Source organism: Photinus pyralis, unplaced genomic scaffold (genome assembly GCF_008802855.1).
Source record: "Photinus pyralis isolate 1611_PpyrPB1 unplaced genomic scaffold, Ppyr1.3 Ppyr1.4_unclustered_Scaffold5186, whole genome shotgun sequence".
NCBI lineage: Eukaryota > Metazoa > Arthropoda > Insecta > Coleoptera > Lampyridae > Photinus > Photinus pyralis.
In genome coordinates this window covers 14,366-156,452 of record NW_022171727.1, presented here as the reverse complement: position 1 = coordinate 156,452, position 142,087 = coordinate 14,366, and the positions used below count along the sequence as shown (strand labels likewise).

Here is a 142,087-nt window from a genome sequence, read left to right as displayed (position 1 = left end):
AGCCAGATTTTTTTCTGGAGGGATTTTGTTTAGACGTAAAGATTCTACGGGCGAAGCGAATTTTCGTAGATGAATTTAGCCTTTTACAGCGACTATAATTATACACTACAGGAGAATATTCCGGTATAAATCTTCTGAGAAAGAACCTTATATGTGGTTGAGTACTCTAGAAACGAATTATTCGCTGCGGGGCGGAGTCTTTAGGGTGCGAATTTTCCAGTGTAGCGAGTTTTTTTGGAAACGAGTATTGAGTAGTTGCAAGTTTTCCGGGGCTAATACCTACATCGCACACGGTCAGCACAAAAGTGGTTCGTTAATGATTCTGCCATTTTCGAAATTGCTTATCAGTTCAACGACTGCAAGGGCGTCGGTGTCTTCAGACTAAAATTATAATTAAATTAATAGGAATACAATAGATTAAATTCACCCGAAATAAAAATTGTATTTTGAAACTCTTATTTTTATACCTTTTAAGATATTAAAAAATATCGTGATATTTAATGGAGTAGATTTTAAAGTAATTTTATTTCAAGCACGAAATAAACACGAAACATGACGCAGGCCTAAATTTCAAAGGAACGCTACGTGTAGTGCACGTTTAATTAATTGAAAACTGAAACAAAATTCACAATACTTTCATTGTTGAAGTCAACATTTCACAACGTATATAAAATGAACATCAAAAATTGTATAACTCTTGGTAATTAAAGTCATATATCATGTTTGCTCATTGAAACATAATTTAAATGAAATTCATTATTTTCAGAGTAACCACATCAAGACGACCACTTCCACAAGGGGATCCATATGGAAAACCACCCGTGTAGCCTACCTTCTAAGCGATATGGAATTTTCTTAGTAACATTCCCAATGCAATCATTCTATCGGAAATTTCATTAAGTAATTAATTGGGACAGAAAGCAGTTAATTAAAATGGATCCGTACTTGAACATTAATTTAAACTCGAGCGAAAGCGAAATTGTTAGAAAGAGCAAGGAGGTCGATCCTGAACTCGTTGACAGATACATTTATAATAGAGCAGTGGACGAACCGGCATATACCATTTTAATTATCATGTACAGCATCCTAATATCTGTCGGAGCTTTAGGAAACGCGCTTGTGGTAAGTATCCCTATATGTGCTACTTGTCAGTAATATTTAGAAGCTTTCTCTTGGGAAATTCGCCATAAAATGTGATTTTTAACGGCAGAATTAAAGGCACTCGAAAAATAACTAAAAATGAGCTGCGTGCACGGCGCATTAAAATTGCCCCAAAATGTCGTAACATTTTTTGGTCAATTTCGCTATCGTTCTTTGGGTTGGCCTATGTTTTAAAAGATGTCACCTTAAATTACTAAAATGCGTTCGCATTTCCCGGAAACCATAAATAATGCTCTGCCGGTAATGTACGCATTTCACCTCATTTAATTTGCTCTCTTTTAGAAGTAAGCTATAGGAAGGTACTATAGAACCACGCTCTCTAATCAGCTAATGACAAACTATTAGTAAGGGACTAAAGACTGTAAATGGAACTTCCTTTATAACAATTCAGTATACCCTACTTCTAAAGCTTTAGAGCTTAATCTTACATTCTTTAGATACTTGATACCAATAACGTTAGTAAGCAACGCAAATTTGAATCTTGGAGTACGTTACAAATTAACTAGTAAACTTGCGTCTAGTACGTTCATAGTCGAAAATGATTTATAAATATCAGTCTATATCATAATTAATATTTTAGAAGACATCGTTAGGGTTATTGTAGTAAATAAGCAATTCATTAATACCTAATTCATTTTCACACGAATGAATGGGAGTTTATAAAGTTTATTACGTAAAATCGAGGAATTAGGAAAGTACTTATAACTGGTTCTGGCGCTAATGAAAATGAACATCTGTAGCGTGTCTCTTGCACTTCTGTAGGGTTTATTTGTGATTTTCGTGCTCTAATCGAATCAACGTGTTTACTCTTCTATATATGAGCGACTAGTGTCACTTCTCGGAGGTATTGTAAGTCAATGTAAGAATGAATTACCTAAGGCCGTTTTTTCATGCTACCGTAAACTCTATCTCTCAGTTTCCATGAAAACAATATAATGTATTCGCATAAGTGATTATCTACTGTTTTTAACTGACTCATGAAAAGCCTGCTCTACTGCTTTAGTAAACCGTGAAATGGCGATCTTAAACTCGGGCGTTTCATATAAACGTTACATATTATAAACTTCGAAACTAGCATCCTATAACTGTTTTCAACACTAAAAATCTTGTTTACATTCAGTGATCGAGAAATATTTAGTTTGTACCTACGCAGACCCACAGTGATTGACATTATTTGTGCAGTTCCGCGTTCGAACTGTTATTATTTACTATTTGTGCATGTCACGGTAACTTTTACCTGTCTTAATTTGTAAAACTTAACGCGTATCCTTCGCAAGCCATGATGTTTCTACAAACACAGTTGGAACAACTCCAGCAACAAATCGAAGGCTGTAGCAACAAATTTACCAAATGCAACAACAGCACCAGCAGCGGCTACAGCATGTGCTCAAAGACGAGCAATATGCAAATGAGGTCGAGAATTTGATTACCGATCTTCCTGTTAGCACTACCCCTTCTCAGGTTATCCGTCATCTGCGCTCTCTGGTCAGCAGCGTCACCATTCAAGGCGGTCCTCTCCGCACAATTTGCATGCATCAACTTTCTACCCATGTTCAAGCCATACTGGAATCTTAAATTGGTCAAACCGGCCTTACCACCGACATGCTCGCTGTTACCGTGGACAGGATCATAAAAGTTCAACCTGGTTCAGAGTTTCTCACTGCTTTCAATTCCCAAGCAGTGTACGCTACTTCTTCGATCACCTATTACATGTGGTACAGATGTATTTTCCCAGCCGGCTGCCCACCTGGAGGAAGGCGCCTCCTTGTTGTCGATCGTAAGTCAAGAAGAAATTTTTAATGGACGCTGGTTCAGACATTGGTTGTTTTTCTCGGGCGTTACTACTGGACCATCATTTCCGAGTTAACTACGAACTACGTGGTACCGACAACTCTACACATGATTTCTCTTAACCTCTGTCTCCTCGGATTTCAACGTGATTTTATTTGGAATTTCGTCGTCGCCGACGTCAGCATTCATTTCGGATTTCTTGGAACACTTCGAACTCCTACTATATTGTCGCCGTCGCCATCTTATCAAAGGCATCATTGGCCTCCTCTCCGTTCCTTGTATTCCCCAACTTGGTATCATGGCAATGATTTTCGACTCGCCGAGCCACTGAAACTCTCCCAGGAGTGGCGACTCTAGTTAGTTAATTTTGACCACCGATTCCTTCGTTCTGCGGTCAAGCACCAACGTCTGCAAGGAAAACCTCGCGCAAAATGCTATACTTCTTGCATCCCAATCACGATGCTCAACTCGTCCTCTTCTGTGACGCTTCCATCATGTCAACCGGAGCTGCTCTTCAGTATCGTGTCGACTATTCGTAGCAACCGCTAACCTTTTTTTCCGGAAGTTTACACCGCGTCAAGGTGAGTGCCCAGCTTACTATTGGGAACTCTCACTGTCTAGGCCGCTGTACGACACTTTCGTCACATTTTGGAAGCCCCATTTTCACCGATCAATGAACCACTAACCTCAACGTAGGGATAAGCTACCTCCTGTCCAACAGAATCCTCCAATTTACCATAGATATAGGACAGTTGAATGTCGATGAGTTTTCCAACATTGTTGCTGATGCACTGTGTCTCTCCGAATCTTTATCTGGAGTTCGTGATCCAGTAGTTGATCTTCGTACACTCACTCGTAATCAAGAGGAAGACAATTCTTCTCGCCAGCAACACATCTTTCAGACTCCAGCTGAACAACGTGCCAGGTTCCCATATTCATTTTTACTGTGACATCATAGAGTGCTCTTCCACTCCACCTGTCGGTCACTATCTCTGTTGTCTGACGGTTGTAGATAAGTATACTAGATAGCCCGAAGGCCTACCCTCTCAATACCATTACCATTGAGGAAGTCCTTGAAACTTTTGTTGGATATCTCGCTTCACCCCCTCCTTACATCACCACCGATCAGGACAATCTGAATGGTCCCTCTTTCTTGTCCCCAAGATTGTTTTCAGCACGGAACAATTCTACACCTTTAGATATCACCCAGAGGCCACACCGCCAACCCAAAGCAGCACTCAGGCGCCATCCCGACGCTTCCTGGTTCGAGGTGGTTCCCGCCGTTCCGCTTGAAATACGTAGACTGTAGAGTTTTCTAGTAAAACCCCCGTACTTCTCCAGCCGATCTTGTTTACGGGCAGACCCTTTGATTAACTGGCGTATTTCTAGATTTTCCCGCTGGTCCTGAGCGTCTAGAGAATGCCCCAAGATACGTCGGTTCAATTCCTGCCATCACAAAAAACCTTCATCTTTCAAGACCTACTGCTCGAATTTTTACCTGGCACTGTTAGACGACTTGTGCAAACCCTATAACGGTCCATATTGTCATTCGTAGAGACGCCTAGACTGCCACCATCGCCTACAACAGCAAAGATATCCGTGTGAGCATCGATTGAGTGCTTACTTTCTCGATGCCGATTCTCCTACACCCCCCAATACCCCATCAGCTTCCTTAGTCCGCGCTATATCTCCTCCCGTTTCTCCAGCTAACGAGGACCAATGACCTTTTTATGTTACTCGTTCCAACCGTTCGGTTCCGTCAACCCTGACCTTCGTTTTCCGCTAGAGACTCATGTGGGGGTCGCGGAATCAAGATCGAAGTTGGGGGGGGGGGTAATCAGGCGCGACGAGAGAATAAATAAGAAACAATCTCAGCTTTGAGCACTCAAAAAACTTCTGTGGCTTGTACCTTGAAGTTTCACAAACTCACGTAATTTAGGGTATGCTGGCAAATCTGTTTTATTTCTTATCGCAGCATTGTTTCAAATTTTGAATGAATGAACCAAAGGATAGAAGAACCTTTGCCATTTCTTTTATATGCCGGCATTATCGATGCATTTGCGAATCTAGTTTCATTTAAATTTTGTTCGTAAGATACTTCCTATTCATCCACGAAAACAACTTTTTTCCTCAAACATCAAAAAGTCACTTCGTTCGGCGGCTAAACACAGGCGCCCTATGAAAAGTAAGTAATCTTTTTCCGCCACAAAAAATAATCTATTCACATTTTTTACTTTACTGGATTTGGATTATGCACCTACCAACTTTTCTTCTGCTTTTGCAACAAGCCATTGTATGGACGGTGTATTATCGTTTTCAACCAAAATCAATTTATTTACAAAAACGGTGAGTTTTACAAGCCAAAGTCACATTTCCATGGCAATCATGGAATTAATAATAAACAGCCCTGTAGCAATTGAAAATAGCATCTAGGATAGTTTAAGGGTAGTTAGATAGGCGCAATGTAAGTTGCATATAAATTTGGCGCCCAACGTAAATTTTCTGCCATATTAGTTGTGTATTTGATATAATTTTGTTATCGCAAATTTTTGCGTATTATAATTCCTATGGAATTCGGCCTGTTGGTTCCTACTGCCGGTTGGGTTAGAGTTGGATGATAGTTCTAATTTGCTATAGTTCTATTATTTTTTTTTGGTAGATAATAGATAATTCGTAGGTATAGGTAGGCGTAGGTAAATAGATTAGGTAATTTAGTTCTTTAGGTTAGGTTGGGTAGGTTAGTTAAGTAAGTTTAGATTTTACACTAATAGTTTTTTTTCAATTTTTTTAAATTTACAATGGCTCCACCATACGAAATTAATCGCCTTTCTTCGGATGAATTGATATACGAACTAACAGTTAGGGGTATAACAGAAGTAGCTACGGTAGAAGAAATGCGAAAGTCACTACGTAGGCTACTTAAATTAGAGAAAGAGGGTCAATCTTTCACTTATCCCGAATACCCTTTCTCTGTCGAAGACGATCTTAAAGCTCTTTCGGATAAAATAACCGAGCTAGAAAATTTATTGCAGGATTTCGATGGTTCTGATGAGAATTTGGGTAAAAAGATTAGTACAAAAATTAATTTTGCAATTAATAGGGCTGATAAAATTATTCCTCAATCTACTGAGGGAAAAAACAAGAAATCTCGGATAATGATCGCAATTTTAAATGTAAAATCAGGTTATGAAAAAAAAACCAGAGTGTTTATGCGTACATCCATGACTCAGACCCAAGGTGTATTGGACTTAAATTTATTAGGTGACAATGAAAGCGATAGTGACTCGTCAATAGTAGAGGTTAATGCGTGCTCAACCCCCAAGACCAATCGTGCGGATATTCGTACCAATAGTAAATCTATCCCAGTACTAAAATGGAATTTAAAATTTACCGGAAAACCAACGGACATGTCTCTTAGTGCATTTCTGGAACGCGTAAAGGAATTAAAAATTTCTCGTCATATTTCTGACAAGGAACTCTTTGACTCTGCTAACGATTTGTTTAGTGAGATAGCACTTATTTGGTTCAGGGCAAATAAAAGTAAGGTCTCGGATTGGGAGGGTTTAACTAGATTATTGCGGGAAGAATTCCAACCCCGAAATTATAACGACATGCTATTTAAGCAAATTAAGGAAAGAACTCAACACCCAGATGAATCTATGGGGATCTATACTGCGTATATGGATAATCATTTTCAACGTCTTACGGTAAAAATTCCAGAGTCAGCCCGTCTCAAAATTTTGCTAGATAACATGGCTCCTTTTTATAAAATTGGCTTGGCTCTGCAAATTAAAAATATTAAGTCGGTAAGCGAATTACTAGAATTAGCACGTGAGTTAGAAGCGAATCGTATCTCGGTAAACGATTATGTGCCGCCGCCACCTAAATCCAAAAATATTCTCGAACGCGATTTAGCGTGCATATATTCCGATCCACCACCAGTAGATGAAGTCGGTGCAATGGCTTCAAACGTGAAGTGTTTTCGCTGCAACCAGTTAGGCCATATAGCGATCAATTGCAGAAATCGTCAAGGAAAATTTTGTTATAAATGTAAGAAACCGAATTTCACAGTACGGACCTGTCCAAACTGTAACCAGCATTCAAAAAACTAGTACACGAGACTTCTTTTGGTCGAGAAGCAGTCTCTACAATATCTTTACAATCGGCCTTATATTTAGATAAAACTAAACCAATAATTGATTTTATTTTATCTCACTACAACCAGGATAATAGACCTTATCTTGAAGTCTCCATTTTTGGAGTAACTTTACTTGGCTTACTAGATTCTGGTGCGTCAAGCACTATATTAGGTAAACAGGGATGGCATTCTTTATCTCATTTAAATCTACCGTTAGCCAAATCAAACATAACGCAAGTTACCGTCGCCAATGGCGAACTTTGTGACGTAGCTGGATATGTTACAGTGCCCATTAAATTGAAAGAAAGAGTTAAATTAATAGATATTTTAGTGATTCCTAGCTTAACCCATAATATAATTTTAGGATCAGATTTCTGGCGTTTAATGGAAATTGTTCCAAATTTAAGCCAAAATGTTTGGAAGTTTGCAGTGGATGAAGTATCCCTACCTAAATCAACCTTATTGCCTCATTCGGCATTATTACCTAATGAACAATTAAAGCTGAGTAATTTCCTACAAGATATATTCTCAAAGATGCCAAATGGTATAGGCGTTACAAATTTAATAAAACATCGTATCATAACTACTTCTGAACCAATAAAACAGAAATATTATCCGGTAAACCCTATTGTTCAGGAATCTATTAACAAAGAACTGGATGCACTTTTAAAAGACAACATAGTGGAACCTTCATGTAGTCCCTGGTCGTCCCCTATAATCCTTGTTAAAAAGAAAGATAACAGCTACAGGTTTTGTGTGGATTTTCGCAAAATAAACAAAGTTACAGTGAAGGACGCCTATCCTATCCCGCAAGTTTCCGCCACTTTAGACAAGCTAAAGAACGCCAAATATCTTTCCACGATCGACATTAAATCGGCATTTTATCCTATCCCGCAAGTTTCCGCCACTTTAGACAAGCAAGAACGCCAAATATCTTTCCACGATCGACATTAAATCGGCATTTTATCAAATACCTCTTGAGGAAGATTCTAAGCAATTCACAGCATTTACAATTCCTAATAGAGGACTGTTTCAATTTAAACGACTTCCTTTCGGTCTAAGTAATTCACCGGCAACTTGGCAAAGATGCATTGACAAAGTCATTTCTAATGACTTAGAGCCATACGTATTCGTTTATTTAGACGACATCGTGGTTGTTACACAAGATTTTGATAAGCATTTGTCCACTCTCAAAGAAGTTTTCTATCGCCTCAATTCCGCTGGTTTGACGGTTAGCAAAGAAAAATGTGCTCTCTGCAAATCACAACTTAAATATCTGGGATACATAGTTGACGTGAATGGGTTACACGTGGACAATGACAAAGTTGAGGCAATTCTAAATCTTCCTATCCCTAAAGGTATCAAAGATTTACGACGTATATTAGATATGATTAGCTGGTATCGTCGATTTTTACCAAATTTTGCTCATTTAACTGCTCCACTTACCAGACTCACAGGCAAAAATATAAAATTTATTTGGTCGGATGAGTGCAATGAAGCATTTCGGCAAATTAAAGAATTGTTAATTTCAGCGCCTGTTTTATCATGCCCCGACTTTACGTTACCGTTTATAATACAATGTGATGCGTCTGGATTTGGCCTGGGAGCGGTCTTGACCCAACCTCACTCAGAAGGAGAGCGTATTGTCGCGTTTATCAGTCGTTCTCTCAATAAAAATGAGAGGAATTATTCAGCCACCGAACGCGAGTGTCTGGCCGTATTATGGTCGATAGAACGATTCCGTCCTTATATTGAAGGGGCTAGGTTTACGGTTGTCACCGACCACCATAGTCTTATATGGCTAAGTAATTTGAAAGATCCTAGAGGTAGGTTGAGTAGGTGGGCAGTTGCCATGCAACAATACGATTTCGAAATTATACATAGGAAAGGTCGTGAACACGTTGTTCCGGATTGTCTATCACGTGCCGTACCGGTAGTCGATTTTGTTCACAACATTTCTCACAATCCGAATAATGCCTCAGATAAATGGTTTGATAGTTTGAGAGAATCTATTGTGCTTCAACCACAAAAATATCCTAACTGGCGCGTTCAAGACAATAAGGTCTACAAATATATACCTGGCAAGTACTCGGACCTTCAAGAACCCGAGATAGATTATTGGAAACAGGTCATACCTAAACAAGATAGAGCTAATTTAATTTCAAAAGCACATGATTTGGTCACTTCTGGACACTTTGGCGTGTACAAAACGTTTCATAAATTACGTAGCCAATTTTATTGGCCAAAAATGCATGCAGATGTGACACGTTATATTAACCACTGCAAAGTTTGTGCCGAAAACAAACATGATAATAAACCACCAGCAGGGTTCATGACTAGTAGGTCTACAATTAAAAGACCATGGGAGTTAATTGCGGCCGATATTGTAGGCCCGCTTCCTAAGTCAACAGAGGGATATATGTACATTCTGGTAGTGGTAGACTATTTTTCAAAATTTCCTCTTATTTTCCCGCTTAGAAAAGCTACCGCCAATTCAATCTCTAAGCTAATTGAAGATAATGTATTTTTATTGTTCGGCGTACCATCATCTATAATAGTGGATAACGGAGTTCAATTCAGATCTAACATATTTACCAACTTAATGAAACAATATAATGTTAAGATTAGGTTTACTTCCTATTACCACGCGCAGGCTAACCCTTCAGAGAGGGTAAACAAGGTTCTTAAAACCGCTTTATCGTGTTTTGTGGAACAAAATCAAAGAAAATGGAGTTCACTATTACCTAAAGTTGCCGCTGCTATTAGATCGTCGAGACATGAAGTCACTAACAATTCCCCGTATTTCATAAATTTTGGGTCAGAAATGAATTTAGATGGTAACACCTGCAAATTTAAAGATAACCTGGAAAGTGATGTTCAGATAGAATCTAATCCTATTATAAGCAATCGGGTAACCGGATTTAATGATTTATATAAGGATGTACAAAAATTAATTACGAAAGCGTCCATTAAAATGTCATCACAGTACAACCTGAGGCGTAGAGATGTACAATATATTGTAGGTCAGCCGGTGTACAAAAAGAATTTTATGCTATCGGATGCATCAAAATATTATACAACGAAGCTTGCTCCTAAATATGTAGGTCCTTTCTATATTAGCAGACGTTTAAATCCGTGGAATTACGAATTAAAGGATAGAGATGGAGCTAAAAAGGGAGTTTTTAATGTAAAAGATTTAAAACCATATGTCAATGATAGCCCAAATTAGTTGAAGAAACTAAATTTAGTTTTAGAAACATTATGGAAGTAGTAGTTACAATAAGTAGTTATAGGAAAATTTATTAAGATAAATTTTTCGTTTATGGTTGGGGGTAGTTGTAGCAATTGAAAATAGCATCTAGGATAGTTTAAGGGTAGTTAGATAGGCGCAATGTAAGTTGCATATATTTAGGCAGGTATATAATATTAGTTTTGGAAATTTAGTTATCTGGAAGGTCACATTCCTTGGGTGATAATTTTGGGTAAGGCAACGGATTTTTGGTAGAAAATCGAGAGAGAGTGATTGGCTTTTGGGTGGCTAGTTAGAGCTAAAATAATAAATTGTAGAATTTACTGATATATATTCAGGATCTGTCTACTAGCTCCCATATTTTGCTACTGTTTTCCGACTGAAGTAGAGTTGTTGGCGTGTTGACCGGGCTCAGTAGTTTGATTATTCAGATCAGAAGTGATCCTCCTCGAAGTTTCAGATACAATGCTAGGAATTTAATTACTTGTACATATTAAATAGGCTTGTTAGGACGTTAGAACTATAGTTATAAGTTTGGTACGATTCGTGAGAGTTATCGTAATAGGCATCTTTGGCTAAGGGAATTAATGATAAAGCTATAACATCTAGCTTTTCCTCAGACACCGGTCCCGGCTTTACCTAAGGTTAAGGTCATGGGCAACGGCACTACAAACCAGCAGGTCTGATAAACCAATCCTTATCTACTATTACCATTCCTTGCGGCGAAAGTAAAGGTCGTATCACTATTTAGAAATAATTAATATGTTTAAACCCTACTTTAATTTATTTGTGGCATATGTTGGAAAAGAACAAATGTACCTAATAATTCACCAGTTCTGTGTATGATTTAATGTAATTACAAATACTTACCTCATTTCCATTGCGTACTTGTAAAGGGGAATTCGTTGAATTGATATTGGTGGTTAACTTGGTTAAACCTCCATTGGACATACTTGTAATATACTCAGGGTGCGGGGCTAGCTAGCAATTCCAGGACCCGTATATCTAACGTCAGAACTAAGGCACTCACGCCACTGTTTATAACATGGTGGTAACGAATGAAACCTCCTAATTAATGTTCAATCAGATATCAGGGCTTCACACCATTAATACCATTTCGTTGCGTATAATTTGCCTGTCCATTAACGTCATTTATTTGAATATAAATATATTCTGTTTCTCTTGCCACAATTATCTACGAGTTTTATTCATGTTCATACATTTTACTTGGAAGAGCCTATCCTCCTTGATCAAGAGGGTTCCATGCTTTGGCTTGATCTGGCGCCCTACTATAATTTTTGAGTTTGAAAGTAGCAATTGTACATGGCAGGATTTCGATCCTTCACGACTCTATAGTTTAGAGTTAGCCGGCTGCTGCACTAAATCCAAGTTTAGTGGTGATTGTTGAATTAGTATTGAGGGGCTGTGCTGCAGCCCTCGTACTGCTTGAAAAATATCTGTATTTCGTAGGTAATCCATTTAAAACAAACGAACATGAAATGAACAAAGTTAACAAACATTCTCAAATTGTTTATTTCGTTAAGTAAGGAAATGTTTGATTGCTATGCCAGCACGCACAGTAGGTACGTGATCATTAAAGTTAGTCCACTAATTTTTATGATCACACTTGGCTCTCATATCAACCTCGTCAATCTGAATTAAATGGTTTGATCTCCTGTATGACTACAGGAGTGATCACCATTATCGACGACCTAAATAAAATTGTTCTGCGACTCTATTTGCGATTACACTAGATTTCATTATCCCTTACCTCCAGAAGTACCTTTATGTTAGGTAATATTTATATCGGCCACGGAAGAAAAGATATCAATGTCATACATTTGTTAGTAAAGAGTTTGAAGTAATATACCTACCTACTTAAATAGTATTTTAATCCTGATATCTCATATAACTTTACAGATATTAAGTTGGTCTCACATTTTTTGCCCATCTCTGTATGCTGTTAGTATAAATAAACTCAAGAAATCTGACTTTGATTTGACAATTGGGTGTTTATTACACACTGTACAAGATATTTTTTAATACATAGTGTAGTTAATGAGTTGAGGACAACGTATAAGAAAAAACCATGATTACAACAAAATAGAGGCAACGTAATACGACTTGTAATATTACGAATTGAGATCATGTTTACAAAGGAACCAATTTGCTGGAGCAAATATGAAACTGAGAGTTCGTGACAAGATCCGTCGCCTTTAGTACAACTGCCACAGTGGTAAGGCGATCGATACCCGATACGTGAAAATGGTTGAAAATTTATGTTCTGATACTCCAAGTACTTATGGTAACATATGCACATCATCCATTTTGCGAAACCGTGTTTGATGTGCACTTCGTTCGTGTGTCGAGGTGCTTGTAACTTGAGTGATCTAATTTGAAGTGAAAATTTTCCGTTTTTCATTTTAGTCAAGGATATTACCGCGCGTTTCATTATATATAATTACATAAGTAGGTACATCAAAAAGCTGCAAAATTTTATGACTTCGGATAGCGCAATAAAGTGCTTGGTAAATATGATTTTATCATCTTGATTATTGCAATAAGGTATATCGTTCGGTATGTAATTGTAGATTTTAATTAAAATATTCGTTTAGAGGTGGCGATGAATGAGTGGGGTTATGTACGATAGTAAAGCGAAGTGTACAATTTTGACGATCCACTGAAAGAATATAAAAGAAAACGATACAAAAGGGTCCCATATAACGTTTCTATACTTCCACGAAGCTATGAACATTCAAATTCAACTTTGTCGATTTTGCATTATTGTGGCACATTGGTTGAATTCAAAATATGTACAAATATCTCCCTTGTTTTCCAATTGACTGAAGAGCAAATTATGAAAGTGGGAAAGAATATATAGTGCTGTGTACTAAAAAAAACCTAATCTTCCAGTTGGTAATATCTGCAATATCTGATATAGGCAAAGAAAATTACTGCTTAGTTCCCTGTTGGAGTGGCACACGTGAATATCAAAATGCACTTTGTCTAAATGTAGAAACACGAAAGCTGTGGCAGGAGGAGTCGATAAGGAAAGAGAATCAACTCACGAGCCACAACAGCGAAGGTGGCAAACGCTTTGTGATGTTGGTCTACGCGTAATAAACGTTCATTTCACACATCCTCTCTTCTATACTTAGTTACTTCTACTAATTATTCACAACGACCCGCTGATTTTCCGGTGGTAATCGCTGGCTGGTCTATAAATTGTCGAATAGCAATGCTCCTTTCCTCCTGCCCCTCCTGCGGACTCATGATCTATCCTTTATCTTTACTGAATGGAATGGAACGTTGGGATTTAGATTATCTGATTGTCCAATTACAAACCAAAGCAAAGTTTTAGTGTAGAAAACACTTATAGGATGCTAGTTTCGAAGTTGCAGGGTGACAATTTGAAAACTTACCACCCCCCATATCTTAGTAAATAAACGAGATATTTAAAAAAATCAAAATCCGTTTCGGTAATTCGGAGGGGGAATCACAATGACATAGTTGGGGACGCACTCCCTCCAACCCCCTGCGCCCCAGCCACCCCAACTTTTAAATCTTAAATAGTGACCCCCCATGTGTGTACGTCGTTGGAAAGCTCTGAAAAAATGCTTTCCAACCATACCAAATAGCATTACATTTAGGTTAGTAATTATCGTGCAAATCAAAAAATAAACTAATATGATACATTTGAAATCTGTCGTATTTAAAACGCAACCGGCGAACATAGACGAACTAAGACAGAGAATAATTCAAGAATGTCGAAATATTGCAAAACCAACATTTGAAAAGGTTCGACAAGAGTTTGAGAATAGATTATAACTGGCGATCAAAAATGAGTTGCTGTCAAGTCGGCTTTGGAAGTTCAAGTTAAATACGATTTTCCATGTTTATTTTTTGATTTGCACGATAATTACTAACCTAAATGTAATGCTATTTGGTATGGTTGGAAAGCATTTTTTCAGAGCTTTCCAACGACGTATCACACATGGGGGGTCACTATTTAAGATTTAAAAGTTGGGGTGGCTGGGGCGCAGGGGGTTGGAGGGGGTGCGTCGCCAACTATGTCATTGTGATTCCCCCTCCGAATTACCGAAACGGATTTTGATTTTTTTAAATATCTCGTTTATTTACTAAGATATGAGGGGTGGTAAGTTTTCAAATTGTCACCCTGTATGTAACGCTTATATGAAACGCTCGAATGTTGAAAGTCTAGAGTGGCACGCCAGAGCAGATTTGAAATGCGACAGACACAGTTCGTGAAAGTGATTTACTAGTGGTGATAAATAAATAAATAAATAAATAAATAAATATATAAATAACTAAATACATAAATAACCACGATACACTTACACACGGTATGCTCATTATTTTTCTCAAACGCGTTTTCTACTGCGCATTACGTCACCTGCGAACATGTGGCGCCAAAATTCAAATGTTTACGCCAGGACCGAACTAGTGGTACACATGTCACGCGTGACAGTTTTGCAACTTATAAGTATCTTGTATCTACGAGGTTTAGCGTTAATTTGTTGATAGCTAATTAATCATTAGTGAAATTTCCAAAATGCCAGGTTCTGTAGTGGCTCCTTGGGGCAATTCTAATAGAAAAACAAAAGGAACGGAAATAAAATACTTTCGATTTCGGAAAATTGAAAACTTTTCTCAAAAATGGATTGTTGCAAGTCGTCGTAAGGACAAAATTAACTTGAAAAATGGTGTTACATTAATATTAAGTGGTGTATTTAAGTCTTTCCATTGCTGTTTAATTCTATAACCTGTATTTGCTCTGAACATGTTGAAGCCAGCCGTTTTGAAGCACCGCTAAGGGAACGATTTCTTAATTAAACCTACTTTTAAAAACAGCGGACATTTGAAAACCTGATGCTTTACCTACTTTAAAACTACCACGTAATAATGAAAATCAAAATAAAAGGGAAACGGAAGAGAAATTCGATCTTTTAATAAAGCATTAATTACATAATATTTACTGAAAAAGCCGCACTTCATGTTTAGGGCCAATATTTTTCATTCGAGTTTATTTCATACGATTACCAAATCCCAGAAATACCCGCCGCGACGATCTCTACACAAAATCAGTGTGATTTGTCGATCTAAGAAGCGTAATTTTGCTCTATATTCTGTGGTTTTGTTCGCACGTGACGTCACGCTAGATGCGCAAGAGCATACCGTTGTAAGTGTATCGTGATAAATAACGCTTATTAACCGAGCTCCTAGCGAGTTTATAATTTTGCTGTGCTTGTCCGTCCATCCGTCGGTTCGTTAGTACGATATCTCGAAAACGAGTGAACCGATTACGATGAAATTGTGCAGGTGGATTCTTGAGCAAATTTCGAGATCGGATTTTGTGAACTGAATGTAGGACAAAAAATAAGGAAGGCTCTTTTGACATTGCCGTTAGTTATGAACCGAATTGCATGAAATTCAATATGGGCATAGCTCTAGACATATAATACGCAATGCCAGTCTAATCGATTCCTTTGGTATCTCGACCAATTATGAACCGAATTGTCTATTTCCTGTAATTTTACGTCCATGATCACCTTTGTCTCCTTGGCACCTTTTTTTTGCCAGTGAAACTCTTATTTAGTGCATAGCACATCAATATGATTTTGTCGGAGGCTACTCCACTCCCTTTTCGGTCCACTTTCAACGTCCCGCTCAGCCGCAATTTGCGTTTAAAGTTTTCACTTCACCATCACTCAGGTCTTGTCCGGTGTTACCCCATTCTCTTTGTCGGTATCAACTTCTGACGCCTCCACAGTCATATAAATGCGCCATTTTGGTGGACTTCGCTAGAATCCCTCTACTCAATTTTTGAGACACTGCTCATAGCTCGAGCTTCCATTGGTTACACGAAAAAGAGAGACCGCGATTTGAGATTGAAGAAACTTGACACCGCGTGAAAAAATTCGTAGCGGAAGGTAACTTTTGGGCGTCTGAAGCCGACCATCCCTGGAAGACGCAAGCCTTGTAATTAATCCATTAATTTCGCTCCTACGAAAAAACAAAATCCGTCACGTCCAAAACTGTAGAAGAAAGAAACGGAAAAATCATCACGTTAGTAAACCACGCTCGGGGATGGTATCCAGATGGTTCCGAACCCACACCATATATCCCCGTCATTAATTATTAATTGTTAATTACGCGGCCTCGGTAGGTACACCTACACCCCTCGTCTTTCTACAAGCGTTATTTTACGGGCCCACATTTGCTGTCAGCCAGCCAACCAGCCTGCCAAAAGATTAAAGGCTACATTTTTGTAAAAATGATCTAAAAACATCAAAAGAGCATGACTCTACTCCAGAACCAGCTACCGTTAATGTCGAACTCCAAAAAATACAGGTGAAAACACAAGCAGTATTCATGTTACAGCGTTTATCACAAACCAAACCACATACGAAACGGAAGAAAGGTTAATTCGAAGGCCCCCTTTCTCGTATTGCTAAGACAAAAGCACTGTAGTCTGCACGAGATGAAAAAGAAACATACAGCGATGAGGTCCTTTTTCTACGGAAATAAATTGTTAATCAACACATACAGGACAGTATCACACTGATAATATACTTACACTTGAATACACAAATGCTTAATAAAATTATATAAAGGGGTAACCACCTATACATAAAAACAAACATGATTCAGTAATAGTACGCAAAACAAAAGTTTGGAGCACACTATGCTGCAATAAGCAAATATCAGCATTTTATCCATAATGTAAATAATAACAAATTATGAACAATTGACCCACGTTAATTTTCTACCAAGCTTCGTCATAAAATCTCCTGTTCTTCGACATCGGTGCAAAACGGTTGAAGACAAAGACATATCACGATTGTTGTATACAGCTTTTAGTAGGGGAGCCCAATAGGGGATTTTGGGATTTACTCGAGCGCGTCAGATTAAAGTAAGGTGGGTTAACCGCATGTTTAAAAGTGTGCATTTCGATAATCTGACGATTTGAGCGTGATGCAAGGGAGTGGGAGGTGATAAACTTGCAAAAAAAAAACGTTACCTTGACATTCTCGAGCGCGTTGGATTTTTTTTAATTTTTAAGCAAATAATTCAACAATAACAGCACAAATCGTCAATAAAAAGTATGCGTTCAGCAGTGAAGCAAATCAGCTGAATGATAGGCCAGGCATTCGTGTGATGAATTATTATATGTACAATGCGCTCAAATAAATCCAATTTTCTACCCTTCCTTACCATACAAACCGGCAGATTAAGATACCTCCAATATCAGAGACGGGTGAGGCAAATATACACTATCAATCTCTAACGCGCTCGAGTACATATTTTCAAGTGACTATTTTTTTTATACATCACTAAAAACATGCAGTAGCCACGCCCCCCACCGGTGGAGGGATATAGATCATATAACTTTTTCTCTTTCGACCATCTAATCTACAAAGTTCAATAGGTCCCTACGACAGGTAAATCCACGTTTGGCATCGTACACTTTCCTACTATTTCGTATTAGTTTCCATACTGCTTTTCTATTCAGGATGTAAGATGAGTTGCCTAACCGTAGGGGTATATCACCACAATAATTTGCAATCTCAGCTTTCCGGAAGTGTGGGAGTGAATTCATGACTGCCTCTAACAACTAACTCCAAGGCTTTGGGTTGTAACAAAATGAACTCACGAAAGAAGTTCACCTATTTTTAGAGAATATTTCTATGTCACAATTAAAAATCTATAGAAATATAATATTGTACTTCCAAATTTCCTTAACAGCATGCAAATGTGTTTCGCTTGACCTGAAATGCAATGAACCAATGCTTATATTTCCCTGATACCAACCAACATCATTCAACAGTATAGAATGCCAATATAGATAATAGGGAAACTTTTTTCTATGAAAAGGGTTTTAGCTTGCCCTTGCTTATCAGTTAGGGTAGCGATGTTTCGTAGCGAGCACAAAGAACATTCTCTGCTCTCGTCAGAATAGTTTCAGCGCACTGACTTATACAGATGAGGATGTTTATTGTTGTTCCTTGTCCACATTGACGCATCTTTATAATGCATGGTAGACTAATTATAAGTACAAGCACCCAATTACAACTTCCATAAACTTAAAGGCGACATTCCTAACCAGCACGGAAGCACTATGCGGGTGGTGTGTTTTATTACTCATTTGAGACAACATAAAAACTGAACGCAGTGTCTCAAAGCTGGATATTAACAAGTAATTAAACTAATAGCTGGTGAAAACACATCTTCCTGTATCATTTCTGATGTAATATTTGGAACGAAACCGTTCTCTAATGGCTTTAACGTCCAATTTAAATGTCTGAAAGTAATAAGATGTCTAAAATGCCGGCACACGAACCACTCTTAACTCCCTCGAAATTTCATTAGGTAAATTTATGTCTCTCTCTGTTACAGATTCTGTCAGTGGTCAGAAAGCCAGCGATGCGAACGCCAAGGAATCTGTTCATTGTTAACCTGGCGGTTTCCGATCTGTTGCTCTGTACTGTCACGATGCCTCTTACGCTGATGGAAATTTTGACTAAGCACTGGCCTCTAGGGAATCACTCCTTTATCTGTAGAATGATAGGAGCACTTCAAGCGACGAGTATATTTGTATCTACAATATCTATTACGGCGATTGCATTAGATCGATATCAGGTTAGTAATGTTCTACTTACATTATATTACGATACATTTCGAGTGGAATCCATTAAGATACATGCAACAGAGATTCCTTTTTTCCTGCTTGCTCAACTTCACGCAGCTTTAATTGTGTTGAAACAAAAACTGGCAATATCGATTGTAACCCAGAACTAAAAAAATTCACCTAAGAATGTGCTCAGATATCTCTCACGAGCTTCAGTCCTTTGTAAGATGATCCAACGTTTTATAATAGAATAAAATAGTCGTTTGCTAAATCGTTAAAAAGGTATAGTCAAGAGCACAATCCTGGAGAAATATATACAAATAAAGAACGTGAATTTTTAAAAAAAGCTCTAATGTACCAGTACACTTATCATATTGAAAGCCAGAAATACTCACAACGCTTCAGTGGTGTGGATATGGATCTCAATCTATCACGCATAGTTAGAAAGCTCTTTACATTGACCGTAAAATGGTGAACGTAGTAAATAGAATGTAATAGTGAAAATGCTAGAAAATTATTAAACTAAATTGTAACAAATAGTTTGATGTAACACATTATCCCATACTATTTATTCGTGAAACATCATAGAAATCTTTAAAATGGGATACGGTAATGGTAATGGAAATGTAATCGACCGTCTACTTGAACTGGAATACTACTTGATTATGCAAGGCTATGCAGTCATGAAGCAAATTATTTAGAAATGGGAGATATATTATGTATGATCAAGTAAAAACATACATCCTATTATACTACTCTTTGAACCTCTTCGGTGAAATTGTAAATCCGAATATCAGGTTCTTTCATTTTTGAAATCGTACCTACCAGACCGGTTTTTACGCATTTTTGATACTCAAAAAGGAGCTTATAGTTCCACTAACTGTCGGTGGTTCGGGCGCCTTCTGGCTGTTTTACAAATCGATCGAGATCTCGGCAACGGAATATCGTCGAACTTTCGGGTTTTCGGCATTCTATTCGTACTATCGTCTGATTCCTGCATCGCTTAGTCTGTGAAAGCCCTCAAGTGGAAGTGGATCAAGATCTCGACAACGAAGTACCACAGAGTATTGAGATTTTCCGCATTAGGTACAATTACTCAGCAAGCTGAAACCCATTGCTGCGCGAATTTCGCCTAAAAGAGTGCTTTCATAAATGTAGCGGTGGTGTCACAGCCGCCGAAGGCGTGAAGGACTAACAAATGCTTTTTGGTTTCTTTAGAGAGTTTAGAACTGTTGGGTGTGTAAATGGTTGTATCTAGGTTACCTTTTCCAGGAACATATTGGTGACAGGTTTTCCTGCTCACTTTCATTTGCTATGTGGTCAGTCAGCAAAACCAGAGATCAATGTTTTCCCCAATAATGAAGACTTTTCTATGGCTGTGCAATTAGACCCAAAGCGTTTTTTGGCGTACTGGATGTACTTATCAAGGATGGAGGAGACATTTCACCAGTATTCCATACAACCCGCCGCCAACTACGTTTGTAGCTCAAGTAATTTTTGAGAGATGTGATAGCTATATTTTAGATTAAATATGAATCGAATGCAAGTATTTTGCACCCGTTGTATTCGCGTTATAGTCGTGGAGTCTAGACAAGGGCCATACAATATACCTATCTCCATAATTGAATATCGAAAGAACCAGGGATTCGCAAAGTAAAATATTAAGTTTTCTGTTTAAAATATCTTTATTCGAGTATAATTTACGTACCAGGTAAGCCGCTTTTATTTTATTATTTATGTGCCTCGCAAACCTTAGCGTATGGTCCGATAAAACCTAAATTTTTTACTTCATCTGATGGAGTAATATTCGAGTTATTTAAGATAATTGTTATTAGATCAAGCAACTCATCTCTAACTAAAGCAGGGGCAAAAATGATAGCTGATGACTCCGCATTGATATAATGAGTGCTCTGTTGCAATCCTAGCTAGGCTGGTCAAATTTCTAGGCTCATTTTGACGGTCGATTGTGGCTAAACCACTGAACTGATATTAATTTTTAATAGACCGTCTGACGCGAAAATGTATGCTGTTTAATCTTGTTTATGTAAGGTGCTCCGTTTTCGGGTTATAAGCGCGCTAAAAAGTCTAAAAATTTCTTGGTTTTTCGGTTCTCAAAAGTTTGGCACAAGTCAGAAAGCGTCGCAAACTCATTTAACACTTATTTGGAATGCATATTGTCGATTAAAATGATTTCCAGCGTCAGGGTTGATTTTACTGGGTTATAGGACATTTTAACCTCTTTCAGAAAGTTTTTTTTAAACTTCCCAAAACAATAAAAGTGCACGTGGTTCGTTGCTCCTCATAGGTCGGTTCACATACATTCTCTGTTTCATGAATATGGAAAACCTACGCTCCTTACGCCCTCTTTCAGGCTTCCTTCACCTTTATTTTACGCGCCAAGCTTTTCTCAACGTTCTTTTATATTTCTTTCACCACCCGTTATATCTTCTTCAAGGCTCACTCACGTCTCCTTTAAACTTTCTTCACTTCTTTGAGACCTCCTTCACGTGTTCTTCACACTTTCTCCACGATTCCTGCAAGCCTATTTCACGCTTCCCTCAAGCGCTCTTCTCTCACCTTTACGTTTATTCCTTTAGGAACTTTAAGACTTTTGATTTATTTACGTCCCATTTGCGTCCGCTTACTGCTTCCCGCTCATACCTCTAAAAAGCATTATGCGGGCCACTCTGTAATTGGGCGCAAGTCTGTTGAGGACCCAGAACAAGAGAGATAGAGGGATTCAGGTAGTTCAAATCTCCCTCGCGTCGTCTTCATGTTCCGATAAAAACGTTGGTTCGCAAGCGAAAAATTGCAGTGCATCTTTCATAAATATCCAAATAGTAGGTTGGCAACCATTGGTTTACCAAATGTCGTTGAGATCAGAATTTTTTCCAATCCTCATTTTAGGCTTAGGATAGGAACTTCGAAAAAGGTATACTAAAACATCTTGATAAAATCGCTGGTATACCCATCCACACACTATGATTTCTGAGAGAAAGTCGAAAAAAATACGTATATTTTGGAGCTTCTACCACTTCATTCTCTTTTACATACTTATACAGTGCGTTCTTAAATATACACGTCAATGCACTGGGATGCCTAACAGTTATGCAACCCACGCTACGCACAGGTTGATAGCAGTGTAAACAAAAGAATCTTAGTTATTTTAGATGCGTAGATTAGACTTATAACTATGAAACTGTCTTTAAAGTGGTTTCATAGTGTTTTTCAGCTATTGTCATTTGCTGCGAATTGTCGAATTCAATACGAACGTATGTCAAATTTCAAATTCTCTAGCTAAATTTCAAAGAGTGATGTAATTGGATTTTCTTCTACGTAAGCTTCCATTACTACAATTAAAACACGACAAGTTCTTTTTCTGGTGTAACGTTCATTAACAATTTAACCATCAAAATGAAATTTTTTAATGCTGCTGTGAATTATGCAATTTTCTTGTCGGGGTATTTAGCAGCAGCAATCCATTTTTTTCTACTTTTTTTTTACATTTTATTAACAATATAAGTAATAATCTTAATTGAAGAAATAATTCAGATATTGACGTCTATTGAAAATCATTTGAAACATTGTGAAAGTAGGTAAGATTGGTGGCATATCTTAAGGGGCATTTGATTTGTATATTTAAAAATTGAACATAGGAGATTTGTATGTTCAGCGAGGTAAAATTTACACACTGTATGTTACACCTCATTTTCCTGGTGCGCAAAGGCTCACGAGAAAGCATCAATTTCGTGTTGAGTTCTGCTTTCGACTACTTTGTCGACATATCAACAAAATCATTTCGAAAGGAAAAGAGCTTAAAATTATGTATCTCAGGGGATAGACTGTAATTTAAAATCTCAAGGTACTTGGAGAACGCATATTATTTGGGTACGTTTAGATTAGGGCCCCTTTCATACTATCGAAACGGTTTTTAGAATTTTGAACTATCTATTAGTAGTAGATTGAAATTTCGCTGGTATTACTCCAAATTGGGTAAATTACAGTAAGAGTAAGTACTTAAGTAGCAACTCAGAACCTCCCCTAATACTTGAAAACTTAATTAATAAAATTGTAAATGGGAAAATTGACAAGTGGTTTAAAAGGCGTGATATAAGATTGAAGCGTGTAGTGGTTACGTACTAAAAATTACTTCAAATTTACATGTTGAAACATATAGGTATAGGTAGATATAGTCTTCCTGCAAGAATACCATTATGCTCATTGTTTTGAAATTAACGAATGACATGACGGCACATTTGAAGTAGGGCTATGCTCTCCAAAGCTAATTCCTGAAAATCCTTCTAGTCTATTTTTTGCGTTAAACGTGTTACAATGAGACATGTTATAATGATTAAATAGCAGAGAGCTTACACATTTTTCATCCACATCTCGGCTTTTTACCCATGCCACAAAAGTGAAAATGACTAAAACGTGTTTTGCATTCTTTGTAATTTTTTTAAATGATGTAAAATATGCAGATGTATTTTAATTTAATTCCGAGATTGAAACGTAGTTACGGCAAAATGTAATTTAGAGAAATTAATGTGGAACGTTTCGCCATCTGTTACGAAACACTGCTTTCAGCACGTAATTCGAATAGGCAAAAATAAAAAAAAAGATTCGTTCGATGGCGAGAACTTCAAAGCATGAAATCAATATGTTTTGTTTTATATAATTATTTCTCGAGTTACTCGACAAAAAATTGGAAAACGCGAAGGGCAGTTTCTTTATGAAAAGCGGCTACAAAATGATAACGTATTTTAATTAGGTCAAAAAGGAATTTGTGAATAAAAAGTAAAACGTTTTCAGCGAGCTATATATTTAATTATTTTTATCAGTACCTTCTCATCGTTAGATAACAGTCGTATTTTTTCTTTGCAGGTCATAGTCTATCCAACGAAGGAAAATCTCCAGCTGTTTGGAGCGGCAATAATCCTACTTATTATATGGATGATAGCAATGGTGTTAGCGTCGCCCATATTTATATACAAACGTTTAGCTCATCACGATTTTAAGCTGAACGGCACTGAACTTGATGGACTAAATTTTTGTATAGAAGATTGGCCCATTGCGCACGGACGTGCCTATTACTCCATATTTTCACTTGTCGTGCAATACATCTTACCCATCATTATTGTATCGGTAAGTAAATATTTACCTACCTATTGTAGATGTTGTAGTGGTAGCGGAGAATGATATAGAATGATATTGCAGAAAAGCGTTTGCAATATCATTTACCCAAAGCCAGTAATGTGGAATTTTCTTGGCTTTTATGCAAGTTTGACTTTATGTCTGTCCAAATTACAAATGTTCAATGTGTGCCCCATGCGACACACGCCCAAACGGTAATCTCGCTCAGACCACAGATTTTAAAACATGCCCATGTTTATTGTTAGCTTAGCAGCACTGATGTGTCTTTTAACTTCATCAAGTGTTCTTGGCATTATATTTGTGACATAATACCTACATTTTTTATGTTTCTATATCCAAAAAGATGTGCACTTGAACAATACGTTTCAAAAATTAATAGTTGACATTATAAAGTACATATATATGCCCCCTTTGACCATGTAGACGTGCGCCACTGACAACAATTTTAAGATTTTTAGATTGATAGAAAACATTTTATCATTTTGGATACCATTAAAAGCTTCTTTAAAAATGATGTTTTGAAGATATTTGTGTGACCCTTTAACTTCGGGTTACATAAAAAATCAATGCAATACTCCACGTTGGGCGAGCAAATGAAAATGCTGTGTGTGACCCAGCCAAAATGAACCATACACGGAACACCTGAACCTTAGCTCTCCCAGTACACATCCGTATCCCTGCACAATAAAAAAATTTCAAATTCCACATTGTAAAGCAAACAATGGTCACGATCAAATTCCTTAAACTCCAAAAGGATTACTTACCAAATTTTTAAGGCACTTGAAATGATTTTCGCCACGGATCAACAGAATTAATAATATTTAAGCACGAGACATCTATTTGAATCTTTAAAGGGATGGAATAGACATCCGATTATCTCTTTTATTTGACAAGATTCGAAAAAATGGCCACATAATTTTGTACGAGACGTAACTTTTGTTTTTCAAATTCAATGTCTATGTTTTTCTAATCTTTGAAAAGAGTAGTCAATTTGCTGCACGACAACATAAAATATGCGTATGATTGATGCACAAAAAGAATTGAGTCATTGGCGTAATTCAATATTTAAATAACATTAAATATAGCATACCATGTGCTTTCAGAATGCGCGGTGTTTGTTGTGCTACACAGAAAACATCAACTTGTAACACAACATATAATATACCGGGTGGTGCACGGTAAGTAGGAACATAGGGGTTTAACATGGGAAATTAGTTTTATGCAATATCCTGCGCTCCTGCACATTTTACAGAAAAAACTATAGAGTTTAAAGTTGTTCAGAATTAAAAGGTGCATACAAAATATAAAGCTTTCTGTTATTAGTAGCAATAGCCACGACTTTTGTTGTTTTATGAATTGTTACTAATAACAGAAATGTTGAAATTTATTTTTAAATTTGCGGGTATACCAAAAGCTTAATAAAACATGTTAAAACAGTTTTGTATGAACCTTTTAATTCTGAACAATTTTAAACTCTACAATTCTTTCTGTAAAACATACAAGAGAGCAAGATATTGCATAAAAATAATTTCCCATGTTTAATTCCTATGTTCCTACTTACCGTACACCACCCGATATACATATAATTTCGTTGTAAATGTGATAGATTTTGAGGTTTGAGTTTTGAATATTATTGGAAGGCGTCGAAATATAGTTAATTTGTTCGATAAAGAAGTGGCTATATAAGGTTACAGTGCTTAGTTATAAAATCACCGTGGAAACTCTGGAGTCACCTTGTTCTGGGAAAGACATGAGATAATATTAATAAAATAATAAAGTTCCAGTGGTTCCAGTGTTTTTCTAAACAATAACATTACATTACCTTATATAGTACATTACATTAGCTTTTATAAGAAAATTCCATGTTTTGATAAATAAATAAAGTAAAGTAAAGTAAGAGAGTTAGAACTCGTAAATAAAATAGAAACCCCTATTTTACTTCACTCGCAAAATGCTCATGTTATCCTCTTAGGTGGGGTAACACCCTAAAAAGATTAAATGATATTGTGGGACTCATCACAGAAAACTCATCCCGCGCCATTCTAATAATGTCAATCACGAAACACATAATCTCATGTCACATTGACATTTTTTGATATGTTCGAGCAGAGAGAGAGAGAAAAGAACTTTAAATTTTGACAACATGTATCAGCTTATTTAAATCCAATGCTTAATTTTTTGGTAAAATCACTTGGTTCCAATTGCAAGTAAATCAATGATGAAAAACGCATAAGAAGAATTTTGAGGGAAACAAAACGAATTTCAGGATTTGAGATAGATAAAGAACTTTACGGGAACATGAGTAGAATTTGCAGAGAACATAAGAATTAAGAACTTGAGAACATCTTGCAAAGAATTTGATAGAAACTTGAGATGAAATGGAGGGGATCTTGGGAGATGTTTCAGAGGACGTTTAGAACGGCTTGAGGGGAAGTAATAATTATTTCTTACATAAGACAGAGGGATGTTTTAACCATTGAGGTGGTTAGTTTTCCGTTATCGTCATGTATAATACACAACTTTAGTTTACAGCTGAAAATAGCACGATTGGGTTCATCCGTCATTTCCATGGAAACAGTATTGTTTTCTGTTACGAACTTCTATTTTATTTCTTGCTCCGCGTCCCATTTTCAATAAGAATGACAGATGCCATTTGTTTTGCTTTATCTACATTTGCTATTAAATATATCATTTTATCCACTCTTACTGCCAAAGAGAGACTTAGTCTACTCATTGAAATCTGTTAGTGTCAATTTAACATCTGCTATAACAAGGGTTGGGTTGGTAGAGCAGCCTTGGCTGAAACCCCGCCCACTCAAAAATAAAGGCAAAATAAAAAATGAAAATAATTTAGGAAGGCTTGACCAAGCTTTGAATGGGTTTTATTGGCGCTTTATGGAAAATTTGATGTTTGCATAGCGAAAAATTAAGAAAGAAATTAGGCAGTGAACGTAAAAGTAACTTAAGAAGAACTTAAGACGAATTAGGTGGGAGTATCCGAAAGAAAGTGAGACGATGGGGATGGTTCAAAGGAAATTGAAAAGGATTTGAGAGGGACTTGAGGAAAAAATGTGAGGGTCAGTCGTCAATTTAATAAAATAATAATCCCAAGGTAATGGAGGGGGGGCACAAAGTATAATGTTACTTCAGGCACGAAAATATATGACAATTGTCCCAATTTGCCTATGCTTCTATAATTATCTACTCCATGTAATTGCAAGTGCATTATCGGTATCGCTTTCTAAAAGGCATATGGCTTCATTTTCCAAATGGGGGTGCACGTGGTATCAAGTTTATTCGTTAACCATCGTGCGCTATAACGAAATGCCATAATATTATTTTAAATACAATGGAAATACTAACAATTGGTATGCGTATACGCAACCTTTAAAAGGGGATTCCTTCAGTAGCTCTAAAGTTTGTTTTTCGAAGTAATTAGGTGCAAAGCAACCATAATAGTATAGAAACTACTGAGAGCTTTGGTATTTCTCTAATTTCTCGAACGTGACTAAGCGACCTAAGAAAACGTCGCTGTCAGATCAAACCTGAAATGTAGCCAATTTTGTACACCATATTAGCGGTCAGTAGAGGGTCAAGTTACAAATTATTATAACAAAGAGACATTTTAAATGCCAAAATCATGGATGGCGCCAAATTCTGGTTGATTGATTACATGGATTACAACAAAGCAAAGTTATGTGAGTCGTAATCGCACAGTGATTTATAATACGGGTAGACATTTCCCATTTTTAGAAGGCTATATTATTACGGAAATGATTGTCTACTTCATCGAAGTTGAGAAAAAGTTAGATTTGTGCAATCAATCTTTTACCGATAATAATTCCGAGACGCTCTCCTTTTTATTTCAGAAAAACATATTGACAAATCGGTTAAATTAATGTTGTACCTAATTCAATAATCAGTATTATAAAACAGGAGTTTCTGTATAGACGCGCCTGCAAAAGTTAATACGAAGCTTATGGTGCTTTCAGCTGGAAACTTATCTCGCTATTCGTGGTTCCCCGAACCGCAGAAAGCCGTAGGTATTTCGCGCTATTACCGTGTCAACAAAAATTCCGGGGATTTTGCAAAATAGGATTTAGAGTACATTTTATTACAGTCACTAGCAATTCGCTCTATAATTATTGTTTAGATACGAATAAAATCTCTTCAAACTTATAGACTTACTTGTTTGGTCCGTTTTCATTTTTCACAGGGGTGAAAGCGTAGAGTATGAGTGAAATTTTCGAGGAGGATGATTGAAAATAATGAGTTCCTTTCAGGCAATTTCAATTAGGAGCAGCGGCGTCTTCGCCCCTCAAGCACAGAGAATGAAAACGAAATACTTGAGAAAATACTAAGGAAAAACTTTAGTACAAACAAAGATTTCTGTTTCAACTTGTAATTTGTGAAATCAATCGGCCCTTTGTTCTACAAGTTAATTAATAGCAGGCAGCCTTTTTCGTTAATGCTTAACGGAAGCTAGTTCAGACGCTCCTTTAAGTAGGGGTAAGTTTCTGCTCAATTATGTTTCGTTTATTGGTTATAAGAGTCTCTAAAAAAAATGAATGTATCTGCCATGCTCTTTACTTGTTAAACCGAGTGAAAGAATACGAGCGTGTGTCCTCTATTTCTATACTTTCAATTAATTCATTTCAGATTTGTGCCAAGACTGATGAATAAGCTCAGATTTAGATTAGATTAGATCCAAGTTTCCTTTGGCATATACAAATGGCATAAACAAGTAGTTTGTGATTATGTGTTTATCTTTCCCTTAATGATGTAATAACTTAGTTTGTATAGGCAATAAAGTATTGTGCCAACTTCGTCACAGAGATCTCTGATTAAGCTGTTAATGGTTAACGAAGTAAACATTTAACTTCAGCTCATTTAAACGTTCATTCTGCCCTCCCTTATCAGTTTTAAGCTTTGTAGTTCTTTCGGGTTCTATTTCAGTAAAGAAGTTCAATCAGAGTGGTGCTGGTTATAATAACGTCGTCATCGAGCTTACCGTATATGACACATACGTTTCATTGCTGATGCTATCTTGAAATTAGTTCTATAGGGATATAGAGCAGGGAAGGTAATTCATAACGTATTCTGCACGTAAAATTCATAGGCAATTTACCGGCCGAACCAAACTACCTGCATTTGAATATAAACAGAAGGTGTTGCGACGCTATACGAATATTATATTCGATATATTAACTATTCCTATACATATACGTTTTGGTATAAAGTGTTATGCCTCTGAACGGAGAATTACTGGCCATTACAATTGTTATTAATTACTATCACAGCATCTTCAATTTTTCTAAGCACGTGTTTTTATTTCGCCTATGGTTTTCGGGGGTATAAGTTGATGAGTGGTGGTGTAATTCCAACTGGTGTTTATTCTGGAGGGTACGCTGTTTTATGTGTTAGGTATTAGAAGGTATACAGCACCTTTCCATTGATTATTCCAGGATGTTAGCCAATCCTGATTTTGAAAAGTGCCTATAAGTTCTTGATAAATTTGGCAATTGAGTTCTATATGCGTTGTGATCGTTTAGTGGTGTTTGGAAGTTTCGGACGTCTGTCTGTCATGAATTGAGAGTAGATAAGATTGTCTTACGTGCCCCAAACTGCTGGGAAACGGAGAATTGCAAAATCCACCGGCCGCAAGGTTTTGACTTGTGACTCCAGTGCTCCGGGTAATTAGTTGATCAGAGGAATCAGATTAATTCGTTCTTAAGAATAGTAGATTTAATTACTTAGCGCCATTTTGTGGGTGTGTTGATAGATTAAAACAAAGAGGGAGGGGAGAAGAGATTTTTTGGGCAAAGGATTACCGAAAAACTAATGGACGGGAAATTTAAACCGAGAACACATGTTCCGGCGTGGAAGGATTATTTTGAACGTTAAGTCCAGATAAGTTTTTCGCCACAATTAGGTGACAATTTTAATTAATGAAAATTTCTCACTTTTCGGAACAATTTGAAGCGGTGGCAGTTGGAGGTTGGAGAAAGTTAGTAACCCATCGGATTGGGAGCGGAAATATTGACCCATTTAGCAAGGATTTGATTTTGTTTTCTATTTAAGTCAGTGTATTTCAGCCAATGAGAATATTCACGTAAATGGGTTCAATTTTGTTAGCCATAAAATGCATTTTGGTGTAAACCTATAACCGTATATTTTTACTGTTGTTGATACTGAAATAAAAGTAGCTAGAAAAGAACTTGACCACAAATTAGGATATGTCAGAACTCAAAGTAAAGGTTATATATAGAGAAAAATGTAAAGTGAGGTGGAACTTTAATCTACTTTTTATCTCGTTAATATATTCATTTTTTGGTCTGCGCTACAAGCACTATCTGTACAGTGGTGATATGACTAGTAAGTCTGTAGCCGTAGCTCTCCGGCGGTCAGGTTAATGTTCAAATCATGATTCACAAACGAAGCACAGAATAGATATCTCGAGCACTTCCGAGTTTTCGTGAGTTCGGTGAGATATCTGGTCCGTATTTGCATTTTATCGGCAGGCGGGCCACTGACTATTTGTGATGCCTTGCTTGCCGCACCCGAAGCATGCGACCGTGGAGTAGTAGGGTGTTGCAAAAACCGCAAAAAGAGACGATTTATTTTATTTTCTTTTAGCTTAAAGACGTTGATGATTTCACTAGCAGTAAAATCAGCTGTAAAAAACGAAAATTTGCTTTGCAGTCGCCTACTGTTCAATTCTGAATTGTCAAGACTTTGCCTTCGCGAAGAGAAGAACAGAAGCAGTTCAAATTTAATTTAACATTAATTAAATCAAAAATTGATTTAGAATACTAACGTCCTCCTACTAAATCCTACATAACAGAATTTTTTTGTCTTAAGTGTACTACAAAAATGGGCAAAGTACTTTCCTATTTCTCCTTGCAATCAGTTTTTTGATGTGTGGTTTTTATATTTCGTGTGCAGATCATCGATTCCATATTTATAGAACTAGGTTACTTTTTGTAAAAAGAGTTGCCTTTTATTGATGACTAAAACTACACTGCGTCGTGTGGGTTGACTATCCTTCGTCATTTATTACTACTGCAACTGAATTTATTTGTACGAGTACAAGGTGGTAAGGAGCATTGTTTCTGGAGCCGTTATTATTGGTCATCTCAAAAACAGTTGTTAATAAAAGTTGAATGATTAAATTGGTCACAATCTGTCGGTTTTCAGTTTCTGTTCTGACGTCATAGTTTCAGAATGTGATATCGCAATTTTAAATGGCCCTCTTAATTAAATTAAGTCTTATGGATTCAAAGTGCTACTTTTTGATTCATCGAGATCTGTTAAGGAAGAAACAGCAAGAGGATCGCAATCCATTTTTCAGGAATCGAAATTTCGCTCCTGGAGGGCAATAGAGTATTTTATGGATAAAGTCGACTTTTACCCCCGTTTATGAGGAATATAACTTGTTGATAATTGCAAGAAGCAATTTAGAGGACATCTGAGGTTGTTGGTTATTATTTTCATGCACTGCATTACAGAACTACGTACATTGGTCTCAAACTAATGGTGAAGCAAAGAAGTAAGTCAACAAGAATGGGTGGCAGAGGGGATAATCATTTCCCCTAACTAACGGATCAAAACGTTTGATTTGAGAGTTACGCTCACAAAAAACCCAAAAAAGCGGTTCTTCTTCAATTTTTTTTCAGCAGGCAATTAACGAATTTGCCTAGGATTACTTCTGCTATGAGCTTTCTGGTTTGCTAACATTTTTACAAAACTCCTACCTCAAATATTGCGCATCCCTTATGCGAACAAAAAGTTCCTTGCACAAAAAAAATCTTGATGGTATATGTGGACATAAAAGTAACGCAACCAAACATAACTTTTCAGTAGAATACCTCATCATACATTACAAATCATTTGACTTTTAATGACTCCGACGCGACGCACAAAACACGCGCTATAAGGGATGTTCCTATTGTAGAATGTATATATATAGATAAGAAAAATATTAAACAAAAAACGCAAATTTTGGGACCTTTGAGGGCGCAGCTCCCAAACGACAAATTTTGTAGGTACCTTCGGTTTGCTGGATTTGTCCCCATTACCGTTCAATTTTCTATACATTTTATTGTAAGTTAAGTTGGCGACCTTTTTTCAGTTGACGATAGCTAGAGAGAGAGAGAGAGGGGGGGTTCAATGTAATTTTAAACTCAACTCTGGGAAAATACAAGGAAAGTGATAATGAAAAAGTACGACAGCAGTAATGGTCTTTTTGTCCTCAAACACAAGTACAATCGCTTCAAAAATTAATTAAGGCTTCCCCACGAGTAGAAAAATATTCTCAGTTATTAACAATGATTCAAAAAATCCCAAAAACAAGATGATTATTGTTTCGTAATGTACATTCATATGCTCGACCCAATTTCTTAATATTTACTCCCAGAGATCTTGATCCAGTTTAGTATTTTACACCTCGAAATGGCCGCTATCTGTCAACTCATGATAATAATAATAATAATAATCGTTTATTGATCAACAGAAGAAAAACTTCCAATAACAGATCAAATCCTTGAGAGTTAAAATGAACATTAGAAAAAAAATGTAAAATTATAGCTATGTTAAACTAGAACAGCCTAAACAAAAATAAAAATGCCAATTAAAAAATGTCTAAGATATCTTTCATATGAGAGTTATGTATGTCACATTTGTCACAAATACTATTAAATACGCTACACATGTTGTAAATAGGAGAATTGATAAGAATATTAGAGTTAGGTGTAGTATGATAAAAAGTGGAGGACGATCGAGATGAAAAATATGGAACATGAAACTGCAGTTCTTGAAGAAGACACGCACAGTCAATTAGTTGATGGATGATCTTGAATAGGAATGTCACGCTGGTTCTGGTTCTTCTTTTATCAAGGTCTTCCATATTGAATTTTGCCAACAACGCATTTTGACAGCAACCTCTTTCGGGGTATACTCCATTAACTTTGAAGCTGAGGTATTTAAGAAATTTTCTCTGAATGCGTTCCATTCTATCCCTTTGATATTGATAGGACGGCGACCAAACCAAATTGCAGTATTCTAATTTGGATCGCACTAAAGAAAAGAATAACGCCTTAAGAGCACCAACATTTGTGAATGATTTAGTGCTTCTGAATATAAACCCCAACATCTTCATCGCCGCACTACAAATCTGGTTGATATGGTCAGAAAAAGTCAATTTCATATCAAACTGCACTCCAAGATCTTTAATGGATGTAACACGAGGCAAAAGGACGGAATTAATTGTGTAGTTGCATATTACAGGAGAAAGCTTACGCGTGTAGGTCACAATTCTACATTTAGAAGGGTTAATTTCCAAGTAATTAAAAGCGCACCATTCAATCAAATTATCCAATTGACGCTGCAGAATTTCACAGTCTTGAATAGACGAGATAGCAGTGTATAACTTTACATAAGCAGTCTAGTAAGGAGTGGTTGCAACGTAATGATGGTCCGGTAAAGTCGAAACTAGACCTGGATCGTAACGTGAGCTTGAAATAGGTCTTAGAAACTCAAATTTAAGGTTCAACTTGCAACATGGGTGTAAACATGAACCCTCTAAAAATAAGTACCCCCTCCGTACATAACTATCAAATACCTCTAGTCCTCGGGAGGGTGCTCCGAAAATAATTAAAATCACCGTAGCGGTTCGGACTTCAAATGGCAAAAAATCTGAAATCACTAACGAGATAGCGCTAGGCTGTATCTCGAATCAACAACACTCCGAAATCACACAAAACGAATGAATCCACCTTATGGAAATTTTAGCGCGTAATTAACTGCTTTCGCTAAGCGTTCCTAGCCAAGAATAAATACGCGAAAAGGATGTAAACGCAAAGAATCCTGCGCGAAAAAAGATCAACCGAAAAGTGACGTTATCTAACGCATAGCATGCCAGAGATTATCAAACAACAAATTATGGTAACCATTAAACAAGAGCTAAAGTTTACGTAATGGTAAAAATAAACTGTTACAATGTATTGTAAAGAAAACGTGCGTATCTGAAATGGATTCTGTGACAAAAAGACACAAATGTTAAAACTGACCCTCACGCGCTGCAAGAATTTTGGTCTATTGACTTCCATCGGTTATTGACATAATTACATAACTTCTGAGTTCTGTAGCCCCCTAGAACTCACTGACTTGTCTATGACTGCCCATTGCTCCAATAATCAACGCTGATAAAGCGTGAATGTTTTTCGCGTCTAAAGCGCCATGCTGTATTACCTTCACAATAAAATGCGCTTCTACAAAAATACTCTTTTAGTTTGCAAATTGCAAGCTTATGATTTGCTACTTTTCGCCTATTCGAGTGAAACTGTAACAATTAAATTACTTGCACTGAATCACATCGCATTAGAAATCCTACCCTTTTTAAAGTCTTTTGTAAATAATATTTAACCCTAACCGTGTTTGCAGAGGGCGACAAACAAAAGCTTTACCGGTGTTATTTGCGTAGTGTTACAGCACGTCAAATCGTGCCTGAAACAGGCGGTGAGATGATATGAGAAAAAAAAACTTTGCTGCATGGTATTAGTGCAACTGTAGCACTTTGATAGTGTCAATACAAGATCAGAACGAACGCACCAGCATGGGACTTTACTGCTACATACCTTTTTATAACTTGTAATCTCTTAGGAGTACTGACCCATTTCCAACGTGTGTTATTTTGCTTTTTTGTTCATTTTAAGCGAGAGTGCGTCTCCAAACACATTAATACCATAATTTTTAATATTACGCTGTGAACATAAATGTAAAAATTACACCGTGCGGCATTGTAAAGTTTAATATGAACGTGGTCGCTTCCACGTTTTCTACATTTAGCGGTTCAACTGCAGCGATTTCATGTTATATTATGAAAGCTCTTTTGTTGGACTCTTTACTTTAATTCATTAAAAACACAATTCCTGTTTTTACTGATTTAATTTCCTGTAGTATTGTGGTGAAACTGCCATTACCAAATTGCAATCTCCGATACTTTCTATACACTAGTAGACATTTCCAAATAACTTCGAAAGCTTTCTTTTGAAGGGCCTCTCCTCTACGCCAAGTTCAGTTGAAAACCGCTGTATAAAGACAAGACAAACACGACGTTTAATTTCACTACACGCTATTTATCGTCCTCGTTGCCATTTATTTCCTTGGGAGCGTAAACATAAACAGAACAGTATCTCTCCTGGTGCAAATAACTGCGAAACACGTCACTGGAGTAATGAATGGCGGCAGATGGTCTGAAGTCATGAGTATGGATCTTATTCTGGTATGCGATGAGATGTTCATATTTTTGTGGATAGAGTACGTTTCTGACATTTATTGACAAAACTTATTTTAACATTTTGCCTCGACAAACTAATACATTTTGTCATAATAAAAAGAGCAGTTTTAGTGTTGTAAACAGTTATAGGATGCTAGTTTTGAAGGTTTATGTAAGTCACGAAACGATGAAACGCTCAGATGTTAAGAGTCGGAACATGCGAGGGTGGTGAAGGGGGGCCAATTTAAGATGCGACAGCCACAAATCTTGAAAAGTTTTGTTTGCGATCAGCAGTGGAAAAATATGGAGCACGTTGCGTATCCATCGGTTGCAAATTGGCAAAGAGGATTTTTACACAACTTTTTTTTTCAACCAAGTTTATTTGGATACGTTACCTTTTCGCTGATAATTTACAATTTTTAATGTAGTGTATTGTAGTGATAGGTGTCGAGGAGATATTTGAAATGAAAATGAAAAATATATTTATTAATCCACTTTAAACGAACAAGACAGTACAGGATTAAGTATTACACTTATGTGATAGAACCAAATCATATTTAATGAAAACAAATACTTTAACAAAAAATCATTTATAGAATCCAGTACTGCCACTTTAATATCGCCTATAAAAACAATCTGGGACCAATAAATTCATTGTCCCAAGGTCGAAACCTGTTCGGAGCATTTTTTTACAATGATTCTATAATTTGTGAGCTTGGAGTGGAGTGGCTGGCCGGTCACACAACAAGAGCGATAACTTAACATGTCCCTGCAACTAATTTCAGACTAACTTATATAATACCAACATATTAGAAATTTATAATAAAAAATATAATAAAATAATAAGACTAATTTACTTACATACATTATCAAAGAACCTGCTAACGTCATTTTCTAGTAGGAAACTCTTCAAATCTCTCAGATATTTATTTCTATTCCTTATTTCTTGTATTTCTCTAGGCAAATAATTAAAAAATGTTGGGGCTAAATATAAGTAAAACTTTTTGAATGTCGTCGAATTTGGTCTGGGGATTGGTGCATTAATATTTCTAAGAACTCGTGGTTTAGTCAAGCTAAATTCATTTCCACTTCTCACAAAAAATATCTTAAGGAATTTAAAAATGTATAAATTTCGTATTGGTAAAACTTTTGTAAATTTAAATAGCCCATCCGTGTGTTCGAAGCGTTGCCTATTGCATATAATTCTAATAAAGCATTTCTGAAGTATAATTAAAGGTTTTATATTTGTGTAATAGCATCCTCCCCATATCGCCAAACCATATTCGAGCTTTGAGTTAACTAAAGCGTAATAAATGGTCCGCATCAAGTCTGTGTTACATAGGGGTTTCAACATGTACATAATTCTGATATACTTAATTAACTTAGATTTTACAAAGTCTATATGCTGTTTCCAACTTAAACTGGAATCTACATTTAAGCCTAGGTATTTAATTACTTTAACTTGCCCCACCTCGGGGCACAAACATTCGTGGGACGTACAGTTTATTTCATGATACTTTAGAGGAGATGTAAAAGTATATTGCCTTTGTAAGGTGAAAATCATGTACTTGGTTTTGGGACTCATGCTCATAAAATTATCAGTAAACCAGTATTTGAGTAAGTTGATATCAGATTGCATGTTTGCTTTTAATTCGTCTGGAGTATCAGCTTTGTAAAACAAGGCTGTATCGTCAGCATATGCCACCAAGTTTCCTTTGAAGTTTCCATTGCACAAACTGTTGACATAAATCAAGAAGAGTGGGCCAGAGAGTACCGAACCTTGCGGTATACCATGTGGCAGTGCCCCCGGTTCGCTGATCTGCCCCTCGACCTTGGTTGATTGGGAGCGACCGGTGAGATAGGAAGTGAACCACTGGTAGGCAACACCGCGCACGCCTGCCTTGTCCAGCCGCGACAAAAGCACCGAGTGGTTCACCGTGTCGAACGCTTTCATAACATCTACAAAAAGCCCTGCACAGTTAATACCATTATATACTTGCTCCATATATGTTAATAATGCATCTTCCGTCCTTAATTTGTTTCTGAATCCAAATTGGCGGGAACTAATAGTACATTATATATCAAGGTAGAGAAGTCCACTATTATTGCCTGAGCACCAAGATTACATCTCGAGGCGCTTGCGCCGAGGGGTGTAAGGTACGAAGGCAATAATAGACTTCTCTACCGTGGTATATATACTATTTTTTTCACTACTAGCACTTGAAATCCTCTAAATTAACATATTATATTGATAAGAGAGTTAACGGTTGGACAGAATTGTTTGTTTCTTAATTTAACATGTCAATCAAGTACGTGGAAGTACAAGTAAAACAGGCCGTATTTTGTTCTGTCATTGAGATTTTTCAAAGAGTAATTTCGTTCGAATTTTTTCAAAATGTGATAATTTTAGGTATGTAATTTCTCTGGAAATTTCGAATGGTGGCAATTATTCGTTTTAGAGAACTTGTCTAAACGTTCATTGAGCGAAATTTCGGGTTGTGTTTTCTAAAAGTGACAGCGTGACAGTTCTCATTATTGACTACTATAAATAGTTAATAATAAAAAATTATTAACCACTTTGAACAAATGCCGAGAAAGCCTACTTTACAAGTGGAAAAAAGGTTAATAATCATGTCATCAGACGCTAGTAGTGAAAAAAATAATTTTGATTTCCTAGGAATTTTACAAGCCTTACTTTAATAATTTTTTCTAGGATCTTTGAAAATATTGACAACAAAGCTATCGGTCTATAATTGTTAGGTGATAAACGGTCTGCTTTCTTGTATAGGGGGATCACAATAGCATGTTTAAAGTCGGCCGGACGCGTATTGGCATTCTGTACTATTATTCAGAGCAGCTCTGGTCTGATTCGCAGTATACTATGGCTTCACGTTATGCGCAATTTGATAATACATTATATACTGTGATTCAGAGCACCGATATGGTTTAAACTTTAGAGTTCTGAAACACTGTATTTATAATGGGTTTCTATAAAGCGCGTCATACACTTACAAGAAGTGTGTTTTTATTGTTAGCTTTGCAAGAAAAGTATATTTTTTGTTGTTTGTGCGTAATCAAGGTTCTCAAACTGCGTTTTCAATGATCGGATATTTGGAACTAGTAGAACATGGATTTAAAGCGAAATTTAAAAAAAACGGGTGAAGATATTAACAGTGTTTGGGGCGACCAGTGGTTAGCTGACCTTAGTAATAAAACAAACACTAAACCACATCAGTGCTCTGAATCGCAGTATATAATGTATTATCAAATTGCGCATAACGTGAAGCCATAGTATACTGCGAATCAGACCAGAGCTGCTCTGAATAATAGTACAGAATGCCAATACGCGGCCGAGAATTCCCCGGAGCTTATGCTTTTGTTAAATAGATATTCGAGGTGGTCTAAAATACTTTCCTTGATATTCTTTACTAATACTGGGGTGATATTATCATATCCTGGAGCTTTACGGTTATCGAGAGAATTTATTATTTGTTTAACGTTCTGCCTGAATGATCCAGGGAATGATCAAAACCTCCTCTGCACATTCTCATTCATTCTCATTCATTATTTATAATTCTGAATAGGTACCATAATGAAACTGTGTGTTGTTCTTAAAATGCAACCATTTTATTTCCTTGTATGATAAATAAAACTGAGTTTACGTACGCTTGAAATCTAGAACATCATTTCTAATAACCCGGTCTTAAGTAGTTATTTGTGGTTCCTTTTTATGCATTCTTATTTTTTAATGTCGTAATAAACCTTGTTCATTATATATGTATTATGTAATATTGTGTTTGTTTTTAACACTTTTCTATAGTTGCAAGAATTGCGAGTTTATATACCTGTAATAAGACTATAACGTTGAATTTCGTAAAACTTCAGGAAATTTGATCACAACATAAACGTTACCATAACCGAGTAAACCATGAAATGAAAATATCAAATCAAAACTTTTACGTGTATTTTAAACGTCCTTTAAAATGTTCTTTCTGCTATTCTACGATAAGAACAGCGATGTGTGCTAGTTTATAGCTCAATTTGTTTAGCGAATGTAGAGTAGAGTATACCACAAATGTTCCTCTACGCTGGGGTGGTTTTATGATTCGTTTTGATGTAGCAAGTGTAATTTTTTGTTTCCCTCACGCTTGTGTTGAAATAGGGTTTCCTATTAGAAGGGCTGAAACTCTTAAGGTCGGTGTTTAGCGCATTTTTGCAAATTTATTTGTAAAAAAGTAGCTTTTAACACCACTTCGGCCCTGGCTGGCTGGCAGCAAATGCGGGCCCCTAGAAGAACGCTTGCATGGTTCGTTAAAATTGCCCATTTTCAAAAATGTAATTAACCTATTTATAGCCAATGTAGATCGATGAAAATTCGTTACCTCCTGCGCTGGTCCTTGTTGATTAATATAAAAAAAAATTGGGCTGATACCACAAACGGTTTTTAAAAATTGTACAAAAATCTAAAGGCATGTTTTAAGTGTGCTTTCTACGCTGATCCCCACCACTCCGGCAGCGCGCTCTTAAACTATCCTACTCAACTCCAACATTAATTGAATCAAAGGTGTTCACAGTACTAGTTTATCTCATGCTTACTAAGAAATGTAATCTTATATCCCTATTAAAAAGGACGTAATTTGACCCAACACATCAGACGCTATCGGTAATTAAAAAAACAAAGACGCATTGATAATCACTAGTTAAAAAAAAACACATATTTCTGCCTGATCACGTCTCATTTCTATCGTAATATTCAACCTTCTTCTACAACAGATTCTCTTCTGGGAGCATTCGCAAAAATTTACAAAATCTTCCAAAGAACGATCCGGAGCCCATACTCCCTGAACGTAATTTATTTATAATATTACTTACTATTTTACAAACACCATAATGACGATATTTCACCTTTAGAGAGAAAATACAGCTGTTGCTGTTCCATCTCAATGTTTTTTTACTTCGATAGGTATAAAAAACCTGGCCATCTATACCTTGGATTAAATTCCTTTCTGCAATAAGCTCCCATTAACAATTCTAGTGAATTTTACACCATCTTGCATAGTCAACACATACCCCACAAACAATGAACATCATCTCTTTTTTGAAACAATAGCCAGGCAGCAGATACGATTACTTCCAACACCATACACATTTTTACCCAACATACACCGCTCCTATGATTTTTACGCAATGGCTTTCAACGTTCTTCCTTCTCCACATGCAGGTTTAGTTCTACCTTTGTACCTATACGCCGATGATTCGAACCTACGCTCTGAACGAAATTTTTGCGGCAAGCGAACGTACTTCCCTGTTGGGAATCTGAACCGATCTTCAAAAGATTACCAGACTAACCCCTTCCCATATTTTTCTTAATTAATTGACGCCTTTTTCGAGCTGGTGTTTGGTGATTAATTGAAATATTTCTTCCCAAGAGAATATTTATTGGCGGTATCCCCTAAATGGACGAGCACCTTGTAGCTACCCAAGCACAGAATTCTTCCGAATTGCATCTGTAAAATGGGTACGATACAGTTGTAGCGGGGTACTTTTCAATCAAATATTTTTGCAACAAAACCCGGCTGTCTCATTATCTGCGGGATGACAGTTTCCTGAAACTATTAAGAAGACAACGCGTTATAGAAATCAAATGACGTAGAAAATGCGATAATTAAATCCACTAATTACTTACGGATGACGTTTGAAAATGTATTGATTGCATCGAAAAATAAGTAGATACCTTGCGCGCGATCACCTAATCGACCTCCCGTCCCACCACGCTCCCTCGTTTTGTGACGCCAAGAAAAAAAGACGTTGTTTCTAGAAGCCCATTGAATAGAGATAGCATTTTTTTATTGCATTTTTAAAGGGAAACCTCGTTGCGACTCTTTAAAAATTTTTACTATTTTTTACTATTTTACTATCCCTTCCTGTAGAAGGTTTTAGTTTAGCCTCTTAAACATACAACGTTAAGCCCGCAGAATATGACATAAGTGAATTATCATTATCATTAATAGCGCATGGATCCCATTTGCCTAAGGACTATGATTATTATCACAGACATTTCACCATCGGATGCTAAGGTTGTGGCTTTTATCGTCTTAGGCGTAATCGGGTCCAACCAAAGGAAGGGTGCAATTAGTTAGGTGTAAAATTGATACTTGACTAAACAGCAGCGAAGTTTTAAAAAAGTGCTCGGCTCCTTTTATATTATTTGTCCTTCCCCAGTGATTAAAGTTTAATTAACAACTTGGGTACTTGTTTTAATCAAGCTTTTAAGCCGAAATTCAAACGGAAGAAAGAACGCCACAAAAGTTTGTGAAAGCTGCCACCGCCGCGAATTCAACTACTTATCGCTCACTAGAAAAATGTCAATTTCCTTTGATACTTGCATAACAATCTACCGTGCCCCAAGGAAAGGTAAAATTGAGTAGATAAACTAAAGTAGGTCAATGAAATTATTTTACTTACACTACTGCAACAGACTTTAAAGTAGATAGACAAAAACGGAATCTCATCAGATTGTGAATTTTCTCTTCCTCTAGCGTACGTTATTCATTTTCTGTTTTATGTATAGGTAAACGAATTTAAAATTGCGCACTATAAACCAAACATTTTACGTTTGAAGGATTAAGATAGCATATCTTGGAACGGGGAGTGTTTAAATATTAAAACTAACTCCATGTTATATTAAAGAAATATAAAGATTGCTGATGGCGTTATGAAAAATTCCGCCAGCATAATTGCTCGCTTAAACTCCATATCTATTCAATACAGCATCATCATTGCAGCATTTCCGTAATCCTCTACATAATTTCTGATTTGGAACTTCTTATTAATAATCCCTAAACCTTTGAAATAAAACCCGCATTATCTTTTTTCATAATTGAAGTTAATTATAATTGAAATTAGAGCTCTAATTCTTTTTAGATTTTTCTTTACTCAACTGTGAAAGCCCACGCGGGGAGGATTAACCTTATCTCGGCCTTTAAAAATATATGTAATGCGATTTAAAGGATTTGGCAAAGATTTGTGTTGTACTATCCGTTGGGAGCAGATGCTTTTTTTACAGGAACGTCAAATTGAGGTTGCAGATAATGAAAGATAAACATGTTCGTCTTGCTGGAGGGCTTTGCTTTGTTTTTGTGATTGCACATACTTTTAATTTAGAAACGACGTGTTTTCCGATTCGAACCACCTTCATCAGATTAAAAAGTAGTTTCTTCAGAATGGCGAGTAGAATCTGTAGCAATACGGAGATTATCCACTAATACCAAACGATTTATTTACCATTGAGCTAAACTATACCACTTAACGCTTGATATTATCAAGATCGATACTATAATTTTGGAACGATTTCCAAATCCAACTGAAGTGAAATACCAGTTGATTTCGTTTATAAGGCAATTTTAAGTTTACAGTTGTTACGAAGTGAACAAACAAGCGCAAATTAAGAAGAATGCTGAAACCATATAATCGGTATCTTTAGGACCTCTATTCACGTTCACAAGCGTTGTAACTTAAAAATTTTGGGGGTTAATATTGATTTATTTTGTATGGCAGCTGGCAGCGTTATTTATTTGTAAGGGAAACAGCTACTTAGGCTGATCGATTCTGCAATTAAAATGAATTAATAATACCTATACCACTTACAATAATGCTCTTACTACATTCCCTCTACGAGTAAAATGTTTCCAAACACTAACACCACCTCGCTTTCGATATCCTAAATTTATTGGTCAAAGCAGAAAATTATAATTGTTAGCGTAACAGTGAATATTTTCTCGAACACATCGAAATTACTACTTTCGCAAGATGCCACGATATCTGTAAACTAAGATATGACTTACGATAATGTAACGTGTATGAATTATCTACACCACAGAGATGCTAAGTAGCACATTTGGTATTCTTCGGCCTGTCAGGCGGGTTTGGTCTGGGTTTCCATTTCGACTGTTTAGCGCATTATTGCAAATTTATTTGTAAAAATGTTGGGATATTCCCTTTGGCCGACTGACTGGCTGGCATGCTAGCAGCAAATGCGGGCTCGTAGAATATCATTTGTGAAAGACGAGGAGGGCCGCGTAATTAACAACTTTAGGGACGGGGCCACATGATTTGGGGTCGGCGACATCTGAGCGCCATCCCCGAGCGTAGATTACAAACATGGTGATTTTACAGTTTTTGTTTCTTCTACAGTTTTGGTCCGATTATTTTCAAATTGTTGGCGTAGGAAGGACCTTGTAAACTCGCACGTCTGCGTGACGGAATTTTGTGTTTTTTCCTAGGGGCGAAATTAAATAGCTCTTTAAAGGCGGGCGTCTTTGAGACGTAGTCAATTTCGGGCGCCCAAAAGATTCTTGAACCTCAAATGGCGGTCTCTCTTTCTTGTGTGGCTAATAGAAGCTCGAGCTATGAGGAATGACCCAAAAATAGAGTACTATTTTGTGGAAGGTTTTTAGCGAAATCCATCAAAATTTTGACTTTCTATGTGAACTTGACCATTCTTTAACAAAATAATTAACTAACCTCCGGCTAACTCGTGTAACATAAATTTTAATGTGACGTAGGTACTGAAGATTTCTCATTTTTATTCCTGAAAATTGACATCAAAACCTGATTTTCTAAATTACTTGCTTGTGAAATTACAGACAAAATTATCCCAAAATTTTGGATATATTGGCGAAAACAAATCAAACAATGAAACTAGTTATACTATTTATGGTTTTCACTAGTAAATCAATATTACTAGATCAATTTTTGTGGACACGATCTCCTGTAAATCTTCCTTAATTTAAATTAAAACATAATAACGGACAACGGGAAAATCCACTGAATTTGGAATCTTTCCTTGAACTTTAACCCAAAACCAATTTTAAATGAAAAACAAAATTTGTTATATTAAATCACAAACGATAATATTTTTGTAATACAAACGGCTTCAAATTGCTGTTAAATTGCTATCTTTAAAAACATGTAAATCAAAATGTTCCTTAATATTTTTTAAGTTTCAATCAATTTTAATTTACAACGCTTTTATTAATTTTTACATTAATAAAATATCGGTACCTCATATAAAAAATGTCCTGCAAAACTGATAACACCTTTTTATCAATATTTGACCAGATAAAACTTTAAACTCACGGAAAAATTTCCATTAAACGTTCCCTAAGTTTCCAGTTTTAAATTTATGATACAAACTAAAACTAAATACAACAAATAGAATTAAAGTTTTTGAATATTAAAAAGTGTTCTTTATTATTTTTTTTTTCTAAAAAGCGATCGATTTCGGGTTATGAGTTACCCACCATCAGGCTATGCTAAAATTACAAGATAATGAAGTTGATAAAGAATTAAAATTATTACCGTCATTGATATGAAAAGCAGCGTATTCCTGTCTGACTTGACAAGGAGTATTTGACATGTAACATTAAATTGAATAAAATACAAACATTTGTTTTGATCGCTTTTTAGAAAAAAAAATAATAAAAACACAGTCGTGGTTCTTTTTAATATTCAAAAACTTCAAATCTCAGCGGAACCGGAAATGGAGAACTTCATCACATATAAATAGAATTAAATTAATTAAAGAATTACGGACTAAATTTACAATAACTACCTAAACTGCTAACAATATTTCACCATTCTTTGCCCATTTGAAATAAAAAAAATTCTTACGAAATAACGCATTACGCTACATACAGGATGTCCCGGCTACTATTTCTGTTTATGCCAGGGTTTATGCGACCTTTTGAAGACGAGAATTTTAAAACCATTAGAGGGAATAGAAATGACGCAGAACATACGATAATTAATTCCACCATTACTTACGGATTTATACAATTCCCTCGGCCATACAATTTATTGGAAAATTCAACTCTCTAAATTTAATAACGATATGTAATGCCTAAGCTGTTCGAACCATTAAAATACCCCTTTTCAATTTTAAGAACTTTGATAATTTACTGTAAGTAGTGACAGTTGACTATAGCAGGTTATAAAAAAACCAAGGAATTTAAAAGGACCAATGTGGCATTGGCAACTTAGGATCCATCGCTTTTAACATACGGGTACTTTTATTTCATATTGCGTCTTCCTTGCAAGTTGCCGCGTTTTGAGTTGAGAGTTTAAGAAATGCTGGTGTTACCAATTTTTGCTGTTGATCCATTTACCTGTCAGATTTACGCTGCGATATTTTACTGTGACAAATTACGTCATTAACTTTCATAAGGTATTTAATGGCCGTCGTGATATTTTTTCAACTTTCTATTTTGAGTTTCGACTTGGAAAGACATCACTGATGACGTGATACATTACATTGACCTACATATATATTAAATACACCTGAACTTGAATTACTGTTTATGACGTAATTGCAAGTATTATCCACCGATTACCTTTTGATGCAGAATATTGCTATGGCGAATTGCTTCGACACTTCTGATTTTACGTACATATTACTCTTTGTCGTTACGAGGAATGCATCTTTAGACACTCCGATTTGATCTACCTTCGTTATTTTTTTGTCATTCCAAAGAATACATTTTGTTAGTTGCATTCCTGTTTTCATTTCATTTCAATCTTTCAGAATAGTTTTGTTGTATAGAGTTAGTCATTTAAAGGGGGGGGCGCAGGGGGGCGTGCGCCCCCTCCTAGACACTTCTTGATCATTTAATAACTGACCTACAAAATCGTTTTAGTGGAAAAAAAATTATAAAATTTAAACTTAAATTAAGGTATATTAATACCTCCTAATGCTCTTCAGGCCGTCGCAGATGATAAAATTTTAATTGATCATTTAACGGTAATAATAAATGAGTACGGAGTCGTTAGCAGAATTTCTGGATGAAGTGCAAGTATACACTGTGTCCCAGATAAGGATGTCTATTATGGGAATTTCGAAAACAATAGAAGATATGAAGATGTTCAAATCAGAGACAATAAATTTGCAGATTTCGTTTTTATTTTTTTCTGATGTTATTTTAACAGATACAAAAAAAACATGTTCTCATCGCAATTTATTGTTTTACAAGACACCGTTGAGACGTTTCATTTTGGAGAAACCATTATAAACTTTATTTTTTTGTATGGCCCGTAAAAAAAGTAGAAAGCAGGACTATATTGAGTAGCATTTGTTATTACGAATACAACGATGTACGACACACAAAAGTCGGAAACTGTTGGTTTCAACAAGATGGTGTACTCGCGCACAAGCTTAATCGTGCAAGGATACCTATTGGACAAATTTCGTTGAAAGTGGAAAAAATCGATTTGCACATACAAAAAAAAGCTGGAATTTGTCATTTAGACGTTTTCTGGTTTATTCTTTTCTTATTTTATCAAATTAGTTATTTGTTCAATATATTACGTACTATGCCAAAATGTTCTATGTTTACGTATAATAAATGTTTTATAAAAATATATTCACTTTAACAATTATATGCGTTCCTCCCGACAACTTGTGTCGAGTCAAAATTTTGCTTTTGCTCCTTAGCGAAAATGAAATTATTACTTTCCATTGAATGTTAATTACGGTTTTTGAACTCGAATTACCCGAGGTGACAAGCGTTATATCTATTCCCGCATTTTATGTATCGCGTGATCACTATAGAGCGTACAAACCTAAAAGTGCAGCATGGGGCTCTTATGGACTAATCGTCTCCTTTACTATCTTTACACATCTACCTATAACGTTATTATTGTCTTTCATTACCATGTTGCCAAATATAAAATGAGCTGACGTAGGTAACCCCCTTCTACTGTCAAATGATTTGTATTTTTGATGTTCTTATTTGCGTTATTTTTTCGAATTAAACCAACTTCATTTATTAAAAATCGTTCTATTCAGAACGCGTAAATCTAATGAAGGTTTGAACGCTCTGTAGCCCTTTCTTGTTTTTTGTTGTGATTTTTTCCGATTGAAGATCACTGGCAGAGAGCGCTCTTCGAAATTCAGACGGCCGTGGCGAGGATTCAAACGCACTATTTTATTCCGTCAGATTAACGTTTGTGCATATTACTATCGAACTGTAATTAATATTTTTTAGTCATTTTTACTCCGTTATTACTTTCGAATTTAAAGTTTGATTTTGAGTAGCACTCGGATATTTCAACGTCTATTTGTGAGGCTTGGAAACCATTTGTTACATCCAGGGTTATATCTTATATTTTTGAATAAAATTACTATCGATTTCAGTTGTTCTTTGCTGACTACAGTTATTTTTATATTCAACCCATTCAATTTCTTTGCGCTATTAGCTTCCTCAAGAATAGAACAGGGATCTCTTATTTCTCTCTCAGTAAATACTTTTCTCTTTTTAAATTTTCTGTAACAATGATGTGGCGCCTAGCCGATTTACTTATTTATTACCGTGCTTAACTAAAAGTACTTTTCTTACGAGTGCTCACGAATTGTAAGCAATTATGGTACTAAATACTGGTAGGGCCTAAATTTTGGCATCGCTGCTGGGGCAACCGTTTAGAATTAATGAAACTTTCTGTGGAGGGTACGAATATACTTATAAAAAATTAAAAATGTATACAACCTAATATGGGGAACAATTATTATTATTGAAGTTATTTACCTTCAATGGCGGAACATGATAACGTTCATGTGTCGCGGCACCACGGTACAGCTAGTTTTAAAATGCTGTTTGCGGGATACAAATTGCGATATTTACACAACAATTTCTTTCGTTTCAGGTAGCGTACTTGCGAATCTACTTCAAGCTCCGATATCGATTTGCTGCCGGATTCGTAAGTAAGGAAGACACGTCTCAGAATTCGCGCCGGCAATTGCGTGGTCGCAAATTGCAACGCACAAATCTACTTTTAGTTTCAATTGCCGTTATTTTCTGTATAAGTTGGTTACCATTAAACTTATATAATTTAATAGCAGACATTTGGAGCTCCATGGACTTTACGTCGCAACCTATGAAGGTGTGCTATGCGATCTGTCACATGATGGGAATGTCGTCGGCGTGCTCAAATCCCGTGCTTTATGGGTGGCTAAACGAGAATTTTTGGAAAGAATTTAAAGACATAATGTGTATATCGGGATCGAAGCGTAGTAACACCAATAGTGCGGAATGTCGTCGACTAACTGGTAGGAAAGAGTCGCAGAAATCAATAGGTCGAGGAAAACCTGATCTTGTAACTGTTGCCACAGATTTTCATCAGGGAACTACGGCTGCTACCGAGATGTCAGTGCTGACGCGTTGCTAGCTTTGGACTTCTTTTCGGAATAAAACTAACCACGTCCAGAGGGAGAGGCAGATACGTTCTTCTATATAGAAATGTAAATTTTGTATAATAATGTAAATGATCTTCAATGTAAATGAGTGAATGTGAATGCTTCAAATGACCAAGAACATTTTGATAGAATTTTTTGACCTCTGCTACAAATAAAAGTTAGATATCTGTAACGTGTAACGCTCTATGTAAATCTCTCAACGGCAACATTTTATTTTTTCGGTCCTAACATCGAAGAGTCCACGATGTTACATGACACTAATGAATGCGTGCCTTTGAAAGTTGTTACATACGAAGCAATTTGATTATAAGTCAATTTTAGGTCGTAAAGCCTAAGATGGGCTGTAACCCTCAATTTTGAGGGGAATTAATGGTTAATGTTCCCATCTCATGTACTTTTATAGTGTCGTCAACACATTATTGATATACCATTTCCCCCGTAAAAGGATACAAAGTCTACGCTTCATCTGTATGGACCTACGGAAGTTCGATAGGATGGTGTTTTTTATCAATTTATAATGTTAGTGTAATGTTACATAGTTTATAAGGCTTAAATGCCTGTGTACATCTTTATTTTCTATGAAATTGTGTAGGACGTATATTACCAAGCTTAAGGATGCACAAAATGTGATTTATTTCTAATTCCAAGACACGAAACTGCTTCTTATACGTAATTTGGGATGATCTATCTCAGTAATTATATTAGACGGTTTGTATAAAAAAAACCCGTCGTTCTGTTGTCACGAACAAAAAGTAGCAGTGAAGAGGTGTGTTGCTAAACAAACTGTCATGAGAATATCTGTAAAACTTGTTCTATCCACACCAACATTTTATAAAATAAAATTTATGGGCGATAAAGCGTAATTTGTACTCCAAATTTCAGGTAGGTGAAGTACTATTGTCAAAGGTAAGTGCCAACTTCAAAAATTTCAGTCGAAATTCAACCTATAGCGACTGTATTGGAATCGTGTTTGTGGCCATAGCTGATTTGGTGCCCTAAGATAGATGTTTTAATTATCTGCCAACGGTGTGACGTTTCGATAGTGTTCAGGGTAAAGAGAAAAAAATAGAGCACAATTTGACACAAGGTAAGTAGGCTCCACGGATACTGGAGGAATTCATAAAGCAACTAAAAATTGTGTGAAAATGAACAGAATTACGACTCATGGAAGGCACCAATTTCCCAAAGTGGAAACGGAAAAAAGTCGTGGTGGTGGAGCTTAGTCGCCACTATTCTAATTAGTGAAGCTAAGAATCCCTAGCGGGTAACTGCTAGACGCCATGCCCTTTACCCATAAAGTTTGGTGCGTAAGCTACCCAATTCCAGTAAATCTGGTTGAACAGATGCCATACTTCATGGAGTAAAATATTAGCGAAAATATACTCGACGGAAACTCATCTTATGATGCGATGGGAACTTTGATAATATGTGTATGAGTAATTCGATAACTCATTATTAAACGTGGATTGGGGAGCTCATCCAACATGGATAGCTATTTTGAAACCAAAAAGGTTACTATCTCACTCCATGATACGTTAACCCGAAAAAGTAAGATCATCAGCTATCCAATTTATGGTCTGACCTGGGAAACGGGCGCTATACCCTTCAAATTTGCGTAATGGAGTAGAGATGTCTTAAAAGGTCCGCGGATACTCATCAAATGTAATAAAGGAATTTTATAAACAAAGAAAACTAAACACAATCAATGGAATAAAACAATAGAACACCCGCCTTAAAATCAAAAAGTATAACTTTAATAACACAAGAAAATGCAGATCAAAATACGAATAGATGCAAAACATAAAAAATGAAAAGATCCCATCATAATGTTCTCACCTGATTTACAATTTGGACACCTGGACTGTCGAGCTAACATGACGAACTCCATAGTCCAACGTATCATATTCCTCAAAATTAACACTTTCTTTATTTAAATGCGCGACTCCCCCAGGTTGTAAAAAACTGTGCCTCGAATCAGCAAGATAATTAAGCGCTACCGGTAATTACGCTTACTTAATTGGCCGAGTTCAAATTCCTAAATTCAGAAGTCCAGCAACTACAATTAGGTATTTCTGGGGAATTTCGAGTCAGTCGTAAGCTTACGTTGTCTTAGTACAATTCGACGTCCTTGCAAGTTTTATCCTGGTTCTCACTTAGCTTGCAAAAATTAATCGGCGACTGAAATCATAAAATATTAATTTTCCGTCATCTTCCAAATCGCGAGAGCTCTCGAATGTGGCAAACATTAATTTAAATATCTCCACGGGAACGGTTGCAAAGGTGGTTAATTAAATATGATATCTTGTTTTATTATCAGCGGTTGAAATACGGCACAACCAATTAAAGCATTTAATTCTATACCCACTCCTGGAAGATAAATAAATACCGATATATTCAGAAGTTGTGTGTAATTAAAGCGCATATTGGTGGCTTCGTTACAAGGTAGAACATTCATTTAGAACCTACCATCAGGTGTAGCAGTGGCTGAATGAGAAGAAGAACCAGGTGAAGTGGGGATGGAAGATTTTCGAATACCTGAGAGCACATCCTGCAGCTCACCAGGAATTACTGTCCCTCATAGTGGAAGCCTCTTTAAAAAATGGCGCCCTATGAGAAGGTGGTAAGGTCGTCGTACCTTCAAGGGCTTATCAGTAACATACTACCGGCCACAAAGTGCAATTTGTTTTAAAAAAAATTAGTTTCCTTAGTGATAATCTCATATTTTTCCAAAAAATAAAATCTTAAAAAAAGATTAACAGTTTCTACTGTTACACCCCCCGTAACTCCGGAACGCTTCACTTTAGCAAGACTATATGTGAGCACACATCAATGTGATAATCAGAGAGTAGCAATTCTCACATTTGGGGAAAGAACTGATTGTGACTAGCAAACATTTTTTGCACTATTTGCCAGGATACTGTCAATTCAATTTACGCATTCTAGTGGTGATGCCCTAAGGTTTGTCACTAACCAACCCATTGGATGTACATTATTTATGAGTCGAGCCACGACGTCAACACCACAAGTCTTGTTCCCAGTCGAAACCATAACTTGTCTTTTAAATCGTTTCCTTGAAGAGAAATATCCCCAAATCTTCAAACTCACTAAAGTAGTCCACATATTAAAACAAGGATCTCTGTCATCTGCATCTGCATCTGCAATTTTTTTTGCCCCTTTCCATTTTTCCTTGAAACTTGATTTTTTTGTTTGTTTTCGAATTTCCTGGTTAATAGAACAAATATCCCAACGTGATATAAACACAGCGTTTTGTCAAATTTAAATCTACTCTTATCTACTAAAATGGCATACAGTTCCTAAAAAATTAATTCCGTTTTACCTTCTACAATAAGGGTAGAATTTGAATTTGACAGTGTAACTTAAAAGTTAAAAACCTAATTAAGATAACTGACTGAGTCTCCCGAAGTCCGGAATCTATTAATAAAACAATTGTTCTATAGAAATGAAAGAACTCGGGAAGTCGCTCGCATCTTAAGAAAAACATATATTGTAGATCGTCATAACGTGTGCTGTGACCGGCAAACTTTCCTGACGAGAGTAATATTTAAAAACATGGCTCGGCGGGGGTGCAACTGTGTCTTGAATATGACGGTGGCCATTTTGAACAATACCCAATTAAAAGTGCCTAATTGTAAACTTGATAAATTATTTATTAATTGTGCTAATTATTTAGTGATGTGCCCCGCCATTACTTCTAATCAGATGACATTTGGCATGTTAACAACTGGAAAATTTTGTTGTTGGTGCGGGAAATTCAAACTGTACTGTATTTCGGATCCCCAATTAATTTACGATAACTATAATTGTGATGATGGATCAATTGCCAGAATACATATTTTTAACAGATTATTTTATTGATATTCGTCTTAGGACACAAATCGGCTTAAAGGCGATGCTTGCGTGTACAGAAAGTTGGACACGATAAACGTTTAACGGCACAAAGTAAATCCAGAAATACCGATTATAGAATTACCTCTAAATTATTTGTGGTTCGTTGATGATGAAATGCGTTCTAATTATTAAATCGGTTACTCAATACTCATGTCTATGTGTGTATTGTGCAGCGACCACAAAAGTAGGTAATTAAACTCCATCGTTTGATTATGTGGGTAGAGCGGTCACAAACATCCCTAACATGATACCATCCTGTAATGATACACAGGGGCAAAGAGAAGTACATTTGTGTTACATATCAAACCTTATGAACTTGTCATTTTAGATGTCTCTGTGTCTTATAAGGACAGGCTTATGTATAGATACCGCACCAAATGGTTCTCAATAAACTAAAATCCTTTATCTTCGAAAAGAGAATGGGATTTTTCGCCAATCGATACTATATCTCGACTGAAACTCTTTTCAACAAACATAACGTTTACGTATTAGGGGTCGAGTTTCCATGGATAAAATTTTAAGAGCCTTTCTTGTTACCAACATGTACTGTAGAATTTCATTGGAATTCTTGGAAAGGCGGATATAGCCGTACTAAACTTGTCAAATATGTAAAAGTTATTAATTTTCGAAGGTACATTAAAAACGCCAAAAAGGTACATAAAGCTAATGCATTTGATCGTTCCAGGTTACGAACTAGTTATGGCATACGCTAAGGGCAGAAACTGAGCAAAGCCCTTCCAAGTAACTTTGTGATTAGTAATACGACAGATAACTAAGTTATACACATAACTTTCGAAGTAGCACAGTTTTAAGCAATTTATAAGTTGACAAAGACGTATAGCGCGTTAATTTGGGTAACAGGTGGATGTAAAATTCTATAACGATTTAGTTCACTAAATGATGAGAATTCCATTTTGCATAATATAACCTCGTTTTTTATTACTTCAAGATACTAATGTAGGTGAGCAGATCAGCCAAATTAAACTTTCATTAGTATTCGATCAGATGAGACGTGAAATGATCTGATTTTGTTAAATGGTGAAAGTTGTCTCTCAATGAAGAGACTTAACCCTAATTACAATGTCCCGCGTTAACTTTGCTGAATGGATCGATTGACGACCTTGTATGCAAAAGTTATAGTTGTCCTGTCAATTTGATGGCGATCGCTCTGTCACCTCTGCGTCACCGGTAAGACTTGCACTTGTACACTTCCTGAGGTAAATTATGCGGCTGTTGTAGTGTGGTGACTTCAGTTTGGCTCACGAATTTTTAACATTGTAACTGAAACAAGTCTGGCAAATTTTGGGCGTACTATAAATGCGGTTAATAGGCCACGAATCCGCCATCGCCCGTCGCGAATGCAATACTAATGAGTGAAACGATACGTAAATCCCCTTGCAGAAGTAAATCGCACACGCAGAATATTCAGCATACGCCTTACTCGAGCCCCAACAACCATAAATCATCAAATATTTAAAACCATCATTTAACCTTTTTCCGCCTCAATAAATAGTTTCCTGTAACTACCCGCAACTACTAATCAGTATACTACCATTATTTTTCCAGTCATGTGGTTTGTAACTGTTCAGCAACAATGTTTTCGTCTAATTTGAACATAAAAATACCACTATTATAGATTAACAAACGTTTTTCTATACATAATATACGCTGTCAACACTACAATGAGTAAGGATTCTGTAATAAGCTATCTTGGCTACTTGCAAAAAAAGGGAGTGCGTAAAAGTGTTACGTGCAAACTGTCTAAATTATAGTCTGGGACAAACCGCCACAAAAAGCCCCGTAGACTCCACGTGTCAAATGGTTTCATGCTGAACTGTATAAGGGGCATTCATTCCTAAGTACTTCGGCGTAACGCCAGACTCGCCCCGTCGTGAGTGACGAGATCGACCGACGAATTTGAACACATTAAGATTGATCAAAATAGAGGAACTAGGGGAAGCGTCCTAGGATACCTATGTTACAGGTCACCCAAACCTAACCCACCGGCAGGCTCCAAAATCTTACTCCGGTCAGGCGGATAAACGGGTAGGCGGAGAGAAAAAGAGGCAGAGGTCGGACGACTCAAGACCGTCCCAACCGCCGACGAAGAATGCCCAACCAAAGGAAGGTGTCCGTAAGGTTGGAGCAAATAATAAAATTAAGGCAACCCAGAGTAGCGATTCTAGACACCAATAACCTTTTATGTGCGCTAAGGGCTAACCACGTGGATATGGTACAAAATCTGTTCGTTCTAAAAGGTGTTGGACTAGCACCCTACGTTCAGAGAATGGAGGTACTAAGGCGAAATACTAAGAATATCGTGTGAGAACAGCCATTCCCTTGAGTGGTTGAAGAAGGTGGATGAAAACCTCCCACTGTGGGAGTGTGCACACCTAAAGGTAGTGCTGGAATACTGGCCTCCTAGGCTCGCAATGGTGCCCTTTGGGTCCCGTGGGAACCTGACGACGTGGTGCCCGTCAAGCGGTGCTTGGAAAGTGGTGAGGCAAAAGGACCACGCTAACCTAATCGCCAGAGGGGGAAGGCTCAGTTATCGGTTTTCCTCTCTAAAGGTTAAGGTTAGTAACCCTGCCGAACCTGATACAACCGCAACAACACCAGCAGCTGCTACATGGGAAAACACAAGAATCCACGGAAGCATCACGGGCCAGGCTGCCAAGGCAACCTGTGGTCATTGGTTGCTCAAGCGTCAGCAACTCACCCTGGCCGGTTTCGAACAGGGAGGAGGTTAAGAATATTGAAGGCTGTGCTGAAATCCTATTCTAGCAACGCAGGATAAACAATAGAGAGGTGTTGTCTACAACCCAAGTATGAAAGAGTATTTTATATAAATAAGCTTGCAACACAGTAGGGCGGCTGTTGTTACTTTAGGCAGACGCCTCACTGTAAAGCATGATATTGTACTAATTCAAAAACCCTGGGTTGTTAAATCTAGGGTTTCTGGTCCTGAGGGTACAAAAGGAACCATTTTGTTGATATACCCATATACGGCAAGAAACCTTAAAGCTCTTCTACTGCCACACCCGTGTAACCGTGATATGACGACTATACAGTTAAACTGTGACATACAGGGTAATGCTCAAGTAGTAATAGCGTCAGTATTCTTCCCGGGAGATTCTGTCAACCTACCTCCAAAAATGAAACGGCAGAACTGATATCAGGATGTGAGAAAAACAATAAATACCTCATTATAGGTTGTGACTGAAATGCTCACAAGATCAGATGGGGGTTTCTGTCAACCCTAGGGATAAATCATTAGTTGAATATCTGACATGTAGGTACTAATTCTATCGATTATCAATCAGGGCGGCGAACCCACGTTTGTAACTACCCGAAATCAGCCAGTGCTTGATCTCAGTCTGGCATCATTGAGTATCGTCTGACCACATAACGAACTGGCAAGTCACTCCAGAAGCGACTACGTCATATCGTAGGATAGTTTCATTTGAAATTAACTGCTAAGGAGCCGTCCAAAAGGGTTATCGCAAACTAACGGTAACAGATATTCCCCTTTACAAACATCTCCTTGGAGAAAAACTTAGAGAGCGCCCTTCCGGGGAACGCCTCTCGTGTCCTGCCGACGTACAGGACAAAGTAGATCTTCTTACCAACTCCATTGTGGAATAATTTAAAGAGGCATATCATCTGAGCCAAGATGCCCTATGCCGCTCTATCACCTTCTCTGCATCAAATTACATAACACCAAACCAACACGGCTTTATGAAGAAGCGATCCACACTGACGAACTTGGCATCCTTCTCTGATTATTGTACGCGTAGCTTGGATAATAATGGTCAAATCGACGCTATTTACACTGACTTTTCGAAAGCATTCGATCAAATCGATCATTCAGTTTTAATAAGTAAACTTCTACGCTTTGGTTTCAGTAAATCGTTACTTTATCTGTTTTCCTCCTATCTAACAAATCGGTACCAATTCGTCACATATAATGGTTTCAAATCGGAAACCTTTTTAGCTGGTTCAGGTGTTCCGCAAGGATCGAACCTGGGCCCGCTGTTTTTCTTATTGTTCATTAATGACATCTCCGACTCATTATCATGTAGCCACTTACTTTTCGCTGATGATCTGAAGATATATACTGAAGTAACTTTGTTAGAGGATTGTATCGCCCTACAAAACCAGTTATGCGTGGTTCACGAATGGTGTAAATTAAACAAACTTTCTCTGAATATCAACAAATGTAAAGTTGTATCCTTCAGTAGAAAAAAAACATCGATAATTTATAATTATTTAATTGATTCTATTGTCCTTAACCGTGTAACGTCGATCAAGGATCTCGGAGTAACGTTCGACTCCCGATTGCACTTCCTTGAACATATAATAGAGGTTAGCGTTTCAGCTTCTAGAGTGTTAGGCTTTATCATTAGAAACTGTAAGTCATTTACTAATATAAATGCGCTATTTTGTTTATTTGCGTCACTCGTACGATCCAAACTCGAATACTGTGATTTAATCTGGTACCCTACTTATGATAAGCATAAAAATATAATTGAACGCATCCAGCGTAAATTCTTAAAGTATATTTCTTTCAGAATGTGTGTATCCAGAAAGAGGTTTTGACCATACTGAATTGCTGGCGAGATTTCAAATGGTATCTGTCGAAAGAAGGCGTATTAACAATAGTTTAAAGTTGTTATATGGTCTTCTTCACAATCAAGTAGATTGTCCCTACTTAACGTCCCAACTTTGTTTCAATGTTCCTACCAGAATTTCGAGATCCCCACTTACTTTTTCCTATCCAATTCCCCGTACTAATTTGTTTTATAAATGTCCAACGATTAACATGTCACAAAACTTCAATAACATCTGTCACCGCTGCGATATCAACTCAAGCCCGCTTCCTACTATACTAAGTTTTACTTGTGAATAAATAATTCCAATCACTTACTCATTTCCCTTGATTTCTAGGTTTTCTTCCACTCATGGCATCTGCAAATTATTAATTTAATTAACATATTCTGTCTCTTCATTCTTTTTTTTCTATAATGTTTTATACTATTATTTTATTTTTTTTTTTTTCTCTTGTGTGATATTTCTTACACTGCAGTTTATACTAAATTTTTATATTGTTCTGTTACTGGAAATATTTTCTGTTGAACAATAAATACAATTATTATTATTATTATTTAAAAAACTCGGGTGGAACGATTGCATTTGGGTACATTATGCTCCTTAAAAATGATGCTCAAATTTGAGAGAAAAAGTGGGCAATGCGATGCAATATTAGTGTGCCACGCCTTTACGACCAAACCCTGTATAATTAAAATTACTACTGTAGTAGAGATTAAACAACCGCAAATATTTTGTATAAAACTCTTTTTGAAGCCTTGTATATTTTCCCTGATAATCGACCGTTTCCAGAGTTATCAGCGATCTTTTTTCTACCAATTCGTTTAAGAGATGGTAAGACTACAAAAAATTGCAAAATTAAATAGTAAAAATTCCTTAGAAACTGAGGTGAAGGGTGTAAATAATTGGATGACTCTCATTAAAATGATTTGTATACAGCTAAAAATGCCTTTCTCCGTTCTTGTATGGGGCATTTCACTGCCCACCTATGATGGCCATGAGTTTTTTTATTATTGTTTTTAATTTATTATCCCTCTCCCGTCCAGGCTTGCGCCCAATTACAGAGTGACCCGCATAATGCTTTTTATAGGTGCCTCTGCAGAAGGTCTTAAGTTATTCTATACTACTCCGGTATTTACCTTACGAATTAGGAAAACAGCAGGAAACCTAATTCAGAGTAGCCGGCCGAATGCTCGAAACTGGTCTAAGGTAATTCCCATGTCTGGCGCAGATGAAAAATTCACCTCCACCCAGGTTGCGATTTTACAGAATATAAATTGTTACAGCACAAGACACGCCCGCCAACTACTCCAATGCATAATCTGATTCAGCACATCGTCCCAAAATCTACCCGAGTACAAGGCAGTCAAGTAATCGCGAAGAAATAATACCTAGCATTAAACACGTTTCGAAAAATGGAGTTTTCCAAATACATTATTACAGCCGACAGCCGTCTTTTAAAAAAAATTAGTCGTTTCTCTCAGTATATCTATTATTTTTTTTTCAATTTTTATATCGATAAATACATCACATCCTTTGTCCTTCATTCGAGTGGCTACTTGCTTTCTACCATCCAAGGATACCTTGTTAAAGCTCCTGTGAATTGTGATGGCACACATATTATTTGCGGAACAACAACAATCGTTGCAACTTTGGAAAAGTTTGTTCAACTATCCACTGTGTCTTCGTTGAAATTGAAAATTCATTCGTCCACTCATTGCAACTATCACAATTGCATTCATCATCAGCTTTCAGCTTTCCCATTTAATTTCAAGCGAAGCACGTAATTATCTTCACTTACGAGTACATACTCCATTATATAAACATTTCCATTACCACACAAAAGATTTAAAACTCGCATTAAACTATCCATGATAAACGAGCAAGAAACAAAATACCTATTCAGTAAGGTTAAGAACAATCAGCGTATGCGTGCTGTTCCGTTGTAATCGGGTACTATTAGAGTTAGTGGAGTTATAAATAAAGTACTGGAAGTCTCAGCAGAACAAATATTAAGATGAAATATATCGTAGCAAATATAACACGTCAATTATAATTAAATATATTAACAACACTTGTTTATAAACACATCACCTTAGAAACATTTTACTAAAATTTGAAACTCTAACACGCTCCCTCAAATTTAACTTCAACAACTCCAATGGATCTGCAACATTCTTCCATTTTTGATGAACTCAACGTTTTTGTTAACATGTCTGCAGGCATTTGGTTCGTTGGCAGATATTCGATTTGAACATATCCGTTTTCTAGAGCTTCTCTAATGAAGTGACAACGAATATCAATATGTTTTGAACGTGCATGCTGAACTGGATTTCTGGCCAGGTGAGCTGCACTTTGATTATCGTTGTACAACGTAATGGGCGCTGAAGAATTAAAATTTAGTTCTTCTAAAAATTGATTAAGGTGCATGGCTTCTTTTGTAGCCTCGGTCAGTCCAATATATTCGGCCTCAGTCGAAGATAACGCAACGGTTCTCTGTTTTTTCGAAGCCCATGTTACAGCTGCACCAGAAAGAGTGAAAACCAATCCGGTATACGACCTCCGATCGTCAATGGAGTTGCCCCAATCTGCGTCTACGTAGCCCTTTATACTTTCTCCCTCTTTGTTGTATGAGAGACCACGATTCGGAGTTCCCTTCAGATATCGCAGTAACCTTTTCGCTGCTGCCCAATGTGTTTTGTCATGACAATTGTTAAATTGACACAGTACACTTACAGCATGAGCAATATCAGGACGAGTACCCACAGCTAAGTACATCAATGCTCCCATTAGTTGTCTGTATGGATTTTCCTCTTCGTTATTTGTCTCTTTTGACTTTGATAGTTTCCATCCAAGTGCCATAGGAGTGTCGTTTGGTTTGCAATTTAACATGTCGAACTTGTGTAAGAGTTCTTGTATATAACCGCTCTGAGAAAGTTGAATGTGATTCGCTTTCTGCTGGATTTCAATCCCCAGGCAGTACTTTGCAAGTCCCAGATCTTTGATCTTGAATTCTTGAGATAAAGCTGTTTTTATATCATTTACTCTTTTCGAGTTATTCGACGCGATGATGATGTCATCAACGTAAATCATAAGGAAGGTATGCTTTCCGCCTACATCATCAACAAATACGCAGGGATCGGACTTAGTAGGAGTAAATTGAAGTTGTAGTAGAACCTCTTTCAGCCTCTTGTACCACTGGCGTCCTGCCTGCTTTAAACCGTAAATTGCCCGGTTTCATTTACAAACAATATCCTTGCCCTTTTTGATTCGCAGTAACATCTCGTTAGCTTTCGCAGCAAGTTTAGATCCATGTTCTTCGACTGTCATTCGTTGCAACATTTCTTTAAGAAAAACTGGTTTTTCCATGAATATTTCTGTGTCGATTTCGCCATTCAGGTAAGCTGTAGTAACATCCAGCTGATGCATCTTCAAATGAAGTTTAGCGGATAGAGCGGCTAATAGTCTAAACGATTCCATTCTAGCCACGGGAGCGAATGTGTCGTGAAAATCCACTCCAGGACGTTGAGAGAATCCTTTTGCGACTAATCTAGCCTTCCTGCGTTCGATTATGCCGTTTGCATCCAGCTTGTTGCGTAACACCATTCTGGAACCAATTATTTTTGCATTTTCTGGCTTGTTAATTATTTTCCAGGTATCATGTTCGATAAGGGATTTTATTTCGTGGTAAATGGCGTCGAACCACTCGTTGCGATTTTCGCTAGAAAGTGCCCATGTTAATGATATCTCGTTAGAGCACATACCTGAGTATTCGTTGAATTCTTCTACATCGCCATCACTACAATCGATACTGTCATCTATGGTATCTTCTATGATCCTTTCCTCATCAGAAGATGTTCGGTCAATTTCAACCATGTTGTATTCCTTCTTCGGACGGCCAGGCTGTCCTGAACGAATGATTCTTGGTCTCCCAGGACCTCTTCTAGTTTGATGAACAGTGTCGAATTTTTCTTCATCGTTTTCTTCCGTTTCACCAATTTCTTCCATAGGTTTAATATCGTCCATAGGTTTGATACCGTCGGAATTAGGTGTAATTGTCACTATGTTTTCTTCATATGTTTCTGGAACCTCTTCCAAAAATTGAACGTCTCTGCTGATATGGACTTTACGATCTTCTGGAATCCAAACACGATATGCTTTTGATTCGGAAGAATATCCTACAAAAATTCCCTGTTTCGCTCTGGGCTGAAATTTATCTTTGTTTGGAGAAGTGTCGACAATAAAAGCTTTGCATCCAAATGATCGAAGATGTCCAACATTTGGTTTTTTACCATTATATTTTTCAAAAGGTGTACCTTCAGCTAAACTCTTTGTTATGCTTCTATTTCGAACATAGTTCGCCGTGTTAATGGCTTCTGCCCAAAATGAGTTACTTAGACCGGCTTGCATCAACATGCACCTGGCAGAATTAACTAGAGTTCGGTTGCGGCGTTCCGCGACTCCGTTTTGTTGCGGTGTATGTGGAGTTGTAAGCCTTCGTTGAATACCTTTCTTTGAAAAATACGAATTTAATTTCTGGTTGCAGAATTCAGTTCCGTTATCGGATTGTACGAATTTCACTTTCATGCCCGTTTGCCTTTCCGCCTTATCGATGAATTCTATGAGTCTAGTTGAGGTTTGATCCTTGCTTTTTAGGAAGTACACTTCGCCGTAACGACTATAATCATCGACAATCGATAAAAAATATCTTGCGCCACCGTTTGATGTGGTCCGCATAGACCCGCACAGATCAGTGTGAATGATATTAAGGCATTCTGTTGATCTGTTAGCAGTTTTTGGAAATGGCAAACGTGGTAACTTTGCAGCTATACAAATTTCGCAACTATGAGGAACGTTGGAATCGCTAAAATTCATTTCGATAACGCTTTCCTTTTTAAAATAACTTCGTGATCTTTGTCAACAATTTTCGTTACAGATAACAAGTTAGTTCTTAAATCAGGAATAAATAATGTATTTTCGAGATTTATGTTTTTGTAACTACCGTTGGATTTGATTTTCAGATTGACACGACCTTTCGCAAGAACATCTGCGGTTGCTGAACTAGCTAGTCGTATTTTGCTGTCAATGCTTTCAAGGTTTTGAAATGAATCTTTGTTGTTACAGAGATGTGATGTGCAACCACTATCCAAACACCAAAGTTCGTTCTTATCGCAATTTACTGGACTGTTTGTAAAGAAACTTTCTCCTACGTAATTTTCATTTTGTTTATCTTTACCTGGATTGCTGACATTTTTCTTTTTCCAACATTCGGATTCCTTGTGACCTCTCTTCTTGCAGTAACCACAATTGTAGTTCGGCCTTTTATTATTGTATTTACCTGACAGTGGTTTTTCTGTACGAGTGCTCGCAAATTTTTGTTGATGTTTTGCGTACATTGCACTTGACTCATTATTCTCCGTTCTTCTTGTTCTGGCATCGCTTTCTTCAATTATTTTAATTTTCAACGATTCAGCGTCTGGCAGTATGTCACGCGTCTCGATGACACACCTAAAATTATCAAAATTATCCGGCAAACTATATAATAGAATAATTGTGAGAAGATCGCCATTTATTTCTACATTCATGGCGTTGAGTTTATCAACTGTATCAAAGAAACGCGATAAATGTTCCCTCACATCATTTCCATCGGATAGTTTTTGAGTAATTAATTGCTTAAGTAAATTTGCTTTTCGAGCTGGTCCTTTTGATGCGTAAATACTTTGTAATTTCATCCATACATCGTTCGAAGTTTCGCATCCACGTATTTGCTTCAGCTCGGATGGTGAAATTGATAGTATGAGCTCTGACTTCGCTTTACGATCTTGTATAATCCATGCATTTTGTAACTGCTGTTGATTAACGGTGTTTTGCGTATCTGGTTCAACTTCTGGCTTCAGACGGATACCGGATACATATTCCCACAAATCTGCTTTCACAAGTAACGCTTCGACTTGAATGTTCCATGTATCATAATTACTTCTGTTGAGTAATTCGATTCGGGTAGCATTAAGGATGTTAGCGCCAGCCATTTATTGATTTCTAATCGAATAACCACGAGACTAGGAGACTAAAACAGATCGACAGTTCGAGAGTAAGTACGTCACCTTACGTTTTTGACAGTTATTCTATTTTAATGATCTTCAATCTCGTAAGACTTCCAACAACTAATTTATCGTTCTTCTGTGGCCCATAACCTATTAGAGTTAGTGGAGTTATAAATAAAGTACTGGAAGTCTCAGCAGAACAAATATTAAGATGAAATATATCGTAGCAAATATAACACGTCAATTATAATTAAATATATTAACAACACTTGTTTATAAACACATCACCTTAGAAACATTTTACTAAAATTTGAAACTCTAACAAGTACATTTTAGGAGGATGTGCTGAATTAGATTATGCATTGGAATGACGTAGTTGGCGGGCGTGTCTTGTGCTGTAACAGTTTATATTCCGTAAAATCGCACCCAGGTTCGAACCCCCGACCTCCGGATTAATACGATTGAGTCACAAAATCGGATTTCCGCTTCATCCCATGAATTATGTTTATGTTTCAATCATGCCATATTTAATTTTTGTAGGTAATTGTTCTGTATTTGGATGTATAAAACATCTGTTGAACATCATTATTATTACCTGCGTGAAGACAGCAACCAAAGATAGCAACCGTTTCTCCGAAGATGCCCGAATACCACAGAAATACAAAAAAATGTAGATTGCGTCCACCTTTACAAACAAGCAATGCGCGAATAGTTATCACTTTCTAGTTTGTGCAGAAAATTACTGCTATACATATCCAATAAACAAATGCAAAAATAATTTCTTGCAACCCCTTGCGTCACATAGAAATCCACCCCCAATGTGTTTATAAATCGAATACGGCAAAACGAGGGTAGTTATCACTGTTTAGTTTGTGCAGAAAAATACTGCTATACATATCCAATAAACAAATGCAAAAATAATTACTTACAACCCCTTGCGTCACAAAGAAATCCACCCCCAATGTGTTTATAAATCGAATACAGCAAAACGAGGGTAGTTATCACTGTTTAGTTTGTGCAGAAAAATACTGCTATACATATCCAATAAACAAATGCAAAAATAATTTCTTGCAACCCCTTGCGTCACATAGAAATCACCCCCAAGGTGTTTATAAAAAGAATACAGCAAAACGCGGGTAGTTATCACTGTTTAGTTTGTGCAGAAAAATACTGCTATACATATCCAATAAACAAATGCAAAAATAATTACTTGCAACCCCTTGCGTCACAAAGAAATCCACCCCCAATGTGTTTATAAATCGAATACGGTAAAACGCGGGTAGTTATCACTTTCTAGTTTGTACAGAAAAATACTGCTATACATATCCAATAAACAAATGCAAAAATAATTTCTTGCAACCCCTTGCGTCACATAGAAATCCACCCCCAATGTGTTTATAAATCGAATACGGCAAAACGCGGGTAGTTATCATTTTTTAGTTTATGCACAAAAATACTGCTATACATATCCAATAAACAAATGCAAAAATAATTTCTTGCAACCCCTTGCGTCACATAGAAATCCACCCCCAACGTGTTTATAAATCGAATACGGTAAAACGCGGGTAGTTATCACTCTTTAGTTTGTGCAGAAAAATACTGCTATACATATCCAATAAACAAATGCAAAAATAATTTCTTGCAACCCCTTGCGTCACATAGAAATCGACCCCCAACGTGTTTATAAAACGAATACGGTAAAACGCGGGTAGTTATCACTTTCTAGTTTGTGCAGAAAAATACTGCTATACATATCCAATAAACAAATGCAAAAATAATTTCTTGCAACCCCTTGCGTCACATAGAAATCCACCCCCAATGTGTTTATAAATCGAATACGGCAAAATGCGGATAGTTATCACTTTCTAGTTTTTGCAGAAAAATACTGCTATACATATCCAATAAACAAATGCAAAAATAATTTTTGCAACCCCTTGCGTCACATAGAAATCCACCCCCCAATGTGTTTATAAATCGAATACGGCAAAATGCGGATAGTTATCACTTTCTAGTTTGTGCAGAGAAATACTGCTATACATATCCAATAAACAAATGCAAAAATAATTTCTTGCAACCCCTTGCGTCACAGAAATCCACCCCCAATGTGTTTATAGATCGAATAAGGCAAAACGCGGATAGTTATCACTTTCTAGTTTGTGCAGAAAAATACTGCTATACATATCCAATAAACAGAAGCAAAAATAATAGCAGACCGGTTACTATCAGATCGCCATTGACCAGAAGCCAATACTCCCGCCTAATCATTGCAGCGGAAAAGGACTACTCCACGACCGAACGGGAGGCCTTAGTTGTGGTCTGGACCCTCGCCAAGTTCAGCGGGTACGTGGAGGGCAGTCCTATAGTGCCACCGCCGAAACGTGGTGGCCATGCTCCCCAGGCGCACGGGAAGAGTGTGTAATGGAATAAGAATATTTAATATTCCGTGTGCCCAATTACGGTGGACTTCCCAAAACGACCAGCAATCGACATCCGTCAGGGGCAACTACGGGAGGTGCGATAAGTCGTAGAAGGGTTCGAAGGGTCGTACCCGAACACAATGGACCAATATCACTGAACGGCAAAAGAGTTCTTTAGGTATCCTATTCTAATCCTGTACCAAACCGCTAATCTCTTCCGCTATGGAACCTCTAGAAGAATTAGAAGCGACAATCGCACCCAATTTATCAGCGACCCATTGTCTGGGAGTCGCCCAATCCCTCACTCTTGTTTACCACCCACAGTCAAACCCAGTGTAGAGAAGGACTAGTAAAAAGACACCATTCGAACTTGTCCGAGGATTCACACCCGTCCATCTGTCCATGGGGCGCGAACTCGGAATGACGGATGAATGTCACCGGGACCAGATAAACAACATAATAGAAGACACGTACGTTCCCGAAATCAAGAAGGACTGTACAAGATCCTCCAGGTCCTGGACCCAATGTGTCGAATGGTGGCAGACGAAAGTTCTTTGGAAAGTTTCGAAATATATGATCTTGCAATAGCCATTTTGACGTCAATTTCTTTAATTTCAATATTCCCATCGTCAAATTGCAATAAACACCTAATTATTTTCAGAATTTAATTACCAACCTAATTGCTATTGAACGAATTCATGGCAATGGGAATACGATTCCATTATCCTATTATTACCTACCTATACTAAATCTTGCGATACACTTCGTTAAAAATTCACAATAAATGTTGAAATCCACTTAATTAACCCCAATTCCCAACATTATGCGACATTTCCCCTATAAATAGAGAGCCAGTCCCAAGCTCCATCTCTCGTGCAGTTTACAATGAACTACTCTACGCACTTTCTCCTCCTGGTACATGTTGCAGTGGCAGCATCCTACTCTAACATTCTGTGTAAGTCAACGATGATTGATCTTCTGATTCCAACGAATTCTTGCAGCCCAGCTCCAGGTATGCAAAAGATCGGATCCGAATCTGAACGGGTGCCTCAGGACTGCAATCCAGGCGGCGCTGCCTCTGCTGAAGAACGGTAGGGACCTCGCGCTTTTGAGCGGTTTCACGTCCAAATTTCAGGCGTGCCCGAAATTTCGTTCCCGTCAATGAATCCGATCAAAATCGAAATGGTGTACATCAACGCCGAGCCGCCGATGGATTTCGACCAGGTGTACAGCAACATTGAGCTTCACGGACATGCCGATTCGGTAATTACCGACGTCAGGTAAGCTGAAACGCTGGAGGTACTTGTGCGAGAGATTTTTTTGGAGTTTAGCACAAGAATCGATGAGAAGAACGTGATCATGGCGATCAAAGGCGAGTGCAACACGGGCACGCTGTCAATGGGACTGGAGTACAAGGATGCGATCGTCTTCGGATTTGACCTCAGTGGCAAAGGACGAATGGAACAAATCCACCGTAAGTTGACCACGGATTCTTGATGATGATACCTTAAGGTGCTCCACAGATGACTACCACTTCCTCATTTACATCGAGGGTGAGCTTAAGCCTAAGGCTAAACACCTTTCAATTAGAAACGTGACGGTGGATGTCGATCTGAAGGATTTTTCGATTACGGTCGACCTCTACGGCAACCAACAGTTGAGCAAGACCGTGAGTAAGGTGTTTACTGACAACTCGGCTCTTCTGTATGGGGCAGTACGGAAGGAGGTCGAAGAGATCTACGGCGCGGCGTACGGGAACTTGGTGAAAAGGTTGTTTGCGAAAATCCCGATTGATGAATTGCTTCCCAAGTAATTGACATTCCTAGTCCTTCCCATGAAATCTCGAGTTCCACCCCAATCTCCCACGTACCTCCCCTAAACCTAGATTTTGTTGAGTCTTAGGCACCATAAATCCGTGAACCTACTTGGATCTGCTTGACTATGAGCTTCCGGTTTGCCAAATCTTTGTACCTTAGACTCAAAATGGACTCTGGAACTGTCGGCAACGGAATGTTGGATCTAAAAATCTTTGAATCGTTTTGACATTTTTACGCGTTCTTTACACCCCACCCCAGCGTCCTCGTCGGTCCATTTGAATCCTTGTAATCCTTCAGGAACTGTTCCAAGCTCTGCCAAGCGTTCATTCTAAAGGTTTCTAACGCCTACGGGTCCCTATTGAATATTCCCCAACCTTCAGAAAGCTTTTTGAACCTCCACAAATATTCTTGAAAACTCTCTTGAAACTGTATAAACTAATTAATAATTGTTCTTGTTCTTTTTCTCTTCTTTCCTTTTTAATTCAATGTGTAGATTAAATAATTAAAGTTTATTGTTTTTATGTGATGTTGGTTCAATAAACGTATATTATTATTATTATTATTTATTTATTATTCCACAATTACATTGGTATAACTATTATAAGTTATGGGGGCAATAACCAACCATAACTTGTTTTTTGTATTTGAGATATTTACATACACTTTTTTTTAATTATTATCATTATTATTATTATTATTATTTTCTCCGCGTTCTTGAATGTGTTTGTACTTTGAACACTCGTATGGAATATCCTCCAGCAGTACCTACGAGTAAAAAATAAGCATTATTAATTAATATTAATAATATTTATTAATATTATAAATATATTTTATTAAATATATTACAAATATGAATATAATAATATTAATTAATTATTAATTACACTTAGCAAAAGAAGACTAGGTAATTTTTTCCATATTATACCCAACAACCTCATGCTTTTGAGGGGGGGTATTTTATACCCCTCGGACCCCCCAAGGTACTAAGAATTTCCACTACAGCGCTCAGATTCTCATTTATTTATTTATCTATTTTTGTTTATTGTCTCTCTTGTTCTGGACCCTCGACCAGCTTTCGCCCAATTACAGAGAGACCCGCAGAATGCTTTTTAGAGGTGCCCCTGCAGGAAAACCTAATTCGGAGTAGCCGGCAGGATGCTCGAAACTGATCCTCGGTTTTGTAGCTCAGTGGTAGAGCGTTGGGCTACAAAACCGGAGGTCGGGTGTTCGAACCTGAGTTGAGGTGAATTTTTCATCTGTGGCAGAGATGGGAATATCCTTAGATCAGTTTCCAGCATTCTGCCCGCTACTCCGAATTAGGTTTTCCTGCAGCTTTCCTAATTCGTAACATAAATACCGGAGAGTATAGAAACACTTAAGACCTTTTCCAGGGGTAACTTTACAAACGTAGGTCTAGGGGGATGTGGAATCCCCCCCCCCACCGTAATACTCGCCGGCAGTACCCTCACCACTAAAGGAAGACTCACTAATTTTTACCCTATTATACGTAACAACTTGAGAAAAGGTAATCAAATTTTCATTGCTGCCCCCAGACCCTCCCCCCCCCTCCCCCCGTAGTACATTTTCCACTAGACGCTCAGAGTCTCATAATTATTCTTTAGAAAAGGACAGATGAACCTTTTTTGTATGCGAGCGTTAATTGTTTTTGGGAGAGAACGAATCACAGAGGGGTTTGGAGTGCATGGCCCCCCCCCCCCCACCACCACCACCATTATACTGCCCAGCTGTATCCTCATCAAAGACTCACTAATTTTCACCCTATTACACCTAACAACTTCACGTGAGCTTTTCAGAAAAATTAATCAAACTTTCATTGCTGGTTGGAGGGTATTCCATTCCCCCCAGGCCCCCCGGTACTACGATTTTACACTAGACGCTCAGAGTCTCATAATTAATTTTTAAAAAGAGACAAACCTTTTTTCCTTTGGAGTATGCGAACACTAAACATTTTTGGGGAACAACGTAGCAGCGAGGGAGTCTGGGGGGGGGTATAATACTCTCCAGTAATACTTCCGAGCAGTACGCTCAGCAAAGGAAGGATCGCTAATTTTTCCCCATTAACCTAACAACCTCACGTTACCTTTTGAGAAAAGGTAATCAAATTTTCATTCCCGGTATTCCATACTCCCTAGACCCCTCGGTACTTAGATTTTCCACTAGACTTTTAAAGTCTCAAAACTAATTTTTGGAAACAGACAGACGAACATTTTTTGCGTTGGAATATGCTAACACTAAATATTTCTTGGGAACAACTTAGCACCGTGGGAGTCTAATACCCCCCCCCCCCCCCCGCTGGCTGAGGGATTTCCCCTCCAGATCCTTCGGTACTACGATTTTCCACTAAAGCGCTTCAATTCTCATAATTAGTTCTTAGAAAAGGACAGACGAACCCCTTTTCCCTGTGCAGTATACTAAGACTAAATGTTTTTGAGGGAGAACGTAGCACCGGCAATCTGAGGCGTATGGAAATTTCATACCTCCCAATACTAGAGTACTCAGTCACATAATTAGTTTTCATAAAAAGGACAGACAAAGCCTTTTTTCCTGTGGAGTATGCTAGCACTAAACTTTTTGGGGAAGAAGGAGCTCTGGGGGTTTGAGGTTCTATCCTATTCAAGTCATATTTTTTAAAGAACCTTAAATGTTCATGGATTTTTGACACTCGAAACTTCAAATTTTTGTCGTGGCATCCTTACACATTTTTGAAGTATTCTTGGGTTTTAAATTATTTGAGATCTTTTGAGATTATTGACTCTTTTTCACTAACATTGAGCCGTTCTGAATTTTCCACTTCTTGCACTGTTACATTTCTACCACCTGCGTCATTGCCATATTTCCGATACCTCTTTTACCTTTTCCACTTTTTTCATTCCATCCGCATCCTCCTTTCTTTAGAACTCTTATAATCCGCCCAAACGTTCTTGGCTCTTCGAGTCTTTGGGTATTCATATTTCCGGACTCTTTTTAGACCTTTCTTTGTGCATCTTTTAAAACACGTTTAATGTTGCCCTCCTCCTCATAGTCTCTCTTGGGTCAACTGTGTAGCACTTTGGTTTTCTTGGTCCCGCCCGAGCCCTCTCAATCCCTTTCGGTTCCGCACCACCATTTCACCTCCCTAAGTCTGTGAACCTTTTGAAATACTCCTAAATCTGGGAAACACGAACATCTAATGTTTGAGTCTAAGTATCCCTGAGACTTTATGAGTTTACGTGAATCCTGAGTTTTTTTACTCCTCAAAAGGTTTGATTTTTCTTCCTCCTTCGGATTTCTTTGTACAGACGCCTTGTTCTAATATTGATACTCACTGTTAGTCTCATTGGGTTCCACTTAATCTGTCAGCCCTCCCAAACAACCATAAGATCCCCTTGAACCTTTCAGAAGTTTATGTAATTGTCCTGGACCTTTCAAAATCTCTCAAACGTTATGAGGGATCTACACCCCTAGAACCCTCAAATGTCGTTAATGAAATTGCAAAATATATTCTCATTTTTTCCTTTTCTGATCCCGCGTTTTTTTCTACCCCTTTTTCCTCACCACCCCTCACATCTCCATCGCTTCGTCCAAACATCTTCACATCTTTTTTGCGCGCCGTTTCTGAGCTTCCGTTAAGCCCCCTCACTTTTCCCTTGTATCTCTCTTCCATAGTGATCCACCATTTTATTTATTTCACCTCTTCTCATTGCTTCATGCCTCTATTAAGTAAAATTCCCTTCGCCCCCCAGACAACTCTTTCTCGTAGCCAGCTCAGAGTCTGAGAGCCTGAGATACAACGATCGAAATGGCGCCCATCCTGATGGTCGCATAACGGCAACTCGGAGTCATTGGTTATCAGGTTGGGGGAAGAGGGGGGCGCATTTCAAATTTTAAAAAAATATGACATATGGTCAAGGTCCATCAAAAGTTCTCTGCTAAAAAAAATATGTAAAAATGGAAGAGGCCTTACCTTGTCCCTCAATTTAAAACAGCATTATTCAGTTTTCGTCGGGAAAATCTGAAAGGCGCTCAAATTTGGAAAAATGACGTTTTATGTTCTATGCCCCCCCCAAGCTTCCCTGTGCTACGTACCCTGAAATAATCCTTAGGAGAAGATGATCTGATAATTTTCTCAGAAACTATCAGAGTCCTGAGCGTCTTGTGGCCGAGAACGTAGCCCCGGGGGAGGGGGGGGGTGGAATAGCCCCCGGAATTACACAATTGTTCCATTGCCATTTCCACAAAACCCAGTGAGAGTATCGAGTTTTCTTTTACTGGGTTGTTTGTGAAATTTCCATTTCCATAAAACCCCCATTAGAGTACTACGGGTTATAGGTATATAGGTCATTGAACCTTCTTTTGCTGAGTGGTATTCCATACCTCATAGGCCCCAGGTGCTACATACCCCGCAATAATTCTTAGGAAATAATAATTTCTCAAAAACTATGACAGTCCTGGCGACTAAGCGTCTTGTGGGGGAGAACGTTGCACCGGGGGGTCTGGCGGTATGAAATACCCTCCACCAAAAGAAGATTGGCAGGGATTTACAGGGGAAAGGGCGGAGCTTTCCTTTGCTGGGTTGTTTGCGATTTTCCGGAAATGGTCATTGACACTTCTATTGCTGGGTGTTTTCTATACCCTCGAGGGCCCTGCGATGGTTCCCTTGCCATTTGTAGAAAACCCCTATAGTTAGGGGTTATAGGGAAAAGAGTTATCGAGTTTTCCTTTGCTGGGTTGTTTGCGATTTTCCTAAAATGGTCATTTAATCTTTTTGTGCTGGATGTTATTTCATTGTCTCCTGACCACCCAGTGCTACGTTCTCCTCAATACTTCTTAGGAGAAGATGATGTTGATTTGCAAAGGGGATGGGGGTAATACGTCAAATACGTGTAACTGCCACCGCTAATTTACGACTTTCCTCTCCTGCTAGTTTTAGGTATCAGGAGAGTATCACTAAAAATTATAATGTTTCAATCCATTTGCGCTCTTAATCCGATTATTGAACCATCAATTAAGTTAATTCAGTATCTTGCACTTCATAATTTATAATTACTTATTTATAACTTTTGCCACTACTGAACTCCTGATTAATTAGTAAATTTTACGCGTTTTTGTCAAACGGAAGGCCGGGTTTTTAATCCTCTGTCTGAAAGGCGCTCAAATTTGGAAAAATGACGTTTTATGTTCTATGCCCCCCCCCCCCCAAGCTTCCCTGTGCTACGTACCCTGAAATAATCCTTAGGAGAAGATGATCTGATAATTTTCTCAGAAACTATCAGAGTCCTGAGCGTCTTGTGGCCGAGAACGTAGCCCCGGGGGAGGGGGGGGGTGGAATAGCCCCCGGAATTACACAATTGTTCCATTGCCATTTCCACAAAACCCAGTGAGAGTATCGAGTTTTCTTTTACTGGGTTGTTTGTGAAATTTCCATTTCCATAAAACCCCCATTAGAGTACTACGGGTTATAGGTATATAGGTCATTGAACCTTCTTTTGCTGAGTGGTATTCCATACCTCATAGGCCCCAGGTGCTACATACCCCGCAATAATTCTTAGGAAATAATAATTTCTCAAAAACTATGACAGTCCTGGCGACTAAGCGTCTTGTGGGGGAGAACGTTGCACCGGGGGGTCTGGCGGTATGAAATACCCTCCACCAAAAGAAGATTGGCATGGATTTACAGGGGAAAGGGCGGAGCTTTTCTTTGCTGGGTTGTTTGCGATTTTCCGGAAATGGTCATTGACACTTCTATTGCTGGGTGTTTTCTATACCCTCGAGGGCCCTGCGATGGTTCCCTTGCCATTTGTAGAAAACCCCTATAGTTAGGGGTTATAGGGAAAAGAGTTATCGAGTTTTCCTTTGCTGGGTTGTTTGCGATTTTCCTAAAATGGTCATTTAATCTTTTTGTGCTGGATGTTATTTCATTGTCTCCTGACCACCCAGTGCTACGTTCTCCTCAATACTTCTTAGGAGAAGATGATGTTGATTTGCAAAGGGGATGGGGGTAATACGTCAAATACGTGTAACTGCCACCGCTAATTTACGACTTTCCTCTCCTGCTAGTTTTAGGTATCAGGAGAGTATCACTAAAAATTATAATGTTTCAATCCATTTGCGCTCTTAATCCGATTATTGAACCATCAATTAAGTTAATTCAGTATCTTGCACTTCATAATTTATAATTACTTATTTATAACTTTTGCCACTACTGAACTCCTGATTAATTAGTAAATTTTACGCGTTTTTGTCAAACGGAAGGCCGGGTTTTTAATCCTCTGTCATTTTCTTCATTTTTGATGAGCGTGTTTCCATTATATTCAAATGTTTTAGTAAAGTTTGATACGCCACCGGAATACTGCACGCCACTGGCGACTAGAAATATTTCAGAAACATGGCGATGGTAATCTGCACAATTTTTCTCGTCCATTTTTTGGATATCTTCTGTGGCAAAGAAATTAAGATCAATATCGGTCCATATATCACCAATGCTTCCCTCCAACCCCTTACTCCAGCATGGTTCAAGTATCTCCGCACGTCTTTCACGAAACTGCAATTTCCTGTACGTTTCTCCATCCCCACTTTCTATTCACATTTCTTTTACCCCCTCCCCATTTTAACTGCCCATAATCGAGAATGAATTGGATCTTCCCTGATTCGGATATTAATACTCGAGCACGGCTGAACCAAGGAGAGCCAGGTGGATTTATTTAAAGAGTATCATTGAAACAAAGAAATTTATTTGAGAACTGTACACTTTCACATCGGGAAAAGGTTGTTATAGGGAACTTGGTCAAGAATTATATTAGCTAACTTCCTGTAAGCTTCGGCATACATCATTTCGTAATCGTGCTTCACTAACGGAAACATTATTACTCCATGGAGTCCGCCGAATGTGTTAATCAGATTGTCTCTCTGAGCGTTGTCGGATTTGAAGTTAATGCTAAATTTCTCGGCGGTCATCACTAGGTTAGCACTGCTCAGTGTGAGATAGTCATCGCCGCCTTTTTGGACAATTTCGCCTCTCATAGTGAGGTCAAAGTCGTAGCCACCTAGAAACACAATGGCGTACTTCTTGGGGTTATCCGAAGGGTGGCTTACTATGGTCATATGTAGCTTTTCCTTTGCCGCTAACGTCGATACCCGCGAATGACGAGTTGACAAACTCGTAATCGGACTCGAGTTTTATCTTAGGGTTGTACCCCTTAATCTTGAGGGAAAAGTCCTTTTCTCCAATTGCACAGCTGAAACACGCGTCGTTTAGGGCGCGGTCACGTGGAAGCTTTCACATAGGTCACCTGACATCCTTAATTTGAGAGGCCCAGTGGTTGTACATCTCAATATTTTCGTACCTTTTCGTGAAGTGTAACGGAGGTTGCGGCTCTATATTCCACTTGTCCATCTTGATCGGTTCCAGTGAAGGGAAACCGAACTCTGGCAAACCTGAAAAGAATCGCATTCAAAACGAGCACGCAAAAGTTGATCACCACCATCTTTGAGCACCGGTAACGCGCTCTCTATCGCCGATTTGAGGCAATCATTTAAATTGGAGCTGCTCCGCTTGCACACTTGGAGGTTGTCTAAAAAACGACATTAAAAATTTTGCTCCGTAAGATCACTGTACACACTTACCCAAAATGTCGGCAGTACACAAACCGATCCAGATTGCTATCACAGAAATGCACGTTACGCCTCTCATCGCTCTGATTCCTGACCTCTTTACTGTACCATGGCTTTTTATACGTGTATGTTAAACGTGGGGAAATTACAAGGTTCTAGGAGCCTGGTCCATTGTTGGCGATTCTTTCCCATGTCCGAACTACATTCATTTCCATTATATTTGTTAGTAAAAATAGCACATTTTAAGCAACGGCTTTGATGAAATGTGCACACTGAAAAAAACGCTACACCGTGAATCTGTCAACAAGTGCAAGGCTGTGCCAAAGTCCGCTTCCACCTTTGATACGTATTGTTATCACATAGCGACAAGAGATCCAAACTCAGCACTGAACACGATCACTGAACCTGATCACTAATACTATACAGTGAAGTGGATCATTGAAACTGAACACTGATACTATACACTAAAAACGATTACTGAAACCGTGCACCGAAACTTATCAATAAAGCTGTATACAAAAAATGTATGACACTAAAACAGAACACTGGAATTGTACACTGGACCTGGCTATTCATAATGCACACTAAAACCTATCACTGAAGCTGAACACTCAAGCTGTGCACTACAATTGAACACTGAAACCGATCACTGAAACAGAGCTATGAAACTGTGCACCACAACTGAATACGCAATCTGATCACCGACAGTGTACACTGAACATGTACCCTAAAACTGAAACTAAAACTGTACGCTGAGGCTGATCACTGAAACTGAACACTGAAAGTGAAACTGGAGACTGAAACTGATGATTGAAACAATTTCTGAATTTTCGAACTCTAAAATGCTCAATGTATTTTGAGTTCGATCGAAATCTCAATTAAAAGGGACATTGCGATCGCGTCCAAGCTCCTCCAAGACGATTTCTAAGGAGGTAGTTTTCCGCACCTGAAAATTGTGACCTTTCTCTTGCGATTTCTGAATTTTCCAACTCTATAATTCTCAATCTATTTTAAGTTCGATCCAAATCTCAATTAAAAGCGAGATTATGATCGTGTCAAGCCCCTCCAAGACGATCTCTAAGAAGGTAGTTTATCGCACCTGAAAATTGTGATCTTTCCCTTGCGATTTTTGAATTTTCCAACTCTAGAAATCTCAATCTATTTTGAGTTCGATCGAAATCTCAATTAAAAGAGACACTGTGATCATGTCCAAGCTCCTCCAAGACGATTTCTAAGGAGGTAGTTTTCCGCACCTGAAAATTGTGACCTTTCCTTTGCGATTTCTGAATTTTCCAACTCTATAATTCTCAATCTATTTTAAGTTCGATCGAAAGCTCAATTAAAAGCGAGATTATGATCGTGTCAAGCTCCTCCAAGACGATCTCTAAGAAGGTAGTTTTCCGCACCTGAAAATTGTGATCTTTCGCTTACGATTTCTGAATTTTCTAGCTCTAAAAATCTCAATCTATTTTAAGTTCGATCGAAATCTCAATTAAAAGAGACATTGTGATCATGTCCAAGCTCCTCCAAGACGATTTCTAAGGAGGTCGTTTTCCGACCTGAAAATTGTGACCTTTCCCTTGCGATTTCTGAATTTTCCAACTCTAAAATTCTCAATCCATTTTGATTTCGATCGAAATCTCAATTAGAAGGGACGTTGTGATCGTGTGCAAGCTCCTCCAAGACGATTTCTAAGAAAGTAGTTTTCCGCACTTGAACATTGTGACCTTTCCCTTGCGATTTTTGAATTTTCGAGCTCTAAAATTCTCAATCTATTTTGAGTTGGATCGAAATCTCAATTAAAAGCGACATTGTGATAGTGTCCAAGCTCCTCCAAGACGATCTCTAAAAAGGTAGTTTTCCGCACCTGAAAATTGTGACGTTTCTCTTGAGATTTCTGAATTTTCCAACTCTAAAATTCTCAATCTATTGTGAGTTCGATCGAAATCTCAATTAAAAGAGACATTGTGATCATGTCCAAGTTCCTCCAAGACGATTTCTAAGCAGGTAGTTTTCCGCACCTGAAAATTGTGACCTTTCCCTTGCGATTTCTGAATTTTCCAACTCCAAAATTCTCAATCTATTTTGAGTTCGATCGAAATCTCAATTAAAAGAAACATTGTGATCATGTCCAAGCTCCTCTAAGACGATGTCTAAGCAGGTAGTTTTCCGCACCTGAGAATTGTGATCTTTTGCTTAAGATTTCTGAATTTTCGAGCTTTAAAATTCTCAATCTATTTTGAGTCCGATCGAAATCTCAAAAGAGACATTGTGATCATGTCCAAGCTCCTCCAAGACGATTTCTAAGGGGGTAGTTTTCCGCACCTGAAAATTGTGACCTTTCCCTTGCGATTTCTGAATTTTCAACTCTATAATAATTGTCATTCTATTTTGAGTTCGATCCAAATCTCAAATAAAAACAGCATTATGATCGTGTCAAGCTCCTCCAAGACGATCTCTAAGAAGGTAGTTTTCCGCACCTGAAAATTATGATCTTTCCCTTGCGATTTTTGAATTTTCCAACTCCAAAATTCTCAATCTATTTTAAGTTCGATCGAAAGCTCAATTAAAAGAGACATTGTGATCATGTCCAAGCTCCTCTAAGACGATTTCTAAGCAGGTAGTTTTCCGCACCTGAGAATTGTGATCTTTCGCTTACGATTTCTGAATTTTCGAGCTCTAAAATTCTCAATCTATTTTGAGTTCGATGAAATCTCAATTTAAAAAAAACATTGTGGCCGTGTCCAAGCTCATATAAGACGATTTCTAGGAAGTGAAACTGAAGACCGAAACTGAAAACCGAAACTGATGAAGACCGAAACTGATGAAGAACGGAACTGAAGGCCGAAACTGAAGACTGTTACTGAAGACTGAACCTGAAGACTGAAACGGAAGACTGAAGACCGAAACTGAAGACCGAAACTGAAGAACGGAACTGAAGACCGAAACTGAACACCGAGACTGGAGACCGAGGCTGAAACTGACACTGAAGACTGAAACTGGATACTGAAACTGAAGACTAAAACTGATGACTGAAACGGAATACTGAAACTGAAGACTAAAACTGAAGACTGAAACTGAAGACCGAAACTGATGAAGATCGAAACTGAGGAAGGCCGAAAATGATGAAGACCGAAACTGAAGACTGACGACCGAACCTGATAAAGACCGAAACTGATAGCTTCACGGATTGAGGGCTTGAAGGCTTAAGAGCTTGACGGTTTGAGAGCCTGAGGTTCTGAGATCTGGAGGCCTTGACGGATTGAGGAGTTGAGAGTTTGAGGGCGTCGGGGCTCGCAGGCTTGAAAGCTTAAAAGCTTCACGTCTTCACGGTTTGACGGCTTGAGTAATTGGGGGCTTGAAGGCTTGGAGACTTGAAGGCTTGTTGGCTTGATGACTCGAAGACAAGACTAAAACACGCAAATTGGTCACTCATTCTGAACTGAACTGAAAACTGGACTCGAACACTAAAACCAAACATTGAAACTGAACGCTGAAAGACCGAAATTGACGGTTTCGCGAATTGCACGCTTGAGGGATTGAGAGCTGGATGGATTAAATGCTTGGCTGCTTGACGAATTGACGGTTTGAGGGCTTGAAGGCTTGGCGGATTGTGAGATTGACGGTTTGAGCACTTGAGAGCTTGAAGGCTTCGCGGTTTGACGGCTTGGGGGCTTGAAGGCTCGGAGACTTGAAGGTTAGGAGGCTTCAATACTGAGGACTGAAGACTGTTGGCTTGAAGGTCTGAAGGCTTGAGCGCTTGAAGAATTGGAAGCCGGAAAGCTTGAAGGCTCTCAATCTGCCTCCTTTCCCTCTTTTTGAATTTGCTAACTACAAAGTGGCGTCTATCCGGTTTACTATTACTACATTTCCCTTTTTCTTCATTTTTAATAGTATACAAGATTCCTGATATTCACTCCGACCCATCTCTTCTTCGCCCGAGCTTTCCGTGTGCTTATTCCAAAGTACCTAATTTTGTTACCTTTGCTCAAAGTGAACATAACAACCTGGAGATTTGAAGACCTGAGGATCCAAAGACCTGAAGTTTGCTGAAAACCTGACGACCTGAAGACTTGAGAAAGCTTGAAGACTGATAGAAGCTGAAGACCGAAATTGAAGACTGAAGCTGCACCCCCATGCAGTTTTGTTAAGGGATACAATAGTTTTGCAGAGACAAATTTGTTGGTATCAGCAGTTCTTGCGTTCTTGGAACTACAGTTTGTGGCAGAAAACCTTGTACAAGGCGTTTGATCCCTTTTATCTGCTCTACTATCACCCATTAGCTTTTCCTTGGAGCTTCCTTTGAAGAAGTATCGTAGTAGGATTGGTCATCCAAATGTAGTTGACAAACATTTTTTTGACATACAGACAACCCCTAATTTGACATAAATAAAAATCACTGTACTTCATATAAAAAGTCCTTCTGCGAAATAGACTTGGTACTTGCCAAGATAGTGTTTCAAAATTGAACAATTGGAGTTGAAAATTGAACTAAAGTGATGGCTACCATTATTGCAATGGATTGTTTGGGAATTGCTGCTTCCTGCACGTACTTTCCTAAGTGTCTTAGTGTATGCAACAGGCAACGTGCCTACCCAACGAGAAAGTTTTTTTTCTTCCAAACCAATTGCACAATGTAACATTGGATTCCGAACCAAATTGTTGTATTTTGCTCGTGGTTCGCGATACAATTTATTTATTAATTCGGTCTGCGAGGGCCGAAACATATACTTTCGGCCTGACGACCACTTCTTCGCGTGGTTACTTCTTTCGTAGTTGAAGACTGAATCTCACAAAATCTTCTCGGGATTAATCCCTACCTTCCTTTTGTATTAATTAACGCCCTTTCAAAATGGCGCCTAGTGAACCGCTCTCTTTCAAGAGCTAATCGGGTCGCTGTAACCTTATTAGAAACGGCTCTAATTGTTTAACATTTTAATAATTGATTAACAATTACCCTGTCATTGAAAATTTTAATTAATACTTCATTAAATTAATGTTAGTTTCGCGGTCATCATCTCTTTTTCATCCTGGACGCGTTCATTAGGTACCTGACGAAGTGTTGCGCAGGCAGTTCCACCGACAGGGACAGAACCAACCCGTAAAGTAGCGAAAGAAGCAGCGCACCAGAGAACTCGTTGACCTAAAATATTCATAAGACATAATTTAACATTCGTTACTCTTACCAAGAGCGTATATCCGCTAACGTACGGAGTAACTCGACCGGTATTCACACTGAAATGCACCACGTGTAAGTGCACCAGGTACATGGCGAACGTAAGTCTTGAGATGACCACGAACAGTGGGTTGGATAGAAAACTGGTGACAATTCCTCCGTGTCCGATCTCGCAAACGTAAATTACGCATCCGACTGCCAGCAAGTTTGCTGGTCGAAGTAGTGCTAGCGCGAAGCTGTTCTCGAATCTGTCATAACTGGAAACAACAACACGATTTTCGCCAAACAGACATCCGACGTAGAGAATGATTCCGGCAAGCATGAGTGGTATGGCCACATTCTGCAAGAAGAAAATACCTAGTACGTTTAAAGAATTCTTTCGAGAAGATTTTCTACACAATTTTGAGAGCATTCTTCAACAGATCTTCGCGACATTTAAAACTATCTTCAAAAAAGAAAATCCTTAGAAATTTAGAAATTCAGATCCTTCAAAGGGGTTTCAAAAATATTTCAGGTGATCGAGTCGAAGGTAAGCAATAGTGATAGCTTTAAAACCAGTGCCGAGCGAGCCGAAGGCGAGTTCGGCACAAACCTAGGCAGAGTAAAGGTCTGATGGGTTAAGTCGCCTTCGAGTCATCCCTCAGGAGTGCAAAAAGGGGAAGGATCTTGTAAGGATCCGCTTACCTTTTTAATGATTGATGTTTTCTCCGCTTTCACGTTGAACATCAGGCTTCCCAACAAAAATCCAATTAACCAAGACGAAGCCTTTGTGGGCACGAAGTAATAGTAGTACTTGAGGTAAACGTCCTCGTTTCTAGAGGTGGTTGAAAATCGAGAGCCGCTTCAGTACCGTGTTAATGTTTACCTACCTACAATCATTGGAGGCGCACATCTTCAATTTCCAAGCGAGCGTGAATGTGGTCGCAATAGAAAGCAAGGTCAGTCCGGCGGTTACTGCCATAGTTTCCCTTCTCCATCGCGCCAAAGGAATCAGCAGTATTGGAGAGAGTACGTAGAGCTGAAAATCAATGGAGAGGTACCAGGTTGTCCCGATACACTGATATTGGAGAAGTTCGCCGAACGTCTGTGCTTTTTCCACTGAGTAGATGACGTAATTCTGGATGTACAGCAGGTATGACCACCAATTCGTTTTACACGGTCTGATAAAGTCCTTCGACTGGTACCATAAGGGCCCAGATCCGATGTATCCGTACCACGTTATTGTAAACAGTAGCATCGCCACCAGTGACGGAGTAAGCCTAAAACTGTTCTTCCAAGGGGGCGAGAACTACACTTCAGGGCGGCTTCATACCTCAGGTACCTTTCGACGTAGTACGAAGCAATATTCACTTCGGCGCCCTTTGACTTCCTCTGTAGAAAGTTGTATGAAACTAGACATCCGGAAATTAACAAAAAAACGTCAGCTACAATGGATAGGCGAATTATGGGGCCATTTTCTGCTTGGTGTATCCACTAAAGAAATACCATGAGTGTTTTAGATAACCAATGGGGGATTTTTACGTATGAGTAGTAATACGTATTCCTGGTGAGGTGCTCGAAGCGGTCGTTGGTTACGTGTACAAGGATCACTGCGGTCATTGCAAGTGTTCGAATTCCGCTCAGGGACTGGATTTCGTTAGGGCCGGGTTTCTTAATGGAAAAGATTAGTTTTCCATTCGACCACAATGAAAATGACTTTAGTGCCCAATGCGATTTGCCTAAAACTGAAGTAAAGTTTAATTGGCCACCTGGACCCAGGGGTACCTTTCAAACAGATCTCGTAGATTGTCGATGCTACTATTAGAGCTAGGATAACACAAGCAAGTGCCCTAAAAAGTTCTCAATGAGAAATCGCGGCGGGCGAAGTCTGACACTCACAAAGTAACGTAGCTTCCAGCTGTAAGGCTGTACTGGGTCGCTTTCGTCTGGCAGGTGCTTTCGGTTATGGTCAAATTCAGCCCAATCCCTTTCGTGACCTTTTCCAGATCCGTGGCCGAACACGAGCTCGGATAACAAACCGCGAACTCCATTTTGTTCATCTCCAAACCGTCGTGCAGTAGTCTCAGAGTGGCATTATCGACCTGGAAAGTGTCCCAAAAATACTTCAATCTACAAGCTATGATAACGCTACTACTCGCCGACTATCGGATAACGCGCTAAGTTCGGGTGCTCAGGAAGATCGAGCAGTGGAACGTGCTGGCGACGAGGTGGAAATATCGAACGTGTAGCTTATGGCAGCCAACCTGCAGGGGTCAGGGTTGGATTGGAGGTACAAAACAGAACCGCAGGAGGGAGTGGGCCAGACTGCAACTGACCACGTGTGAAGGTAATCGGCTCTACGTGCGTGGGAATAAAAAGACTACGAACTAGTCGCTGAGAAACCTAAGGTGGGGTGCCGGATACGCCCTCTACTACCTCAAAAAGTCGGAGCACAACCAAAATCCGTACCTGGCAAGGGCGAGCTTACTGATGAGGAGGAACCCAATTGGGCGCACGGGCTTGAATCCGGAGTTCTGGAATAAGGTCTACGGGCGAATGAACAAGAAGGACGCCTGGAGAGTGATACCGGTGCTGCTGATACCGAAGAGCAGGGAGGGGGGAGTTGATTAAGCTGCGCAGAACTAACCCCATGATCTACAGAACTACTTCCAGGACGAGTTCGACATAAGGACCCTGATCGAGGGTGTCAAAATAGAAGTGACCCTTAGTAAAACGGCTCTTGTAGCATAATCCGCAAACGTCCCCTCATTTAAAAATCCTCCCCCACTCTGGACCATGTACAGATCCTTTCAATTACTTCAGCTGGCTCCCAACGCCATCCTCTTCAGAGGCTACAAAACCTTAAAAAAACAGTTCCCTCAAGGGAGGACGTGCCTAATTGTTATGAACCATTTTGCCTCCACTCTATTCATTCTTCCCACCCACTTCCAACACCCAAAATGTGTAGCCGACACCGTCCACTTCCCAAACATCACTATTAACTTCTTTAGTTTTTACAATCCCCCAGATACCAACCTTCCGGATGATCTATTTTACTATATCTCCACCCTCCGCCACACATTTTTTTTGTTGGGGGATCTTAACTCCCGTAACGCCCTGTTTGACGACTCTACCTGTAACCTCAACAGCATTAATATCTCCAATAAACCTAATATCACTTCCTATCTGTCGTACCCCAACCTCAAATCTAACAGACCCTGGAGGCACCAAGACACACTGCAATCACCCGACCTGTCTAACTACGACCTCGAGTTTAGGGTGGTGGTTGAACAGCTGATAGGTACACCGCAAGATCCGGAAGCAAATTCCAAAATCATCAATTTGCCACCTTCGAAGAGCCCCAGCGCGAAATACGGAAAATGGAAGAAGTCGATCCACCACCCACAAAAGCGGAGACGCAACCCCAAGGTGCGATGTCTTTACTGTAAGCTAATAGAATGCCGAAAGAGGAAGCGGGTGGAAAAAGCCGCACCACCCACAACAGCCTCTTCGGCAACTCTAGCCATGACACCACTCACCACCAGATCGTCCGTCTACTCCCTCTTGTGCTTTGCTTTGGATGCGGAAAGCCCGGAGTGATACGCAGCTAATGTCCAAACTGCCGAAACATCGGTATCGCAGAAGTTGACCTCTTTCCAAGGGACGAAACCAGACCGGACACGAGAGTCGGACGCCCACTTCTTCTTCTCCTTAGCACCGGCACCATATAGTTCGCTAGCAGCCCCGGAACCAGGAAAAGCCTCACCCTGCCGAACACATTTACTCCACCACCGAAAGAGTCATTGGCTGGTGGTATGGGGCACTTGCGAAGTTTCGAGGATAGGTGGAAGACATCCACGCACCGCCGGCACGCAAGAAAGCTGCACCATCGCGATCGATTTACCAATCCGGCCGGCGAACGACGTCCGTCAAGGCCAACTAGCGGACCCGGAAGTAAGACTATAAACCATTTCGAAAGTCATCGAAGCAAAATCCTACAGTGCACCTTTAAACACCTGCGCCGACAAGTGGATTTGAGCGTCGACCTTTTCGGACCTCCCCCCGAGGAAAAAATGAAACATGGATCCTAATCAGAGGTTGGAACCGGAACGGAAAAGAACCGGTACCGAAACCGTTACTTAAAAAGTTAAAATAACCGGAACCGATACCGGTACCGTTATTATTAGTGTCAAAGAATCGGTATTTTTCGGTTCCCTCTTTTTTGTAGGTAGAGTCGACACGTTGCGGTTCGCGAGAGGGAAATGTGTGTCATACTGTTGCTCTTAAAATTTGCTTCTGAAGTGTTGGTGTTTTCTTTTTTTCTTAGATCTAATTTCTATCAACTTATATTTTAGAGCGACTAATACCTATAAAATGAATTAAAAACAGTAAGTAGGTTGAAGAGAGTAAAAGGAAAGGAACTACTGCTGAATAAAAGGAAAGTAGAAAAAGACAGGCAATTGACAGAGGTGAAACGAACACGTAAGCTGAAAATACAAATATCAATCAAATTTGAAAAATATGTTTATGCAAAAGAACAATGTACTTTAATTGTGTATTATTTATTTTCTATAATTAATAATTTATATTTTTTAATAACAATGTTATTTATTTATGTTGGAACCCTTAAAAACCTAAAAAAAAACTGAAACCGGAACCGAAAATTACTGACTCCACAGAACCGGAACCGGTACCGGGACCCTTAAAAAATGATTCTACTTAAATTAGTGCGGAACCGGAGCCTATATTTCGTATGGGTTCCAACCCCTGATCCTAACTAGATCCCAATGTGGAGTGACTTAAAGCATCGATCTAAAAATAAACGTGCAACCTCACCCGCAGACGATTCGATTAGTACTGACTGTAGCCGTACCGAGACAGAGGCTTCCACTGGCACTCCTCATGTCCTCCGCTACACAAATATTCATACTCGCACCCGAATTTGAACCAGGGTCACTTAGTACCGCAGTTGTGCGTCTACGCCACTGGGAGAAAAGCTCTTTAAATATCATTTTTAGCGCATTTTTTAAGAATTAAAAAAATTTGCTATTGTTTGCGTTTTGTCCGTCCGTCCGGACCCACTTCTGCCGTTCAAATTTCGCTGTCTAAAAGCCCCCCCCCCCCCACCTGAGATGCTGTTTTTGAAAGTAAAACGTGCATTATTTACATTATTTATTATTATTTATATACAAAAACCAATTGGTTTCATATTTTGCATACGCATGCCTTTAGTGGTGCCAGGTTAAACTGTAGAAAATGGAGGGGGGGGGGGGTGTAAACACATGTTCTAACCTTCATGGTATTCTAATGGAAGGTCTAAATTGGTTTGTATACAAACTATAACTTTCCCGTGCGACTCTTTTTGGACATCAGTGGGCGACGGCGACGGGGCTTGAGGGGAGGGGGGGGGGGGGTTAAAAATTAATGTTATCTCATTGTATTCTAATTAAAGGTCTCAACGAAAGGAACCGTTTTTTACCAACTTCTGACCTTCTTTCTATCTTCTTATCAAAGTACGGAGTCGAGGGGGGGGGGGGGAATCTAGTTGTATCCTTCATGGTACTCTAATGAAAGGTCTCAACGAAAGGACTTAATTTCTACCAACCGTAGCCCTCCTCCTCGACCTCTTATCGTGATCGGGTATATTCCCTTATACGTCAAGAACGGATTGTCGGAAAGGGGTACTCACAAAGGGCGATTGATATTTCCACTGCAGAAATGCACTGCATGCGGTAAGAGTCCGCTAATCAAAGGCACCCCTCTGCTCCTTATCCTATATGACCCTTCCGATCGATTTTGACTTTTAGTACGGGCCATTTGGATTTATTTGAGAGCATTTGAGAGCACATAAGGGGTAGTGCTGACATACGCTCTTCGGCTAAAGTCGACTAAATTTCAATTATTGAAGCATTAGAATAAGTAAATTATAAGGATAAAGTATCAGAAATTGGTCAACCACAAAAAAGATAATAATCATCCTTCAAAAACGACCTTCCTGAAAACCGAGAGCGTACTCACGTATAGACTAGGAACGTAAAGCGACGCCAAACAGTACTTTCCAGTTAATCCATGATCGTTGGTACGCGCAATTCGTAAGCACTCATCAAATGATCCCAATTCAGCGAGATTGCCATCCAGTACACCAGATGGCAGCTTTCCGTTGGCGTCGTACACTAAAAAAAAGTCGATATCAATTGGAAAACACCTTCTGGTATCATTACTGTTCAACGCCCACTGTCTCCCGTCTTGAAGATCAGTTGCAAATTGAGCTAGCTCAACACGACATCGGTGCCGTAGGGAAGTCTCATTGGATAAGTATCCCAGCACATTTCTGGAGAATATTTTCGGCGAGGTGAGCACGCCGAACCGTTCGCTTAGATAACTGGCACGTACCACCCCAGTCGCCAAAACGACCACTATTAATACTAACAACTGATCCATGGTCACAGGCGGTGACGAGTACTAATTGATTTTTCGTAGAGTTAGAAACTCTAAGGGTTTGATATCGGTTTACCGCAATTTCCACACTAACCTCATCGGCAATAACGTAATCCAACAAATTAATCTATCGCAATTAACGTTAAACCATATATTTATATAAATTGCTCTTTTTTTCATATCCGTCCGTTTACTTTCGTACCTTTTCTAACATTCTTCTCGAATTACTCTCAATAGTCTACCCCACCAAGGACTTGCTCCGATTATACCTAACAGACAAAACTGATACCCCCTCGATGGTACGACGGACTGAGTTGTCATAGCTGCATCGCCAAGTGTTGGAATTGCAAAGGTCCTTGCTCATCTGTAATGAACTGTAACTCGAGAAGTTACAGTATATACTTGGAGGTTTGTGAGGCGATGCTAAATAAAAAGCTATTGTTTTTTATGGAATATATTTACAATACAAACAAAATGGTAGCCGAAGTGCACGCGGCGAGCGCTTTCGTCGGAGCGAGCGCGATTGCGGTCTTCTGCCTGGTGGAGCGTGGCGCGAGGTGGTTATTTTTACTGTCTATTGCGAATTAAAAGATCAGTAGTTAAATATTGTTTGCTGCACAAAAAATGTGCTACAGTTTCTAACATTTGTAGAAACTGAGCGATGTTTACACATCATATTCATCGCACAAATGTCGCATTAATTATTGTGTATTACCAGATGTTGCTTCAAATCGCGTTTACGATATGCTACATAACCACAAATGTCACACTTAAACTGTCTAGAAACCTTGTGCGATAAGACATGTTGCCTCAAACACCACTTTCTATTGGTTGCATATTCACAAAGGTCACATTTAAAATCTTTAGAGACTTTGTGCGTCAAGAGATGAAAATTCAAGCTCCACTTGCTACACGTTGCATAATCACAGATGTCACATTTAAAACCTTTCTTATTATTGTGCCTTAAAAGATGTTCTTTTAAATAGCTGCTCCGATAGGTTGCATAATCACAAATGTCACATTTAAAATCTTTCGATCCGTTGTGCGATAGCAGATGCATTTTTAAATTGCGTTTTTTGGTTGTCGCGTAATCACAAACGTCACATTGGAAATCTTTCTTATTAGTGTGTATTAAAAAATGTTGTTGCAATTGGTGTTTGCGATACGTCGCATAATCACAAAGGTCACATTTAAAATATTTAGCTGCATTGTGTGTGAGAAGATGCATTTTTAAACATCTTTTGTGGTTTGTAGCGAAATCGCAAATACCACATTTCAAATCTTTCAATCCATTGTGTGATAGAAGATGCATTTTTAAACAGTTTTTATAGTTTGTGCCGTAATCACAAATGTCACATTTATACACTTTAGAGTCATAGTGCCGTAAAGAGTGAATTTTTAAACTGCGTTTAAGGTGGGTGGCATAATCACAAATGTCACATTTAAAATCTTTTAGAGTTCTGTGTTTTAAGACGTGTTCTTTCAAACTTCTCTTAGAAACTGCGGTATAATCACAATTGGCACAGTTGAACTGTGGAGAAAGGTGCACCTTATTCCCATTGTACTCATCACTTTCCTGTTCTTCTTTAATCAGCGCCAAAAAATCATTGCTTATAAACATGGCCCTTTCGAGAGACACATTTATTTGTTCTTCTTGTTCGGGTTCAATTTTAACTAATGCAATGCTCTCTCCCATGGCTATCTATAGCACTTAAAGTTTTAAGTTTAAAGATCACTAACCCCCCACTCCAAAGAATTACGAAATGAAAATAAACGGTTTGTTGAACCTAACCTAAAGTTCATACGTTGACAATGTAGGTACAGTGCGGTCATTTAAGAGAGAATTTGTCTATAATGAAACATTGATACGTAGTAACCATTCTCCATAGATATTTATATATATATATATATATATATATATAATTTATGTATGTACCTAAGCCATAAAAATAAATTTGGGAAAGACAATGTTCGTTGCTAACTTATTGAATAAACTCGCTCTTTAATGACCACTCTGTACTTTTGGTGTCGATCTTGTACCAACTGCCAGATCAATTGATTGTGTATTTTCATTTCTTTGAAAATTTCTTAAACATAGTGGCAGAGGTAATCCAATCCAGTGTTTTTTGTCGCTAAACTAAAATATTTGTTGCCATGGAAGACACCATTGCATTTGTTAAAGTTGAACCAGAACAAGAAGAAGAAATAAACGTGTCCCTCCAAAGGAACATTTTTATAAGCAATGACTTTTTGGCAAAGATAAAAGGAGAAGAGAATATAAAAACTAGTGAAGAATATTGCAAAGACGAGTACAATGGGGGTGAGATGCCCCCATACAATGAGCAAGAAATGCAGCAACAAGAGTGTACCGTGACAAATACTGAACCAAATTTTAAAAGACACCTTTTGACGAACCTCTTTAAATGTGCCCATTGTGATTATGCGACAAACCGTAAAAGCAGTTTAAAAATGCATCTTGTATCTCACAATAGTTCAAAAGATTTTAAATGTGACCTATGTAATTACGCAACCAATAGAAAATGGAGCTTGAAACTTCATCTCTCAGCGCACGAAGGTTCCAAAGATTTTAAATGTGACATTTGTGATTATGCGACCAATAGAAAATGGAGTTTGAAACTTCATCGCTTATCACACGAAGGTCCCAAAGATTTTAAATGCGACATTTGTGATTATGTAACCTATCGTAAGGACGATTTAAGGCGACATATCTTGAGACATAGCACATCGGATTTTAAATGTGGCTTTTGCGATTATGCGACCTATCGCAAAGGCCATTATAAACGGCATCTCTTAACACACAATCAAACACACAATAACAAGAAAGACTTCAAATGTGACATTTGTGAATACACAACAAGCTATAAACACAGTTTAAAAATTCATCTTCTATCACACACCGGATTTAAAGATTTTAAATGTGACATTTGTGATTATGCAACGAATAGAAAATGGAGTTTGAAACTTCATCGCTTAACACACGAAGGTCCCAAAGATTTTAAATGTGATATTTGTGATTATGCAACGTATCGTAAAGGCGATTTAAGACGACATGCCTTAACACACAATGCATTAGGTTTGAGACCAGTGTCGCGTACAGTTTTAAAATGTGACATTTGTGATTACACTACGTATCTTGAATCCGTTTTGAAACAACATTTGTTATCGCACAAAGGTTCCAATGATTTTAAATGTGACATTTGTGAATACGAAACCAATAAGAAATCGAGTTTGAGACAACATCTCCTATCACACAAAGTCTCTAATGATTTAAAATGCGACATTTGCAATTACAAAACGGATCGAAAAGAGAATTTAAGGCGACATATTTTGACCCATAATGTGTGGGATTTTAAATGTGACATTTGCGAATATGCAACAAATACAAAAGGGAATTTGAAAAAGCATGTCTTCTCACACAAAGCTGCAAAAGACTTTAAATGTGACATCTGTGATTATGCAACCCATCGTAAAGACCATTTAAGGCGACATACTTTAACACACAATGGCTCAGGTTTTAAATGTGACATCTGTGATTATGCAACCTATCGTAAGTCTGATTTAAGGCGACATATCTTAACTCACAATTTGTCGGTTTTTAAATGTGACATTTGTGAATATGGAACAAATAGAAAATGGAATTTTAAACTTCATCTCCTATCACACAAAGGTTCTAAAGATTTTAAATGTGAGGTGTGTAATTATGCAACCTACCGAAAAGGTCAATTAAGACGACACATCCTAACACACAATGGAGCGGACTTTAAATGTGACATTTGTGAATATACAACAAATAGAAAATGGAGTTTGAAACAACATCTCCTATCACACAAAGTTTCTGAAGGTTTTAAATGTGACATTTGTGATTATGTAACGTCTTGCAAACGAGATGTAAGGCGACACATTTTGACGCACAATAATAAGCAAGAATTTAAATGCAACATTTGCGAGTATTCAACGAATCGGAAATGGAGTTTGAAACTTCACATCTTATCGCACAATGGTTCTAAAGACTTTAAATGTCACATTTGCGATCATGCAACGAATAGGAAATGGAGTTTGAAACTTCATCTCCTATCACACAAAGGTTCGAAAGATTTAAAATGTGACATTTGTAATTATGCGACCTATCGTAAAGGCAATTTAAGGCGACATATATTAACCCACCATGGATCGATTTTTAAATGTGAGATTTGTGATTATGTAACGAATCGTAAAGGCGAACTGAAACAACATATCTTGATCCACAATGCTAAGAAAAGACGTTTGTGATTGTGCCACAAATGTGGAGGGTAATAGCGTATTCCAGAAGATTCCTGTTCATTTCAATTTGTTTTAAAAGTAGAAGCATTGTATCTTATGCATAGTTTGTGTAAAGTCTAAAATCGTTTATCATTATATATATCACCTATTTATTTTTGTTCTTTTTTTAAGTGGGCGCGGTTTCAGCCACGAATGCTCTACCAACCCAACCCACTAAAGGTACATTTACAAATACTCTGATCCCGGATTTGAAAAATTCTCTCGAAAATAATCATAACTATTCCATCCTACATCTAAACCTAATAAAAAATCGACGATCTTTGCGAAAACGTAATTGGTAACAAAACACTGATTCGCTAATATTATTTTCGGCCAGAAACGATTGTTCAACATAATTCAATAATAACGGTAAAACGCAACTCAAGGTCACGGCCGGTTTTGAGGTAACGCAAGTTTCTCAATGGAAAATTAATACAAATATGAGCTCTAGAGCGTTAACGTGAGCTTTGCGGTTGGTAAAAATAATCATCGAGGATGCTTTTCAACGCCAAGTATATAGCAACATACGACCTAAGTATATTGTCGAGGTTTAAAGCCAATTTTCTCGTTAATACGTAGTTTCGCTTCAAATGTGCAAAAAGTATATCTCAAACACACACACTACACTTTCTTGCACACCAATGTCGAGCTAGCCGAAGGCGAGTTCGGCATAGCTTAGGCCCTCCTTTAGACTTGCCTTTCTACGTCCATGTCCGTAATGTAGGTTTTAGCGTTAATGTTGAACATGTTATTAACAGATCCAAACCAACGATATATTTTAAGGTTTAAGGTAATATCCTGACTGAATCCATCTGCCATCATTGGCAGAAGGCGCATGGACGAAGAAGGCTTTTTATTTGGTGGTGAAGGAGTTGGTATAATCATTCTTTATTGACAAGTATAATTTTGTAACAAATTCCTAGTAATTATTTAACAATTGACACTACTTTAGAATCAGTCCGAATTCCACAAGGTTGCCACCATCATTTCGCTTTGTTCTTAGAGATGTTCATTAAGGCTCTGACGTAATGCTGTGCCGGTAATTCTATCGTCAATGCTAAAAGTAAACCTACAAGAAGTGAAAGAAGTAGCATGCCGGCGAAATCGTTAACCTAAGACGTAGATATAAATGTGTAAAATCTAAAATTTGTGATTGTTACCAAGAGCGTGTAGTTGCTCACGTAAGGAGCAACCCGAATGGAATTCAAATTGTACAGCACTACGAAGCTGTGCACCAAGTAGGTGGAGAACGACAGTCTTGAAACTACCACGAAGACAGGGTTGGCCAAAAAACTGGTGACGATACCTTAAAACACCTGTGTTTAGCTAGTACCTGAATGCGGTGTTTTACCTCCTCGTCCGATTTCGCAAAGGTAAACTATACACGAAACTGAAAGTAACATTGTCGGTCGGAGCAATGCCAAAGAGAAGGCGTTCTCGAGCCTATCACGCTCTGAAATAACCACGTGGCACTCTCCAAAGGTAGTCGCGACGTAGACGATTACTGCGGCAACCAGTAGGGGTATCGCCGATTTCTGAAAGAAACACAGTGTCTTGTTGGACATTATTAAAATCAAAAAGCTAGACGAACCCAGATCCCCCCCCCACCCCGGAACCACTCTACCTAGTTATATTCTTTGCTTGAGGACCACTAAATCTAACTTTGTTTGAGGGAAAATCCCTGCACCGGCAGGGAGGGGGGGGGGCAACATCGATGGTCCTCTCTGAAAAATTATCAAGACCGCCCTGAAGATGTTATGTAGAAAAAGAACCGGCAATGAAAATTTGAGTGTACCATTCATGCGGGATATGCCATACTCCACAAAAAATTCTAGCACTTGGAGCATGAGGGGTACCTACAAGATAGATCGTGGAAAGAGAAAAATTGATTTTCTTCCTTTAAGCGATTTGGAGGAAACGTAGTACCTAAGGGTCTCACCCAGCAAAGAAACTTCGACGGTCTTCTCTCAGATTCCTAGAACTTACAATTATGATAATCTTTGCGAGAGGATCATCCCCTTTTTTGAGCAAATTTCATGGATAATGTAACACCAGGGGGTTATGGAATACCCCACCAGTAATCGCAAGATTTTATGATAGGTGTAGAGAAATGTTCTACATTTTTGAAAAGATACTATTGAATATAACACTTGTGATTTGGGGGGATGTAATGCTTCTTAGAAACGTAAGATGTGCTTTTTGATAAAATAGAAGAGTTTTTAAGGCCGATCATTTTTATGGAAAATGCAACACCGAGGGGGTCTGGGGGTTATGGAATAACCCAAAATGTTATGATGGGTGTAGAGAAATGGACATTGAACCTTTTTTTGCTCCGGGGTTGGAGGGTTTCTCTCCTGCGGGGAATTTCCTGGGGGGGGGGGGGTCCATACCCCCAGACCACCCGGTTCAACATTTTTGAGAAGATGCTATCGAATATAACACCCCAGGCTTGCTGAGTAGTCCTTAGAAAAGCAAGATTTAAGGGTGCTTTTTGAAAAAAGTTTTTACCTGTGATCAATTTCATGGAGAATATAACATAGGGGGGTCTGAGAGGGTATGGAATAACCCCCAGCGCCTGCAAGATCTTATGATATCTAGACAAATAAGCCTTGCATCTTTTTTCTCTTGGGGCATATTTCCTGAGGGGATTCCATAACCCCCACACCCTGTGTTGTAGAGTTTTCAAATAATACTATCGGATATACCACTCGAGACTTGGGGAGTAGGAATGTTCTTTATAAAGGCAAGATTTAGGATGGTTTTTGGAGCACTTTAACATGATTTTTTAGAGAGGGATCATATTCATGGAGAATGTAACACCATCCTCTCCAGCCCACGAGAATCTTATGATAGTAGTAGGAAAAGGAATACCGAACCTTTTTTCCTTGGGTGTATGGACGCCCCGGGTGTACATTTTTCCCAAAATGCACTATAATTTGGAACAAGGGACTATCCAACGTAACAGCAAGGGCCTGTGGGACATGAAATACTCGTCAGGAAAAGAAAATTGGATGGGCCTTGTGATCCATTCCCCCGGTCCCCCCGGATCTGCTTACTTACCAAAAATGTTTAGTGCTTGGGTACGTCATAATTTCCCCTGATTCTACATTTTGGAGAAAGTACTGTCGAGTATAACACCCAAAGATAAAGTTTATCTTACCTTCTCCATTATTCCAACTTTGTCCGTCTTCACCTTGAAAATAAGCGCTCCCAACAAAAATCCAATTAACCAAGACGACGCCTTCGTGGGTAGAAAGTAATAGTAGTACGTGAAAAAACTGGGTTCGTTTCTACGGGGCATTAAAGTATGAAAGCGGCTTTAAAAGGCGTAAGTACTTACCCGCATTCATTTGAGGCGCACATGTTTAGTACAAGGGAAAGTGTGAATGTGGCGCCATTGAAAATAGCGCCAAACCAGCGGTTACCACCAGGGTTTCTTTGGGCCAGCGTTTTAGAGGGAGTAGGAGAATGGGTGAAAGTATGTAAAGTTGAAAGTCAACTGAAAGGTACCACGTAGGCCCCACGCACTAAAATAGGTGGTGTATAGATGGAGCCACGGTTCATCTCTTACCATTAAAGAAGTAGGAAAATAATTTTGAATGTACAGCAGATATGACCACCAGTGTGTTAGGCACGGATGAATGGATAGGTCAATTAGGTACCATTGCGGTCCAGAACCAACGCATCCATACCAGGTTATTGCAAACAGGAATATCGCCAGGAGTGCCGGAGTGAGCCTAGAAGAATGGTTCCACTAAATGTCAAAATGGAGCCATCATACCTCAAATATCTTTCAATGTAGTAGGGAAGAATTTTGAAACTTTGGCCTCTTAGACATTTCTGCAGGAAGTTGAACGAGACAAGACATCCAGAGAGCATTAAGAAAATGTCGACTGCATACACAGTTGGTATTAGCGGTCCATTCTTCACTTGATGTATCCACTAGAAGAAATATTTGAATAGGTAAACCAAGGGATCGCTATTTACATATGAGTAATAATACGTGTTTCTTTTTAGTCCTCCAACACGGTAGCTGAATATGTGCGTGACGATGACCATAGTCATGGCAATAGTTCTGATGCCATACAAACTGCGGATGTCATTATCGCTAGGGGTTGTGTTTTCGAAAATTTGTCTTCCATTGGCCCGCAACGAAAATGCGTGTAGTGCCCAATGTGGTTTTTCTAAAATTGCATGAACTCAACTTCTCGAAGCCGTAATAGTTTGCGCATACCTTCGCAAGCGAAGTCATAAATCGTTGAGACGACAATCAGAAGTAGGATAATACAGGCGAGTGTCCTAAATTTTTGTATTTAGATCGATGGTCGCGCTCCAAACCGATACTTACAGCGTTACATAGCTTCCCGCGGTGGTTTTGTCCTGGGTTGCTTTTGTTTGGCAGCGATTTTCCGTTACGGTCAAATTGAATCCAATTCCCTTCATTACGGTTTGCAGATCGGCAGCTGGACAGGAGCTTGGAAAGCAAACAGCGAAGTCCGTTTGGTTAATTTGCACCCCGGCGTGCATTATTCTTGTCGTCGCGTTGTTAACCTACGGGCATATTAAGTTTTGGGAGTCGCCATGACCGTGGGGTATGAAACATTCGTCAGAAAAAGAAGGTTCGATGGTTTTTTGGAGAAAAACCCATCAGGAGATTCCTTAGGGCTCACCGCTTTGACGTAGGACCTAGCACCTGGGGGGAGGAGGTTCCTGTTGTAAAAATTTCAATGGTTCAGTGTTCATAGTGTAGGGTATAAGGACTACAGGCGTCATGGGAAGAGTGCAGCACCGCACAGATTCTGGAGTAACCCCTCCCGCGTTTAAAAATGTTACTGTGGTCATAGGAAAAGGAACGTTGTATCCTTCTTTTTCTAGGACCCCAGATCCCCAAAATGTTTAACTAAACTCAGACTTCCAGGAGTTCAAAGGGTGAATGCGCCGGTAGCCTACTGGAGGGAGAGTTTCGTTGCGCTCGAACCCGAACCTAAGAACCTGTCGGAGGCCCTTGCCAAAGAGTCAAATCGGTTATGTGCGCGCCCCCTACCCCGCGACGCCATGTTTTCGTGGCAATCGCAACGGCGGATGTAGAGAGTTAAGACCTTCGGAGCGATATGCAAATACGCCATGTCGCCTCTGACAAATTCGACCATATTTAAAGACAGCGCTACACTCAGAGGCGGTGGTGGTGCTAACTGAATGTCGCCACTTCGGGAGGCTCTGCAGCAGGAACCATCGAACAGGGGAGGCAGCTGAGCGAAGGATCCTCGCAAGAGGCCTTGACCGCGACCAGTCGAGGAATCGAGGGTAACCTCGATAACATTGGTACTAAGGGAGAGGACTCGCCCACCTGAGCTGGCTAGCAGGGTGTCCTCCCGTTAGGCTTCGGACTCATAAGGTCTGATAGGCCGCTAGGGTGTAGGTGGAGGGAACGATGTTTTTCCAATGCGCGCATTGGCTGGGCTGATCGCTTTGAAGGAGAATGTAGGATCTGGTGGTATGCAATACCCCAGAAAGAGTGTTACTGATGTAGTTGTAGGTAAAAGAGCGCTGTGCCCTTTTTTCTGGAGAGTATTTCATACCTCCTAGACGCCAAGGTGTCCCCTAAAACTTATAGTGTTTTTGTGTTGTTTTTGAAAAGGGACCATCTAACATAACACCAGGGGCATCAGGAAAGGAAGATTCGATGGTCTGTTATGAAAAACTATCACCGGTAGCCATTAGGGGTAAAGGTATTCCATTCCACCCAGACCTCTTGGTTTTACAAAGTATTTAGCGTTTTCAGCAGTTTAACCATAATTTACGCTTTGAGGAAAAATGTAAGACCGGGGTACTAAGGAATTCCCCCTAGTGCGTGGGCACGAAGGTCTTATGATAGCTATAGGAAAATGAACCTTGGGGGTTTTTCTCCCTGTGGAGTATTCCGTACTCCCCAGCCCTCCGGTTCAACATTCTACCCTAGTTACTGCCTGCTTTTAACTTTTTAAAAGGTATCAGGAGGCTGTGCATAGAATGCTCATTAGGAAAGGAGAATTTCTATGAAAGGCTATCACAAGAGTTCTTAGAGGTGAAGGTGTTAAGGGACGACGTAACACCGGGGGGTCTGCGAGGTATGGAATACTCGTAAGTACTCGAAGGTCATATGACAGTAGTGAAAATTCCAATTTTTCTTTCTTAGGAGGCCTACCACACCCAGGAACCTGTGGGGTAGAGGATTGTTCAAGAAAAAAGGACCGGACGGTCCATTATGCGAGACTATCACCAGGGTTCTTATGGCTAAAGGTATTGAGTACGTAGTAGCGCTGGGTCTGGGTAGTATGAAATATTCCCCAGGGTGAAAGAAGATTTGCAAATTCCTGCAACTATTATAAGATCATCGTGCACTGGGGGTGTTCCATACTCCACAGACCCCCCGATGGTACGTTGTCGAACAACATCATCAGCTTTAAGAACTCTTGTGATAGTCCTTCATAGATAGCCAACGAATCCTCTTTTCCTAACGAGCATTTTATACACAGGCTCCTGGTATTACGCTCGAAGGTAGGTACACTTCAAAAAGTTATAAGCTATAAATAGGGCAGAACGTAGCACCGGGAGGTCTGGGGGGTATGAAATAAACCTTTGCGTTTTTCCAGAGAAAGGTGAAATGAAATATGGGTTTTTCGAATGTTGAAATTGTCACCAACACGGAACTCCGGGATGAACAGTACCCGACGAGTGCATTCAAGAAAAATGAAGTCGAAGGAAAAGCTTGAATCTCTACGGCGAGGAAACACTGAATTTGATTGGAGTAAATAAAACACGATGGAAAGGGAGAGGAAAATTGTAATGATGCAAAGTTTTTTTACAATGGAAAAAAAGGAAAAAAACGTGCAATTTCTGGTCAGCAAGGGACCAACCAACCAAAGTGACTTATGGCTGTGATGGCTCTAAAGCTTAACGCTGTGCCAAGGGATATATTAGTGATTCAAGTGTACCGGGTTCGTTTCTCACCATTGGGATCTCCGTCACGGTGATACATACAGTATAGGTTAGAAAAATCTTTGAAAATAGCTGAGATATAACCGAAAAACTTGTAACAGGTGGTCGCTTTAGGCCGGTATTTTATTTGTGTGCCGCTTCATAATGAAAGAGAACGGAACTAATAGTCTAGAAATGACGCGCTTTAAGATCAGGGCGAGTGTTCAAGCAGATAAGACTCGAAACGTTGCCTCTAGAAACCGTCGCGACACCTATATATAAAAAATCGAGTGAACGTTTGCTTTGCGGTGGTTCCGTTCCAGAACTTTTAATCGGCAAGTAGACTAGGAAAGATTTGGTAGGCGAGCGGGATTCTTAGCCGGCAATTTTAGATAGCGAAAAGTTTCTATTAAATAAGGAGTTAAATGAGTTGGTGTCATCAAAGGATACGAATTAACCGCGGTATTGTACGTGAAGTGTTACTGCGAAAATTAAAATACCGAATTATTAGAGAAACTGTGTCGCCATTTCCATGAAATTATTGTCGTGGGTAATTTAACATGTTCGTTACCAATATAGAGTGGGGTATTTATGCGAAAACGAACAGATAGCGGCGAAAAATCAAAATCTGTCCGATAGGTATTCTCTCGCGATTAAGGCGCTATGCGGGGGTGCACCTTCCTGTTGAAATCGTTGCATTCGTAATAAAAATGCTACTCAATACAGTATGTACGCTGTCTTGACCTCAAAAATTGACAATGAGAAAGTGTTTTATTATTTTTGTATCTGTCAGAAAAAGATAAAAACGAAATTGGCAATCTCTGGTTTTTCTAGCATATCTTCGGAAGTAATTTTGACATAGAGTGTATAATATTTTTTGAAGATGAGGTTTACATTCCTTCACTTAATCAACAGCTTAATCAATGAAATTAATTTTTGTAGGAAATACGTAATATTTAAATTCGCTGTAGGAAGTAGTCATTAAACGACAAACCGCAAAGTGATAACTTTTCCGCAGTAAAAATAAAATAAAAAAATGTAGTAATTGATTCTGATCTACTCACATATCGGCTAGGAACGTATAGCGATCCCAGGCAATATTTTCCAGTTAGACCATGGTTGTTGGTACGCGCGATTCGTAAGCATTCATCAAACGAGCCCATTTCGACGAAATTTCCTTCCAAAAGACCAGCTGAGAGCTTACCATTGGCGTCGTACACTGCAAAACGTTAAAAAATAAAACTGAAAGGGGCCCGATAGCCTCACTGTTCAAAGCCCACTGCCGATCCCTGCGAAGACTGTTTGCAAAATCGGTTAGCTCATTGCGGCATCGCTGCGTTAAGGGAGGTTCTTGGGATAAATACCACAGGAGAGACTTGGAAAATATTTGCGGCGAGGAGAGAACACCGAATGGTTGCCCTAAATAGTCGGCATCAGCTACCCTCGGTGCTAAAATGAGTGTAAATGATAAAAAAGCAAACTTGATTGAGTGCTGGAACGAGTTGAGATAGAGCATCTCGTCGACTGGCTTGATACTGGATTTTTAATTAAGTGCAACTCCGTGCAAGTTCTTATCCTGTACCGGCTGATAATAATTTAATCCAATTACCGCATTGATTTCTGTTGCTAGAAGCGTTCTATTCACAATAGTTAATTGTCGGCAAGGAGCTGATGTATGTCCCAGTCCAGTCCCAGGCCCAGTTGTGATAGTTGACCGTCTAGTGCACGCCGATGATGTCCCAGATTTTCCACTGACCCTGGAATTGACTGGTCGTCCCGTCTAGTCAATACAACGACGAAGGTCTTGATAAGCGTGGACATACCAGCCCCGATGGGCTGTAATCCATTGCCCTACACAACTCTAACCTTCCTCTCGCTTTCGGGGACGTACCCTATAGCCACGGAGGCTCTAAAGAGATGCAACAAATGCAAGAGCAGTAGTTTCACGCCCATCTGCATAAGAACCCAGAATATCATGTTGGTCATGCACTCAGCTCAACTCAACAATCCCTCTGTAACCATGCCCTGCACCTTTAATTCGCTCCTCAATAATTTGAGAATCCTTAGATAACCTTCGAAAAGCGATCAGCTTCAATTATGTCTTTACTAGGATGGTTTTTTTTACCAGTCGAATGGTTCCAACCGTGTAGGGGCGGGAGAAGAATACCAATGCTGCAGGGACACTGCATGTCGTAAGGGCGACTAATCAACGGTGATTCGACTAGCAACAACTTAAGACCTTCTGCAGAGGCACCTCTAAATAGCATTATGCGGGTCACTCTGTAATTGGACGCATGCCTGTTGAGGGCCGAGAACAAGAGAGGGATAATAAAATTTAGAGTTTTGGGTGCGTTCAGAGTTGAAACTCGGTAGCACTCGCGCCAATATGGAGGGCACGAATGAACTCCTACGTTTTGTAATCGGTTCTTTTATGTGTTGAGACGTGAAACATACTTGGGAGGGGAATTGAATAAAACGCAGAATTTTGTGCGTAAGAAAAAAGACAAGAACAAATGAATATATTACCCTCACAACAAGGAAATGTCAAGGAAACCGTCTACGGGACAAAAACCCCGGCATAGGTCTGCACAAATACATGAAATAAATCAACTACGACAACAAAATATAAAAGAGAAAAATTCACAAGGAAAACATCTCAAATGGTAAGTGGAAACATGATAAAGCAGTTTAGTACAAAAACGCATTAGAACCATGTACGTTCAATTGAGAGAAAACATCTTGTAAAATGATCAATTGCATGTACATAGGAAAACATCAAAATTGCGTGGCTCTACTCCAGCTTCGGTTAACATAAATTAATTTAACACGAAAAGTACATCTGAGAATGTTAATAGCAAGTATTCATGTTGAAGTCCATTATCGCCCAAGCAAAACATATTTTAAATAGAGGACCCCTTAATTCTCGTATTGCTGGCAAGAGCTGCGATCCGCACGAGACCAGCAGGCAACAGATACAGCGAAGAATCGGACTGTATTAGGTACGTCCTTCACGGAATAGTTAAATTCAATCAGCAGAGCAACGTCACACTGATAATAAACTTCCTCGTGAATACAGAAATAAATACTTAATAAACAATGTAAAGGTACATGATTTATATAACGTTACTCAAAACAAAATTATGGAGTACGCCCTTGCTTCAATACCAAATATTTTATGCAAAATATAAATAACAAATTGTGACATGAAATTTTGTTTACCTAACCTTCGAAAACTTCGAGGTATTAAAACATTTAGAATTCAAAGCACTCGAAGGTTCAAGATAAACGCGGATGTCTTCAGAATATTCAAAAATTTAATCTCCTTTTGAGCTTCCACCGCATTCTAAGTCGTCTGAATACTTACAACTTTCTAAGCCTTTTAGCCTGCACACCTTTCAGATCATTAGCTTCCCTTCCCATCAAATAGTGTCCATAGTTTTTTTATTTTAGTCCCAATATTTATGTGACAATACAATTAGGAACTTTTGGGTCGAATTAGACCGTTGAACTTCGAACCCGAAGCGCAAAATCAACTAAGGCTTGAATACCTCGAACGAGGGGCAAGTTACAAGTCCGCATGTAGGACACCTTACTTACAGAAATTCTCTTTGGTTTAGAATCTACGTGCGATATGGGTTGCGGCTCACTAATTTCCACACATCAGATCCTTCTCTCTCCCTTTCTCTCTAATAGCCTAGTCAATTTATTGTGAATTAGAGTAACACTACTCTAGTGTATTTCCAAGTTTAATGCTTGTTATTTTCAGGTATATGAAATGAACGTCGCTTTCGTACAACTGTAGGGAAGTTGAAGGTTTGAGTAAGTGAATATTAACCCTGATTGTTGGGGAATCTTACTTGGAGATAAGTGACGTAGTTCTTGAGATCTGTTACTTAAATGGATCTTGAAACGTTTGCACCCGCTCGTCCTAAACCCAACTTTATGACACACGACGCCAAAAACTAACAATATCGGTTGCAGTAGCAGTTTATACAAATTATAATAATTATTAATTTTACAATCGTTATCATTTAACTAAAGGCTTCTTTCTTGATCCTTTTATTAGAAAACTGACGAAATGTTGCGCAGGTAGTTCTACTGACAAAGACAGGACCAAACCTAGAAGAAGCGAAAGGAGAAGTATACCGGCGAAGTCGTTAACCTAAGATAAACGTAAGTGTGTGGAATTTACGATTTGGTATTGTTACCAAGAGCGTGTAGTTGCTAATGTACGAACCAACTCGAGCGGTATCCATATGGTACTCCATTACGTGGAAGTGCACCAGATATGTGCTGTAAGTTAGCCTTGAAACTACCACGAATACTGGATTTGTTAGAAAACTGGTGACAATGCCTTAACAGAGTTTTAAGTTAACAAAAAGAGGCACATCCGTGACTCTGTAGCTTACCTCCGCGTCCAATTTCGCAAAGGTATATTATACATCCAACTGACAGTAGCATTGTCGGTCGAAGTAATGTCAAAGAAAACGTGTTCTCATATCTGTCATACTCCGAAATAACCACGTGACTACCTCCAAAAGTGGTCGCGACGTAGACAAGTAATGCTAAGATCATAAGCGGTATCGCTATCCTCTAGAACAAAAAATATTAGAAAGGGAAAAGATACCTTCTTAGTTCTGGCGGGTGCATACAATCAAAGTAGGGAATGAAACTCAAATCTCCTTCATTTATTACTTAATTAGTGACCACCTACAAAATGGTGAATTGTTAACTCAGACGGACGTATTTAATCATTAATTCGTTGTTTGAATCCCACCCTACAAATCAAATAACAGCTAGGGCGATCAATCAAATCCCTCGTATTTCTACAATAAGCCAAGGTTGCGGTTTCCGCGCTGCCGCATGACAACACGCCGAGTTCGCATTTGTAACTAATATAACTGAATGCGATCCACACTCCAGATATTTCGTTGCTGAGGTTTCCGAAACTAATTAAAAGAACAATACCCTTTATTTTTTAGCCCATTTAAGAATTAAAAAAATGTGTTATTGTTTGCGTTTTGTTCGTCCGTCCGTTTGTCCCTTGGTCTGTCCGGACCCATTTGAGCGGTTTTGATCTACTTTTAGGGGAATTGTCCTAGAGTCATTTTTTGCAATAAATAGCATATATCTGATGAAGGTGTGGAACGTCATGGTATACATCTACTTTGTGATGTCAAAACCTTCCATGCAAATATCTGCAGAGTGTCTGAGGAGGATTTTCCCACACGAGGCAAAGATCGCCTAGATGTAACACATCTACTGTCAATGTAAAAGCTTAATAATTGTGAATAGCATACATTTTGAAAGTTTGCCAAATATTTTGAATGGAGCGGCAACCGGTAAAAAGATTAAAGACAATTAATTCGTGCTTTTTTGACTGTTACAACCCTAAGTTGTAAGGGTAATTTTTGACATTTTCACACTGCGGAACATTGATAAATTATTCCAGTGTATGAACCAAATTTTAACTGTTAAATTGCGAAAACCTGAAGTACAGGTTGTTCCTGAATCAAATTCTTCGACCAAATTTTACTGGACGAATAAAAAGGTCCTATTGTATTGTACAACAAGCCGTTCCACCACCAGATTTTCTGAACTGCCGTGACCCTTCCAAAGGAGAAAAATCAACTGGAATTTGGACAGAATCGGGGATCACCAACCGATGGAAATAAGGCTAATAGGGAAGAGAAAAAGAGCAAGAAATGAAGAGTTTCGACGACGAAGGGAGATGCAGTTATGGACAAGAAGCACGATGGAGGATTGTAGAAGGAGATTAGAGGAGCAAGCATATGAAATAGGTAAGGGCACAGAGGAGGAGTGGAAAATAGAAAGGAGAGTATTAAAAAATGTAACAAAGTTTACCCGCAAGGCGCACGTGGCGCTGTAAGTAGCTAGCTCGCCTCATTAAACAACTTCTTGATTAAGCCCGAACCGCCGAAATGACCATGGTGGGTGAGAGATTCCAACGGAACCAAGAAGGAATCCGCACCTGAGAAGAATATGTTTCTTCTGCAATTTCTGAGCCCACGATGTCAGCGTATGTCAAAAGAAGAGGGAACAGGTGTCAAAGTCCAAAACTCCCGATGCGAACACCGTCTAGCACTGCTACGGCTGCGGCAAACCAGGAGTCCTACGTCGAATGTGCAACGATTGCAACAGAATTCCGAAGATTAGAGCACCCCAAGATGTCAGTTTCTGCGTACTGAATTCTGAGTGCCCGATCTCGCCCTATCCGTTCTAGAGCATAATAGTACAGCCTACTTGGACAGTGGCGCGTAAGTCAGCGTCGGAACCCACGAGCTGCAACTGCCACCAGTTCACCAAAACAGAAACGGACGTCACTCTGGCTGATGGGAAGAGAACACGCCAGACCGTAAAGGTAGCAGGTAATGGAAAGGATGGGAGAGATAAAAAAAGGAATCTGTGGGGCAGAGGGTGTACAGAAGAGAGAAACAGATACAGAACAATGATGGAAAGAGAAAGAAAGGGCGAGATAGAAGAGAAGGAGGTGATAGAACATAAAATAGGTACAAAATAATATGTAAGGAAAAAAGATGAAGAAACAAAGAATATAAAGAAGAAACCAGGGAAATAAAAACAGAAAAGGAAGATGGTAAACAGAGGAACAGGGAAAACACATAAGTGGGAGAGAAATACAAATAGACGAATAGAAACAGTACTTTATGGTGAGGGATAGAGGAGGTGGAAGGAAACCAGATATCAAGAGAAGAGATGGAGCAACAATTTAAGAGACTCAAGAAAGGGAAGGTGGCAGGGCATGGATTTTCGCTACAGATAGTATTAAATATGGAGAAACTGAGAAAAGGAATTAGAAAAAAGGTCGGAATGGTGGTAGCGTTTTTCATGGATCTAAGTGCGGATTTTAACAGGGTAGAAGGTTAAGAAAAAGATAGCGGCTCTTAGGAACAAATGCGTCGAAAGTAGAAGGCGATGTACTTGGGTCGGAAGAAAGGCGCATTACCTAAACGCCAGGGTAAATAAGAACGAATGTTGGCGACAGCTGTGTGACCAAATCGAGAAAGAAGCCATGGGGCGGCGCATATAAGATCGGGAAGATTGGCGTGAGGGAGCTAGCGATCGGGCTAGACGCGGAAGTCCAGGAACAGGTGCAGGCTCTGAGAGAAAGAATTGACCGACAAATGGCGGTAGACGATCAAGACAACCAAAGGAAGATCGAAGAAAAGGAGGTCATGCCCAAAAAGAAAGCTCCAGGACCGGACGGACACTTCGCAGATTATGACCGCCTGACCAAACACTTAAAGCCTACCTGATAATCATTACCTTTTCCATGATAGGTAGTTCTTCCTCTTTCACCTTGAACATGAGGCAACCCAGTAAAAATCCCATCAACCATGACGAGGCCCTTGTAGGTAGAAAGGTGTAGAAGTGTTTTGCGAAAGTTGCTTCGTCTCTGCGTAGGTGGTTAAAGTGGTCGTTTCAAATTGATGGACACTTACCCGCATTGATCTTCGGCGCACAATTTATATGTCCAAGCCATTACGAATGTGGTTGCCATGGAAATTAGAACCAAAGCGACCGTGGCCACCATAGTTTCTCTTCTCCATCGCGCTAGAGGGAGTAGCAGCAAAGGAGAGAGTACATACATCTGGAAATCCACCGAAAGGTACCAAGACTGTGGAATGCACTAGAATTTTAAGTGTTTATCAAACGTCTAACGAGTTGCGCTTACTATAGCTGATTGATAATTTTGAATGTATAGCAGGCATGACCACCAATGTGTTTGGCACGGTCCAATAACGTCATCCGTCCGATACCATAACGGCCCAGATCCAATATAGCCAAACCATGTTAGTGTAAACAACATAACAGCCAAGACTGCCGGTGTAAGCCTAAAACGGTTTTTCTATTAAACTGGTGGAAACTGGATGGTGAGCTTTATACCTCAGGTACCTTTCGATGTAGTACGAGGGAATGTTGAATTCCTCACTTTTAAGCTTTCTTCGTAAAAAATTGTATGCAACCAAGCATCCAGAAATTAGAAAAAATAAGTCGACTCCAAAGGGTAATGTCAATAAGGGTCCATCTATTGATTGATGTATCCACTAAAACAATCAACGAGATCGTGGAAAACCAACGGGAACACTTTTTACGTATGAAGAGAAATAGTAGGAATTTCTGGTGGCTTTTCCAAGGTGAAATGTGCCGGTGTGCACTAAGATTACCATGGTCATAGCAATTACTCGAATGCCATTCAAGCACGCAATATCACTAGCGCTGGATTTGCTAACTCTAAAAATTAGTTTTCCATTCGTCCACAGCGAAAATGACTTTAGCGCCCAATGCGAGTCGGCTGAAATTTGAACTGAACCACTTGGTCAACTGAGAGTTTTCCTACCTTTCAAACAGAGCTCGTATATCGTCGAGGCGACAATCAGAAGTAGAAGAGCGCACGCAAGTGCTCTAAATTGGACATTTAGGGCAACCGCATGCACAATAGGTAGGCACTTACAGAGTTACGTAGGCCCCCGCTGTAATCCTAGGTCGGGTTTCCCTCGTCTGGCAGGCTCCTTCCGTTAACGTCATGTTTAGTCCCATTCCTTTCGCGATCCTTTCAAAATCGACGGCCAAACACGAATCCGGAAAGCAAACCCCGAATTCCATTTTGTTGGTGTCTAAAGTCCAATACACCAGCCTTATGGTTACATTATTGACCTGCCGACATTAAGGCGAGAATAGACTAGCAAGATTTCTCGCGCAAGTTGCTGTCTGATAGGATGTCCAGCACCTTGCGACAATAAAACTTACTATAGCGCGTTCGCACCTCCAGATACAGTATCGTGCTTATGAACGTACAGTACATCCTTGCCAAACGTAACAATGACAGCACAAGGCGATAATGTTGTGCTTTAATACTTCAATTCAATCATATGTCAGTTTGGCATCGTTGCGGTGAGGAACAAGAAGAGCGCTATCGAAGAATGACGCAAAGAGTAGTCCATAAGACCCCATACTGCATCTGGAGGTACAGTCGAAACGTACAGGAGACCTCTGGGGAAGTTTTCTCACAAATTCAGATCGGTTCTGAATTTTTGAGCGTGAGTCGATAGTGCTTGAACTGCGGGAGACCGTGTCACGTAACTGACAACTGCTCTGATAAATCAAATTGTGTTCTCTGCGACGGAATTAAAGCAGAAAGTGGAGCGGGGCACCGATGTTATGGACAAAAGTGCGCTTTCAATCAGAATTCTGTGGGGTGCGGATAGCGCTACAGGTTGGTGATATATCGGTGATACTGAAGCGAAATGTTGGCGATTGTGGTGTCTGGTGTACAAGACATGTGTGAATATCTGTCAACGGCACGTTTTAAGTGAGTGTATCTGTGATTGTTTTTCTCTCTTTCTCCTTTTCTTTTTAGCACATTTTTTAAGAATTAAACAAATGTGCTATTGTTTGCGTTTTGTCCGTCCGTCCGGACCCACTTCTGCCGTTTCGAACTACTTCTAGGGGAATGGTCCTAGAGTCCTGGAATGTTGTGCAGTAGGTTGCCTATACCTTGAAGGTGTGCCAGATGGCCATCAAATTTCGCTGTCCTTAAGTTGAACTTTAGAAAAGGGGGGGGGGGGGGGTTAACACATGTTCTACCCTTCATGGTATTCTAATGGAAGGTCTCATCGAAATAAATTGGTTTGTACAAACTATAACTTTCCCCTGCGACTCTTTTTCGGGATCAGTGAGCGACGGGGCCTGAAGGGGGGGTGGGGGTAAAAATTAATTTTATCTCTCTTTGTATTCTAATTAAAGGTCTCAACGAAACGAACCGTTTTCTACCAACTACTGCCCTTCTTTCTGTCTTCTTATCAAAGTACGGGGCGGAGGGGGAGTGGAACTAGTTTTATCCTTCATGGTACTCTAATGAAAGGTCTCAACGAAAGGAATTAATACCTACGAACCATACCCCTCCTCCTGGACCTCTTATCGTGATCGGGTATATTTCCTTACACCTCAAGAACGGATTGTCGGAAGAGGGTACTCACAAAGGGCGATTGAGACGTCTGCAAGAAATATATCCATTGGTGATGTCAAAGCAAAAGCTATTTCTGTTAAACAAATGCGCTTTATCTGCACAAGAGTTGTGCACAATTTATACTTGTTTATATAGTCTCACGTGAGTGGTCGCCGCAGAAAAGAAATGCGACTCTGCAATAGCGTCAAAGATTGGTGCCCCAAGTGGAAAGGGGATCCATAAACACCACCTAGGCAGAGTGAGAGTGGTCTTAACCTGTATGAGGGATGGAGGCGGAGTTTAGAGGTGAGAGAGATGGGTATAGGAGACGAATACGTGTACACTGCCAAACATGGGAATAGACCTTTCCCAGGCACGAAAGCACTGGAACTGGAATCCTCAGGAAGACAATAACGCCGGGTTTGTGCAAGGCAGCGAAACAAATAGCAGGGAACAAATCTCCAGGTCCGGACGGGGTGCAGTTAGCGGCCGTCTAGGGTCTGGCGTTGGGGAAACCCGATATGGCGGTGAAGTTATTAACCAACAGGAAGCGATGTAATCTGGTGTTGATATTGATAAGGATCCAGTCCTATCGGCCACACAGACAATGCCTCTTGGATCCGGTGGAGAAGCTTTTCGGAAGAATAATAAAAAATATATACAATAATGCAAAAATGTCTAAAAGGAAGTTCGACTTTGTGAAGAGCCGAACAACTGGCGACGCTCTGGCAGAGGTGTCGATGGTAAACTCCGGCACATGGAGAACCAGGGAGGTGTGCGTGACCAGATTTGAGGAACTCTTCTAATGAGGTAATACGCGAACGCGAGGCTCTCCGGAAACTAGAAACGCCCGTTTAATTGAGGAGGATGAAGGGCAGACAGCTGACCATTCGGCAGCATAAAGCCAGGATCGCCATGTTGACGGGTAGAAGGTTGGAGGTGGTAAGCATTGACACAGTGGACGAGGCTTTTCGGGGGAACAAACCGCAAGAGAGGATTCTGCGGTCGTTTTATAATGGCGAAAATGATTTAAGGGGTAATACGATGGCTTTTGCAGCACTTTTAGATGATCTTGTGATGCAGACCAGGTCTTAACACGGGTTCTGCAATGAACTTATAAGAATGTCAATAGAAGCAGGCCCAAAGCTGATCTTAGTGAATGAGAAAATTTGTGTGATCTTCATAGAGATGAAAATGAATCTGGAAGCACAATTTTGAGTAGATCCTTGGCAGAGTCGTAAGAGGGATCGCCCAAATTCAGGTTAGGTACCTATATCGAATGCAATCCCGCAGCAAAATTTCGATCCCGGTATTTGCGGGATAATTTTAAATGTATTGGGAAATTAAAGCAGTTTTGTGCGGTTAACCGAATATTCTCAAACAAAACACATCGTATTTCCCGGAAAGGATGCGTCACATTCGCACTTCTCCGTTACGCGTTTTATTAATAAATTGTAAACAACGTCGTCCCCGTCCATAAATTTCGCAATCCCGCTCCATTTCCCTACGGGATTAATCCCGCAAAAAATGCTGCGGGATCCCGGTATTGCATTCCCTAGGTACCCAGTTTACGCTATGAAAGGTACTTGCAAAACACGATACATTTTTGACAGAAGAAACAACTTTGACAATTGAAGGGAACCACTCACATATCGACTTGGAACGTACAGCGATCCCAAACAGTACTTTCCAGTTAAGCCATGGTTGTTGGTACGCGCAATTCGCAAGCACTCATCAAATGACCCCAACTCAATCAAATTTCCTTCCATTGCACCAGCGGGTAACTTCCCATTTGCGTCGTACACTACAAAGCGTGGACATTAATTCGTAACCCGTGCCCATAACCTTACTGTTGAGCGCCCATTGCCTCCCTGATTGAAGGCTCGTTGCGAAATCCTTCAACTCATCCCGGCAACGGTGCGATAAGTCGCGTTTCTGGGATAAATACGACAGAAGGGACTTGGAGAACACATGCGGCGAAGAGAGAACGGCGAATCGTTCGCTTAAATAGCTGGTTTCAGCAACCCTTGCAGTTACGATGAGCAGGGTTATTAAAACTAAGAGCATGTTCAATGACTTCCATGCGGCGTGTGTTGCTGCAACTGATTGGAAATTAATGATTAAGTAATTCGGTTTCCGCAGTGATTACTAATCGAACAATAAATTAGACAAGCCCGATAGGATTTTTATGCGATAATGGGTACACTATACAGGGCGATTTTTTTTTCATTTTCACTATGGACTTCTCTTCTGTCGCAATTTCGACTGCAAAACGTAAAATTCCGTTTTTTTCTCAGTTCCTTTCGTACAATTTTCCAAGGAACCTATATGACACATTTCAGCCTTTGATGCCCAGTAGTTTTGGCTGTGCCTTATTTGTCAGTCGCTCAGTTAGTTACGGAGGAGTTTTAGGTACGTATAGATTAAGGGTTGATGTTCATTGTAACGGACGGTCGTATTTTTTCGAATTTCTATTTTGTTTAGCATGTACCGCTTCATAGCTAATGTGAACAAAAATATGTCTATCGTTGAAAACGTTCAGCGAAGTTATAAAGAGCAGGTGCGTATCATTTTGTGCTTCGTATGCTTGGGGGAGGGGAGGTGAAGTATGGAATACCCTCCCAGGCCCCCCGGTACTACGCTTTCCCACAAAATCACCTAGACTCCCATAATTAGCTTTTGGAAAAGGACAGACTATCTTTCCTGTGGAGTATCCTAACACTAATAATGTTTTTGGGGAAGAACGTAGTGCTGAGGGGTTTGGGGTATGAAATATCCTTATTCCACAGCAGTATTTCACAGATAATCAACTGACACCTTCTAACGTATAATGTTCCACTGATACAAATCTTTTTATGTATCAGGATCACAGGAACCCAAAAGTGTGTAATTAGGAGGTAAGTTTAGTGAGAAGCATCTTCATTAATATCATAATCTCCTGATAAAAAAACTGTTCCTTAAAAATGTATTTCAATGAGAGAAGCAAGTGTAGATAGAATTTATCAAGTGGCACCTTCTAGCGTCTTATGTTCTCCTGACACACTTTTTTTAGGTATCAAGACCACAGGAACTCGGAGGTGTGTAAATAGGAGGTAAATTCAGCTTTTTTAATATTATAACCGCCTGATCTGGTGTTCAACGGCCCCTGAGCTTCTAAGATCTCCCTCAGTTTTTGCAAGAGTTTCCAGAACCTACCCGTCTCTTAGGGTGTAAGAACCTATAACGGTCTCTTCTCATTTTTATTGCTCACTTATTTTACAATTATTGATGCTGCTTTGTAGATCACTGAACTCATGCCTTCTTTCTTGATCTTCTGATTAGCAAACTGACGAAATGTTGCGCAGGTAGTTCTACTGACAAAGACAGGACCAAACCTAGAAGAAGAGAGAGGAGAAGTACACCGGCGAAGTCGTTAACCTAAGATAAACACAAGTGCTGAGAATTGACAATTTGGTGTTGTTACCAAGAGCGTGTAGGTGCTAAGGTGCGGACCAACTCGAGCGGTATCCAGGTGGTACTCCATCACTTGGAAGTGCACCAGGTATGTGCTGTAAGTTAGCCTCGAAATTACCACAAATAACGGATTTGTTAGGAAACTGGTGACAATGCCTTAAATGAGTTTTACGTTATCATCACAGGAAGGCACATCCGTGGCGTCTGTATCTTACCTCCACGTCCAATTTCGCAAAGGTATATTATACATCCAACCGACAGTAGCATTGTCGGCCGAAGTAATGCCAAAGAAAACGAGTTCTCATATCGGTCGTTCTCCGAAATCACCACGTGACTATTTCCAAAGGTGGTGGCGACGTAGACAACTATTGCGGCCACCATAAGCGGTATCGCTATCCTCTATAACGAAAAAAAATCAGATTAGGATAAGCACAAAGATATCTTGTGATCTTAATTTTCAAACTTTGAAGCTTCCACAAATTTTATTTGAATTTTCCGTGAAATCTCTACTTCAACAAGGATATAGAAGTTTGTTCTTTCAATGAAAAGTAATCATTCGCGCTTTGGTTTCTGAAACTGTTCAAAATGGAACCTGGAATCAGGGCAAAATGTAGAATTTTCAAAATTTGAAGCTTCTATAAAGAATTTTCCGGAAAATCTCTACTTCAACAAGGATATAGAAGTTTGTTCTTTCAAAGAAAAGTAATTATTCGCGCCTTGGTTTCTGAAACTGTTCAAAATGGAACCTGGAATCAGGGCAAAATGTAGGAATTTTCAAAATTTGAAGCTTCTACAAAATTTATTTGAATTTTCTGGAAAATCTCTACTTCGACAAGGATATAAAGGTTTGTTCTTTCAAGGAAAAGTAATCACTCGCGCTTTGGTTTCTGAAACTGTTCAAAATGGAACTTGGAATTAGGGCAAAATGTGGAATTTTCATAATTTGAAGCTTCTACAAATTTTATTTGAATTTCCTTGAAAATCTCTACTTCAACAAGGACATAGAAGTTTGTTCTTTCAATGAAAAGTAATCATTCGCGCTTTGGTTTCTCAAACTGTTCAAAATGGAACCTGGAATCAGGGCAAAATGTGGAATTTTCAAAATTTGAAGCTTTCACAAATTTTATTTGAATTTTCCGGGAAATCTCTACTTCGACAAGGATATAGAAGTTTGTTCTTTCAAAGAAAAGTAATCATTCGCGCTTTGGTTTCTCAAATTGTTCAAAATGGAACCTGGAATCAGGGCAAAATGTAGAATTTTCAAAATTATAAGCTTCCACAAATTTTATTTGAATTTTCCGGGAAATCTCTACTTCGACAAGGATATAAAAGTTTGTTCTTTCAAAGAAAAGTAATCATTCGCGCTTTGGTTTCTCAAATTGTTCAAAATGGAACCTGGAATCAGGGCAAAATGTAGAATTTTCAAAATTTGAAGCTTCTATAAAGAATTTTCCGGAAAATCTCTACTTCAACAAGGACATAGAAGTTTGTTCTTTCAAAGAAAAGTAATTATTCGCGCCTTGGTTTCTGAAACTGTTCAAAATGGAACCTGGAATCAGGGCAAAATGTAGGAATTTTCAAAATTTGAAGCTTCTACAAAATTTATTTGAATTTTCTGGAAAATCTCTACTTCGACAAGGATATAAAGGTTTGTTCTTTCAAGGAAAAGTAATCACTCGCGCTTTGGTTTCTGAAACTGTTCAAAATGGAACTTGGAATTAGGGCAAAATGTGGAATTTTCATAATTTGAAGCTTCTACAAATTTTATTTGAATTTCCTTGAAAATCTCTACTTCAACAAGGACATAGAAGTTTGTTCTTTCAATGAAAAGTAATCATTCGCGCTTTGGTTTCTCAAACTGTTCAAAATGGAACCTGGAATCAGGGCAAAATGTGGAATTTTCAAAATTTGAAGCTTCCACAAATTTTATTTGAATTTTCCGGGAAATCTTTACTTCAACAAGGATATAGAAGTTTGTTCTTTCAAAGAAAAGTAATTATTCGCGCCTTGGTTTCTGACACTGTTCAAAATGGAACTTGGAATTAGGGCAAAATGTGGAATTTTCATAATTTGAAGTTTCTACAAATTTTATTTGAATTTCCTTGAAAATCTCTACTTCAACAAGGATATAGAAGTTTGTTCTTTCAATGAAAAGTAATCATTCGCGCTTTGGTTTCTCAAACTGTTCAAAATGGAACCTGGAATCAGGGCAAAATGTGGAATTTTCAAAATTTGAAGCTTCCACAAATTTTATTTGAATTTTCCGGGAAATCTTTACTTCAACAAGGATATAGAAGTTTGTTCTTTCAAAGAAAAGTAATTATTCGCGCCTTGGTTTCTGACACTGTTCAAAATGGAACTTGGAATTAGGGCAAAATGTGGAATTTTCATAATTTGAAGTTTCTACAAATTTTATTTGAATTTCCTTGAAAATCTCTACTTCAACAAGGATATAGAAGTTTGTTCTTTCAATGAAAAGTAATTATTCGCGCTTTGGTTTCTCAAACTGTTCAAAATGGAACCTGGAATCAGGGCAAAATGTAGATTTTTCAAAATTTGAAGCTTCCACAAATTTTATTTGAATTTTCCGGGAAAACTCTATTTCGACAAGGATATAAAAGTTTGTTCATTCAAAGAAAAGTAATCATTCGCGCTTTGGTTTCTCAAATTGTTCAAAATGGAACCTGGAATCAGGGCAAAATTCAGAATTTTCAAAATTTGAAGTTTCCACAAATTTTATTTGAATTTTCTGGGAAATCTTTACTTCGACAAGGATATAGAAGTTTGTACTTTCAAAGAAAAGTAATCATTTGCGCCTTGGTTTCTGAAACTGTTCAAAATGGAACCTGGAATCAGGGCAAAATGTAGGAATTTTCAAAATTTGAAGCTTCTACAAATTTTATTTGAATTTTCTGGAAAATCTCTACTTCGACAAGGATATAAAAGTTTGTTCTTTCAAAGAAAAGTAATCACTCGTGCTTTGGTTTCTGAAACTGTTCAAAATGGAACCTGGAATTATGGCAAAATGTAGAATTTTCAAAATATGAAGCTTCCACAAATTTTATTTCAATTTTCCGGGAAATCTCTACTTCGACAAGTATATAGAAGTTTGTTCTTTCAAAGAAAAGTAATCATTCGCGCTTTCGCTTCTGAAACTGTTCAAAATGAAACCTCTGGAATCAGGGCAAAATGTAGAATTTTCAATATTTGAAGCTTCTATAAATTTTATTTGAATTTTCCGGGAAATATCTACTTCAACAAGGATATAGAAGTTTGTTCTTTCAAAGAAAAGTAATCATTCGCGCTTTGGTTTCTAAAATTGTGCCAAATGGAACCTGGAATTACACTGGACAGTTCATGCTTCTCCCCAGAGGAGCACAAATGGAATCTTGTTATTGGCTGAGAATTATCAGTACAGAGTGAGTACAAGGATGACTGGCCGAGGTCAAACGAAGACAAGCGTCCGAAGTAGATTGTGGATCGGGACTATGGAAAACAAGTTTGCTCTGGCGCGATGCACATGTTGATCTTCCTGAAAGCAGAGAGCAAACTTTGAGACGTCTCAATCTTCTGGAGAAAAGATCCGAGTGGTTCTTGAGCTCTACGGGGACTCACAATGAACAACTAGATTGTATTCAAAATGATGGAGAGGCTCAAAATACGTTTGCGCAAGGTATGGTGTTTCCCCCTCTTTGGAGTATTCAATCCCTAAAAATCAAATACGATCAGATTTTGTTTTGGATGCTCAAAGGACCATGGAGCGAATCTCAATGACAGTGTTCTGACTTGCTGCAGTCCCGTACAGGGATTTTGATGAGGCTTATATGGAGAAAAGAGTCGGCCTCACTGTTGATATCAAGGAGATATTCCACCAGGTCCTCATTCGAGACCTAGACAGAGATGCGCAAAGGTTCCTCTGGCGCAAAGACAAGTCTCAGCTCATCCCATTCAACTCCGACTTCAAGAGAATTGAAACATTTTCTTCACCATGATGGTTGAGTCCTTTCATTCCCGAAACTGATGATGACGTGTTTACAGACGACAGTCTGGTGGCTTCTTTGTTTATGTGCGATTGCTCACGGCTAAAACGAGGGTTTCTCCTATGAAGCCGCTGACAATACCACGTTTGAAACCTCAGGAAACCGCCATGAGGAGTCTTTTGGTCATTGTCGTCAAGCAGCAAATGGGATTGAAATTCCGTCAGCCAGTCTCCACATGGGCGGGAGCAGCAACTGTGAAAAGAGCACTTGATGAAGTGGTTCCAAGGGAAGAAGTCCGTAATGGTAGAGGTGAGGCACTCTGTGAACATCCGTCATCAGATTGTGAGTGTTAATTGGAATAGACTCGTTTGGAGAACCGGGAAAGAGCCGAATGGCGTCGACCTCCCCTTTTTACTACGCGTTTTTGGAAAAGATGGGCGAGAAGTATCTTCCTAAGTAGGCAAGTAACACCGATCCGGGACCTACTTTTTTGCGCAGGCGCTAAGGTCAAGGCCATTCCACTCGGTTCTGTTTGTCTATGGAAACAGGGCCTGTCCTGTCAACGAACAGAACCGAATCGGATGACATTGAACTTGGCGCCTGCGCACAAAAGTAGGTCAAAGTGGACCCCCCGGATTATCTACTTCCCCACACTGGCTACTAGAGCAAAGTGGCCAGAAAATGGGTCATCATTTAGAGTTGGAAATTCCTTGGGATTCTAGTTTGTGTCGTGATCACTCAGTTGCAATGTTTATGATGTTTCGTCTACCACCACCTTTATCTAAATTATAGACCCATACCTTTTCCATGGTAGCCATTTCCTCCTCTTTCACTTTAAACATGAGACAACCCAGTAAAAATCCAATTAACCATGACGAGGCCTTCGTAGGTAGAAAGGTGTAGAATTGTTTCATGAAAGTACTTCCTTCTCTGCGTAGTACGTTACAATGGACCCTTCAAATGAGTGGACACTTACCCGCACTGATTTTCCGCGCACAATTTATGTGTCCAGGCTATTGCGAATGTGGTTGCCATGGAAATCAAAGCCAAACCGGCTGTTACCACCATAGTTTCTTTTCTCCAGCGTGCTAGAGGGAGTAGAAGAAAAGGGGAGAGTACATACAGCTGGAAATCCAGTGAAAGGTACCAGGTCTGTCGAATGCACTAGAATTTCGAGTGTTTATCAAACGTCCAGTGACTTATCCTTACAGTAGCGGGTTGGTAATTCTGAATGTATAGCAGGCACGACCACCAGTATTTTTGGCACGGTCCAATGATGTCCTCCGTCTGATACCATAACGGCCCAGATCCAATATAACCAAACCATGTTAGAGTAAACAGCATTACAGCCAATACTGCTGGTGTAAGCCTAAAACAGTTTTTCCATTAACGTGGTGGAAATTGCATGGTGAGCTCTATACCTCAGGTACCTTTCGATGCAGTAGGAAGGAATGTTGAATTCGTGACCTTTTAGCTTTCTTCGCAAGAAATTGTAGGCAACCAAGCATCCAGAGATTTGAAGAAATATGTCGACTCCAAAGGGTAACGTCAATAAGGGACCATCTTTCGGTTGATGTATCGACTAAAAGAATCGAGGAGATCGTGGAAAACCAACGGGATCGCCTCTTACGTATGAGTAGTAGTAGGAATTTCTGGCTGCTCTTCCATGGCGAAACATGTAGATGTGATAGACAATTACCATGGTCATAGCAATTACTCGAATACCATTCAAGCACGAAATATCACCAGCGCTTGGTTTGCTAACTCGAAAAATTATTTTTCCATTCGTCCACAGCGAGAATGACTTTAATGCCCAATGCGAGTCGGCTGAAATTTGAGCTGAACCCCATGGTCAACTGAAAGGGCTTACCTTTGAAACAGAGCTCGTATATCGTCGAAGCTACAATCAGAAGTAGAAGGAGGCAGGCAAGTGCCCTAAATTCAACATTTTGGGTAACCGCATGCACAACAGATACTTACAGAGTTACGTACGCTCCCGCCGTAATCCTAGATTGGGTTTCTCTCGTCTGGCAGGTCGCTTCCGTGAGTGTCATATTTAGTCCGATTCCTTTCGCTGTCATTTCCAGGTCTATGGCCGAACACGAACCCGGAAAGCAAACCCCGAATTCCATTTTGTCGCTCTCAATGCCGTTGAATACCAGCCTTATTGTGGCATTATCAACCTGTCGACATCATTATCAATCGAAATTTTTTTACACGTGTATCTTCGTCCAGAAAAGGTGTTTCTTTTCAATTCCGTGATAAAGTTTACGGATTTTATTGGCCAAGTATGCACAAAAATATCAATTCATTTGGCTATGATGTTTGAAAGTGTCAAAAAACTGGCAAGGAAAACTCGTAACTTTAAATAAAATGGACTTGTGGTACGCTTTCCAAGCCATCGTTAAAATTATTTATCAATTTTCAAGAATATTAATTCCGATCTCTGGTGGTGGTGGTGAAATAATCTCGAGAGCATTTGAAGATGCTGTACGAGATCTTTAAAGGGGTCTTGGATTGATCTTAAGAACTTTTTACATGACCAACTTAATTGGAGCACTTTGACAGTCGTATAAGGATCTTCCACATTCAGATAAGTAGGAACAAATTTTCTTTAACCCTTGCCAATTGAGGAGAAATACTCACATATCGATTTGGAACGTACAGCGATCCCAAACAGTATTTTCCGGTTAGACCATGGTTGTTGGTACGCACAAGTCGCAAGCACTCATCAAATGACCCCAACTCAATTAAATTGCCTTCCATTGCACCAGCTGGCAGCTTCCCATTCGCGTCGTACACTACAAAGCGTGGACATTATTTCGTAACCCGTCTCCATCGCCTTACTGTTGAGCGCCCATTGCCTCCCCGATTGGAGGCTCATTGCGAAATCCTCCAGCTCATCCCGGCAACGGTGCGATAAGGCACGCTTCTTGGATAAATACGATAAAAGGGACTTGGAAAAGACTTGCGGCGAAGAAAGAACAGCGAACCGTTCGCTTAAATAGCTCGCTATAGCTACCCTTGGAGTTACGATGAGCAAGGTTGTTAAAAGTAAAAGCATGCTCAATGGCTGCCATACGGCGCGTATTTATGCAACTAATTGGAAATTAATGATTAACTAATCCGGTTTCCGCAATGATTACTAATCGACCAATAAATTTATACCAAAGATAATAGTCAATCCGATTTACATTTTCGGAAACACTTGCCAACCACCTTCTGACCGGGGTTAGATCTCTAGGTACCTGGAGGTGACCTGGCTTCTTTCTCCTCTTCTGCTCAGCCCCCGAGATGCACGTGCGTGGTTTGGTATGTTTTTTAAGCTCTGTGATCTATAGGGGTTTCCTGGGAGGCTCCCCGGATTTATTGTTTTTATCAGTCTCCATGAGAATAGTATAAATTCGTCCCTCTAGCTCCTCACCCACCACGGATACCAACAAGGGGACGGCTATCCATACGTTATACGCCGCAACCCTACATATGCTCACCCAGTCGTCGGTTTGATCCGACAGCACAGCCGATTGATCATGACCTACCGTGTTAAGCGACACAAACACGAGGTGTGCTCTTTAGTCCAGATTTCGGGGACCGTCATACCCCTGGTCGAGCCTGGCCCAACACTGAGGAGTGGGGAATTATCATTGGACCATTCCTTCAGGCCCGTCGAATGCGCATGTGTTCTTTTTCCTTGCGGTACTTTTAAGAACAGTTGCTACCAAAGGTTTAATTGCAATATTTTGAGGTATAAGTATCGTTTCTGGCGATTCAACGGATTTTGTGTGTGATCATTTGCATTTTTCTCTCATTTGGAGGCTATAAATTGAGTTCATAGTGGATGCATACGATTTTACCATCCGATTTAAGTTTCAACCAGCCATATTTGTTTCCTAAATAAACCTCTTATTAATCAGAGGTTATGTTAAATTGTGTGCTTTAAATGGGTTTAATATGCGATCTTTTTACAAGGTTTTTAATTCCTGTTATAATTTGTTGTGATAAACATTTATGAGTCCTTTTGAGTAGGACATTGTAAAAGTCTTTTAGAGATCTTAAGATCGTCCAGAGCCTACCAACTGCTTTAAAATCTCTCAGGGTTTAAGAACATGTAAAGGTATTTAAGAACTGGGGTTTATCAGATATATTGCTCATTTGTTTTACACTTTATATTGCTTCATAAATCACTAAACCGACTTTCTTGATCCTCTCGTTAGAAAACTGACGAAATGTTGCGCAGGTACTTCTACTGCCAAAGATACAACCAAACCTATAAGAAGCGAAAGGAGAAGTACACCGGCGAAATCGTTAACCTAAAATAAACGTAAATGCAGGGAATTTTCGATTTGGTATTGTTACCAAGAGCGTGTAGTTGCTAAGGTGCGGACCCACTCGAGCGGTATCCAGATGGTACTCCAGCACGTGGTAGTGCACCAGGTATGTGGTGTAAGTTAACCTTGAAACTACCACAAACACCGGATTTGTAAGAAAACTGGCGACAATGCCTTAAAAGAGCTTTAAGTTAGCGAATGCGAGAACGTGTTGAGCTCTATATCTTACCTCCACGTCCGATTTCGCAAAGGTACACTATGCATCCAACCGAAAGTAGCATCGTCGGCCGAAGTAGTGCTAAAGAAAATGAATTTTCATATCTGTCATACTCCGAAATTACCACGTGATTATCTCCAAAGATGGTTGCGACATAGACAAGTAGTGCGAAGACCATAAGCGGTATCGCTGTCCTCTATAACAAAAAAACATTAGATATGGATAAGCCTTATGAAGTTATGACCTTAAAATAGTGAATCAATCATGTCATCATGTCCCAAACTGTTTTTTATTATACCTGAATCACAATCTCCGTTTTAAACACTCAAATGCGTGCGAAAAAGGGCCTTTAAAACACACGTGCTTTAAAGTTGCTAAGTAACGATACTTCAAGTATGACTTTTGAAACTGTCATCTGGATGAAATAAAAAATCCTCTTAGGTCGCTTTCTGTAAATGCAGAACATTTCTTTGGCTTTTGTACCTATCCTTTGGTTGAAGCTTTCACAAACGCGCGTAATTTAGGGTATGCTTCCAAATCTGTTCCACTTTTTAATCGCAGCATTGCTTTAAGTTTTGAATGAATGCACCAAAATATAGAAGATTTAAATACCTTTGACATTTCCTTCATATATGCCAGCATTATGGATGCATTTAAGACTGTATTCGTAAGTAACTTCCTATTCATCCATGGAAACAACTCTTCATATTCTTTATAATAGGCTTTACTGGAGTTGGATTTTACACCTACCAACGTTTGTTTAGATTTTACAACAATCGATTTAATGGACGGTGTATTATCTTTTTCAACGGAAATCGTTTAATTCACAAAGACGATGATTTTTATAAGCAAACGTCAAGTGACATTTCCATGGCAATCGTGAAATTACGAACACCCAGCCCACTTAATTAGACATGTATTCGAGTATAACGTCAATATGACTTCATTGTATTTCCTATTTTTAAATTATACTGCAGGTATAATAAAAAATACTATAAGATACACGTGTATAATTGGTCTTTAAAGCACTTGCAACGTTAAAGGCACTCCGCTTTGCGTCGTGCCCTTAAACTCGTTGCGCGTGCTTTAAAGACTTGATTATACACTTGTATCTTAATATACTATTAAAGTCTTACTACGAGGAAAACCGCAAAAAAATAAAGTAAAGAAATACACCCGTGGATGTAGCTCAAGGGAGAGTAAGGAGAAAAAGAAATATATAATCTGAACTTTTTTTGTTTGACAAATTTTGCTGTATTTCTAAAAATGAAGTGGTGGGGGGTATTCAAAGGTTTCCGTAAAGAACACCCTGTATCTTCGAAACGGCTGAGCCGATTTAAATAATCTCTGGTTAGTTCAAAAGAACTATTCTTCAGCTACAAATATTAATAATAATAATAATAATTAATATTAATAGCTATGTTGAACCCTACATAACTTCACTAGACACAGACACAGACACTAATCGTTACTTGATTTTAATCCGTGCGATTAGTTAACCAGGCTAGAGTTGTCACAAGAAACACCGACAATAATAATAATAATAATAATAATAATTATTATTATTATTATAAAAGAACTATTCTTCAGCTACAAATATTATTATTAATAATAATAATAATTAAATTTGCACGAGAAATCTGACCCCCGAAAACAAATCTTGACCATCGCTGCATGGACATTCAATGATGTAAGTTGTCGAAAATGTCCATGTGGGGATACTAATAAGTGTAAATTAAAAAAAAGAACTAAATAATAATAATTATAAAAGAACTATTCTTCAGCTACAAATATTATTAACACTTGAAGTTTTGTTTGTTTCACATATCGCCGCTTGAGGGCTTTTTTCGACATTCCGACAGAAATGGTTAATTTAAAAAAAAATTAAATGCGTTGGTTCGATTTTTTTCCATGAAAAAGTAGCTAAATGGTGCCTAAAACACTTTTTCGGATTAATTTTTCGATCAGACTTCTCAATCAAAAGTTATAGACTAGAAACCAATTTCGAAAAAAAATTCAAAGGGCTGTAACTTTTGAACTAGTAGCCCAATCTTCGAACTGTTTTAAATTATGGATTCTACAGGCCAAATTCTATAAGAAAATTTTTTTCCGGGTCGATCTGAGACAATTTTTTTTTCGGGGCTCAAAAAAAGGCAGTATATATAACCTTCCTTTTTTACCAAAAATCGACTACACCAAAATTTCTCGGGAAAACACTTTTTCGTATTAATTTTGGTGCGTAGAATCCAAAACAATTCGTACTTTTTCGATTAGACCTCTCAATCAAAAGTTATACTAAATAATTTATATATATATATATATATATATACATATATTTTTCCTACACTTGGCAGCTTATGACCGCATGACCGAAACACTTAAAGCCTACCAACTCTACCTTCTCCATGGCACCCATTTCCTTCTCCTTCACTTTAAACATGAAACACCCCAGTAAAAATCCAATTAACCATGACGACGCCCTTGCAGGTAGAAAGGTGTAGAATTGTTTCATGAAAACAGTTTGTTCCCTGCGTACGTCGTTACAGTGGTCGCTCCCAATTAGTTGACACTTACCCGCATTGGTTTTCGGCGCACAGTTTATAGGTCCAAGCCTCTACGAATGCGGTTGCAATGGAAATCAAAGTCACACCGGCAGTTATCGCTATTGTTTCTCTTCTCCAGCGCGCTAGGGGGACTAGTAGCAAAGGGGAGAGCACATACAGCTGGAAGTCCACCGAAAGGTACCAAGACTGTGGAATGCACTAGAATTTTAAGTGTTTATCAAACTTCTAGTGATTTTTCCTTACCATAGCGGATTGGTAATTTTGAATGTACAGCAGGCACGACCACCAGTGTGTTTGGCACGGTTCAATGGCACCTTTCGTCTGATACCATAACGGTCCAGATCCAATATAGCCAAACCAAGTGATTATAAATAACATAACAGCCAAGACAGCCGGTGTAAGCCTAAAACGGGGTTTTCCATAGGAGTGGTGGAAACTGCACGGCGAGCTCTATTACCTGAGGTACCTTTCGATGTAGTACGATGGAATGTTGAATTCCTTTCTTTTTAGCTGCCTTCGTAAATAATTGTATGCAACCAAGCATCCAGAAATTTGTAGAAATAGGTCGGCTGCAAAGGGTAATGACATTAAGGGGCCATTTTTCGGTTGATGTATCCACTAAAAGAGTCAACGAGACCGTGAGAAACCAACGGGATTTGCTTTTTACGTATGAGTAATAGTAGGAGTTTCTGGCCACTCTGCTATGGCGAAATATGAAGATGTGTTTGAGAATTACCATGACCATAGCAACTACTCGGATGCCACATAAACACGAAATATCGCTAGCGCCAGGTTTGCTAACTCGAAAAATTATTTTTCCGTTCGTCCACAGCGAGAATGACTTTAATGCCCAATGCGAGTCGGCTGAAATTTGAGCTGAGCCCCCTGGTCAACTGAAAGGGCTTACCTTTGAAACAGAGCTCGTATATCGTCGAAGCTACAATCAGAAGTAGAAGGAGACAGGCAAGTGCCCTAAATTGAACATTGTGGTTAACCGCATGCGCATACTTACAGAATTACGTAGCCTCCCGCTGTAATTCCAGATTGGGTTTGTTTCGTCTGGCAGGTGTCTTCCGTTAATGACATATTTAGTCCGATTCCTTTCGCTGTTAGTTCCAGGTCTGGGGCCGAACACGAATCCGGAAAGCAAACCCCGAATTCCATTTTGTTATTGTCCATGCCGTTGTATCCCAGCCTTATTGTGGCGTTATCGACCTGTTGGCACAATTGAATTGTTTGTGATGCATTTTAGGCGCTAAGAATTTAAAGTTCTTTGGAGCGGGTGATACTGTGGAATAATGAAAGAAGCTGTCAAAAACGCCCAACGTCCCTCGCCTGAATAGGCAACCTACTGAAAGTTTCGCTCAAGAAGTTGTGCTTTCTTTGCCTTCAACCAGGTCATTGATCAAGTAAGTGTCCGGACCAAAACCGGAAATGTAAGGATGAACGTCGCAAGAGGCACTATGGGCGTTTGGGGAGGGAAGGTTGAGTCAAATGAAGGCAAACGTTCACCTGAACCGGATGCAGAAAGAGGTGCATCAGATAATTTGCCGATAATCAAAATCCTCGTGAAAGGACCAAAAGGATATGAAGCATTATTCAACATGATGAATGCCCTCGAAATTGATGCGGAAGACTTCCGTAGTACTCTCGTCTCAGAGGCCTTCAGTTACCACATTGCTGAAAATAGACTTCGCACAGTGGAAAATGCTCCCGAAATTTGCTGAACTCGATATAGAACATCTACTGAGGATGCGACCGGGAACGGTTCCGAAGTGGCAGAGGAACAAGGGAATGGTACTTGCCTTGGTTTTTTTTTGCGTACGGAATCACGTTGGGTTTTTGATGCAGCAGAGAACGCGGGAAGAAACCTCCTGTAATAATTAAAAAAAAGGAGCATTTAATTCGGGAATAGGACACTTAATTAGCACCTAATTATTAGTTAGTTCACTTTTCATTTTCTTGGGTTTTAAGGTAGTGCTTTGCTGAGTTCATATGAACCTGGCAGAACATGTGATAATTAAAAAAAAGGGAGCATTTAATTCGGCGATAGAGCACTTAATCAGCACCTAATTATAATTAGTTCACTTTTAATTTTCTTGGTTTTTTGAGGTAGTGCTCTGCTGAGTTCATATGAACCTGACAGACCATGTAATACTTTTAAAAAAAAAGAGCATTTAATTCGGGAATAGGGCAATTAATTAGCGCCTAATTATAGTTAGTTCACTTTTTATTTTCTTGGGTTTTTAAGGTAGTGCTCTGCTGAGTTCATATGAACCTGGCAGATCATGTAATAATTTAAAAAAAAGGAACATTTAATTCGGGAATAGGGCAATTAATTAGAACCTAATTATAATTAGTTCACTTTTCATTTTCTTGGTTTTTTGAGGTAGTGCGCTGCTGAGTTCATATGAACCTGGCAGATCATGTAATAATTTAAAAAAAAGGAGCATTTAATTCGGGGATAGGGCACTTAATCAGCACCTAATTATAATTAGTTCACTTTTCATTTTCTTGGTTTTTTGAGGTAGTGCTCTGCTGAATTCATATGAACCTGGCAGATCATGTAATAATTTAAAAAAAGGGAGCATTTAATTCGGGAATAGGGCAATTAATTAGCACCTAATTATAGTTAGTTCACTTTTAATTTTCTTGCGTTTTTTAAGGTAGTGCTCTGCTGAGTTCATATGAACCTGGCAGAACATGTAATAATTTAAAAAAAAGGAGCATTTAATTCAGGGATAGGGCACTTAATCAGCACCTAATTATAATTTGTTCACTTTTCATTTTCTTTGTTTTTTGAGGTAGTGTTCTGCTGAATTCATATGAACCTGGCAGATCATGTAATAATTTTAAAAAAAGGGAGCATTTAATTCGGGAATAGGGCAATTAATTACCACCTAATTATAGTTAGTTCACTTTTCATTTTCTTGGTTTTTTGAGGTAGTGCTCTGCTGAGTTCATATTATTAGCACCTAATTATAGTTAGTTCACTTTTCATTTTCTTGCGTTTTTTAAGGTAGTACTCTGCTGAGTTCATATGAACCTGGCAATTAATAATTTAAAAAAAAGGAGCATTTAATTCAGGGATAGGGCACTTAATCAGCACCTAATTATAATTAGTTCACTTTTCATTTTCTTGGTTTTTTGAGGCAGTGCTCTGCTGAGTTCATATGAACCTGGCAGAACATGTAATAATTAAAAAAAAAGGAGCATTTAATTCGGGGATAGGGCACTTAATCAGCACCTAATTATAATTAGTTCACTTTTTATTTTCTTGGGTTTTTAAGATAGTGCTCTGATGAGTTCATATGAACCTGGCAGATCATGTAATAATTTAAAAAAAAGGAGCATTTAATTCGGGGATAGGGCACTTAATTAGCACCTAATTATAGTTAGTTCACTTTTAATTTTCTTGCGTTTTTTAAGGTAGTGCTTTGCTGAGTTCATATGAACCTGGCAGATCACGTAATAATTTAAAAAAAAAGGAGCAATTAATTCGGGAATATGGCAATTAATTAGCACCTAATTATAGTTAGTTCACTTTTCATTTTCTTGGTTTTTTGAGGTAGTGCTCTGCTGAGTTCGTATGAACCTGGCAGATCATGTAATAATTTAAAAAAAAGGAGCATTTAATTCGGGGATAGGGCACTTAATCAGCACCTATTTATAATTAGTGTACTTTTCATTTTCTTGGTTTTTTGAGGTAGTGCTCTGCTGAGTTCATATGAACCTGGCAGATCATGTAATAATTAAAAAAAAGGAGCATTTAATTCGGGAATAGAGCACCTTAATTAGCACCTAATTATGCAATATGTTTAGTTGTGTTCTGCTGACCTTGCTCTGCTAGGTTAATGGACATACAGCATGTTAGGTATAAGCTACATATCTAACCACTTTGGAAGAAATGTATATGTAGTTTTGGATGAGTATCCTGAGGATAGTGCCCAAAAGAGCACCAAATTTGCAGAGACAAAAAGATCAAAAGAAGACGCAGGCCGCGATATCGTCGAGACTACTCTGCAAAAAAGTACCTCCAATGACCACGTCATCATCGTTGGTGAGGATGCTGATTTACTCGTGCTCCTATGTGATCTAGGATCCACTAAAACGCACGTCTACTTCCAGAAGAGTGGCAGAGGTGTGGCGGGTTGCATCCAGTTCTCCACCAGCTCGCGCAACCCAGGGGCAGGTGGAGCTACCACCTGGATTTGAACCACCTCTGCCCTCCTCTGGCAGGGAAAGATGAAAATGTGGACCCACTTCAGACAGAATCGAGCGTTTTCCTCCGCCTAGAAGTTGCAGCAGCCGGCGACAAGCGCCCAGTTGCCTTGGCCTAATGGAGGAGACGAGACAACAGAGAGCCTTAACGATGTACTTTTGTCAAGACTCAGGTAACGCTGAAGCGAATCTAGGCCTTTTACCATCAACTGCAGAGGCTGCAAGCTGCAACATACCACCAGGTGCAAAAGTGGTTCAGGGTAGAGAAAAAGGCCATAAAGTCCATGTTGAGTAGCAGGAAAATAATGGCAAGGTTAGTGAGGAGCCAGTTACAGTGATGATCAAAAGATGGTATCCTCAAGGAGGAGGGGGGGTGGGGGGTGTTCTATTATCGCCCTTGCTATGGTCACTAACAGAAAAAGGTTACTTTGTGAAAAGGTATGCAGGCGACCTGGTCACACCTAGTAATCTCTGCTAAATACGATGCAGTGGTATCTGAGGTGTGGTGATGCTTTTTACCAGAGGGATGAATCCCAACATAAGGGCACCCATCAAGAGGGGGGGGGGGAGGTCACCATCGACACCAAGAGGTCAAATACCTGGGAATGGACTTTGACCAGAGATTAACATGGAACTCCCATATGGGTGAGGGGATAAAAAAGGCGACCCTGGCATCCCAGGTCCGTAGAAGGCTAGTCATCAGATCCATGATCATATATGCCGCAGTCATGCGGTGGCCAAAAGCAGCTGCAGGGTATAGAAAGGCTAACCTATCCAAGCATGACAGTCGCCATGAAGTCCTGTTCCACAGCCGCTGTGGAGGCACTTAATGGCGAAGAAGCAAGCGATAGGAGGCGCTATAGCACTGCACCAAACCAAGATGTCAAATATGCAAATCTAGTAAGGCATCTAGCGATTATTGAGGAAGATTTTTTAAAATAATTTTGCCTTTATTTTTGAGTGAGTTTTAAATTGCTAAAGTCAATGTCACTGAAGGTCAAACGTAGACGTGGGTTTGAAACTCTGCTAAAATCCCGAACTAAAGTGCTTATGCGCTAACGTCGAGGTCAAATGGTTCTAAACTAGGGTCAAGCAGGAAACCTCTGTGCCACCATAAACCTAAAAATGGAAAATCATTAGAGTATTGGGCTACCCTCACACACAGTGCAATACTATATAATCTAAGAGCAAATGCACGTAGAGGCCTATCTTTGTGGGGTAGAGTCTCAAAAAAAAGCCATCAAGATACAAGATATGTGCAGAGTTATGGAAGGTGGATGCCTCCCTTCAGTTAAATGGAATTCTTCATCAGCAGAGCAATTTACGTGAAGGGCGAATCATTGAGGACGAATCAAAAAAAGTTTTCTCAGCCTGCGGACGGATGGTAGGGCTCCTCAAAAAGTCTTGAACGAGCGGATCGCAAAGGAGTACTCCCTAAGAACATTCCTCGTAGAGGTAATCGGTATCCTCAGCTCCTGTCCGCTCAAATTCATCGGAAAGCTTGCTAAAAAGACCCTAAAAATAATCGTTAGAGATTGGATTTAGGGGCAACAAAATGAGAAATATCTTGAGACGATGAGAAAATCTCTTCGGGAGAATGGTGAGAGGATTTGAAGATGATGTAGGAGGCCTTTAAAGGAGTAAAATATCAAGAAAAGAACACCTTAAGTCGATCTGGGGTACATAGGGATACTGGAGAGGAGATTTAGACTATTACATGACCAACTTAATTGGAGTACGTTTACAGAGTATAATGACCTCCCACATTCCGGTCAGTAGAAACAAGGTTGCTTCAACCCTTGGCAATTGAAGGAAATTACTCACATATCGACTTGAAACATACAGCGATCCCAAACAGTACTTTCCAGTTAAGCCGTGGTTGTTGGTACGCACAATTCGCAAGCACTCATCAAATGACCCCAACTCAATTAAATTGCCTTCCATTGCACCAGCTGGCAGTTTCCCATTTGCGTCGTACACTACAAAGAGTGGATATTATTTCGTAATCCGTGCCCATAACCTTACTGTTGAGCGCCCATTGCCTCTCCGATTGTAGGCTCGTTGCGAAATCCTCCAGCTCATCCCGGCAACGGTGCGATAAGTCGCGTTTCTGGGATAAATACGATAGAAGGGACTTGGAGAATACTTGAGGCGAAGAAAGAACAGCGAATCGTTCGCTTAAATAGCTGGTTACAGCAACCCTTGGAGCTGCGATGATCAGGGTTATCAAAAGTAAGAACATGTTCAATGACTGACACATGGTGCGTGTTTGCGCAACTAATTGGGAATTAATGATTACATAATTCGGTTTCCGCCATGATTACTAATCGGCCAACAAATTTAATATGATAATGGTCGCATTTGCGTTGGCCCGAGTTGTAATTTTCAGAATACAGAAAATAGTAACGAGTGGTTATTTCAAACTTGGACTTTAAGCTTCAAATCTTGAATTGTGAAATGCAGGGTGAAGGTTCCTGACGCTGAGTTTTCGAAGTAAAGCTAAAACTTAAAGGTTGAAAGTTGAAATCAAGGACCATTTGGGAAGAGGAATTTAAGAAAAGCTTAAGAAGAAACTGAACAACACCTCACAAGGAAAACCTCAAATATTATTGTATGATTTTTCAAAAAATTTTTTGATATCTTCTGGAAGTAATGTCTCAAAGTGTTCTTGAGATATTTTGAAGAGCTTCCAAAGGATCTCTCGGTAAAAAGTAAAAATTCTGATAACAAATATTCTGCGAAACCTCCAGAAAAATGTACAGCCGAATTTATTCTGCGAAACCTCCAGAAAAATGTACAGCCGAATTTTTTGGTAAAAGTTTCTTGAGAAATCATTTGAATGTCTATTTAATCGTGTTCATATTAGAAATAGTCGAGAATGTGATTAAGAATCTCTTGGAGAACCTGGCATTGCACGCCTTCTGATAAAGAATTTCTCAAAAAATATTTCGAGACACTTCTTCAGAATTTCTTAAAAAAGTGTCATGCTTGATCCCTTGAAGAATTTCATAAGTAGATAAATCTACCCTAATAGACTCCTCCTCATGAATAATTTTTAGAACTTCCAAGAATTGTTCTATGAATTGTTGGTAATGATCCTGGAGAGCTTTTAGCCAAATTTACCAAGTGGAATCTCGAAATGAAGAAGAGTCTCTAGAAAGACCTTTTTTTAGAGTTTGACCAAACGTGATTTAAATCTGCCGAAGGGTTTCGAAGCAAAGCAAAGCGATAAGGGTATTTTTTAGGTTTCTTGAAGCACTTCATACAAAAGGACCTCTTGAAAGCGCTTTCAAAAGATTTCTTGGTATCATTTTATAATGAATTCTTTAAAGGGTCGCCAAAGGTCAAAGTGTTCTACGGATTTGCCCAAAAAATAAACAAAGCCTTTATACATGCTTTGATACGAAACACTTCTGGAAAAGAGACCATTACTTGGTCGTTTCTTGGACTCCCTGCAGGAATTTAATCTTTCAGGGATATCTTATAGCAGTATTACTTCATTTTTTTTAGAAATCATGACGAAGGCAGTTAAGAATCCATTGGAGAATCAGCCAAATACTTCCTTGAAATGCCTCTGAATAAAGGAATAACAAATTTCTCGAATATTTTGAGATATTTCTAGAGAATTTCTTGAAAGGGGTTGGGGGATGATGCACACTAAGAGACGCCACCCCGTGAAGAATTGCTTGGAGAGCCTTTCCAAAGAGTTTACTAGGAATCCTTGGGAGAAGAGCTTTAAGAAACATTTTCTCATATGCTATCCACTCATAATAATCCTCTAAGAGAAATCTTCAAAAGAAGAAGAAGAATTTTTCGAGATATTTCTACAGAACTTCTTGAAAAATGTTCTGCTGACTCCTTTGAAAGATTTCATGAAGAATGTATGGAAATGCACTGTAACTGACATCTCCTGATGAAGCTTTTCCAAGGATTTTTCTAGAAATCGTCCGCCACTACTCTCACGGTAATCTGCGAAATGATAATCAAATCTTCGTATTTTGGGGGGTATTCCATACTCCCCAGACCCCCCCCCCACTACCACGTTTATTTTCAAGATCGTTCAGCTTTTAACACTCCCGTGACATTGTTTGGGAAAAGACAGTTGAATGTTCTTTTCCTTGTCGTTTGTGTCAAAATTATAGTGAGAGTGCCAACACTAAAAGATTTTTAAGAACACTGTATTGCCGGGGGGTGTGGGGGATGTCGAATACCCCCCAACACATACCGCGGCGGGAAAGCAGTGCTCCATAGTTCTTCCTTTAAGACTCCCAGCACTTACATGGTAAACTACTAGGACAAGGTAATAAAATCTTGGTATCCTTGGGAGTATTCCTTACCCCCAAAACCACCCGGTATCACGATCGCTTTCAAAATCGTTCCGTTTTTAACACTCTCACAATAATCTTTGGGAAAAGACACTCTAATCCTCTTTTCCTCTAGCGTTGTATCTAAATTATCATGCGAGTATACTACTAAACTTTCTTTGAGAGGAATGTATTATCGGGGGGTCTGGGTGAGGGGCATGGAATACCCCCCAGCACAATACCTTCGGCAAAGCAGGGCTCGATAGTTCTTTCTTTATTACCCCCAGCATTCTCATGTTAATCTGTGAAATGGTAATCAAATCTTCGCATGCTGGGGGTATTCCTTACCCCCCAGACTCTCTAGTATTACATTTCTTTTCAAAATCGTTCAACTTTTAACACTCGTGATATTTTCCGCAGTCGAATGTTCCTTTCCTCATCGTTCGTGTCAAAATTATCGAGAGAATGTCAACACTAACTAAACGTTTTTTTTTTTAAAGAAAAGTGTATTACGCGGGGGTCTTGGGGGGTATGGAATACCCCCAGCACATACCTCTCAGCAAAGTAGAGCTCTATAGTTCTTTCTCTAATACCCCCAGCACTTTCATGGTAAACTACTAGAAGAATTATCGTGAGAATGGCAGCACTAAAAGTTTTTAGAGAAAAGGCTATTACTGGGTGCCCCCCCCCCCCTACACTACCCTTGGCAAATCAGAGCTCGATAGTTCTTTATCTTATACCCCCAAGACTCTCGTGGTAATATGCGAAAAGGTAATCAAATGTTCATATGTATTACTGGGGGGCGGGGAAGGGGGGATGGTGGGTATGCCCCCCCCCCCGGCGCTCCCAGCAGACTACCTTCGGCAAATCAGTGCTAGACATTTCTTTCCTTAATAGCCTCCAGTACTCGCACGCTAATATGCGAAAAGGTAACCGAATCTTCGTATGCTGGAAGGGTATTCCATACCCACCAGACCCCCCCGCTATCACGCTATTTTTCAAAATCATTCAGTCTTTAACAGTCTCATGATAATTTTTCGAAAAAGGAAGCCGAATCCTCCTTTCCTCTTTCTTTTGTGTCTAAACTATCGTGAGAGTGCTAGCACTAAAAGTTTTTTGAGAAAAGTGTCTAGGAGGTGTGGAATACCCATAACCTCACTACCCTTGGCTGGAGCTCGGTAGTTCTTTCTCTATTACCTCCAGCACTCTCATGGTAATCTGCGAAAAGGTAATGAAATCTTTGTATGCTCGGGGGAAGGGGGGGGGGGGGGTTCCCATAGTCCACAAACCTTCCGGTATTACGTTCGTTTTCAAAATCATTCAACGGTTATCACTTCGGGAAGAGACGTCCTCATTCTCTTTGATTTGTATTCTGTATTACTCCCACCATTCTCATGGTAAACTACAATCTTTCTATGCGGAAGAGGGGGAGGGTATTCCCCCCCCCCCCCATCACAATACTCTCGGTAAAACAGGACGTCATAGTACATTCTTAATTACCCCAGCACCCTCATGGTAAACTAATACGACAATGTAATCAAATATTCGTACGCTTGAGGGGGGGGGGGGATCATTCAGCCTTTACCACTCTCATGCTATTGTTTGGAAAAAGACATTCCTTTCTCTTGCTTTGTGTCTAAATCAACATGCTATCACTACATTTTTTTTTAGAAGAATTTAATGTCGGGGGTATGGAATACCTCCCAGCACAATACCATCCGCAAAACAGATCTCCTGGTATTACGTTCGCATTCAAAATCGCTCAGCTTTTAACACTCTCATGATCATCTTGGGGAAAAGACTGAGAGAGATAACACTAAACTTTTTTCGAGAAGTATGTAGATATTAGCGGAGGGTCTGGAGAGTGTGGATTACCTCCCAGCACACTACCCTCGGCAAAGCAGGTCTTTTCGCATATTACCATGAAAGTGCTTCTTAATTAAGAATCTTATGAGGCATCTGGAAAGTACGCCCTTGAATAACAGTTAAATGAACGCCCTGAAGAATATCTCCAGATGTACCTGCAACATTTCTTGGGAGATATCTTCAAAATCTTTCAACGAATATCTTGAACTTTTTTTTAAATTATCCTTTTGTTAACTAATTTAAACAACCCGCTAAAAACGTTTTACTCCTTTGCTAAATTTTATAGTAAACGTCCTGAAAACTCGTATGAGAGACTCCTTGAGAGGTATGTGCAATTCTAAAGTATTGCATATTAAGGCCCATACTCCAGATAATATTGAAAATTTCTGTAATATACCAGGAATATTCAAAAATGAATATCTGTTAAATATATTCCTTGAATATCTACGTGCCTTGTAAGATATACTAGGGATATGCGAATGGGAATATCTCAGATATTGTGAGAATAAAATTAAAAGAATATTCTCCATTTATTCTGAATATTCTTAGATTATGATACCCCTTGGAATATTCTGAGAATAAATTTAAAAATTATTCTCAGTTTATTCTGAATATTATTTGTATAATTATGAGGTATATATATTCCTAGAATATCTACGTGCCTTGTAAGATATACTAGGGATATTCGAATGGGAATATCTCAGATATTCTGAGAATAAAATTAAAACAATATTCTCCATTTATTTTGAATATTTTTAGATTATGGTGCGCAATTTCATAACAGAATTCATTGCTGAATATCCTTGGTATATGCCAACCGGACGCATATACGCGTAAAACATTTTATGGATGTTTGGAATATTGACACACCTTCTAGCATGTTAAGAGGATATCCTGAGAATATCCAATGCTATTTTGACAAAAAAAACCATTTTTTTGGTGTTTTAAGAATTCATGGAGAAATCCCTAGCAAGATCTTTCCCAGTGCTCTTTAAATATCCTTCTGAAGATTCATTCCAGAAACCTCCTCTATACGTTTGTGTACATCTGCGCTTAGGTACGTGAATCAAGGTATTCCCCAGACAAATCTTTTGGGGAACCACTTGAAGACCGCTCTCCAAATGCATGCTGAAGAAATACTTGTGAGGATCATTAAGCCCCTGAAAATTACTCTCATGGATCTCTGGACCTCGTAAAGAACTGTTGGAAGGCTATGGCAAGGATTTTTTTTAAAGAATCGTTAGAAGAGGTATTCCGTAGAATCTCTCTAAAAAGCTCAAAACGAATTAAAGGTAGTGATTGAACGAACATTGTTTGGGGTCCGTTAACTTGGCCCCCCCACTGAGAGATTTCATAGTCGTATTATTTTGAAATGAATGCGCTCATTATGCGCTCCTATGCGCCACCGATAATAACTCTTGCGCCATTATCGTTTTTTAGAAATCCGAAAAAACATTTGGGGGGGCCAAGTGAACGTAGCCCCCCCAGTACGTATTTTGTCCCTTGTAACTAGGTCACCTGATACATTTGGTTATGCGCTTAATTGCGCCACTTGAATTAAAGCTAGCGCCATTACGGTTAAGCCGTGACAAATTTTCAAAAAGTGGGGGGGGGGCCAACTTAACGTTTTTAAAAGTTACTTTTTTTTAACATCTTTTCATACGAAATTGTACTCTCAGGTATGCGCTGAAATGCGCCGTAAAAAGATATCTTTGCGCCATTATTGTTTTTTGGTTATCCTTAAATATATTTGCGGGGGGGCAAGTGAACGAAATCCCCTATAACGCATTTTGCTACCGGTATTTGTGTCACTTGATACATCTGGTTATGAGCTCAATTGCGCCACTTGAATTAAAGCTAGCGCCATTACGGTTAAGCCATAACAAATTTTTAAAAAGTGGAGGGTCTAACTTAGCGTTTTCAAAAGTTATTTCCGGAAGTGCGTCCATTTTGAAAATATTTTACATCGATTCGGCCTTCGGAGTAACTCCTAAATACAAATTTTTCAAAAACCTACCTATTTTACTTTCTCATAATCGTTTAACTAAGGCTCCCAAAAAAACACCCTGTATAGTGTTTCTGAAACACTATAATGGCGCCAAGATTTTTGTTTACGGCGCATTTTAGCGCATGATGAAAGGTACGATGTAGTAGAAAAAACATGTTAAAAAACGTAACTTTTGAAAACGTTAAGTTAGCCCCCCCCTTTTTAAAATTTTTTTATGACTTAACCATAATGGCGCTAGCTTTAATTCAAGTGGCGCAATTGAGCGCATAACGAGCGCATTCATTTCAAAATAATTCGACTATGAAATCTCTCAGTGGGGGGGGGGGGGCAAGTTAACGGACCACATTGTTTGTAAGATATTATATTAACACATATGAAAGTTAAGTAACGCATAATTCACAAATTATTTACATTACATGCAAATTAACAGAAACAACTGCATTTCGCAATTAATAATTTACATACAGTGCTTCTGTTAGTCAATTTCCAAACTCCGGAACGACCCCTCAATGCCGAATGTGGCGTGTTTATTTGCGAACTTGTCCATCCGTTTAGACTCATCGGTTCCCCTGCTCTCTTCGATTTCGAAAAACTCCGGCTTATCAACGATACGTTGGAAGTTCTCCTCTGAAATTCGACTGAATTAAGATTCCCCCGAAACTTTCCCTACCGTGCAGCTCCATGACGGATTTTTGATCGCCTCCGTGGTCCGATGGGAGCAGAGCTCGCGGCACGAACTTGTCTAGGGTTTCCAGGTTGCTGGTGTGGAAGTACACCTGCAAGAGTTCGCATTACTTTCAGTTTAATGGCCGATGCCCGTCGTACGATTTTGATCAGTTCCGCTGTCATGAACGGCTTGACCACCGCAAGCACCTTTTCGATGAGCGGCATGGTGTTGATCACGTGAACGGATTTCAGTCGCACTGGTAGCGCGTCCTAAAAAAACTACATGGAGTTGCGATTTAGGGTTCGAAACTTACTTGAAAGTAAAACATGAGTTTTTTTATTGAGAACAGGGGGATTCTTAAAAGGTGTCCCAAAACGAATCCGTCCATGTTTAAAATGATGACCACCCCTTCACCTGGCCCCCTCTCCAAAAACCAGCTCTTCATGCATCCGTCGACGTACTTGATGTGATTGTTGAACGAAAAACTGTTCGGGTCGGAAACGAGAATTTGGCAGAATAATACTTGGTAGCCTTCCGGTGTTAGTTTTGGTAGTGGTATGTACGCTCTGGAAGTAAACACAATTGTTGTCCGAATCTGGAGCCATTTCTTGCATAATAACGTAATTGACATAGGTTAAGGAACGCAAATCTGTGATATAAATAGCATGTAAACGCTTACAACGAATAATATCAGTCAACAATTCGAACTGCCGGTAACGTACCGGTTTGAGTTATAAGAAAATCCCAGGCCGACTTTATTTTGGGTAAGCATTAGAATTTATTTCACTAACGCTACATTTAGTCCTTCGAGTCATTAAATGAACTGATGCCGCCCCCTTGTTTGTTTATTTATGTTGTTGTCTGTTACAGATAAGACACAAAAGCACCCTTCTGAACTCAAAAGGCCGTTAAAGCCAGATTTTTATTTTCGACAGCTCCTTGGCATATTACCTAAAGGTTCTTCAGATCTTTAAATTCTTCAAATTGTTCTCATTTCTTCAGTTCTTCAAACAGCCCTCGTAATTTTAAGAGTCTTCGGACTTATCGCATTTTTTGGTTGATTTTGAACTCCTCGTTCTCTTCGAATTTTATCAATTCTTCGGACACTTCGAACTCTTAATCCTCCAAAGGAAATTGGAGTGCTGCATTTTTTTAATTTATCTAATTACTGCTTACGTCAAAATAACGTCAGAGCATTGATACCCTCGGCAAAAGGTGAATCATCGTGCACAAACTTTATTGGCCTTATTTAAGGGTAGAAAGATGTAATAAATCGCAATATTTAAAAAATTGGAGCCCAAACACCCCTCACTATTAAACGACCCTTCTGTCTTTATCTCAGGAAAATTCTCCAACAAAAGTTAAGCGCCCGCCAGAAATTTTATTGACTTTATTTGAGCGTAGAAAAGTGTAGAATTAATATCAATTCCAATATTAATAAACTAAGAGCTCAAACACTTTGTAACAGGTGGCCTGTTTAAATTTGCCCACCTATTTCCTTCATACGAGACGTTAAAAAAAATTGCATGAAGCGGAAACAGGTAAACAGGTTAAAGGCAGTTAATTCGTGCTTTTGTTGACTGAAAAACACTAAGTTATAAGGGTAATTTTTGAGATTTCCACACTGCGGATTGGTCAATTATTCCAGTGTATGAACAAAATTTTAACTGATAAATTGCGAAAGTTTGTTCCTGAATCAAATCCGTCAATCGTCGAAACTTATTTTCAACTAGTAACCAAATTTTTGCCGTGACCCTTCCAAAGGAGAAAGATCGACTAGTACAGAGATAAAATGCAACAAAGAAGGGGCGTTGTTACTGAAATTAACAGAAAAGAGAGGTTGGAGAATATCAAACGGAAACATGGAGGGAGATAGGGATGGGCGATACACATCTACATTGGAGAAAGAGGGAGGTCTGTAATTGATTACATACTAGTAAACAGAAATGGGAAGCAATCGAACATTTTAAAGTAGGAACGTGGACAGAATCGGATCACCAACTGATTAATAAGGAAAGACAAAGGAGCAAGAAATGGAGAGGTTCAAAATTAAGGGAGATGCAGTTATGGACAAGAGACACGATGGAGGATTGTGGAAGGAAAGTATATGAAATAGGTGAGGCACAGAGGAGGAGTGGAAAAATATGTATTAAAAACTTTCAAAGTTCACACGCAAAACGCACGTGGCGCTGTAAATATTGAGCCCCGCCTCATTAAACAACTTCTCGATGAAGCCCGAACCACCGAATTGACCATGGTGAATGCAGGATCCAACGGAACAAAGAAGGAATCCGCACATGAAAAGAAGATGCTTCTTGTGCATTTTCTGAAGCCACGATGTCAGCGTATGTCGAAAGAAAAAGGAACAGGCGAACACCGTCTTGCGCTGCTATGGCTGCGGCAAACCAGGAGTCCTACGTTGAAAGTGCAAGCATTGCAACAGAATTCCGAAGATTAGAGCACCCCAAGATCTCAGTTTCTGGGCTCTGATTGCAGAATTTCCGATCTCGCCCTATCCGTGCTAGAGCATAATAGGTCAGTGTTCTTGGACACTGGCGCAAAAGTCACGAACTGCACTGCCACCAGTTTACCAAAACAGGAACGGACTGGCTGATGAGAAGCCAACACGCCAGACCGTAAAGGTAGCAGGTAAAGGAAGAGGATGAGTGAGATAACAGAAATGAATCTGAGGTACAGAGAGTGTACAGAAGAGAGAAACAGATACCGAACAATCATGGAGAAAGAAAGGGCGAGATAGAAGAGAAGGAGGTGCTAGAACATAAAAAAAGAATGAAGAACATTAAGTGGGAGAGAAATACAAATAGAGGAACGGAAACGGAACTTTATGGTGAGGGATAGGGGAGGTGGAAGAAAACGAGATATCAAGAGAAGTGATGGAGCAACAACTTAAGGGATTCAAGAAAGGGAAGGCGGCAGGAGGAACCCAATGGGATTTTCGTTACAGATAGTATTAAATAAGGAGAAGCTGAGAAAAGGAATTGGGAAAAAGGGCAGTAGCGTTTGTCATGGATCTAAGAGAAGATTTTAAAAGGATAGAAAGGGAAAAAGTATGGGAAATGATGGAGGATGGAAAGTGGACAAAAATGTAAAGCACTGTACTGTGCAAGAAAAGAAATGGAACTAAACGTCGAAAAATCGAAGATGGTGAGATTTGCGAAGGAGGAGGTATAGAAAGGGTGGAAGGAGGAGGTATAGAAAGTGTGGAAGGTAGAGTCCAGGAACATGTGCGGGCAGCCGGGCACTCTTCCCTCTGAGAGAAAGGATTGACCGGCTGATGGCGGTAGATGATCAAGACAACCAAATGACGATCGTATAAAAAGAGATCGCGGAGGCAGCCAAAAAATGCCCAAAAGCTCCAGGGCCGGACCCTGAATTCGTGGCACTGGTGGCAAAGAGAGCCCCCAATATGTTTTCTGCGGCTTTCGAGGGAACTATGAGGGAGGGGAAATACTCACCAGCGTGGAAAAGTGCCGAGGTGGTGTTGATCCCTAAAAAGGACAAGGCGGATCTCCCTAGGGGGCAGCTTGGCAAGCTATTCGAGAGTGTAGTTGCCGAGGTAGTTGCGGTGCGATTGCAGTCTAAGGACGGGAGCGCCGAGCACAATGTGTAAGTCAATGTATAGCTACTTAACAGAGCGGAAAATTAATGTAAGACTACCGTCCGGACATAGTAATGAAATTGAAGTAAATGGAGGCGTCCCTCGGGGATCAGTATTAGGGCCACTGCTATGGAATATGACGTCCGATAAAGTAGTAGGCATGATAGTACCGAGGGAAGTGAAGTTGGTTACTTTTTCAGATGAACTCACTGTGGGATAGGGAAGTAGGGGTGGTGAAACGATGTATGGACACCATCATAGAAGCCATTGACAGGTGGATGGGGGAGAAGAGGTTAAAACGGGCGGGGGAAAAATCCAAGGCGGCGGTCATAGTAGGCATGCGAAAACTTCTCCAGGTGCTGGGTAAATAGATTGATTCCTGAAATGGCACCAGAGAAAGCACGGACAGGTACACTACCATCTAACACAGTTCTTAACAGGACACGGGGAGAGCACAGAGTACTTACCGATTCAAAAGGCAACGGGGCGACACCTATGTGGAATTCGGGCACAGGGACACTTCAGGACACAATATTTGGGTGTGAGAGGTGGATCGACGCTGAAAATGGAGTTGGCGAATCGGATAGAAGAGGACAGCATCATCGACAGCATGATAGAGGGTGAGAGTAGCTGGAGGATGATAGACGAGTTCACCACGTATGTAACACGAACGTGAAAGAGGGAGGCCAGGTGGGTACAATAATTATAGCGCACCCCCGACAAGCGGAAGAATAGCAAAGGTGATACCCGCGACGTTGGGATTTATTAAAGTGGTTTAGTGTGGTCAGGGCCCTCGCTATCTCCCTCATAAAAACAGGCGGAGAGTGGGGAATAGGAGAGAGGAATTTCCAGAATGTTTTCACATCAAAAAAACATCTTTTTGACACAATGCTGAGAGGGGTACGGAAGGGAGGTGTGGGAATGGAAGGAATGGAAATACAAAGAAGGTACCAAAAATGGGTATATACTGGGACTAAACAGAAGGACACCAAATTCCGTATTAGAGGAGGAAATACAAATGAAGAATATAAGGATAAAATCAGGACGAAGAGCGGTAAGAGTCGAGGAAAGTGAATTGGTAAAAGAAGGGTTAGCGACGAGGATGAACACAAAAGGGATAAACGAAACAAACGGATGCAGAGGAATAGGGGAAACGATGAAAGGAGAACGTGCCAAAAGGGACAAAGATGTACAAGTGCAGCTCGGGAGAGTGAAGATCGAGAATTCGTGAAAAATCGAAAGGTACAGGGAGCTGATAACAGAGGGGGTGTCGCAGTATCTAACAGAGGGGAAGAAAAACATTAAAATAATTGCCATGTTCAGATGTGGAAACGAGAAGAGAGGAAGGGAGACGTGGAGAGAATAGGAATTGAGACGTCAGAAAGGCCCACAGGCAATGTTTCAAATTAAGAGATTCAGAAATCGAAATTCGGGTTATATAATCTCGAATAATTTGTACCAAAACGTGTCTTGCGCGTTAATGCAAATCGTTGTTGATGTAACGAGAAATCCTTTATTAAATATCAGGTCGGCAACTTTCTTCAAAACTTTCACTCGATATTAAAATATTCTCACACATCGCACATAACTGCTAGGTACTCACGCTTCCTGCAGACATTTCCGAAACTCCTCCGGATCCTTCCTTCCGAAGACCTCGCGGGACGCCGTCAAACAGGTATAGTAATTCTCGATCGAGATCTTCGCCCGCTCGATGCTGTAGTAGCAACTGTGCAAGAAGAATATGATGTCGAGATCTGAAATTAAGTCGTTAACGAAGTCGGTAAGCGACATTTTCGAAACTCACCCGTAACTTGGGGCAGATGGGGCTGTTTGCCCATCCACTCCCTGAGATGGCGGACGTCTTCGCGTTTCAACCCCTCGGTCTTTTCGTACACTTTTTCCACGTCCGCGTAAACGAACGGCATTTTGCGTATTGCCGATTATAATGTAGAAAGTCCCCGCAACCTCCTTTTGAGCGAGGCGGATTTACTGGCTGTTATTCGGATTAATGTGGAAGTAAATGAGGCAAAAGTCCCGCGAGTTAATTATTGCTTCCTAATATGCAGGGTCGGTAAGTGGGGAAAATTACCGACTTCATTAACAGATGGTATAACCTCTAGCTATTCAGTTTGGAGAAGTCGTTTCCACGCAGCGAGCGTGTGAAATTTATTCACATTATTGTATAGACAATTAAGACATCAATCAGCTGTTTTTGAATTAAATCCATTGAACCACTTCAGTCTGTTCATGACTCATTTCGGTAGATCAAGTGGTAAACCAAATCCCAATGCTCTCAAAAGCAACAGAAAACCCAAGAAACCGAAAGTTTCCGATGGATATGAAATATTTGAGAGGTTTTTCAAACCTTCAAGATCACTAAAAGATCTTTGTCGACCTTAATACTTCCACAATGGCGAAGAAGAGCTTTAAAGACCATAGAATCTCCTCAAGATCCTTCCCTTACTGCTTTTTGTACGTTTTGTAAGTATGTTTGTTCGTTTTGGGGTCACGACCCTAGTAATAGTCATTTCAGCTGTAACGTTTAGAGGTCGGCTTGGGTAATTAGTAATTCATAATAATTAGGGGTCGATTATGCGCCATTTTGTGTCGTGCAAATCGAATTTTATTTCGACCGGAAACATTCTATCTTCTCGGTGGGATTTACGTACATTTTTCTTGACTCTTAGAGGCCGATTAATTATCGGTCAGAGTAATTAGTCATTTGACACTAATTAGGCACCGATTATGTGCCATTTTGTGTAGTGCTAATCGAATCTTGACGGACATTTTTTCTAGAACTGTAACGTTTAGGGATCTATTAATTATCGGCCTCCGTAATTAGCCATTAGGTACTAATTAGGCACCGATTATGCGCCATTTTGTGGAGTACAAATCAAATTTAGGTTCGACTGCAAACATTCCGTCTTCCTGACG

At 39.1% G+C, this 142,087-nt stretch overlaps 10 protein-coding genes across 14 annotated transcripts; 3 read left to right on the top strand and 7 right to left on the bottom strand.

Annotated features, from left to right (window-relative positions):
- The first annotated feature begins 771 nt into the window (after window positions 1-771).
- LOC116182409 (neuropeptide F receptor) lies at window positions 772-48,778 on the top strand. Of its 2 annotated transcripts, XM_031502943.1 has the most exons (5): window positions 772-1,122; window positions 18,759-19,001; window positions 23,872-24,132; window positions 48,113-48,515; window positions 48,579-48,778. In XM_031502943.1, the coding sequence occupies exons 1-5, from the start codon at window positions 934-936 to the stop codon at window positions 48,632-48,634; spliced, it is 1,152 nt and encodes a 383-aa protein (XP_031358803.1). In that variant the 5' UTR covers window positions 772-933; the 3' UTR covers window positions 48,635-48,778. The 2 variants fall into 2 exon arrangements, with proteins under 2 accessions (XP_031358803.1, XP_031358802.1); XM_031502942.1 differs by having other exon boundaries at window positions 48,113-48,777.
- Window positions 48,779-66,444: 17,666 nt separating this feature from the next.
- On the top strand, window positions 66,445-67,959 carry LOC116182412. The gene is made up of 5 exons (XM_031502945.1): window positions 66,445-66,595; window positions 66,642-66,731; window positions 66,776-66,920; window positions 66,972-67,114; window positions 67,164-67,959. The coding sequence occupies exons 1-5, from the start codon at window positions 66,526-66,528 to the stop codon at window positions 67,451-67,453; spliced, it is 738 nt and encodes a 245-aa protein (XP_031358805.1). The 5' UTR covers window positions 66,445-66,525; the 3' UTR covers window positions 67,454-67,959.
- Window positions 67,960-74,168: 6,209 nt separating this feature from the next.
- On the bottom strand, window positions 74,169-75,214 carry LOC116182414. The gene is made up of 5 exons (XM_031502949.1): window positions 75,081-75,214; window positions 74,939-75,028; window positions 74,747-74,891; window positions 74,550-74,692; window positions 74,169-74,500 (listed from the first exon to the last, which is right to left on the bottom strand). Exons 1-5 carry the CDS (start codon window positions 75,145-75,147, stop codon window positions 74,208-74,210), a joined length of 738 nt encoding a protein of 245 aa, XP_031358809.1. The 5' UTR covers window positions 75,148-75,214; the 3' UTR covers window positions 74,169-74,207.
- A 4,815-nt stretch (window positions 75,215-80,029) lies between these two features.
- On the bottom strand, window positions 80,030-86,875 carry LOC116182408 (O-acyltransferase like protein-like). Its single transcript, XM_031502941.1, has 12 exons — window positions 86,864-86,875; window positions 86,738-86,788; window positions 86,445-86,685; window positions 86,242-86,396; window positions 82,123-82,325; window positions 82,009-82,073; window positions 81,766-81,962; window positions 81,557-81,717; window positions 81,114-81,503; window positions 80,929-81,058; window positions 80,255-80,584; window positions 80,030-80,211 (listed from the first exon to the last, which is right to left on the bottom strand). Exons 1-12 carry the CDS (start codon window positions 86,873-86,875, stop codon window positions 80,083-80,085), a joined length of 2,064 nt encoding a protein of 687 aa, XP_031358801.1. The 3' UTR covers window positions 80,030-80,082.
- Window positions 86,876-88,700: 1,825 nt separating this feature from the next.
- LOC116182406 (zinc finger protein 808-like) lies at window positions 88,701-91,084 on the top strand. The gene has a single exon (XM_031502939.1). The coding sequence runs from the start codon at window positions 88,816-88,818 to the stop codon at window positions 90,949-90,951; it is 2,136 nt and encodes a 711-aa protein (XP_031358799.1). The 5' UTR covers window positions 88,701-88,815; the 3' UTR covers window positions 90,952-91,084.
- Window positions 91,085-91,880: 796 nt separating this feature from the next.
- Window positions 91,881-99,467, bottom strand: LOC116182413 (nose resistant to fluoxetine protein 6-like). Of its 2 annotated transcripts, XM_031502946.1 has the most exons (12): window positions 99,205-99,467; window positions 99,003-99,157; window positions 95,330-95,532; window positions 95,216-95,280; window positions 94,969-95,165; window positions 94,763-94,923; window positions 94,553-94,718; window positions 94,322-94,508; window positions 94,142-94,271; window positions 92,333-92,516; window positions 92,142-92,287; window positions 91,881-92,093 (listed from the first exon to the last, which is right to left on the bottom strand). In XM_031502946.1, the coding sequence occupies exons 1-8, from the start codon at window positions 99,452-99,454 to the stop codon at window positions 94,347-94,349; spliced, it is 1,359 nt and encodes a 452-aa protein (XP_031358806.1). In that variant the 5' UTR covers window positions 99,455-99,467; the 3' UTR covers window positions 91,881-92,093; window positions 92,142-92,287; window positions 92,333-92,516; window positions 94,142-94,271; window positions 94,322-94,346. The 2 variants fall into 2 exon arrangements, with proteins under 2 accessions (XP_031358806.1, XP_031358807.1); XM_031502947.1 differs by lacking the exons at window positions 91,881-92,093; window positions 92,142-92,287; window positions 92,333-92,516; ... (1 more) ...; window positions 94,322-94,508; window positions 94,553-94,718 and having other exon boundaries at window positions 94,783-94,923; window positions 94,985-95,165.
- A 2,473-nt stretch (window positions 99,468-101,940) lies between these two features.
- Window positions 101,941-109,993, bottom strand: LOC116182407 (O-acyltransferase like protein-like). The gene is made up of 12 exons (XM_031502940.1): window positions 109,777-109,993; window positions 109,576-109,730; window positions 106,433-106,635; window positions 106,319-106,383; window positions 106,074-106,273; window positions 105,865-106,025; window positions 105,653-105,812; window positions 105,420-105,607; window positions 105,244-105,373; window positions 102,348-102,531; window positions 102,147-102,292; window positions 101,941-102,100 (listed from the first exon to the last, which is right to left on the bottom strand). The coding sequence occupies exons 1-12, from the start codon at window positions 109,991-109,993 to the stop codon at window positions 101,966-101,968; spliced, it is 1,944 nt and encodes a 647-aa protein (XP_031358800.1). The 3' UTR covers window positions 101,941-101,965.
- Window positions 109,994-111,202: 1,209 nt separating this feature from the next.
- Window positions 111,203-118,339, bottom strand: LOC116182418 (nose resistant to fluoxetine protein 6-like). 2 transcript variants are annotated; one of them, XM_031502955.1, is made up of 12 exons: window positions 118,207-118,339; window positions 118,006-118,160; window positions 117,340-117,542; window positions 117,230-117,294; window positions 116,990-117,186; window positions 116,781-116,941; window positions 116,569-116,728; window positions 116,336-116,523; window positions 116,160-116,289; window positions 111,595-111,778; window positions 111,390-111,535; window positions 111,203-111,343 (listed from the first exon to the last, which is right to left on the bottom strand). In XM_031502955.1, exons 1-12 carry the CDS (start codon window positions 118,241-118,243, stop codon window positions 111,218-111,220), a joined length of 1,752 nt encoding a protein of 583 aa, XP_031358815.1. In that variant the 5' UTR covers window positions 118,244-118,339; the 3' UTR covers window positions 111,203-111,217. The 2 variants fall into 2 exon arrangements, with proteins under 2 accessions (XP_031358815.1, XP_031358816.1); XM_031502956.1 differs by having other exon boundaries at window positions 111,203-111,300.
- A 1,048-nt stretch (window positions 118,340-119,387) lies between these two features.
- Window positions 119,388-130,215, bottom strand: LOC116182415 (nose resistant to fluoxetine protein 6-like). The gene is made up of 13 exons (XM_031502950.1): window positions 129,472-130,215; window positions 128,715-129,433; window positions 128,514-128,668; window positions 123,481-123,683; window positions 123,376-123,440; window positions 123,136-123,332; window positions 122,926-123,086; window positions 122,712-122,871; window positions 122,479-122,666; window positions 122,303-122,432; window positions 119,917-120,100; window positions 119,716-119,861; window positions 119,388-119,669 (listed from the first exon to the last, which is right to left on the bottom strand). The coding sequence occupies exons 2-13, from the start codon at window positions 128,947-128,949 to the stop codon at window positions 119,544-119,546; spliced, it is 1,950 nt and encodes a 649-aa protein (XP_031358810.1). The 5' UTR covers window positions 128,950-129,433; window positions 129,472-130,215; the 3' UTR covers window positions 119,388-119,543.
- On the bottom strand, window positions 124,324-141,205 carry LOC116182417 (alpha-tocopherol transfer protein-like). 2 transcript variants are annotated; one of them, XM_031502954.1, is made up of 7 exons: window positions 140,958-141,205; window positions 140,757-140,907; window positions 135,848-136,100; window positions 135,693-135,803; window positions 135,538-135,643; window positions 135,333-135,494; window positions 124,324-124,342 (listed from the first exon to the last, which is right to left on the bottom strand). In XM_031502954.1, exons 1-6 carry the CDS (start codon window positions 141,076-141,078, stop codon window positions 135,343-135,345), a joined length of 894 nt encoding a protein of 297 aa, XP_031358814.1. In that variant the 5' UTR covers window positions 141,079-141,205; the 3' UTR covers window positions 124,324-124,342; window positions 135,333-135,342. The 2 variants fall into 2 exon arrangements, with proteins under 2 accessions (XP_031358814.1, XP_031358813.1); XM_031502953.1 differs by lacking the exon at window positions 124,324-124,342 and having other exon boundaries at window positions 135,213-135,494.
- Between the last annotated feature and the right edge of the window lie 882 nt (window positions 141,206-142,087).

What these genes read in the sequence shown, in the direction of transcription:
- LOC116182409 (XM_031502942.1), top strand. Translation starts at nt 934, where the DNA reads ATGGATCCGTACTTGAACATTAATTTAAACTCGAGCGAAAGCGAAATT. An exon ending in CTTTAGGAAACGCGCTTGTG is followed by an intron (nt 1,123 to 18,758) that starts GTAAGTATCCCT and finishes TCTCTGTTACAG; the next exon opens with ATTCTGTCAGTGGTCAGAAA. An exon ending in TTGCATTAGATCGATATCAG is followed by an intron (nt 19,002 to 23,871) that starts GTTAGTAATGTT and finishes TTTTCTTTGCAG; the next exon opens with GTCATAGTCTATCCAACGAA.
- LOC116182417 (XM_031502954.1), bottom strand. Translation starts at nt 141,078, where the DNA reads ATGCCGTTCGTTTACGCGGACGTGGAAAAAGTGTACGAAAAGACCGAG. An exon ending in AACTCATGTTTTACTTTCAA is followed by an intron (nt 135,804 to 135,847) that starts GTAAGTTTCGAA and finishes TAGTTTTTTTAG; the next exon opens with GACGCGCTACCAGTGCGACT. An exon ending in CAGCGGAACTGATCAAAATC is followed by an intron (nt 135,644 to 135,692) that starts GTACGACGGGCA and finishes GAACTCTTGCAG; the next exon opens with GTGTACTTCCACACCAGCAA.
- LOC116182413 (XM_031502946.1), bottom strand. Translation starts at nt 99,454, where the DNA reads ATGCTCTATCTCAACTCGTTCCAGCACTCAATCAAGTTTGCTTTTTTA. An exon ending in TCGGCAGTGGGCTTTGAACA is followed by an intron (nt 99,158 to 99,204) that starts GTGAGGCTATCG and finishes AACGTTTTGCAG; the next exon opens with TGTACGACGCCAATGGTAAG. An exon ending in ACACGTATTATTACTCATAT is followed by an intron (nt 94,924 to 94,968) that starts GTAAATAGCGAT and finishes TATTTCTTCTAG; the next exon opens with TGGATACATCAAGTGAAGAA.
- LOC116182406 (XM_031502939.1), top strand. Translation starts at nt 88,816, where the DNA reads ATGGAAGACACCATTGCATTTGTTAAAGTTGAACCAGAACAAGAAGAA.
- LOC116182414 (XM_031502949.1), bottom strand. Translation starts at nt 75,147, where the DNA reads ATGAGAGGCGTAACGTGCATTTCTGTGATAGCAATCTGGATCGGTTTG. An exon ending in GTTACCGGTGCTCAAAGATG is followed by an intron (nt 74,892 to 74,938) that starts GTGGTGATCAAC and finishes GATTCTTTTCAG; the next exon opens with GTTTGCCAGAGTTCGGTTTC. An exon ending in TCTCAAATTAAGGATGTCAG is followed by an intron (nt 74,693 to 74,746) that starts GTGACCTATGTG and finishes CGCGTGTTTCAG; the next exon opens with CTGTGCAATTGGAGAAAAGG.
- LOC116182407 (XM_031502940.1), bottom strand. Translation starts at nt 109,993, where the DNA reads ATGCTCTTAGTTTTAATAACCCTGCTCATCGTAACTGCAAGGGTTGCT. An exon ending in ATACGAGCTCTGTTTGAAAG is followed by an intron (nt 106,274 to 106,318) that starts GTAGGAAAACTC and finishes TTCAAATTTCAG; the next exon opens with CCGACTCGCATTGGGCGCTA. An exon ending in TTAGCAACTACACGCTCTTG is followed by an intron (nt 102,101 to 102,146) that starts GTAACAATACCA and finishes CGTTTATCTTAG; the next exon opens with GTTAACGACTTCGCCGGTAT.
- LOC116182418 (XM_031502955.1), bottom strand. Translation starts at nt 118,243, where the DNA reads ATGAGCCTCCAATCGGGGAGGCAATGGGCGCTCAACA. An exon ending in TGTACGTTCCAAATCGATAT is followed by an intron (nt 117,543 to 118,005) that starts GTGAGTATTTCT and finishes TGATGTCGACAG; the next exon opens with GTTGATAATGCCACAATAAG. An exon ending in TGCATCGAAAGGTACCTGAG is followed by an intron (nt 116,729 to 116,780) that starts GTATAGAGCTCA and finishes AAACTGTTTTAG; the next exon opens with GCTTACACCAGCAGTATTGG.
- LOC116182408 (XM_031502941.1), bottom strand. An exon ending in GCTGGAAGCTACGTTACTTT is followed by an intron (nt 82,074 to 82,122) that starts GTGAGTGTCAGA and finishes AGAACTTTTTAG; the next exon opens with GGCACTTGCTTGTGTTATCC. An exon ending in AAACATCAATCATTAAAAAG is followed by an intron (nt 80,585 to 80,928) that starts GTAAGCGGATCC and finishes TTCTTCTTGCAG; the next exon opens with AATGTGGCCATACCACTCAT.
- LOC116182415 (XM_031502950.1), bottom strand. Translation starts at nt 128,949, where the DNA reads ATGTGTCAGTCATTGAACATGTTCTTACTTTTGATAACCCTGATCATC. An exon ending in GCGGGAGGCTACGTAATTCT is followed by an intron (nt 123,441 to 123,480) that starts GTAAGTATGCGC and finishes TGTTCAATTTAG; the next exon opens with GGCACTTGCCTGTCTCCTTC. An exon ending in AAATGGGTGCCATGGAGAAG is followed by an intron (nt 120,101 to 122,302) that starts GTAGAGTTGGTA and finishes TTTTTGTTATAG; the next exon opens with AGGACAGCGATACCGCTTAT.
- LOC116182412 (XM_031502945.1), top strand. Translation starts at nt 66,526, where the DNA reads ATGAACTACTCTACGCACTTTCTCCTCCTGGTACATGTTGCAGTGGCA. An exon ending in ATCCTACTCTAACATTCTGT is followed by an intron (nt 66,596 to 66,641) that starts GTAAGTCAACGA and finishes GAATTCTTGCAG; the next exon opens with CCCAGCTCCAGGTATGCAAA. An exon ending in ACGAATGGAACAAATCCACC is followed by an intron (nt 67,115 to 67,163) that starts GTAAGTTGACCA and finishes GGTGCTCCACAG; the next exon opens with ATGACTACCACTTCCTCATT.